The sequence below is a fragment of the Camelus dromedarius genome, chromosome 10 (genome assembly GCF_036321535.1).
Source record: "Camelus dromedarius isolate mCamDro1 chromosome 10, mCamDro1.pat, whole genome shotgun sequence".
Classification (NCBI taxonomy): domain Eukaryota; kingdom Metazoa; phylum Chordata; class Mammalia; order Artiodactyla; family Camelidae; genus Camelus; species Camelus dromedarius.
The window spans coordinates 44,962,872-45,084,767 of NC_087445.1; the positions used below are offsets into that span (position 1 = coordinate 44,962,872).

The window sequence follows — 121,896 nt, forward strand, 5'->3', positions numbered from 1 at the left end:
CTTAGAGGAAATCAAATATTGCATAACAAACCACAGTGCAAACAAAACTATGTTATGATTCTCAGCAATTATAAATAACCAGATTGGCCTTAATCAAATTGGGGGAACATTTAGAGTCTACTGAGTCCATTAGCTGTGGTGTAAGATAAACAGAATAAATAGAATACTCTTAATGAAAGACACAGACTATTGCTACTCTGCCCATCCCCTTTCTGAATGGGCATAGTGATGTGCAGTAGCTTGAGATCAGGTGACTGGACCCCAGGTGGATCCTTAACCCAGACTTTGCTTAACCCTATATTAGTTAAGGAAAGGCCACAGCTACCATGTCTTCTCAGCAACAGGGCCTATAAGGCCCACTATTAGCTCTATTTCCTGATTAGACCCCCAAGAAACCTCATAAGAAGCCCTTCTCCTTCCTTGGGCTGGCTTGAGTTTCTCTCTCTGCAATCAAGAGAACCATCACTACCAGTGTGGCTCTAGGACTGTAGGTTTTCTACGCCTTTCCATGCTATCATATCTAGGAAAACACTCCAAAATCTGAATGCCTCTCAATCCAGTGGCTCCTAAAGGAATTTTTGTTGGTATTTTGTTTATTAGATGCTATGTATCTTATTCTATTACTCTTACTCCACATTCAAAGTGTGCGGAGATATAAGTCGGTACTGAATCACCATAATAGGATATATCCATTTGCAAAGAATTTGTCTTGGCAACTGCAGACAAACTCACCTATAAATATTAAAACATATCTTGAGCTTAAAAAAAAACTGGTTAATGTTTCTGGTTATTTATTTTATACATAATAGTTTGTACCTCTTAATCCTCTACCTCTGTATTGCCACTCTCTCCTTCCCTCTCCCCACTGGTAACCACTAGCTTGTTCTCTATATCTGTGAGTCTGCTTCTTTTTTGTTATATTCACTAGTTTGTTGTATTTTTTTTTAGATTCCACATATAAGTGATATCATACAGTATTTGTCCACCAGAACTTGAAATTTCCTTCTTTCTAATGATGACAGCAATACTTCCCCAAGCTGACAGAGTCACTACAAGGAGTCAACAAGGCAATAGATGCACAGAGGTGACTGGATAGTTAGAATGCAGCTTCAACAGTAGGCTTTAGAAAATAATACATAATTTACCGGTATAAGTAAAATTCTACTTTGATAATTTCAAAATAGTGATTATACTTCCATTTTGAAATGAAAGAATGCTATATTCAAAATATATGGAAATGTCCTTTTATCTAACAAGTCTCCACTTTGACATGCAAAATCTGCTTACAAGAACCAGCACGTGAAGTCTCCTTGTAGCCGACCTCCGCCTGACTTGGACGTGATGGCTGACGTCAGTTGTCCTTCCTCATCCCCACCCCACTTCCACTCTTCCTGTTTCCATCCTCAGTGTCACAAGGATAGCAGGTAAATCTATCTCACTTTGCATTGTACCCTCAGTGCTCAAAAAATGCTAGATTTTGATGAATAAAGTCTCCTCAAAAACTATTCCTTCTTGTGCACAAACTACACTGTTACAACATAAATTTTCTCTTTCCTTCATTTTTATTCAGGAATCCTCAAAATATCAAAATGTAAAATATATATATATATATATATATATATATATATATATATATATATATATATATATATATATTTCAACTTCTCCAACTTGATTTAAGTTATTGAGGTCAGGAAATTTATCTTTGCCTTTTTATATTATTTCCATTGCCTTTAATGCAGTAGATGCTCAATAAATGCTGGCTGATTGGTTGAATGATAACTTGAAAATTTAGTGAAAAAATTGACAATTCATTTCTTTTTAAGTCAAATCAGTTTTTGTCATGAATTGACTGATCAATGCCTCAATATTCTAACACACAAGTGGTGATTTGAACCAATATAACCATATAGGGCATTAGGAGAGTCATAAAGTTTTCAATTCTTAACCTTATTCTTATTCGGTATCTTCAAAACCTACTTTGTTTTAATGGGGAAAGGATTGCCAAAGAATATATAGGAGACACCTTGGGGAAACAAGGGAGGAATTAACTCCGAAGTTTTCTAGTTTGAAAGATTAAAAAGCACTCCAAAATAAAACAAGTCAGCATTCTCAATGCTAGAAAATGATGGTGACTAAAAAAGTCTTTCCGCCTGTATGAGCACCATCCTCCACCCCCATCCCTAGTGCTGGGTAACTCAGAGGTATAATTTATGATGGATTCACAAACAAAATGGTCAATGGTTCAGCACAAACCAAACATGAGCAGACACATTTCTAAACCCAACCGTCATGCTGCTTACACAATCTGTTGATCCACTGAACAAATATATGTTGAAAGATTAAGCGGGAGTTGACTGCCATTCAGGAAGATAAATGTAGAGTAGACTCATTTTCCGCCTGACTTAATGCTTAAGGATTTGTATTGGAAGGATGCTGGGGAGGGGATGTCTACGGGGGATGGGAGGAAGGGAAATTCCAGTCACCCAGATCTTTAGATGAGATTATCTCACCAAGGACCTCACACAGAGGCCTTCACCAGACACCCCTCACATCCTGGACCTTCTTTTCCCCTTATTCTTTTATTGTAGAAAAAAAAAAATCCAACAAGTGCTGTAGGAGCACTTGGCTGGGCTATTCAGGCCTCGTTGATGGAGAGATAGGAGACAGAACGTTTTATACAGTACAGTTTGAGATTTAAAAGAGGGGGGAAAAGTCAGCCAGTCCTAAAGGCACATTGTTATCCAGCTGTCTCATAAACAGGCTGCGAGCCATTAAGCTATAGAGAGAACTCAATGCCTGAAGCTACAAACTCAGTGTTCCCGCTGGTGGGGCCAGTGTCATCCCCAGGCAGAGTGCTGGGCCAGCCTTGATTCGGCTCATTCTTGTTGACACCTTCCTCAAACGAGGTATAAGGCCAGGCTTCTGGAGTTGCATTTATCCAGCTTTGCTGGGCTGAAAAAGACAGCCCTTCAGTGCTGTCCATCCTGCTGTAAGTGTTTGAGTTTCACAAGAGAGCTTCAAGAGAAAGAAAGCAAAAGAAAGAGAGGGGAGGGAAGAGGGAGAGAGGAAGGAAGATAGGAAGGAGGGGAGGGAGAGAGGGAGGGAGGAAAGGAAAGAAAGAGAAAGCACAATCATTTGTACAACGTAAGTGGAATTGCCTTGATTTGTAAACCTGGGCCATGGCTACAATACAACAATGCGATCATGCTGCTTCCTTGTTTAGCAAGCTGTGAACAATTTTCAGAGACATCCAACAACTCTGGCCTGGTCGGAAATGCATTCAAAAAGAAAACCACTGAGCACTGCAAAAAGAGATGGATCTTGACCTACCAAAGTACAGGTGCCAATAATGCACTGGGAAGCAATTCACTTTGATTCAACATTTATTGAACACCCACATAGGTCAAGACACAAGAGTAGGAACCACGCAAGCTTGCAAAAGACCTGGCTCTTGTCCTTGCAAAGTGCATATGCCAGAAAAGACGGTGTGGACGAGCGCAGAGTGGTGCTCAGGTGTCCAGGAAGAGGTACGTTTTCCTTTGTGTAGGAGAGTAAGTTGAATCTTCTAAATTGGGAAGAATTTTAGGCAGATGCTAGACTTCAACAGTGCCGTGAAGAAGAAAAGGGAGATGAGCATGGACAGTTTCACATATACATTGAGGACATGAAGGCCAGAGAAGAAAACAGTATTCAAAATAAACCAAGAAATCTTTATCTGCCAAGCAAAGCGGTAAGTTTGGAAATCAAGAGGTAACAGGTAAAAATGGCTGATGAAAGGCCTTGAAGCTATTTTTAGCTAGTCATAAGCCCTTGTTTTTCATTTTGAAATGCATCTAGCACAAGATGAAGAATTGCAAAACTATAAATGCGTGCACATAATTCTCTAAGTCAAATTTCTTTGGATTCTTGTACTTTTTAACTTTTACTTTTGTTTCGTCTCATCAGATTTCTGACCCTGAGTCATCCCAGGCATCCAAGTTGAAGAGGTTAATGACCAACATATTCTAGCCCACTATTTTAGTTTTTTCTTGTTTTTGTTTTATTTCACTGGGAAATTTTGCTGGGATTTAAAGTGGGACTGCATAACAAGTGAGTTTGAACCATCCCTTCAACATAACACCTCCATCTTCTCACTGGTGACACTGTTGTTAGCCTTCTCTTTCATGAGCACCCTCCTTTCAGGTAAAACCAACCATTTCATAGCATAAGTCTCAATCAACAAATTTTAACTTTTGACCCAGTGAGCCTGCAGTCCATTTTATTCCATTTGTTGATTTTAACCAAACATCATTGACTTTGAACAGCTTAATCTTAAGCATCTGATCTCTCCTCCTTTGGATGGCTAGAACTTGGCAAGCCAAACGCTAACTACAAGAATAGAAAAGAAGAAACGCTAAAACTAGTGACTTCACTGGAAATGGCTCGCAGTCTAAAGAAAATAGGACCATCTGGGTTAAGTTATAGATTGAGCTTTCTGTTTGGTTTTGCTTCAGGTGGGGGGGAGTTTTCCCTTGATCATCCTTTTTACACTTTTGTCAAATAGCACAGGGTCAGATATTATTCTATAAGTGGCTTTAGGTTTTCTGCAAGTCTACCCCATTGGAGAAGCAAATCTTGCACATGATGGAAGCTGGAAAGTGTTCTCCTGTATGTTCATACAGCTTCCTAAACTTATTTCTTCTCTGCCCTGGAGTGCACAGGGAACACAGCGTATGGTCCACTCTCATCAGCCCCAGTCACCTCAGGTCCAGGTGAGTAACTCTGTCTCAAAATACCTCCATAGGTGAGGATGAGCTAGCTGATGCAAAGCATAATCTGAGACAGTCTTTTCACCCAGTGTGCACAGGGACTGGAACAGGCTCTCCTGACTGATTTGCGGCTGTCCCAGGGACGGGAACAGCATGATGTGGCTCAGCCCTACTGTGGCAAGAGGTCACACTGCCCTGGGTAGCCGTCAAAAAAGGCATGGAGAAGGACTAAATGGTCATTGGGGGATTTCAAGGACAGGAAAGTTAATGACTTTGCCACAGAATTTGATTCTGGATTGAAAAAAAGAACTCTATTTTAATTTCCTAAACCTAGGAGAAATTCTTTCAGAGTAGCAAAACTAATGGTACCCAAAGCTAATGGAGTGTTCTAAGAAGTATTTTATTCCTTTCTCAATGAAGCTCCACGTGTATGATGACATTTTCAGAAGGAGCTAAAAGCTATTTTCCCAAAATTAAAAGTGCAGTTAGAAAATCTGCTCCAAATACAATGGTCTGCTGGCTTTGAAATATTGCTCCAGAGACAAGCCCCGTGGCGCTGGAGAAGACCTGAATCAGCAGGAGGCGGGAAGGGGCGTGAAGACGGTATTTATTATGTCTCGTGAAGACTCCATAGGTCACTGCTGATTTCTGTTTACACTGCGCTGACCCTTCACACTCCAGAGCAGTTTGTTCAGCTGTGATCTACAGCCGAGAGTACACGCAGTAAGTCACCTGCCGGGCCCTGCGCTAGCCGACCAGTGTTCCCGAGAAAACAGGCAGGGCTCTGTGCCGAGAAACGCCCACCAGCCTGCAGCTCTTTGAATTGTCTGTTTTCTCACTTTGCGCTTTTGTACTAATAAAAATTACATGTCTTGGGATCCTACTGTAAAGCATGATCCTAACAGACTGGATTTTAACAGAGCGATTATTTCCACTTTACACTATGGTAACTGGAAAATGAGCATGCAGAAACAACCCTATCTGTGGGTCACTGCTCTACCCATCCCAATTTGGAGGTGTTCAAATACTGATGTGCAATATAATGCTTTTTGTAACGGATTGTGCCAACTCTTGCAAAGGGTTATTTGAGGTCTCCATGCTGTGTTTGTAGAGAAACATGGACAGTTCTGTTATCCTATGAGGTTGATGTCTACAGTCTGACTTACTGGGGTCCTGTTTCTTGAACTTGGAACTCCCTGGTCATTTTATCTACCCATTCAAGAGCAGAAGGTTCCTCCTGTGCTTCCTGGGTGTGATTGCTTAACTGCACTGCCACAGAAAAGAAACGTTTTGTGATTTTTCTGAGGCTAACAGCAGTCTCACACCTGTGTGATATAAGCAGTAATAATATAGTGTTTGTTTCCCAGACAAAATTCTAATTCCAGGGACGGGGCTCCTTTAGTCACTCAGTCCAGAACTATAGCATTAGCTCATGTGGGCTCTCTTAAAGGGGAACTCCCATACACAGATTACCCTTTGTGATGGCCTCCTCTGGAAAACCTGCTATACCTGCCCCTATCCTATGTCCACTTAGCACCCCCATACTACCCCTGTGACAGCACTCGATACTGTACAATCACCTCCACACAACTGGTTGTTTGAGGACAGGATCCATCTATGGATCCCGGTGTACCCATAGAGCACCTGTGCCCAGCACAGTGCCTGACACACAATAGGTGCTCAATAAATGCAGGAGTAAATAGTGATTCTTTAACTTCCTCCCTAAAAGCCACTGGTATCTGGGGCCCTGGATTCCTTTACAAAAATAAGAAAAAGAGAGAGAGAGAAAAGGGGGGCGGGAAGAAAATGAAATAGAAGATAAAAAGAAGGGAAGAAACAGAAGAAAGGAATGAAAGAAATGAAGGGAAACCCATAGCTCTGTGTCTAACATAAGGAATGACAGGCCAATAAAAGAAGTAACATTGATGAATATAAAGTGATCAAGTAAGCACTATTTTTTGAAGATGAAACAAAACAGAATTTAGAATTCTATTTCCAGCACCATGGCAGACTAATCCCTCCAGGCATAACTAAAATACTGAATAAAATATTTAAAATGTCATTTGAATGCATGGCGTGGTTGGCAGGAAAATATAGGGATGGATTGGAGGCCAGAGAAGGGTGAGAAACTCAGAGGTAAGGAAGCAGTAGAGAAAGCACTTATCATCCAACCTGGAGCTCCAGCAGGGGAGCAGGTCAGATTGAAAACCTCTGGCATAAAGCTGCTCCCCAACCCCAGATATAAATACTCTCAGAGGGTAGGGGAGAAACATTCCATACACTTTACAGAGGGAGATGTTGGGCAGATATGCCTCACTGGGCTTTGGCCTTGAATCTGCATAAAGTCAAAAGAAAATTAAGCCTGGAGAATTTCTAACCACAAGTCCCATCTATGTAGGAGTGATGTAAGAATGCCCTCTATCTGTGTAACTCCTGGGAAAATACACATGGAAAAAACATTTCTTTACACGGTCCAACTGTCACATCCACATGCTATCAATGAAAGAGGAAATAAAGAAGAAAGACAAGCCACCTCCATTTCCTGGAAGTTGTGCACAGCAATTCTGGCCACAACTTACACATATGACCATACCCAGCTGTGTTTGTGGCCTTTATTCTGGTTTCCAGGGTTCTACTGATGGAAAGAAATGGAAGAATGAATTTTGGGGGTGGTGAGTTCTGCCTTTTTCTTCAAATATTGAGACAATCCCCAAGAGAGAATTAAGGTAGTATTTGATCCTTGGACGCCTTTCTGATTAGTAATAGGATTTTTTTTGAGTTTCATTGTGAAATAAATTGGTTTGGTTTGTTTGTCTTCAAATTTTCATTAAAAAAAGATAACTAGGTAAAAAAAAATATTTGAAATTGGAAATCAATTTCTTAAATAATAAGAAAAAGGGAAGAAGGATCCAAGAGCAAGAAATCATATAAACTGCAATTAAAGTTCTTTTTCTCAGGGAACTTGAAGTTCCTAGAATAGACAAAACTGTTCAGAACTGAAGTGGCTTATTGTTTCCTACCTATTTCCTTTCATTTTGCTCCTCATAACACAAATTCCCTCAAAAGAGTGTAGTAGCCAAGCCCTCCTGCCGAGCTAGAAAAACAGCTGAATGGCTTCCTTTTGGTGGAATGTCTTGCTTAGGGCTTTTTTTGTTTGTTTGTTTCTTTGTTTTAGGTTTCTGACTAAAGCATAGGAATAATTTGCCATCTTAAGTTTTAAAAGATTTAAAAAGAGACATTTTTTATAATAAGATAGCATCTTCAAAAAAAAAACCCCACAATCAATGTTACTAAACGTTCTTTGCAGAAGAGAACTTTTAAGTGTCCCTTCAAAGGATTAGCTTTACATTAAAAAGATAAATAAAAATTATAGCACCAAACCTGAAAATCCTCAATAAAGGCATGTGTAAGTTTCCAGAAATAAGGGAGATAGTTTTTGTGTGGTGCTTTCAGCTACTCTACAAAAAAATAAAAAATAAAAAGTAAATAAACAAATAAAATAGAATTTACTGTTGTGTAAATATCAAAATGACAGTGACTGGTAAGATGGTTATTCTGGCGAAGTTAAAGAGGGAACTAAAGTATGGCCTGGTTGGGGATGCACAGAGGACACTCACACTCTTGCACACTCAAACATACACCTATATAGACATACTCGTGTAGTGAGTCACAGCAACCACTATATCAGCACAGAAGTTTTCCAAATGATTCAGCCCTGTTATCTGAATTTTCAGTATCTCTCCTTAGTCACTGTGCATGGATAGCAATAAATGTACTATAATCTAGTGCCCCAAGAGGGGGGAAAAAACAAAGAAAAAGCCCCTGCTAAAAAGTGGTTGCTTTCTGAAGAACAGTGACAGTAGAGAGATTTTGTCCTCTAGCATTTTAAATGACTCTGGATTTATTTGGTAAGTGTATTCCTTGTACCAGGAATCCTCTGCCCTCCAGTCATCTTCCTTTCCCCTCTGAGACTCCCTGGGTCCCTGATAGTAAGGCACCAAAATGTAGAATTTATCCAATGGGCTTAACTCTCTAAAAGATTGGGATTATGAAAAAAATTAAAGATAGTTAGCTAAATCATGATTTGAGATGGGTGTATTTTGTAGGATTATTTTTGGTTCACTGTAATGTAGATCCACATAAAAAAACATACCCCAATATTGTATTTTTCTTTTGTAACAAGTCCAGGAGTAGGTCATCCTGTTCTATTTGTATCTTTTCACTCTGCCATCTTTAGCATTTTGCTTTCATCCTTCTGGCCTCAACGTAGTAGCTATTTCTCCAGGCATCACATCCCCATTCCAGACAAGAAGAAATAAGTGACAAAGAGGAAAAGCAAATGTCTTTATCAGGAAAATAGAACTTTCCTAGATATCCCTGATAGAATTCAGCCTGTGTCTTATTGGTCAGAAGTAAAAGAAAAGCTACAAGGAAGGCCACATAAAAGACTGTTTTCATTAGACATGTTGCCACCTCAAACAAATCGGGTTCTAATAGGAAGGATAAGAAAGAATGGTATAAATATTTAATGCCAACATTCTAGAATTTCAATCCATGGAGAAAGTAATTAAGCTTCTCAAAGGAAAGTATAATATCATATTCACTTTTTGCTCTCCAAGTGCTGACACATAGTACATGGTCATCCAGCAACTATTTCTTGAGCTCCTATTGTATGCCAGGGGCTATTTTAGGTGCTTGGGATGCACCCAGATAAAAATTCTTGTCCCCTTACATCTTACATTCTAGCGGGCAGAGACAGATAGTAAACTATAGTTACAATAAATAAATAAAGGTTGCAGTTTGTGCAAAGGTGATAAATTCTGCAGAAAAAAGAGAAAGTACAACTGAGTAAAGAGGATTAGGAGAGGAGAGTGGAATGGACGGATTGTGACAAAAATAACCCAAGGATTATGTATTAACTTGTTCCTTTCATTCCTCAAACCTTTCGAATTTCTGGAACGTATAGTCTGTTTTATCTTGGAAAAAATAGTTCATTATTTTTCCAACTCCCATTCTTGAAAGTGCTGCATCTGACTGCTGTTATGTACACAAGAAATGTCAATGATTGTGTCACGTAGTGTACTGGGCTAGACGTTGTCTCAAACAGAGGGAACTGTTTGCAATTTACTTAAAGGGTCTAATTCCATAAGGAAGAAGGAAAATTCTGAGGGAAGAAAAGAGCAGTCCATAAAGAGAAAACACTCTTCTGACCTGGTGTCTTTTGAGTGTCAGAAGAAGGGCCTTTCTGGGGAATGTGACTCTTCAGTAAGTGTAGTGCAATTGGATTAACTCTCCTCTGCTTTAAATCACAAAAATAAGAAACACACATACACATACACACACACACACACACACACACACACACACACAGTTACATTTCAGTGTGAAAAAAAAAACAAAAACCCGAATCAACATCTCCCAAGGGATCAGGGTTTGATTGATTTTATTTAAAGTCTGGGTGGGTTTCTGACCACTAAATACTTGCTTAATTATCCCAGCAATGAAGAGTGATGCTCTCATTAGCAGAGGTGAGAAGCCCATCTGTGTTCTCTATTGGTTTTTGTACAGGATTGTAAACGTGCAAATTGCATGTACAGTTGGGGAGCTGGGAAATTATAATTGCAGCTCTGATATTCATTATCCCATGAACTTGAGTAAAGCACTTTTTCTCCCTGGGCCTTGGCCTATTTGTGCATAAATTGGAGTTAATAGGATTCTACTACAATACACAATTTCAACACCACTTTAAGCGAAACCAAAAAGTCCTGCCTTGTGTACTTCCCACTGGCAAAAGTGATATTCTCCCAGATCCTGAAGCTGAGGTTATTACCGAGCCCAAAACAACTGCTGCACAATTAGAAAGCGAGAGCAATCTTACCGCTTTAGAATTTGCAAACATAGAAATCACAAAGATGCCACATCCTCTGTCCCTGAAGAAACTGAATGCTTCTGCAGAAAGAGGTGAAACACTGTAAGGTGAATTTCACGAATGTTTAGGGGAATGACTGAAGCAAAGTCATTGGATAATTACTCTCGGTAGGGACAAATCCAGATTTTTGTGAGGCCCGGAGCTTTTAAAAGCATTTTTTTCAAGAAGGAGGTGCTCTTTAATAAAAGGGATACTTACTATTTCCTTGGAGAGATAAAAAGTCACAATATGTTATTAATTTTTTAGATGGAAAATATCACAAAAGTCACAAAATGTGTAAAAATGCTGATGTCTGTTCCTATCTGCTGCACCTCCATAAGAGTTTTCCCTACATTTTATGTCCGTCTCCTTGACAATCTCTTCATTCAACAACAGTTTTGAAAATCATTTTCCGAGGCAGATATACCACGAAACGGGTGAAGCTTCAGCGACGGGCCCCTCACTCCCATGGGTCCCTTGCAAGGCCCTACACCAATTTTGTATTTTCCTCAATTCTTGCCACACACACACACAAAATTATGGTGTCTTTTATAACTGTGCATGTTGCATTAGCAGGTTATATTCCTGAGAGGAAAGAACTTTCATGTACTAAGAGCTGATGGTGAGACACACTTTCCATACTCTGTATGTTTCAAATTGTGCTTTCCCTCCACTATCCATATCCTTACAGTGCTGGGCTATGAAACGCGATCATGGTGCAAGAGAGCTCCTTGCCCACATCTTCATGGCACAACACTGGGTCAAGTAGCTAGTGGGCAGCAGGAGCATTCCAGGAAGCTGCTCCCGCAGCTGAATACCTAGGCTCATTCTCATTCTAAATAAATATCCACTGTGTGCTTCTTGAAGTCTCAACCACAGAAACATCCTTCACTAAACTCAAACTCCATGTATCCCCAATTCCCTCTTAGCCAGATCCCCAACACATATGGCCATTCCAGTGCCACCCTGCGTAGGAGAAAGAATAGTGGAAGGAATGTTTGAATGGAACGGGACCATGATCTTAAACAATATAACTTAAATGTTTCATTTTGCAAATTTGGTGTATATGACCTTGCAAGTGAGTGGCCCTGAAGTTTAATCATCATTCATTTAACAGTAAATCTTCACTGATTCTGAGTCCTGGTGGCTCCACACATGCTCCCATCATGGGGAGGAGGGATGCCTCAGAGGAAATAGGTGGCTGTACAATATTCTGAGCTTCAGAAAAAGCAGTATGGCATTTCTAGCTCCTTTGAATCTGGAGATGTGAATTCGGATTTGGGTTTCAGAGGACACAAATTATTCACTCAGCTGTGGTTCACTCATCTATCCATCAAGACAAAAAAATACTTAATTGAATTCTGTCATCATAAATTCTCTGCTTAATGCGTGGCTAATTGAAAAATAAGCAAGCCACAGTCCCTACTCTTATAGGACCCAGAGTCTAGTGGAGAAGACAAAAAACAAAAAAAAAGACAAAAAACATAATGCAAGGCAGACTGCACTGGAAGAACAGAGGAAGCAGAAGTCCAAATTGGAGTCCAAATGGTCAAACAGTGGGCTTGTTCAACTGAATAACCTCTATATAACCTCCGATCCTCAGTTTTACCATCTGTAAAATACACATAGCAATATTCATCTCACAAGACTAATGTAAGGATGGGGGGAGGGTAAAATTATAAAAAAATTGCCTAAATATAAGGCTTTCTATTACTATCACTCCCTAGAAGCAAAAACAGTCTTACTCCTTTATATATCTGCATCTGTTCTGGATGCTCAATAAATCTTTGTTCAATGTAGAGTAATAAATAACAGAGTGAATAAATAAAAATATACGAAGAGACATGAGGGCTTCCCAGAGAACATCTGATCTTACCCAAGTCTTGAAGGATGTTTTGAAATTTGAGATGAGATACCAAGAATGTGTCAGACAGGAGTCTTTCAATGATAAGTGGCAAAAACTCAACTCTAATTTCTTCAGCAAAAAAGAGGGATAGTTGGCTCATGAAACTGAGAAGTCCAGGGGCAAATTTGGCTCCCCGTTGGCAGAACCCTGGTATCCAAACAATATTCCCAGAACCAGTCTCTCTCCACTGCACGACCTACTTTTCTTCGTGTTGGCTTTATTCCCAGGCAAGCTCTTCCCACACCATGGCAAATGGTCACCTTCAGCTCCAGGTTTACGTGGGCTCAAATCTGCAATCCGTATGGAAGGATTCTCAGATTTGGAGCAGGCAGATAAGACCACCCATGAAGATGGTAGGAGGAGTGGCATACATTCGGGAAGGCATTATGCCCACCCTGAATTTCAGGAGCTGAGAATGGGGAACAGTAGATCCCTAAAAACACCAGTAGCTAAGAAGAGGGAGGGGAGAGACTGCTGTGGAATTCTCCTACAAAGCACATTTCAGGTAGAGAAGAAAATAAGAGCAAAAGCTCCAATGTTTACTGAGTACACACTGCCCTGGTGTCTGGGAGGATACAAAGGTGAGGGGAATACAATTCTGGCCTCAAGTAAGGGAGATAAGGCATGTCAGGAAAATAAGCAACCATAATCCAAGATAGACAGTGAGTAAAGCCCTAAAAAGTTCGGTCAGAGTAGGTGGAGATCTCTTTCAACTCAAGGGACAGGAAACTTTTCAGAAAAGACATGGGGCCCAAATTGGATTTTGAAGGAGTTTGTAGGAAAGATGGTGTTCACATATCATCTGAAAATTGATAAACCCCAAAATCAGCCCTAGCACTGGTGTTTGGAGCTGTGGAGTTATTTAGAGTTCTGATGAATCAGAACTTGCAGTCATTTCTCAGTCATCATTGTGGTCGAAGATTAGAGTGGAAAAAGGCAGATAAGAAGGGTTACAGGGTGATTTGTACTGTGGCAAGAGTTATATTGTCTGGGCTAAAATCTCCACTTTAAATTTTAAGTAATATATATTCTTGCATTTGTTTCTTTATTTATCAATCTAAGTAGACTTCTTTCTTTGAGGTGAAATTCACATAACATAAAATCAACCATTTCAAAGTGTACAATTCAGTGCCATTTAGTGTATTCACAATGTTGTTCAATCATCATTTCTATCTAGTTCCAAAACATTTTCATCTCCTCAAAATGAAAACCCATGCCCCCATTAAGCAGCCACTCCCCATCACCCCATCCTCCATATCACCAAGCCCCTGGCAACCACTCGTCTGCTTTTTGTCTCTATGGGTTTACCTACTCTGGATATTTTACACAAATGGAATCACATAACAGGTAAATTTTTGTGTCTGGCTTTTTTCACATAATATTTTCGAAGTTAACTGGACCTCATTTGATATCCCTCCCATATCTATGAGGGACTATGATATGTCAACTCTATTCCTAAGTTCCAATGCCTAGCAGCTCTCCTGTGATGGATGTTTCACCACCTAATGTCCACTCACCCTGGTGGGCAGGATGCTCCCAGGGGTCAGGTCTGAACTTCTCTGGGCTCTCCTGTAGTCATAAGCAAGTATTCACATGATGTACACTGTTTCATAAGTTAGCTGGTTGCATGTTGGGTGCTTGCAAACTCCAAAATACATTCTTTGGCTAAACAGAACCCCTTCTTCAAGGACAATCAGTCAAGGAAAGTCCAAGAAGTAGGCAGGAAGCAGAGCGGTCACTCAGTCCTCAATCCCCAGATCCTTACACTTTATCACAGAATTTAAATCTCAAAGGGTTCTTAAAGAACATCCACTTTTTAGATAATGAAAGTGTGGCCATAGAGGCTTAAAATGATTACCCACAATCACACAGGTAGAGCATCAGAGCCCCTGTAAAAGCTCAGAAATCCTCGGGCTAAATTCAGTGCTCTCTGATACAACATAGTGTCCAATACTTTTCTCTCTAGAAGCAAGAACCGAATGTAAGAAGGCAGTAGATCTTAAAACAAAACAAAACAAAACAAAACAAAAACCTTCTCAGTCCTGAGAGAAGCCTCGTTTTTTTAATCTGTGCAAATAGGGGGGTAACTCTGCAGTTCACAAGGGAAGAGAAGCTGGTGTATCAAAACTGAGAATAATTTTGATCTCAAATTGAAAGCATATGAACGCACTAGTAAAGATTTCTATCATGTATAAATTTGGAGCTACCATTGGAGCTATTTTTCCCTGTGTGGGGTATCTCTATGTCAATACAGCTTATATCTTACTGTCTTATAGCAATGCCAATCTGCATCCCACCGTCTCATTTCGGATTTGTTCCCAAGGGCACTGAAAGAGAGTGACCCAGTAATTAGGGAGGGTGGGAATAGGGGACAGTTTTTAGGACTCGAAGGCAGTAAGGGCATCGGACTCATCCAGTGCAGCTAAACTGCTGTTCTCCCTCTTTAAAAAAGTCACTTGTAAATGGGAGCTCAGACCCTTCCAGGTAGAAATGCAAGCCTGTAAATACCATGTCAGAGTCTTGATTTTCTTTTTTTTGGTAACATAAAGTTAATGATGCTTAAAATATGCACAATATGTACCCCTGTGGAACACTGAATTATCTTGATGTCTGAACTTCTGGGGATGGTCTATAAAGAAAATAATTCAGAAGTGAGCAGAAACAGAATTGTAAAATGCAATTAGGAAAGGGGAGGGAAGCCCCAGATGTATACGCAGCAGAACCAAAGGGGAAAACAAACCAGTGCCCTGATGTGCTCGACTTTGCTTTTTAATCTCATCTTTGAAAGAGTCACTTCCTGGATTTTTGCCTGAGAGATTTGTGAGCATTTCCTTGAGACAATTTACTTCTTTTTAACTCGGGGGAAAGGTGCTTTCAAAAACAAGCCAACTGGACCGTTCTCTCCCTGCAGAGCCACAACACTCAAACCCTCTGCACCTAAAACAAATAAACAAAACAAAACAAAACAAAACAAAAAATCTTCTAACTAATATTTAGGCTTTCAAAAGTAGGTTCGCTGTGAGCCTCCCTAGGATAATCATTTGCCCCTTCCTTCAGCCACACATAATACAGTCTTTATTCAGCAAATAGCAAAGTCGTTTCCCTGCGAGTCAAAGGTCACTTTCTGCTGTATTAATAGCTGCTCTGGGAGGGTCAGTGTTGTGCTATCCTACATTTTTTCCAGGGCCTGGAGATGCAATTTCCTACAATCTGCAGGCAATTTCCCACCAATTTTCTTGGGGAGCTAATAGGCTGTGACAGGAGATGGAGCTAGCAAACAGCAGGCGGCTTCAGAAAAGACAAATTGCATCTCTGCCACCTAACTGGGCAATCTAGATAGACAGAGTTTATAGCTTTGTAGTGTTATTGGGCCCCATGCTAACAGCAAATCATTCACGCTGCTCGCTGAATTTCATATTCCCTTCCTTCTGAATTTGTTATTGCCACATATCACGTTGTAGCACTTTCCCTGGAAATTGCAGTAAAAAAGGGGATCACATATATATTAGCGACTTAAATGTTTCCTAAATTGCTTACCAGAAATTATTAGCATTCAATAATTTCTGTTTATAGAGTTAAGGCCACGCTCGTCATTTTAAAGTGATGGAATAGGAAGGTCGGAAAGAAAAGCCAAAAAGGAATGGGTAACAGGTTGAAACCCTTTGGCAGGCACAGAGAGTCTATTTCTTCCATCGGAGAGGCCCTCGTGCTTATGCACAGTCAGATGTACTTAAACAAATAATATAAACATTTGTAAAACATGCCCACAAGACTGATTTATGTTTTGCCTAGATCATTTTTTTAAAAGTTAGCAGTGGAAATGCTTTCTGAGAATTAAACAGGAACACCTTTATTTTTATGTAAGTATTTTTTCTTATTACATAAGTCATACAGGTTCAACCTGAAAGAGAAAAGGTAAGTAAGAGAAGGAAATTAAAAGTCTGATCAAGGAAACACCTAGTCATTGTATCAACTTAAGCATTTTTGTTTTCATTAACTTAATTTACAAAAGACCTAATCTGTGCCGGAGGTGACACAAACATGAATTAGGTTAGCTCCTGCTGCTGGGGATTTCATGGTCTAGAGGAGGACACAGGCATGCAAACAGATCAACTGTACGACACTGCGCCCCAGCTGTCCAAATGCTATTTCTGAAGAAAGGAGGAACAGACTGTCTGCAAAAGTAAACTGAGGTGAGAAGCACAACATCTCAGCTGGAGTTAAATAGTGCAGGTGAATGAACAGCAGAGATTCAGATTCAGAGATTCAGCTCTGCTTTCCTAAAGTGGTTCTATTTGAGAGGATCAATATGGAAATAGTAACCAATGTACTCTGTCATTTGCATCTAGAGACCATCATTTGAAAAACACACAAACTTTAATGTTTTGCACAACATGCTATGGTCTATGCTGTCATGCATACACTGATAGTAGGGTAATATTAGGGTAATTACACCCTTAACCGGGCATAAGAAGGCTGGAGCCAACCTTAGGGTTACAGGGAAGCGCAAAGCAAAGGGTGTTGAGCAGAGCACGTGCCAGGGACAAAAGCAGAATTCCTAGCTAATCTTATGAACCTCGTTCCTACATGACATCTACTGCCAAGAACTTAGACAAGCCAGGAATGGTTAAAAAAAAAAAAAAAGACTCCAAGAAGGCTGATCACTTCCTAAAGATTAGAACACACCTGATCTTTACAGATGAGTAAAAATTGAAACAGAAACACCTCCGATTTTTCTGAGGTAGATTAGGTGGCTGCCAGAAGGACTGTCCAGTCTCTGCTATATTTGCTGCCACCTCCATAAAAAGGAGTGTTATGATGCTTTCTTTTTCAGCTCGTTATCACATCAGGTATGCATAAAAGTAGCCCAAAAGATCATCTCTAATGGGGAAAAGGAGCGTGTATTGGTGTGGAAATGTTTTGACCCTGGGATTTTCAGGGCTGATTTAAGTAGGTCATGGTTTGTGATTTTGAGATCAGGCATGTGGAGGGGTTCACCCAGTAAAAATTGGAATGGTTTCAGCGAGATCTCTGCTCTAAATGATCTCTTCCACTTGCTAGTTGTGAGATCTAAAACTTCATCATCTATCTTTGTTCCTATCCCGAAGGTTTAGATGACCACGAACCTTAAAGACCTTAAAGACAGTGTGTTTTTAATCTCAAGGATCCAGAGTTAGGCCCATAATAATCCTCCCTATACATTAATTGAATTGAATAGAATGAAGGGCCCCTTAAGTAAAATGCAAATAACATCTTGTATAAACCAGTCATTATCCATGTATCTCCACTTGAGAAGGTTACTGTTGAATAGGTCTGGGCAAACGCCCTGACATCTGCATATTACATTCTCCTGCAGAGCTAGTTTTGAAAACCCCTGGGATAGTTATGGGGTGAGAGGAGTGGAATGGACAGGAAATGTGTACCCATAGAGAATCTCTAACGGCACAATGACACATTGGGGAAAGAGCAAGGGAATGTGCCCCCCCATTCAAAGCTGCACTTTAAACCTATGAGCAATAGGAACTGAGCCAAGTGACCCAGTCAGAACTTTCTATTTCCTTATCTGTTGTAGTGCAAGTGGCTGTAAGGGTCATGGGAGGTAACGCTCGTGACGCTTGGCCCATAACAGCCAGAACTGGCAGGGCACCTTGCACAGGGGAGGCTTACAAGAAATGGCAGTTCTCCCTCCTTCTCCTCGGATGGCGATGAATGTTCTATTCCCTGCTGGCCAAGCCATCCCTGGCACATGAAGCACAAAGCTTCTCCCAGGTCTCAGGGCTCCACATGGATTCAGCCCAGGTGCTGGGTAGAGCGTTTTCTCTCCACCCTCCCTCTTCCCTATCTCTGTCATTGCATTTCTCTTGGGCACAACTTCCAAATGGATAAGCCACGACAGAGTATTATTGCTCCATGAGTTAATACCCTCAGTTCCTTCTTGTCATTTCTAGACATGATGACTTTTAATTTGATTCTGTTCCACTTCTTGTATGCTACATTCACTTCTCTATTTCCCTAAGCATCAGAAAAGTGAACCCTAAAGTGAATGTCACTGGGACTGAAAGAAACAAAATGGCACCCTGTGGCTTGAAAGAGTCAAAGGGCTTTGCTGAGCATTTCACTTGCCGCTTGAAGAATTAGGTAAGGGAGAGAATATAGCTTATTAAACTCCTTTTATGGATAAATAAATTAAGAACTTGTCCAAAATCACATACCATTTCATATATTCCTCAATCTCACAGTTAAAAGAAAAATTTATGGGAACATTTTCATGACTTTTATGGACTAGTTATGAAGTGCTCAGACCCTATGACTTTTCTGGGAACACCCAAGAGTTAGAAATGAACTAGGAGAGGTCACTGGTGAGACAAAAAAATTCCACCTTTCATTTCTGCTTAAACTTTAATACTAAATGCGTATTGGTTACTGAATCTAAGAATATTTAGAAAGAAATGATGTTGAATAAAATTAGTAAGGCTTGCAATTTTTCATAATATGAATAAATGAGATAGGATTAAAAATATTTCCTACTTAAATTAACGCTGTCCAGTGGGAAAGAAAATTAGTTTATGCTTAGTAGAAAGATACATAAAATTTTACTATAATTCAGCCCTAAGGAATTTTTTAATTACCTCAGTAATGAAAAATGTAAAATTACTGTGAGTGCATATGCTGGGATCTTTCAACACCCATTACTCAGCTTTAAACCACTTGCCATTTTAATATCCAATTTCATAAATATTATATTTCCAAAATGTTTGGCTCTTCAGAAGACAGGAGTGAATGTAAGATAACATCTAGCAATAGCTTGCACTCAACAAGGAAGGAAAAAAACCGTAATATCCACCGACTGTGCAGATCCAACTGAGTTTAAATGCCAGCCAGTCATTTCTTAATCAGGAGCAGTAACAGAAATCACAAATTCCATTGCTGCTCTGTCTTCAGAATTAGGTCCAACAAATCAAAAATAATGACCTTCACTAGTTTGTGTGGTCTGGCAAGGGATTAGGCCCCAAAAATAAAATATTTTCCCAATCAGCAAATGTTCCTATGAATGGATTGGCCAACAACCCCAGTTCATTTCTTTGAATTATATCTCGCATGCAATCTCATTTTTCCAATGATCCATTAGTTAACCAGAAACACTGTACATATTTTAATGGGTTAGGAGACCTTAGGGGAATTGATGCATCTCAAATGCATGCCTCGGGGGACTCTGGTTTATTGCACAGAAGATAATTCTTTCCTGAAAAGGAGCAAGCTTCATTTGAAATTAAGATTTGGAGATCATAAACAGAATCAACTGAGCCAGGAAGTCTTTTGTAACGTGTGGCACATGGGAGGCAAATGAGTGCTTGCAGGTTACCGGGGGAGAGGAAGGCCTAGGGGAGTGACAGAAAGCTTTTTCCCTACCTGTGTCACCTCAGAGCCTGTTAACAGTATGTTATGTGAGAGAGACTTAAAATTTTTTCTCGGTCAATGTGCCACACTAAGAAGTTCATTCTTGAGAGAGAGAGGGACTAAGTGTTGGTCATGTTCCAGAATATCTTAATGCAGTAAACCACAAAATAAGTTATTAGCTTATTGTAAGAACAGCCAGTTTCTAAAGTAATGGAGTAATCCACCATGGATTGCAGCAAGGAAGTGGGACAAAGGGTGTGAAATGAACAGATGGATTTGATTTTAAACAAATTTGACCCATGACAAGGGATGTAACAAGTCATTTTCCAGTTTTCCATGCTGTGGGGTAACTTCCCTCGTGACCTCTCCAACCTGCTAGCTCATTTTTCCCTCCCAGGAACTCAGGCCTTTCTGGGAGAGCAGCTCCATGATTATAAACTACTGTCTCTTGCTTCTTCAAAACTAATCAAATGAGGCACCATAGGGGACTGCCACAACAGAAGGCTTGATTACTTAATCTTCAAACTATTTGTTCTCCTAATCTCAGACTCATTCCCAGACACGCTGATAAGAATAACAAGAACAAATGTTCAGGAAATGTCACACCTGTGTAACTCTGGAGTCTGCGAATACTGAACAATCCTGTATTGGCATTACCCATCAGTGTGGCTGCCCCCAACCCCAGGCTAATTTGTAACATGGGCCATTTTTGTCCTTTTCCACCCTTTCTTTAATCCCACCCCTGCCTCCCTGTCCCAGCTTCATGTGTTCAGTGGCTAAAAGCTGCCAAAGTTGGCCCTCTGCAGTGAGACACACCCCCTCCACTAAGCCTGAACTCCCTGGCAGTGCCCACTGCCTCAGAATGTCCTGCTGTCATCTCACTGCCTCAGTAAAACTCCCATCTTCTCACTGCCAATGCCAATTAGAGCTTTGGAAGGAAATAATGGGTGTACGTAAATTCATACTTAGAGGTGAATGACTGCTCCTTTGACATGTTATAAGTCTCCTAACTGACCCTTCCCTCTACTCCACGTCGACAAAGCTGCTGTCTAAAATGAAAACTTAACCAGGTTCTGTTGGTTCTCTGAGACCCAGAGAAAACGTGGAAGTGTAACTCAGCAGAATCCTACAGGGCCTTCCTCGGACAGAACCCTCCCCCCATGTCCTCTGCTGTAGCTCCTCTCTGAGGCACCCAGATCATAGTATCTCATGCATGTTTCCTCAGTTTTTCATATGCTAAAAACCACCACCAAATGGAAGACATTAACTGCTTTTAGAGCACGGAGCCCCCAGACCTTCTGGCGCCTAAGGATTGATAACCATCAACCATTGATCACCGTTAACCAGTCCAAGAATTGTGCACACCTGATCACGTACCCTTGGATGCCCTTGACTTTTAAAAGGCTCGGCTGAAACCCTTCAGGGAGGTTGGAGTTTTGTGGGCACGGGCCACTCGCTCTCCTTGCTCAGCCCTGCAGTAAACCTTTCCCTGCTCCAAACGCCGAAATTTCAGTTTACTTGGCCTCACTGTGCATGCGGCACACACAAACTTGCATTCGGTAAGTAACGGAAGCCCCCACCCTCACTCCATCCGTATCCCCACCCTAACCCCAAAACCCACGGTTTCTACCCAGGACAACCCCACCCGACCTTCGTCCCATTACAGAATCTCATTGAAATATTTACCCCTTCTCAGAAATATAATTCAACTTAGTACACACTTCTTTAGTCACAACCACTTCGCAAATTCTGAGTTCAAAATCTGCCTTCTAGCATTACCTTCTCTAGAAACTTCCCTAACTCACATCCACCCAGCAAAGGTTATGGCTCACTTCTTAGTGTCAAAATCTTACCTTGTTCATGACAGCAACTCCCACCAGCATTCACTTAATTTCTGCAAATTCAACTCTACCGAAATTGCTCCATTAATCCACTGTAAAATTTGGCTGATGCGATACTTACGTGTTAAGAAAAACATAATAATCCAGTGTGTGAGCAAACATCCAAAAAGGAGTGTGGCAGAGACAAGCCAAGGAGGAGGCTCGTAGCTTCTTCCCAGTCCCAGAATGAGGCACACAAGGTCTTGTCCTGCGGTCTCCTCCCGCGGCCAGACGCGAGGGCAAGGGCCAAACGGGGCTGAGGGAGGAGGAACCTAAGAAGGTTCCAGAGGTAATGCCATCCCCGATAGCCACTGCGTGAACTCGTGAGGATGCCGGTCTTCGTCTTCTCCTAAATATGCCCTCCAAGCCCCTCTTCCCGACAGAGAGGTCTGTCTGTCAGCCGAGGTCTAGCTTGAGTGGTGACGAGAATCCAGCACCGGGTGAGGGCGGCGACGCGAGGAGAGAAGCCGGCAGCTCGCGGGTCAGCGCTCGGCGCCGTGTTTCTGCGCAGCGCGGCGTGGGCGTGGGCGTGGGCGGGGCTGGCAGGTCACGGACAGAGACGAGGGGGAGGGAACCTGCAATGTACAGGGGTTGGGCCTGGGAGAGCCTTCAACATGAGCAGGTGTGACGCTTTTGAGACTGTTGGGGGAGAGGAAAACTGGGGACTAATGAAGGCGTGGTTGAGAAGTGTTGCTGTGCATCTCACGAGAACGTAAAAATGGACTTCATTCAAATTAATGCTTGCCTTTAGGGTGTGGGTATTGACTGAGAAGGAGCATGGAACACAAAGAAGCCTTCTGGGGTTCTGGAAATGTTCCGTATCTTAATCTGGGGGGATGTAGGTTTGCCAGATTAAAAAAAAAAAAAAGTACAGGAAACACAGCTATATATTTGGGACAAGTAATACCCAAAAAATTATTTGTTGTTTTTCTGAAATTCAAATTAAACTGGGTGTCTTGTATTTGTATTTGAAAAAGCTGGCAACCCTAAGGTGGTATGGTAGTTACTTGAGTGTAGACCAGTGCTTCTTAACTAGGGGTGATTTTGCCCCAGCCAACAAATCTGCTGACACTTTCGACTATGATGACTTGGATGGGCATGCTACTGGTACCTAGAAGGTAGAGGCCAGGGACGCTGCTAAACAGCCACCATGGCACAGGACAGCCCCACAACGGAGAGTCATCCAGCCCAAGTGTCAATAGTGTGCACTTTGTAAAAAGTCAGCAAGCTGACATGTGTTGATATGTTGTTTTTACTATATGTATATCACAAATTTATGATTTCATATTTATGAAAATAATTGTGAACCAACAAAATTATTTATTCTGCAATATTAGAAATCTTAAAATGAGTAAAAATTTGAATTAAATAGGATAATGTATCACAGCCACATCAGAAAAAAACCCTATTTTTAACTATATTTTTTTTTCACTGGAATGTGCTCCTCTAAACTTGAGCCATGAGAGGGGACTGGGCAGTACGGGGCTCCAGGGTTATTTGAATTGCATATTTCTGGAACATTTACATCAAGACTTCATGGCTGTGGTTCCCTGGGGCACCCCAGCAAACTCACAGGGACACCTGTGAGATATTTCACATTTTCAAGGGAAACAGAGGTATTCAACAACTGCCATTGTATGAAATGCTAGCTAGAGCTCATTTACAGTTTCTAACATTAGATCAGAAAAATCAATATGGAATGGGAAATGAAGGGTGGTGGTGTTCAGTCAGCTTTCAAAACGTGAGAAGTTGTGAAGTTCTCAGCTGGTGCACACATCCCATTAGTAAGTGTGGTCATCTAAAAATCTTTTCCTTTGATTTATATGTATTTGTTTAAATGGCTACTAAGTTCATAGGACATAAGTATTAAGTTGTTTGGATCTAACTACTGAACAAGTGAAACTGTTAGATATTTTCTTTTTGGCCTATGGTGCTGTGAACAGAGAAAATTTGGGAAGCTCTGCCTAAGAACTTAATGCTTGTGTAAGTTCAGCAATATTTATATATTAATACACATCACACTATTTTTGTTTTTGGAAATAAGTGTGCCTCTCCTCAAGGAGATGATCTTTGTCTACTTAAAGACAAGTGTTTGCTAAATAACTATTGTATGAGGAGGGGAAATGCCTTTATCTTTTAAACCGCTTTTACTGAAATATGATTGACATACAAGAAGCTGTACATATTTAATATACACAACTTGGTGAGTTTGGAAACCATCAGGACCAAATGGGGGGGTATTGGGAAGCTTGAAAGAGAGCTTGTTACTCCCAGAAGAATGTAGCTAACATGATTTCAGTCAATGGGATAAAATGTGAAAGCCCACAGAGAAGAGAAGATAAAAGGAAAATTTGAGATCAGAAGATACGAGGATCAAGGCTTTTTTCCTCTTGTAGGGACATGACAACGCGGACGCAAGCAGCCTTCTCTGTGCGTGGGAGCGGCTTGGCCTTAGTGTGAGCACAAAAGGCACAAGATGAAATTCCTTGGGCCAAACATTAGAGCAGCTGATGTCACCACGTCTGTCTCATAATCACCAGTGGAAAACAGCCCATTCCTCCATGAGTGAGCAGAGAATTTTTCAGTTGTGTTCAAAGCATTGCCACAGACGTGCTCATTTTGTCCCCAGCTTCTCACTTAGCAAACAGCAGGCACATCACTGGGCTCCCAAGCCAGGCCAAGTTCACACTGACTGACTTTCCAGAAGGCTTCCAGGCCTGTCTGCCGCTGCACGGGGCAGCATCCCCTTGACCTTTTGCAGTTTTCCACAGTTGTGTCATACTGACTCACTCGCAGGCAAGCACAATTAGTTGCACTGACTAGTGCCAAGGGAGAAATGCCAAGCTGGTGAGGAAATGAATCAAAATGAATTGAAATTACCTGCAGAGAACTGACGAGGCAGACGCAGGCTGCGGCAAAAATCAATGAGCGAAAAAAAATGGTCTGCCTGAGAAAATCAATGAAACCAAAATGGGCTGACCATAGAGAAGAATTCTCTCATATATACAAGCCAGGCCTGACCTCAGATGTGCTCAGCAAATAGAGCTTTTGCCTAGCTTGTGGAAGAGAACATGACCTTTCCTCTGCAGCACAGTTTCTTGAACTTCAACGTACAAGTGAGTGATCTGGGGAGCTTGTTAACTTGCCAATTCAGATTCAGTAGGTATGGGCTGGGGCCTGGGAATCTGCATTTCTAACAAGCTTCCAGGAGATACTAATGCTGCTGATGTGTGGACCACACTTTGAGTAGCAGGTGCCTAGAGGAAAGTGGCTTCTCAAAGTGTGGGCCCTGGAACAGTAGCATCAGCATCATCTGGGAACTTGTCAGAAATACAAATTCTTGGAACCCATTCTGGACTGCCTGAATCAGACTCTGGGCGTAGGTCTAGAAATCTGAGTTTTAACAAGCTCTCCAGGTGATTCTGATGCACTCTCACGTCTGAGAACCACAAATACTCTAGATTTAGGCCATGTTTTCATGTGGGTCCCTGACCATCTCTACCATGAAAATGTCTCATGGTAAGCAAACCCTAAGATCCACGGCCTTCCTCTGAAATCATCATTGGTTAAATCTCTATCTTATGTAGTTAACTTTTCACATGCTCTTATTTGTCTCCTGAATTATATCGAGAGCCGTTGTCTTCACAACTGTATCGGGACCTACTTGAGAGCAGGGACCTTAACCTGCCCAGCTTGGCATCTCCAGCTTAGCAGTGTTCACCATATAGCATGTAATCAATGAACACTTCTTGATAGGCTGATGTCATGTGGATTCACATGGCAGTCAAATATGATTAAGTGAGGGGCAAGAATTTAGTTGCTAGTTTGAGCATCGTCTTCAAGTGACTATAGGTAACTACACTAATTATCTAATATTACATAACCCAAACCACCCAAAGACTTAATGGCTTAAACAATACTTTATTATCTCTCATTGTTTCTCTGGATCAGGAATTTGGGGCGGGCTTGGCTGGGCAGTTCTGGCTTAGTTTACGGGTCTCTGATGAGACTGTAGGCAGATATTGGCAGGCTGAGGTCAACCAAAGGCTGGACTTGGGTCTTAAGGATCTTCTTCTAAATGACTCACTCACATGGCGAATTGGAGCTGGTGACTAGAAGAGGTCTCAGTGCATCTCCACAGGGCTACTTGAGTGACCTTACAACATGGCAACTGGCTTCCCCCAAAGAAAGCCACCCAAGAGATCAAGGCAGAAAGTCCCTTACCGTCACTTTCTTAGTAATCTATTGGTCATGCAGGTTAGCCCTAACACCACCAGGGTCTGAATACCAGAAGGCACGGTAACTAGAGGCCATCTTGGAGGCTGGTTATCACTTGTGTACCTTCAGCTTATGCCAGATACTGAGTTTGCTTTCAAGGAGTTGAACCTTGGGGAGGAAGAAAACTGGTAAATTCACAGAAAAGGACTTAAGGAAGAAATAGATGCATGAAAAAAAATAAACAATAATAGAATTAGACAAGATGGGGGTAACTTTAGGTAATGAGGTCAGAGACTCTCTGAATGATGAGAAGGTACCTCCTTATGGCAACCAGGCAGGGGGAATGGTTTGTGCAAAGGCACTAGGCAAACCTCAACCAGCTTGGCGTGTTTCAGAAACAGAAAGAAGGCAAGTGTGGCTGGAGGGTAGTAAAGAAACAGGGTGTGCCAGTGAGGAGAAGCCTGCAGCCAGAGAGGCAGGAGGTAACTTGTTTGTTGTCACCAAAGCCAAGAAGAGAGTGTTTCTAGGACGGGGTAATCAACTGTTCTAAAAAGCTGCTGAGAGACTGAACAAGAAAAACAAAGAATTGGCCAACGGATTTGGCAAGGAGAGCCCCGGAGACGTTGTCAAGAGCCGTTTCCGTGGACTGGCTGGGATTAAAAGCCTGATGAGTCTGTAGGGCTGTGGCTGGAGGTGAAGAAACAGAGGCGCCAGGCATGGAATTATTCTGAAAAGAGCTGACATGGGAAGAAGACAAACAGGGCAGCTGCCCCGAGGGTGTGGAGTTTGGGAAACTTTGTTTTGATTTTGGGCTTCCAGTCCAGGGTTTCAGTTTTAAGATGGAGCTAGGGCAGCCTACATGAAGCATGCTGAGGGAGTGAGGGGAGGTAACAAGCCTCTGGAACACAGCGGTCACTCAGTGTACGCACCTCCCATCCTCACCCTCATGACTGACTTTTCCTTTAGACCCAATTAAATCGAGACAGCTAATTTGGCAACTTGGGACTTTTTTTTGTTCTGAATTCATTGAGAATTGTAGTTCTTTTATTAGCGCTTCTCATTTAACCCATGAGTAGTGCTTTGTTTTAATTGAACTATAGCTGATTTACAATTTTGTGTTAGAGTCAGGTGTACCGCAAAGTGATTCAATTACATATATGTGTTTTTCAGATTCTTCTCCATTATAGGCTATTACAAGGTATTGAATATAACTCAGTGCACTGTACGGCGCATCCTTGTTGCTTATCTATTTTATATACAGTGGAGTGTATCTGTTAATCCCATACCGCGAGTAGCTGTTTAGACTTTCATGTCTAATTTGCAGAGTTTATGAAAGTCATAAAGCCATCTTTTTCCCTACAAGATGCAATTTTTAACTCCCATTGATTTAGGCTAGTCTCCTTTCTTTCACTCTTCTGCTTAATCCTACTGGGTTTCCTGTGACTAAATGTGGCTGGGTGCGGAGACTCGACCCCAGCTTTGCCCAGCCTAGAGTGTCTTCAGTGATCTCAAAGGGTAGTGAAAAATGTCCTACAAATGATTGAAATAGTCAGCTTTTATTTACTTTAGTTACATATATATGCCGTAAGGGAGGGCTTTAAAAAAAAAAACACAAACGAATAGAACTTTCCACTGGTGCCCTGAAGCACATGGGGTAACCACAGGCCCCCTCAGTAGTTGCAACACTCAGCACGAGCAGATACTATGTTCTCCCATTTTATCTTTTGAGTATTTTCCCTTTCTGTATGTGCCACAACCTGAAGAAGATTGGGAAATACTGATTTAAAACACTGAGTGGGAGTCAAAAGTCAGACCAGGCCTTCATGGCTTTTCTCTGACTCCTCTTGGATGGGCCCCAGGGCATCCTCCCAGCCTCTACCGTCAGTCCTGTCCCTCTCCCTTGGAGACTCCTCCCCTCTTTCAGCTCTGCATCTTATATGGGACAGGGTTATACTTAGGTTTGCAGTTGCTACCTGGAGAAAGGGGTGAAGGGAGGGACGTCAGTAAAATCACTGATCCCCGTGTGCATGTAGGCTGATGTCCTTCTCCCTGGTTGCTGTGAGTCAGCATGAAGACTACTCCAGGGGCAGTTAATTAGGAAGTGAAGAACCCTAATCAGGAGTGCATACTCCAGATTCTGTAAATCCTTCAAATGTTATCCAAATCCACATCAAATGTTCCTTAATTAGCATAGAGATGTTAGGTTTAAGTTTTCCATTGGGGAAATAGCTGTTTGTTTTCAAGCTATCTGGTTGGCTAGAATGATTATGCGTGTATCACCATCCTGCGGGAACAAAGCAGTCAGCACTGGAGGGCCTGTAGCCCAACAACTTCAGAGCAGCCCCCAGTTCCAGAATACCCTGTGGTCCTGGATGGACCTGTTTGCCTAACCCAGCTAGAAGACGTGCTGATCGCTCCAGGCAGAGTGCTGCTCACAATGCCCACGAGGACAGAGAACAGGAGCTGCACCAAGCCTAGAGGAAAGGTTGTGTAATTCTGAACCTGTTGTCTTACAGAAGCCAGTAAACAATGAGACTAGCTTCTGTTTTTAACAGATCCCCTGTTTCAGCTACCTGCTGCTGTGTGATGAACCACCCCAAATGTAGTAGTGTGAAGTAATGATTTATTAATTTTTTAAATTGACGTATAGTCGATTTACAATATTGTGTTAGTCTCTATACAGCATCGTGATTCGGTTATACACACACATATACACACGTTCTTATTCTTTTTCATTACAGTTTACTGTAAGATATTGAATATAGTTTCCTGTGCTATACAGAAGGACCTTGTTGTTTGTCTATTTTATATATAGTAGTATCTGCAAATCCCAAACTCCCAATCTATCCCTCCCTTCTCTTTCCCCTTGGTAACTATAGTTTGTTTTCTGTCTGTGAGTCTGTTTCTGTTTTGTAAATAAGTTCATTTGTGTCATTTTTTTAGATTCCATATGGTATTTTTCTGTCTCTTTCTGGCTTACTTCACTTAGTATGACATTCTCCAGGTCCATCTATGTTGCTGCAGATGGCGTTATTTTATTCTTTTTATGGCTGAGTAGTATTCCATTGTATCAACTTCCATTATATACCACAACTTCTTTATCCAGTCATTGGTCAGTGGACATTTAGGCTGTTTCCATGTCTTGGCTGTTGTAAATAGTGCTGCTATGAACGCTGGGGTGCATGTATCTTTTCAAATTAGAGTATTTTCCAGATATATGCTGAGGAGTGGCATTGCTGGATCATATGGTAAGTCCATTTGTAGTTTTTTAAGGAATACTATTTTCCATAGTGGCTGCACCAAATTACATTCCCACCAACAGTGTGGTCTCCACACCCTCTCTAGCATTTATCCTTTGTGGCCTTTTTAATGATGGCCATTCTGATAAGTGTGATGTAATACCTCATGGTAGTTTTGATTTGCATTTCTCTGATAATTAGCAATATTGAACACCTTTTCGTGTTCCTGTTGGCCATCTGTATGTCTTCATTGGAAAAATGTCTCTTTAGTTCTAATACACATTTTTCAATTAGGTTTTTTTATTGTTTATGTTTTTTTGTTATTTAATTGTATGAGATATTTGTATATTCTGGAAATTTAGCCCTGTCAGTTGCATCATCTGCAAATATTTTTCTCTCATTCCATAGGTTGTCTTTTCATTTTATTTATGGTTTCCTTTGCTACAGAAGATTATAACTTTAATTAGGTCCTGTTTGTTTATTTTTGCTTTTATTTCAATTGCCTTAGTAGATGGACCTAGGAAAACATTGCTACAATTTATGTCATAATATTTTGCCTATGTGCTTTTCTAGGAGACTTATGGTGTCTTGTCTTATGTTTAAGTCTTTATGCCATTTTGAGTTCATTTTTGTGTGTGGTGTGAGGGAGTGTTCTCACTTCACTGATTTACATGTGGCTGTCAAACTTTCTCAACACCACTTGTCAAAGAGATTGTCTTTTCTCCACTGTATATTCTTGCCTCCTTTGTCAAAGATCAACCAACCATAGATGTGCTGGTTGATCTCTGGGCTACTTTGTTCCATTGATCCCTGTGTTTGTTTTTATGCCAGTACCACATTGTTTTGCTTACTGTATCTCCGTAGTATCGTCTGAAGTCTGGAAGGGTTATTCCTTCAGCATCATTCTTTTTCTTCAGTATTGCTTTGGCAACTCTGGGTCTTTTGTGATTCCATATAAATTTTAAGATTATTTGTTCTCGTTCTGTGAAGAATGTCCTGGGTATTCAATAAATGTGAACCATAGTGTGATTATGTCCCTCAAGTAGCACCTACCAGAGTTACCTGCACGTAGTACATGTTTCTTGAAGCAATAGCTTTCTACACAAATGATGTATCCTCTTACTTTCCGCATATTTTAAAGGCATATTATTATCTGTTTTGTCAGACTGAGCAAATTTGGTGTTTGGGGCCTGTCCACATGTTGATATTTATCGCTAACATTTCAAACATTGCATTTTAAAAAGTCAAGTCTAGTGGTTTTAGGTAGCAAATGCTCCCGCTGTCCTGGATGCAGAGAAGATTTTCTATTCAGGCTGAAAAAAAAAAAAACCAAAACCAACTGGTTTCCTTTTCCTTTCTTGTTATGGAGTGTGATCCAGATATGCATTTGCTCCGGGATTCTACTGGTGATTAAATTAACATTATGGTTCAATAAAAAGTGCATCAAGCAGTGTCACTTATACATGACTACATATCACTATGGTTTTCTATTTAAAGTTCGAAATAAAAGTATAACTCAGTACTGACTTTGGGGTTTACTCTAATGTTTTTATCAACTCTGTAGTTTTATTTGATTGGCATTCATTTCATCTGTGATTTTCCTCACAGGCTAGAATTATTGAAATGTTGATCTGAATGACTTTGAAGATTTCAACTACTGGCAAATTAGAGAATTTTAATTCCTGAAGCCGAAATAGCCATAAACCGGAGCAGCTCAGAATATACACAGTGATGACAAGAGAATCTTGTGAAACAGCCTATGGAAACGCCGGGAGAAAATTTTCTCATTCTAGTAAGATAGTCACTGATACTTTTGTGACTGTGCCAAGAAGCTATTCCACAAGTTCTCGCACTTACGCAAGGCAAGACATTTAATAACCTGCTTTTGAACAGCTGTCAATTGCTGACATAAGGAACCACACACTGCATACAATGAAATTCCTGTTTAAATCAAATCAAAGGCTTATTTATACACCTTTCTGTATCTCCCAGCCTAACTCAAAGAAATCATACGTGCATCAAGGGCTTTAGACAAGCCAGGTGGGATGTCAGCCTCGCCCACTGCACAGTCAATCTGAGGAAAGAAAGAAGACAAAGAAGAGCAGAGAAGGAGGTAAGTTTTATGTTTTTTTAGCTTGTGAAAATATTCGCTAACTGATGATTGATCTTAATGTTTCCCTGCCCCCAGGAGGGGGAGAGAGGCCAGCACCAAAATCCACGTCAGCACTTTCCTTGTGTGAGTCATTTAACCAACCAACTCCTCAACACCTCGCCCTCAGAAAACGTGTTGAGTTGTGGCTAATGGGAAGGAAAGCTCCCCTCAGCTATGGATGCTAAGAGGAACGTGGCTGACGAGGGCAGTGTGGTCCCCGGTGGGGTTTGTGGTACAGGGATATTGCTCTACAGATGGGTTTTATCAGTCAGGTAGGTTTGTGCTAAAAAAAAAACTTCAGTTTATATATTTCATACCACCAATTAATAGGTAGCAACTGATATTTACTAAGGGCAAAGAATCTGTTGAGGTTTAAAACTTAAACTGTGAACATCTAATGAATTTAATCTAAATAATTTAAGTCTAATGTGAGTAGAGGAGCCCAGAGTAGATACGGTACTGAAGTGCATTTTTATTTTAACAAAAGTTGACCAGAAATGCAAAAATTCTTACTGTGAATCGTCCAGCATCTCTACACAGCAACAGTCAGGGCTGAAGTCACTTTGAAGCACTGTCTTCCTTTTAAAGAGTCCCTTCTGCTACTAATTTTTCCACATTACTGAAAAATAACCATCCCCTGTTGAAATGTCCAGTTGAACTGCGGCCGTGACGAAGCATTTTTTGACAGTATTTCCCTTTCCTTTAGGGGATTCAGCTCCACAGATGCTAGGGACAGCCTAGAACTTTTCAATTACTTAGATGTGTATCCTTAAATTTCCAGCTATTTCATCCTAAGAGTCAACATCTTCTGGAAGGCAAATCTGAAAGGATATGAATTAGTACACGATGTGACCAAATGTTGTGGCACTACTGCATGAAAAACAGCACTAACATTTACATTCTATGCACTGAAGGTATGAAAAGTCCACATATTCCAAGTGTCAAAATATCTGATATAATAAATGATCAGTAGGAAACGTTCATCATGCTGCTAAGAATTAGTCCAGAAATTAGAAAAACAAACATGGTAGATAAGGTTTGTACCTTGACAAAGTGGCTGTGATGGAAAGCAATAATTATCACCTGGATCATATTCCTGAATTGTTATTTGTCTGGTGAAAGGTTAGGACAGACTTCTTGGCTGGGTGAATTCTATTGTATTCACTCTTCAATAAAAGTCTTTCCAGCCAATGATATGTCACAGGATTGTACAAATTGGCATTTGAGGATATGAAAAGGATGCCTGCTACCTAGAGAGGCACATGAGTTTACTGTCAGTTGCTGGCTTTTCTGATCCTGTTTCCATGGAAATTGACTTTAGATCAGTGGGGGGAGGGGGAAGTTATGGGTCACGTTATTTCATTATTTCAAATAAGATGTTTGAACCTTTTACCTTCTTTGCACCCATCTGATATTGGTTTCCCTGGTAACAGAATCAGGGATGCCACCCCCACCCCAAGAGCTGAGAGCAGGAACTCTTAACTTATCTCAAAAAAGACAGCACAAAAGGGTAGAGTCGCGGAGGCTATGGTTCCTGGGATCAGCTGAAGGGGTGCAAGAAGAAAAGGAATTGAAAGTAACTTGAAACTTCATAAGGTTAAAAAAAAAAGTATCTTTCATTCAAAATCTAGTCATCCAAGTAAAACAAATATACAGGTGATGGTCTGCCATGGTCTTAAAAACTGCCCTCCCACAGGTCTAAATGCCTCCTCTCTCCACGTCTTAGACCGCTTACTCATGCATTTTCTTATACATCACGCTCACTTGTCTTAGAGGGGAAGACAAAAAGGAAAATTCCAGACTAGGGCTCATGGGTCATTTTTCCCCCCATAGATCAATGTTTTCTTATACCGAGTGACTTGCTTTCCAAGGGACTATAGTTGTTTTTAAAAGGATTTTCACTGCAGAGGGTATGTTAAATGGAGAATGTGGTGGCGCTAAAATGGCTGTCTGCTTAAAAAAATAATATACCATAGGGGAAAGAAAAGAGTGGCCATTAAACTAAACTATTAAGAATGGTTGCACTTTACATTCCAAATGTGAAGTGATGTATCGGGGCTATTACAATTGCAGAGTGCCGTGCAGTGGATTCAGGAGAATGGCCATGTAAATTGAAAAGCAAACTAATGTCTCTTCAAGCTCTGGAAACCACAGAAGGAATTCGCTCCCAAGTGGAAAACTCCAGGCAATCAACCAATGAATCACTCACCCAAAGAACAAGAGCTTTGTCTTTTTCATCAACTGTCTTTTATGCAGAAGTAAGATACGGGTCACTTCATACAATATCAGAGAGAAAGCCAGAAGAGCATAGGTTTCGGCACACAGACCTCACTTGAGTGCTGATGGTTTGTATTATGAAAAGGGGAAACAGTGAGTTCCTTTAATTTTGCCATATGAAACATTCTCATGAAATACTACACCTGAAATGCTCGATAAAAATAGAACTCTTGATTGAGATGCTTGTGTTGGGTGGAGGGAAGAGATTTTTACTTTTATGCAAACAAGAAAGCCAGCTACAGAAATGAAAAATAAGCTTATAGTACATTCACATCCTGTGATCTAATAATCCCATGCTGGAGGTTATACTAAAGAAATAGTTCAAAAGAAAAAAGTTCTATATATGAAGATGCTTAATGCAATCGTGGTTATTAGAGTGAAAAATGTGAAAAATAACCATGCAGCATTGCAGAAGTGGCCTAATGCTGGTGTTATCATTTGATGGAACCAATACATAAAGAACTGAAGATTCTGCAGAAATATGGAAGGGGGGCTTGTATAGTTTCATGTGAAGATCAGAACACCACAGAATGAAATGAGCGCTGTGCTTGTATATGAATGCATGTAGAAAGAGACTTAAGGGAAATACATCAAAAATAGAAATATTAAGATGGAGACGTTTGTGGGATTTTACACTTTATAACCCCTTAATGATACAGGTCTATATAGATATCTATATATATCAAATGAGAGTAATTTGAATTTTGTATCCTTCTCACTTTTCTAAGTGGCTTTGCAAGTTGGCTGTTGCTTACGGTACCAGTTTTGTAGCATAGAGTAAAGCTGGGTTGTTTCACTGGTTATGTCTCTAACTAGACAGAATGAGGAAAATAAGGAAACAGTATTATGCTCTGCTCACAGCAAGGGCGCTGGCCAAATGCATCCAAAAAATGCTGACAATCTGGCAATTAACAGAACAGGTGGAAATAAGCCTTATAGCTCACTCCTTTTGGGTGAAATGCATAGTATAGCCTTTAAAATTGCAAGATACACATGCCACACAAACCCTAAGGGATACTGAAACACATTTTTTTCCTAGAGAGAACGATCTGAATGATCAGTGTTGTAAGGAATGAAGAGTACCCTCCCAACCTAAACTATTAAGTTAAAATCCATTGACCGACACGGTCAGCATCTTTCCCCAGAGCTGAGAGATGCTATGCAGAGTAGACAAACACCAGCTGCCAGTGGACGAATTCAGGACGGAAACAAGTCTGCAGCACCCCTACAAGTGCTGCAAAGCAATTCCAAGTTGCTTTAGAAGCTGCTTTTCCAAAGGGGATGTTTGAGTTTGGTTATTTCTGGGGAAAGATGCCAGTTCAGGGGGTCCTGAACGCAGAGGCCTGACTTCACAAGATCCACAGATGCACTTGAACAAACTAAAGTGGAGTGGCTGACAGTGCCAGTTACTGATGTGCGAGCTTCAGTTCACTCTGAGGCCATCTATCTGCTCACTGCCCAAGGCACTCACAAGTCCCAACCAGCTGGTAAGATCAGTGGTCAACCAAACTGGGACTCAAGGGGCAGCTTCTCCAAGAAAAATGTGACCAGCACCATACCATGTTAAATTCTCAACATTGTTAAAGTCTCAAAAATCGAAAAAAATTCTTAAAAATCTGTTTAAAAATCCTCCAACTTGTTAAATTTGTTAAATTGTTGAATTCTCAAAAAAAAAAAAAAAAGGCATCTCATTTGAACCCTTCAACAACCCTGTGAGGTAGGCATTTTTATTCCAGTTTGGCTGTGGAAGAAAGCTCCTGAGGGACTGAGGAACTTGTCCAAGGCCACACACAAATGATAACAATGAATCATGCCTGGGATCCTTATCTGATCAGTGCGGATCCCAAATGCAGTGATCTCCTAACACTACAGTGCCCCGTTTGCATTCTCATTACAAGTGGGACATTACTCACGCAACTACAGAAAGAATCTTTTCTTTTAAAAAAAAAAATGGTATGGAAGTAGGTTAGAGTTCCCTGCTTTTAACTCATTACTAAGGTTCACCATCATCGTGGTTTTTAAATTACCTTTTTGAGGCCAGCAAAGAATAACAATGGAAAATAATGAACACTCTTAATTATTAAAAACTATGGATTCTTAATATCCAAAATAAAACTCACAAGTGTATACAACAGAAACCTATCTTAAAAAAATTGAACACCCTCTTTAAGTGGCTCAAAGAAGCCCTCAGGGTCTATGAAAGGTTTACTGGGAGTTGTTAACAGGACAGGCATCTTAAGTACGGGGCCAGGGTGATCAATGAGCTGAGTGATTCAGGATCCTTTCAAAGAATGAATTTAAGAGCAAAGCTAATGGGGAAAAGAAACCACTTGTTGCCTGTCATTAGCAAACCTTTTTTAGAGTAAGAACGATGTGGTCAACCTGGGACAAGCTAGCATTGCCATGCTTTGCTGGGGTTAGTCATAAATGGGCCCAATATTTCTGGAAAGCAATTTGGCAGTGAGCAATGTCAAAGATCTGAAATATCACTCTATGTTTGGATGCAGTAATTCCATTTCTTAGGATTCATTCTAAGGAAAAGAGTGGAAATAAGGAAAGAATATGATACATGAACATTTTCTTTACAAGGATTATAATATCTCGATGACTGAAATCGCCTATATGCCTAATAAATGAGAAATGGGCAGTGCCTCACCGCCCACATCCCTTTCCATCACCACCAGCAGACCCTCCCCCAGTGCCCCCTCACCAGAATCATTTCACCTTAGTCACCAGACCAGTGACCACCTTGCCGTGGGCTGAGGCCACCCACTCAATAAATACTGGCTGGCTGACTGAATCTAATACAGTAATTTGAAGAATAAAGACACTCTATAAAGTCAGCAGCATCTTGTTCTACATAGAGTTGAGTATTCCAGTTTCCAAATGATTTCTGACTTTTGATTATGATCATCACCACTCCAATTAAACACTGTGTACATTCTCAAGGCTTCCACTACATTAGGTCATTACGGTAGGTTTTCCAAGCCTTGGGAGACTCACATAACTCACACTGAGCAATAGCTAAGTGAAAAAAAGCAACATTTTTAAGAGCTCAGTTTTGGTTTAGACCTACGATAACATACAGCTTCAAAAGTTAGTTTGGGGAACAGAGACTAATGTTAAGAACAGCAACTTTAAAACAGCATGCCTGGCATTTTATCATCATTTTACTTTTAATTTCAGCCCAAAGCCAAAGAAAACTACAGGCTTGTTCCAGTCTTAATAAGACCACGAATATACTCTAATAGCTGGTAGCTAACGTTGATAGCTCTGCTGTAAAGATTATTGCTCTAGGTGAGCAGTCCTCAACGTGTGGGCTCCTGACCAGCAGTTTCAGAAACAGTGAGGAACTTGTCTGAGAAATGCCGACTCTCAGGTCCCACCTGTCTGGGGCCCAGAAATCTGAATTTTAACTAGTCCTCCTGGTGATTTTGATGCAGATTAAAGTGTGAGAACAACTCCAAAAACCTGAACCCAATTCAGACCAAACCATTGAATGATTTAAGTGCTAGGACAAAAGACATAGCCAGAGAAGCTCTGGATGTCTGGAGAGCGCGTCCCTCTGGGCAGAAAAGCTTCCTCTTGCTCAGGGAAGCCTGTCACGGGGGTGATCTGACAATTTCAATGCCGACAATGAAGAGAAGATATCCTTGAGGAACAATCTGTGCGTCTGCAGCAGTGGAGGGTCTGAAACGTCTTCGCTCGCGCTCAAGCGGACGGCAGAGACAGCAGTCTCGATGGAATTAAACAGCATGCTGAAATGAAGAATTGGACTCCTCTCTCCAATTTGCTGGAAAACTTTTGGGGAAGTCCGTGTGCTGTTAGCAAAAGTGCAGTTTTTAAAATCCCTGTGTGAATGCGTTGGAGCCAGCTGCTCCTTACCAGTCATGGCATCTTCAAAGAATTAACCCATCAAAATCCCCATCTCTGAGCCATGGTGAGAATTATTATAATCTATGTCAAATACGTCCCTATCACCTGCCAAGTCTCAGAAACTTTAAGTATGTTTATTATATTGATGAAATATTTTGTCCTTATTATGAAATAAGTACTAGAAACATCTAGTGATGAAAACGGCATTACAAAACCAGTCTCACTAGGACTTCAGTCTTCACTCAGTAAACCTCAGTTCCATGGAAGAGCTACATGGCAGAAACCTACATTTAAGATGTAAGTAAAGACTGAGTGATAAAAAACCAAGAGTAAATATGTGTAAGATAAAAGATATTAAAAAGGATGGAGGAAAAACAAATTATTTGCATAAATTAAGTCATAAACTAGAGAACACAAACCTATCTGTACATCTATATACACCAGGGTGATACCTAGGGGAAATATGTAGGTTCTAAATATTTCAAATGAAATGAAGAAACCTGGAAAGCTGGGAAAAAAAATCACAGGTCACTCTGAGACTTGAAAGAACACAAGATGCATGTAAAACCTGAATCTGGTTCTACCTCCTGTGAGGCCAGGAGGACACAGCTTCCCTGAGCCTCAGTTACTTAAACAGGGATAATAACAATCATTTCCTGATATTTTTTATATATGAACCTGCCTTGCACAGCTCTCTAGGTGAATCTGAATCTGTTTTGTTGAACCCTAATTTATAATCCATATTCAAGGCGAGAGGTACCCAAACATTCGGCTTACCCAGGTTTCAACAATCATGTTTCCAATCCCCTGAGGGAGAGGAGTGGGGACTCCTGCCTTCAGTTTAGGAAGAAATCTCACATTCATGTCCTGTTTGGGAGACAGCTGGTACTCACAGTCGTGCCGGCAACACCTGATTCTGACCCTCAAGACCCCGAGAGGCAGGCATGACTGTTTCATCATTGCTCCTGTTTTACCAGTGGGGAAACAACTGTCTGGGCAACTCACCAAGATTCCCAACCCCCTGAGCAGAGGGACTGGTTCTACCAGGACCAAGGTTGAGTCTTATCCAGAAGCAGATGGAACTGGTTTAGTCAGATTCAAGAAAATGAATTGATAAGATCTAGAACCTGAGAAGTAGAGAAAGAATATCAGAAGCTTGGGAAACTATAAGGAATGAAGGGAGAGAATGTACCGACAGAAAATAGAACTATTTCTTTAACCCAGAATCCCTTCAAGTATATCCCCCCTTCTCCGTGGGCACCCACTGCCCAGCAAGAGACCACATCTCCCAGTCTCCCATGTGACTAAGTGCCCACCAGCGGACCGGTAATGGAAGTGATGGACAAATTCCTAGTCACCTGCTTGAGAGCACACCCCTTTCTCTACACTCCCACTATTTCCCCCTTCTGGCTGGAAGTGGAGGCCACTGGGGTAACCATGGAAACACAGAGCTGTACCACTGGCCTGGGTCTCTGGGTCCTGGGTGGCTGAGACACAAATCCTTGTGGTTTTGAAGCCACTGTATTGCTGGGTGCTGTTAAAGCAAGGTAACCTCGACCCTACTATTACAGAAAACAAGGCAGTGAGGCAGGGACGGAGAAAGAACAGAAAAAGCAAACATCACATTAAGAAGCCATCAGAGTCTGCAGTACAGAAGCCTACTTCATTGTACAAGGAAGGGATAAGAGAGAAATCAGCTTTTAGTAATTAGGGTTTTGCCATTCGCTTAATGAGAAGAGAAAATATTTAACAAACTGTACATAAACATTATTTTGGCAAAAAGCAAACAAAATGATGTTAAGTGTGTAAAAACAAGGAGGTCTGGATAACAAATGAAAAATATTAAGACAAACTGCCAACAACTCGCTGGATCATAAGAAAACAAGAACATTAAAAAATTCCTTAGGTGCTATTTTTAAACAGCCAGAAAACCTGGCTTAAAATTATTAACCATTATTTTAAAAAATGTTAATAGTAAATAGGTATATAAAGAATGAGTCATGCAGCCTTTTCAGAGGGTATCATGCATGGCAACTTATTAAAAGCCCAGGGTTACAGGTTTCGTCTAATCAAATTAGTCAAAGCCTGTCCACAAAGATAAAGACCACACTAATGACAAGGCGCAAGGGCTGTAGCTGCAGGGAAAGCCTTAATGAGAAGGATGCAGTGGAAGTGCTGGGTGTGGTTGGCGCAAGTCAATTAATATAATAGATCCAATAAGTCTTAATGAGACAAAACCAGCAGTCATCCCACCTTTCTTTTACAGGTTAATAAACTCCACAGCTTTGCGAATATCATCGGTCTTAACACTAAACCCCAGTCCCCTCCATTTCTCGAAATGTGAAGCTTGTGAAGGGAAAGAAGATAGATTTGAAAATGCTGGGCTTTCCTACAGAAAAGAATATTCTGTCTCCCAGTGAATTGCCAAGAAAAAGCACAGCTTTAATTTGTGACCTCGAATCACAAGAGTATCCAAACAAAAGAACGAATCTTGGCGAAGTTATTTTAGCCTCCCAAATGAAACCGTCATTAATAAACCTTCGGTTACTCGTTATTCCTAGTCTTTTGAGTTCCTGGTAACGCAGAAGTGTTAATTAGGTTCTAGTGCAGTGGGAGTCCATGACCAAATATATTTATAAAATATAAAGTGCATTTTAAAACTTCCTTCACAGAAGTCTGAACTTTGTTTATAGAACCCACACCAATGATCCCAAAGCGTCGATTAAAACCAATCAAGAAGAAGTAAAACCGCTTATTGGTACTAAAGCCTTTACTGTAATAAACCAAATATATTTACAATTTATACAAATGTTTAACCTTCAACAAAAATACAAAAAAACATTTCACAAGATGCAAAACCAGGGAACAAATTCATTGGAGACACCACTGCGCTACCACAGGTGGACAGGAGGGGAACCGCAAGGAACAGAAAGGTCGTCCCGGCAGATGACACAGAAGGAAAAGGATGGACTCTGCGTGGGCAGCAGGCTCGGTTCCTTGAGCCCGCAACCCTCGCCCCTCTGTCCACCCGCCTCGGTGCTCCACCTGGTCTAGGTAGATAGGTGACTTTTTCTGTTGATGTGTTTGTCGCCTCTTCTTTGTAGACGCAAAGTAGTTTTGTGTCAAAGTTTGGAAACAGGTTTTTGTGTTTTTTAAAGTTACAACTTTTCTATTTCTACAAATTTAAAACGTTTTGGCCCAATTCAACTATAAACGTTAAACCACGTAATGTTTTCAGTAGATGACTTCATAGACGGTGGCTTTCTTGTCCCCTGAGCCAGTGACTATGTATTTATCATCCACAGAGATGTCACAGCTGAGCACAGACGAGGACTCTTTGGACTGGAAGAGAAAACAATGGATGTGTGTTTAATGTGGAACAGAGATGCCCTGGTGCCCTGGTCTCTCCAAGGCACCCCTGCTTCTGGCATCACCAGGAACGCTATGGTCCAACTGTCATTCTAGATAAGGAACACTGACTTACCTGGAATATACTAGCTCCATAGGGGGTCCGCCAAGCATTGAGGAGGTTATCTTTTCCAGTACTCACAAACCATTTACCTAGAATCAGCAAAGGAACATGTGGTTCACCAGGAGTAGAATTCCTGCTGTACTATGAGCTACTTGGACTTAGGGCATTTTTACTCATAACTGTCATATCCAAGGGGTTGGGCCGTGACATGAGCAGAGAACAGGTTTGGAATCTGGGGTCCACTGTCAACCACGTGTGATCTTGGGTTTAATCAAAGCAGTGGCAGGGACCATGTCAGCCCCATCAGCCACCAGAAACCTGACAGGTAGTTTCACACCCAGCACATGGTCGATCCTCAGTGAATCAATGAAATTGTTTTCCTTTAGTTTCCTTATGATAAAATGGGGACTAGGAAGGATTAAATGACGAATCTAAGTAAAATGGTAGACAGGATATATGCACATAGAATGTGGTCAATATGTGATTACCCACTCATCCACCCATCAGTCTCGTGAACAAATATTTGACTCCCCATGAACGTCTTCCCTCATTATCCTCACGGCAAAGGGTCTGGGTGCAGGTAAATATTCTCTTCTCTGACCATGGGCTCTTCATCCTGGTCAGTCCGTAGCAACTTCCTTTGCTCCTGCCCTTTTCTTCTATAAATCCACCCCCCCGAGCCTCTTCAGCGTGGTAGCCCCCCCACCCACACCCATGACTCTCTCCACTAAAAACAAACGTGTCAAATCTTGTACTGGGCAATTTCATCGCCTGCTGACTTTTCTCAAATTAGGGAAACAGACCGAAACAGACATCACTATGCACTCAGGGACATTTTAAGACAATAGAATTATTGCATCCAGCTGCTTCAAGAACATTTTTTCCAGATATGATCTCTACTATAATTTTTTTTAAAGTATTTTCCATTTGGGCCATCAGCGTCCTCCTGTTTCCTTGCAGCGGAACTCACCACAATACGCGAATTTCAGGGACAGCACGCAGCTCTCGTGGAGATGCAGCTGGTACTTGTCGGGCTTGTTCACGTGGAGAACTTCCACGTTGCTGCTCTCCATGCCCACGGCCAGCCACTCCCCAGTCGGGCAGTAACCAAGGGAGAATATCTACCAGAAGCAGAAGAGGCTCACTGAGCATCTGCCCAATGAACTTAGGAAGTGAACAGACAACAAGAAAAGAGGGGGAAACAAGCAACAACAGGAATCAAGTCCAGACCGTGGTCAAGTCTACGGGAAGGGTGACCCGGCCCAGATAAGTCAAGTATTAAAGACCATTCTGGAACAACTGGGAAAAAGTAAAAACTGTAACACTTGTATCATGGACGATGAAATTAAGAAGTTATTCCTAATAATAATGGTATTCGTGTGTGTTATCTGAAAGGGGTTCCTTGTGTTTTAGATACTAACTGAAATACTTACAGATGAAATGATATGACGTCTGGGATTTACTTTAAAACAATCCAGTGTCTGGGGCAGGGATGCAGATGAGACAAGACTAGTCGTGTGTTGGAAATGTGGAAGCTGGTGATGGGCAGATGGGGTTTACTGTATAATTCTCTGTACTTTCATACATGCTTGAACATTCTCTGTAGTCTTATATATATTTGAAATTTTCCATATGGAGTTAAAAAAAAAAAAAAGGCAGACCAAAAATAGGATCCTACCCATAGTGGGAACAGGGCTGGAACAGGGAAGACTATATAAGAGACTCAACAAAATTTTGACAGGGACATGAAAGTTAGTTGCATGCATAGTTGTTTTCCATTCCTGTCCTATTTTTCTGAGTGGAATTATTTTTATTGCAAAAAAAAAAGTAAGTAAATAAATCATGATAAAAAGAAAAATTCCATCAGAAAGCACTTAAAATGACATGCACTGTTTTTCCCCCAAACAGGCATAGATTCGGATACCCAACATCTAAATAATCTCCACAATCCACAAAGTTGCCATTTTTATATCGTTTCAAGACTCCATAAATCTAGTCAGCCATGAGTCCAATTTCTAAGGATGAGTAATAAAACGGGCATCCACTGAGATACAGCTGCATTTTTCCAAGCTCCCGGACGTAAGCGAAATGAATTAAGTTTCAGAGCTCTTGTGATTTTTCTCCTCTCCTTGCGATACCCTGCATATTTTTTCCAGGTCTCTTTATATGTGAATCACGCAATCATCTCTCACCCCCTCGTAGATGGTGAGAATATGGACAGCAGATCAGACCCTGAATGTTCTTCACGGCATGAATTCCTGAAACGAACTCATACACAAATGAAACCACCAGTGCGTCTTAATCTACAGCATTTTAAAAACCACTCTAAGTGTTTCAGGGTGATGTTTTTGGTCTCTGTGTGTCTGTGTGCATCTCAAATTAAAGCCTGCTCTGTTTGTCTGGTTACCACTCTCCTGGGGGGTAGGGAGGGGAAGGCGGCCACACACAGAGCACCGCCTGGATTCCGGGGAGGGACCAGCTGGTCACCTGCGAGGTGAAGTCGTGCTGCTGCAGCTGCCGCCCTTCGCGCAGGTCCCACGACCGGACCGTGTTGTCCAAGCCGCCCGTCCAGAGCTTGGTGCCATCGTTAGAAATGTCAATACAGCTGGCCCCGTCTGTGTGGCCCTGGAATTGCCTGATAAAACAAACCAGATTGAATAATGATTTCCTGCCAGAGCTCAAGGTAAACACTGTTGTGTTGTTAGTTTTGGAATCGCCGCGTGTGTGTCGTCTCCTCGGTGTCTGCTGATGTGCAAGATCAAACCAACCTTCCCCCGAGGAGGAGGGGAAACAGCACCTGCAGATTTGCTTTTTCTTTTTTCACGATCCAAGCACTAAAGAAACAGAATGCCGTTTTAGGTCGCCACACAGGAGAAGCTAAACACGCGCCTATACCTCTTCTTACAAATCCGTCTAGGTGAAACTCCTCCCAGGTCTGCAAAAGTGTTGAAGTGTTAAAAGAGAGAGAGAGTTAGAAAAGGACAAATACAAAATCCCAAGCACATTCCTTAAAGAAAGAGGGAGGCCTGGCCTTTAACCGCCTGGGCCTGAATCACATTACAAGCTCGGGGCCCAGAAGCACTCCCATTTCCATGAGTGAATAACACAGCGATGCCCTTGTGCCAACAAAGCATGAGCTCATGTATTTACTCAACCTCGCTTTCTCTACTAGAAAGAGCCCCGAGTTAGGAAATCTGGACTCCCAGAAGCACAGGGGCATGCCAGCCTCCTGACTCAGAGGCCGGATTAGAGACAGAGCTGGATGCTGAGACCGACCCCCGGGCAGGCCCTGCCTCGAAGCCGAGCCCTTCAAGGTGAACTTTGGGCTGCAGTCAAAACTCATCGCTCAGAACCAACCAAGGCAGGGCCTGCCGAGGGGAAGCCGGCGGGCAGCGTGGAGGTCGCGGGCCTGGGTCTGCACGCTGAGGAAGCTGGCAGCGGAGTGACCAGAGGCCCCATCAGGATGGCGAGCCAGGCAGAAGCCACATGAGAACAGCTTGGGAATTTCAACACCCAGAGAAAAGTTTCCAGTGCCTCTCCTTCTTCTCATTTCCTGATTCCCACAGAGCTCCAAACTGTAAAGCTGAGCTCGGAATGTAAAGGGCGTGGAAGAGAAAAGCGTACCACGGTTGCCCTGAATTCTGAGACAAAATGACTTTGTACATCTTTCATCTGGAAACTACTCAGAATTTCTACCCTGGTCCTCTCCCCTGTGCACCCCAAGTCTCCCCAACACTGCTGCCGTGCACGTGGCCCTGAAACGTCCCAACCTGCTTCTAAGGCTTCCCCATCCAGGCCTAGAGCAGTCCTGCCCCACCTTCCCAAAGTGTTGCTTGTCTATCTTCAGACAGCTCTTGAAACCCAGGGACCTCCTCTTCATTTCATCTTCTGACTTCTTTCTACCTGTTGGACCCATGAAATACTGTGACTCCTTGATTACCAGTGCCTTTCTCTGCTGACGTACGCGCTTGGTGGGTGCTTCTCCATCCCTCTGACCTAGCTCAGCACGACCAGGAGCCAGGCCAGTCCACACTGGGAGAGAGACGTGTGAAGCATGATCCCGTCATATCCCCGGGGGCGGCGCAGAGCAGGGCTTCAGAGCACACGCGGGACAGCAGGGTGCCTGGGCCCCATCACAGCTCCACCACGAGAACACTGGGATAACAGCGGTGCAGAGCAACAGGGGTTAAAGAGATGAATATTTGAAAAGCATTTAGAATTAATATTTTGAAAGTGCTCCTCCCCACCCCCTAGAAAAAGTAAAAAGGAAAGAAAAAACAGCCAATGCTTGCTTGGTGAAACATTTGAAGGATGTTGGCTCCCGCTCCATTTGTCCAGTTTGCTCACTGAGCTGCTTGGTGAGTGACGAGAAAAATGCTACGCTGTCACTCACCCACAGGGACGGAGCCTGGCTCTGGGACACTGCCTGGATTTCTACAGACGAGGCTGAAGAAGGAGTGAGCTGCTTAATGAGTTCCACAGTCGGTCCCTTCCCTCCAGCTCTGGGATGAAAAGCATCAGAGGAGACCCGCTAAGTAACCCTGAGTCTGAAACTGCACTGTGAACAGTGATTCTGAGTGAAGATGAACTGTGACATGAAAGGGTGAAACCCGATTTGCCTTGGATGTTTAATCAGTGCCCACTTTTCTAAAGACTCTTCTCTATTATCTCTGATGGGAGCACCGACTTGGCCAGAGGGAGTGAGCTGGTCAGAGACAAGGAGGAAAACTAAGGTGGCAGATTCCAGGCAGCTGGGCTCATTCCTGGTGAGATGACCCCTGGATGGGGCTTATTTAGTTACTGAGAAACACAGAAACTTTAAAACCATTTTGTGGGTGCAATTCATGAAATCTCCTCTCCTGACGTCATCCTTTGTTTTATTTTCTGTTATCCTTTATCAGCTGGCTCATGTCTGCATAAACGAGGTTCTAGGCAAAGCCACAAACACCTAGTATTGAGGACCTTTTGTACCTCCTTCTAATCCATGGTATGCTGCCCCTTGGCAGAAGCCAGGAATGTTTTTTAAACATTTTTGGCATCTGTACATGGTAAATATAAAGTCTGGGTGGTATCCAAGCAGGGCAGGAAGATGTAAGCCCCCTGAGGGCCTGGACCCAGTCCTGTCTTTTGTATTCCCGACACCAAGCTCCAAGCCTGGCGTTCAGCAGTTTCTGAATGAGCCTGGGGGCCGCCCAGGAAGCAGGAGTAACAGGGGGCCTTCCGACCCAGGTTCTCAAGTGGGGAGCCCCCGCTTAGGAAACCACCTCTGCTCACCTCACCAGCGTCTGGTTGTGCAGGTCCCACACGGCGATGTTGCCGTCGCTGCAGCACGAGAAGCAGACCTTGGAGTCGGGGCTGATGGCCAGGGCATAGCAGGCAGGGGCCGAGGACGTGAGCTCTGCCTTGATGCGCGGGGTGGGAGCCGCCAGGTCCCAGATGGACAGAGTGCTGGCTTCCCCTCCCACTATGAGAGTGCAGCCATCGGGGAGCAATTTGCAGGAACGGATGTAGTTATCCCTGTTCTGTGAATTAAAAAACATAATTCAGTTGTTATAATGCATGACCAAGTGGTAACAATGCTGTGCTCTAACTGGAGTCTTGGTTGTTGACTTAGAAAGTAGCATATCGTGGACACGACCAAAGCAGGAGTCCTGTAGTGAAGATCAGAATCTCATGGCCACTGGCTCCTTTGAAGCAGTAAACAAAGCAAACTCACAGGACTGCACAGGCATGTGTGAAGGCTTAGGTATAACTGCCCCTGATGTCCAACTCCTTGCTGAGTAGACAGAACTGAAATGAGCAGTTGACGCACGGTAGGTGTATACACGCTTCTCTACAAAGAAACCACTTTTCCAAGCTAGTTTATAAACCTCTGACCTCACTACCCTCCGTATTTACTATCAGGAAACTGCAGACCCACTGCCTATGTTTTGGTTTGCATTACTCGTAACTCCCTGCCTAAGGCTTGTACTGTGTCTTCATTAGCCAGATGGATCCTTGTCTAAGAATCTCATACAGCTGCTTTCTCAAGTTGTAACATGGCTGCTGTGATATTTCAGCCTCTCAAATGGAAAGCCAAAGAAATGAATGAAAGAAGGCATCTCTCCATCAAAATCAACATGTTAAAAAGGGAGGTAGGACCTAAAATGACACTACCTGCAAAAGAGATGACCCAAACATACAGCCCAAGTTTTTAGTATGCTTTAACCACTACCTCTCGTTCAAAGATTAGAGAAACGTTAAGCAATGTGATCTCAGAAAAGGTGATGAGTGTTACAAAATTCTACTATTAAAGAGTGGTGGGCTGCGTTTACGTATGTTTCCCTGTGTTTAAGTTTCACTAATGGAGATATTTTTAAGTTATTTGATAAAAAAAAAAGTAAACCAAGAACTATCCCAAAGAGCCCTTCCGTCTCAAAAAAAGTCACTCTTCTTTTTGGAAACACCCTCTCGGGAATCCTTGCCATTTGCCAGGCAGGCGGTGGGTCAAGCCAACATCTATCTGCCTGAGCAAAGTGCAGGCAGACACCCTACAGGGGCAGAGCTGCCGCGGTCCCCTTAAGGCCAATGGTATGTGCTCTGTCAATCCTGTGGTCACAGTGCAGAGATGGAGAGAACATGTCCTGAAGTGTTCTGTGATCCTGAAAAATGCAGCATGGTATTCTTACACTGCAGGGGAAGGCGAAGTAGGTGCCTGGGGAAGGCATCCCCAACCTCTCCCGTTCTGTTGAAGGCTACCCTGATTTCTTGCAGTGTGATCTATTAACTCTTTCCTGAAGTTAAGGTCATAAAACCCAGCCAGGGCTCCCTGAAAACACAGACCCTGTTCACAGTGGTTTTATCAAATGTTGACTCTTCAATATTTATCCAAAGGCTGTAGGGAAATTAAATGTTGAGTGGATTGCAGGGCTCAGAGTCCAGGCTGAGCTGCGCTCTATCCATTAAACGGGAACCCCCTTCTGAATACACAAACAAGGACAGCTTCTGTAAACTACTGTTAAAATATTTTTTAAAAGAAATCCATCAGCTCTGGGGTTTAACCACTGAAAAAGCAACAAATGAAACCTTCACACTGAGGGAAGAGGGTGGGGAGAGCTAAATAGCTAACACAGGAAACAGAATGGGCTTCCATTTCCTCATAATGGGAATAAAACCCAGGCCCCGACAGCGATTTCCTTATTGAGTCTCCAGGGGGAAATTACCCTCATGCCCTGGTTCCTTCTCACTCACCAGACAGTCGAGCTGAGAGACAGGGCTCTTGTTGCCGGGGTGGCTGATGTCCCAGACCTTGACGCAGCCCTTCCCTCCCGTGTACACGTGTCTCGTGGGGTTGCTGATGGTCACGGCGCACACCACCTCCCCGTGGTTCAGGGTGTTGATCTGGCGAGCGTGTCGGGGGATGCCGGGGCCGATGAGGGCGTCGGGGGGGAAAGGGACAGGCTGCATCTGACCATCTGCAGTGACGTGGAAGGAGTATGCACTTTTGGAGAGGGGACGATTAGAGAGAAGAGAGGACAGGAGAGGAGACAGAAAAAGCATTTACTGCAAAGCAATTAGTCATTACTTCGGCATGCTTCAATGAGAAAGACAAAGGAAAGATTCTTGCTACGATTTCCTTTTGAGATCAATATAAATTATTTACTGATGGAACAAACAAACTAAACAATAGCCAAAGTCCAGAGTTTAAAAAAAGACATATACTGGACTTTATTTTAAATTTTAAAAAGATTTTAAAATTGTGCTTATTCATTCCATAAAGCATTCCTTCAAATCCCATTATAAAACACTAAAAGTGCTTCTAAATTAATACAAAATACTTCCTTCCATGTACCTTGTATAATTGTATGATTTCTTACTATAATTTAAATGATTATTTTCAATGTTTAAAATGAAGCCCTTAAGAACTCATAATAATTACACATGATATATTTCAACACCAATAAACAACAATTTTCTAAATATACCATTTTGACGCTTGGACTTAAACTCTCTTTTGCATGATTAAGAGAAAATAATAAAAGAGATTCTCGTATGTTAAATGGCTTTGTAATAGAGACTTCAAGTTTCCTAACAATCTATCTACTCTGGCCAGAAACTCCAGTTTTAGCAAAGGCAGCAAAGCTCCCAGTGGAAAGACTACTCTTCCCAGCTTCACTTTAGCCAGGTGTGCCCATGTTCTGACCAATGAGATGTAAGCAGAAGCTGCTGGCACTTAGTTCATAACTTAAAAGAATGAGGACCCTGAGGGATACGGAAACTATACGTACTTTCCACTCAATTCTGCTGTGAGCCTAAAATTGCTCTAAAAAATAAGTTTATTAATTAAAAAAAAAAGAGAAAAATAATTTAAAAAGAGGGAGAGAGGTATGCCTGCCCTCGTCTCTTCCTCCTTCCTGCTACCTGAACGATGAGCTAGATGACTGGAGCTCCAGCAGCCTTTTGGGGCCACAAGGTGACTCTGAAGATGGAAATCAATTGCTGAGTAGGGTAGAACAGAAAGATAGAATGCAGAGGCCCTGGTGATGCTATGGGGCTGTGATGCCTACCCTGGTTTCTGAAAGCCAGTTTCTTTTGTGAGAGAGAGAAATAAACTTTTATGTTACTTACTGTTTTATTCTCTGTTGAATACAAACAAACCTAATCCTAGTACAAACTTCCATTTCCACAACTAAAATCTTAAAAGTATATTTTTTCTCTAACAATCTAGCTATTTAAACTCCACATACTAATATATTACAAATACTATAAAACATGCACAAAGAAAAGGCCCTGAACAGGATGGAAGAAACATAAGTGCTAGTATTTCCCACTCACATCTGAACTGGGCACTTCGAAGACCACTACTTTCACTTCCTTCTTATCCAAACCACCACTTGGTGATGGAGAAGTTCAACATTAAACCTTTTCTACAGGTCTGCAAACATAAAAACAACAAAGTATGCAGAGTTTCCTCCTTTCCACGACCCTCCGGGATGAGTCTGAGCCCCTTCTGGAACTTATCATTGGCGCCTTGCAGTCCCTGTCCAGATTCTAAAGACCATGGACATGAATACAGAACTTAAATTTTTGTTTTAATGCTGTCTCAAATTTAAAAATATAACTTAGTAAGCACAAAACTGAAAACTGAAGCAAGATATCAGGTTTCTACCTGACTGCACATAAAACCCACATACTTTCTTAGCTTGAAAATAAATGCTATTTCCTTCTATAAAAGCAAAGTATCAAATATACAAAAAGACTTTTCAAAGAATTTCCCCTTCCCCAACAAAGGAATCTTAGATATGTTATCTCCTGGCAAACTGGTCCCAGTAACTAATATGAAATAGCTATCTGGCCCAAATCCTTAATGTTACTCTTAATTTGAATGATTGAATACACATAATGGGAACTACACAGCATGTCCTAGGAAATAAATATGCATATAAAACAACTACAGCTTAAAGTCCTTATGCTACCAAACCACTAATCTATTTTTTAATTGAAGAATAGTCGATGTACAGTATCATATAAGTTACAGGTGTACAGTACAGTGATTCACAATTTTTAAAGGTTATACTCCATTTATAGTTAATATAAAATATTGGTTATATTCCCCGTGTTGTACTATATACCCTTGTAGCTTGTTTTACACATAATAGTTTGTACCTCTTAACCCACTGCCTCTGTACTGCCCCTCCCCCTTCCATCTCCTCACTTGAAACCACTAGTTTGTTCTCTGTATCTGTGAATCTGTTTCTTTTTTGTTATTAAATCTCCTATTTTCTATCCCACAATGTCTTTGGTATCTTTGGTAATGTATCAAGCCCACATAATATTTCAATACATGCACATTCCAGTTAGTTGAACCTACACCTTTTATTATAGGGTATCTGATGTGGGAATCAAGTAGCATTATTAGTATTAGTATTATTAGCATTATTGCTAATCAAATAGCATTGCTCTTGAAGATGAGATCACAAGAACTGGGCTTTAATTCTATTCACATTCCAGGTTTTGCGACCCAGATGCCAGGCACCATGACCTGGGTGTGAAAATAACAAATGAACGGTGGTTAATGTGGGGAGAGAACTTGCCCCTTAAAGCAAGGTTAGTTATTCTGTTTGCCAGTAATCAAGGTGGGCACCTCCAGGTAGGCGAAGCTTCCGTCAGGTGCCCTTTTAGCAATTCCAGATTTTTAGGGGAAGGAAATTTTATCTTGCTTCCATTGGAACCCTGCTTATCATAGAGATAAATACTCCAGATTAAAAGAGATGCACAAAGTACAGACGGGGAGCTGTATGCTCGTCTTTGGAAGATACCCACCTCTCTCCCAGGTGTCCTCTTCTTTAAACTGCACAGGAGGTCTGTTATCATCATACTTAGGCAATTTAAAATTGATTCACAGTGCAGCGAACTGCTGCCAGAAGCTGTGAACATTGGTTCATCCCAGGGGAAACCCATATGGATGCTAATACATCAGTCACAGGGGGCCTCGGAGGAAGCTGGCGTGGCCTGCTGTGCTGGAGAGTCTAATCAAATGAACAAACCCGGGCGAGGCAAAGGGCGGGTGGGGCTCACGAAGGGACCAACAGGAAGGGAAAACCAGGGGAGCAAACGAGACAGCCTGGAATTAGTTCACCTTCAGGAACAATAGGAATGTCTTTGAGAAAAGGCCACATTTGTGGCGCATCATGACGATGATTTAGAGATCCCAGAAGGAAACTTGCCCTCTTTACTGACTAACTGGGGAAAAGTAAGATCAGCCAGGAAGAAGACTTGATAAACAGTTTGCATTTATAAACATCTCTCAAGCCTGAATTCAGAAAGAGACCAGCCACAAAAGAAGGCACGTGGAACGACTGCATATACAGGAGTTCAGACACAGGCAGGATTTATCTCTGGTATTAGAAGTTGGGGTGGTGGTTCTACTCGGCGGCTCAGGGGCACGGGAAGGGTTTCTTGGACGTTCTTGGTGAAAAGTCCCTGGGCTACACACATATGATTCGTGCACCTTTCTATACGTATATCCCAATTTTAAAAGCTTAGATTTATGTTTATTCAAGAAAAAGGAGAGAGGAAGGCTCCTGTAGCCAGGTCCAAAGCCAGGTTAAGAGTCCAGACTCTGTGGTTAAAGGAACCTGAGATGCAGGGCCGTGGCTCGTGGCCTCACTGACCACGGTCTTGGTAATGAGGCTAACTACCTGTGGCCCGTAACGTGTCCGATTCCTGATGGACAAGATAGAAATGAGAATAAAATATAAGGGTTGCAGGGGTTGTTGTAAGAATTAAAAGGTAACAGCTGCAACACTTAACACTGTGCTCGGCAGCTGCGGGGCCATCGGGAAAGGACAGCATCGATGTTAGGCACCCGTGACTTGAAAAGAGGAAAGTGAGGTTATCTGAATCCAGGACTCTCATCTCAACCAGTGGACAAGTGTGAGGGCCAGGAAGGGGGGAAGGCGTGTGGAGGGAGCCAGGAAAGCCCGGGGTGATGACGAAGCGAGGGAAATCTGGAAATTCATGAATCCTACAAGGCAAGTTGGGGAGACAGCACTGGGGAGAGACGGCACGTATGGAGGGGACTGTGGCAAACTGTGGGGCAGAAAGGAGCCCCTGGGGCCCTGGATAGGTTAAGGGCCACCCGCTTGCATCCCAGAGGCTCAGAGAACTGAGCCCCCTCACCCGGCTGTGTGAATCCATCGCCTGCAGGTCAGGATCTAATTCTGCAGAACTGAACAGAATAAAGCCCACTGAACGTCACAGACTTAAAAACTGAATGAAATCAATCAAACTCATTTGGAGCAGGGGCCTATCCATTTATCAGGCACATGGCAGAGGTGAAGGCCCTCAAAGGCAAGAGTCCCCCAGGGGCTGCCACCTGGGAAACGGGACCAATTTCCGGGGAAGCAGGTTGTATTCCCCGAGCAGACTGCCCCCTGTTCATAAAACGATGCCATGCTCTGTGGCCAAAGGGACACAGGTGTCTCGAGTTGCTGGTTTGCTGGGTGTCAACAGGAATGGCAGTGGCAGGATCCAGCAAACGGGAAGGAAGAGCCACGGGCCCTGCTGCCTGGGGACGTGGCCTGTCCATGTGCCATTTCTGGCTGTAATTACAGGTATCAAAAACTATCTGTTCACATCAAAACCTTCACTCTCTGTTCAAGCTCTTTCCGGCTCACTGAGCCCCTCACAATTGAGCGTCAATGAGCCTCAGTGCACGTGACTGTCTTGTGTCCTAAACTCCCAGCCACGTGAACCAACAGGCCAGTCCCCTAAAATATCACATGCTGTCACATCTCCACTTTGTGCACAAACTGTTCCCTCCTGCCTAGAATAGCACCGCCTGCCCTGGAGCGCACGTCAGCCCCTCTCCCGCGGCCTGCCCCACCTCCCCAGGTGCCGAGTCTTTTCTGGGGCCCTGGCTCATCCTATAAATCGGTATCACGCTGATGTCTGCTGCCTGCGTTTACATTCGTCTGTCTCAGTCCAGAGTCCTCCAGGGTCAGGTGGGGTGACTTTGCCAGTGAGCACACAGCTGGCACTCAGTAAATGAATCCAAATGCCCCAAGTCGTTTATTGCTACCAAATCATTTATAAACGGAGGCATGAAAGGTTGCTCTGGCAAGGAAAGTGTCACAAGAAGGTGGGGAGTCCTCTAACCACCTGGGCTATGCCAGCCAACTTCCCCAGGGAACTTCCAGTCCCTGTACCAAATGTGGTTGAGAGATGGTCAGGCCAACCTCAGACGCGGGGCTCTAAGCTTTACCTCAGCTTCCACGTCCAGACTCCCTTGACACTCTCACCTCAGAGGGCTCACGGGGCCATCGGGATGGAGACACTCACCCTACACACAGACATACTGGTCACATCAGCGTCATCGGTGTGCTTCATCATGCAGCCCTGGGCACGGGAGGCCCTGAGGGCTGAGGCTGGGGCATCGAGATCACTCTAAGATGAGAACAGTGTGAAATGATGATTTTGCAGGATACTCTCAGCTTCAAGAACCGGTGAGTGAAGGTGGTGGCTGGGGGTGTTGTGGTGTGGGGTCATAAGAAAATCAGAGCCATATTATTCTGAGATTTCAGCAGGGAAAAAAGGTCCTCAGGTGTATAATTCATCTACTCATGGTAAAAATCTCTGCCAATGTAACAAGCTCTACCTTTAACATTTTTTAGAGTCTGCATAGCTAACCCATAATATCTGTAAAATCCTTTCTTTCTTCCACAGGAATTTTCCCGTTTGGCATCCAGGCACCCTCTCCAATAGCAAATGCGCAGATCAATGTGCAATCCTTACCCGATTTGAAGGCAGCATTTCTACATCAATGGGCAGCTTTAGTGACAATTAAATTACAAGCTGAGGACGTCAAAGCATTAGGATGGGAGACTTTTTGTTTCCTTATTCAGTTGAGTACATGGCCATCCTCATTTTTTAAAAAGGCAAACGCAGAACTTCTTAAAATGGATATGAGAGAGAAAATTACCAGACAAAGTAAAGAAGAAGAGTGGCCTAGTTGATGAACTTGGAGGTTCTCTGCCCAAAGTCAGCATTTATGTTTCTGAGCTCCAGGCCATACTTCCTCCATCAGTTAACTGTTTCCAAATTTGTAAATGTGCTGGGGTGGCAACAGGGCTGCTATGCAGGCAAAGATATAAACCAAGAGATGCCTGGACAAAAAGTAAGACCAGGGTTGGGGTGGGGGGAGTGTATCTCAAGTGGTAGAGTGCATGCTTAGCACACAGAAGGTCCTGGGTTCAATTCCCAGTATACTTCCTCTAAAAATAAATAAATAAACCTACCCCCCCACCAAAAGAAACAAACAAAAAACAAAACAAATAAACAAAAAATTAAACAAAGATAAATTTAAAATACAGCCACTTCAAAGCTCAATGCAAAAATCCTAGCAAAGGAACCCACCACTACAGGCAAATAGCATTATTCCAGTAAGTTAACAGACAAACTACACTTACTCCTGATAAGCAGAAAGCCATTTCTGGAGAGGTGAAGAGGGAGAGAGAGACATGTTAGCTGTCCAGCAGCTAAACATAATTCACATCAAAAGAGCGGGCCTCAAACACCAATATAATCCCAAGATATTTACACATTTTCAAAAGGTAGAAAAATAGAAGTTAAACTAAAACCCACATGGTGATAATATGGCACAAAACAGTGATGTTACTTTTAGCATTTAATTGACCAGAAAACACCCAAATATCATAACAAGTAAAAAGAAATCTGAATTCATTTCCAAATCCACTAAAGAAACCAACTGTGGAATCCAGACATGCTCAACAGAGGAATCAGAAGCAAGATCAGGTCAGGAATGGAGGGGAGAGAGAGGGGGGCCTGGCCACCGAGATGTCTTTTTGGCTAGAAGCTTGGATAGCCTCTGTTCACTGCTGCAAAACATATCTTCCTAAGAGGCAATTTTACCCCAAATGTAGCTTAGATTTTCTCTTCCCTTTAGGCTCCAACTCCAAAAAGGTAGTTTAGAGATGTATTTAAACACTAAACAAGTAGGTGGAAGATTTCTCAATTACATGTCTAGCATTAAAACACAGGGTGAAAGAACCTGGAACTAAGCTGGAATCTTAAGCCAGGCTATTATTAGTGTGAGCTATGCCTGACCTGCAGGTGCTACTATAGGAGGCAGGTAGAACTCAGCCCCCAGGTATTTATGGGGAAGAAAGCAGTGCCACGGGGCCAGAAAAACGTCTTACAGGGAGGGAGGCATGAAACACAACAAAGATGTCAATCTGTCTAAGCTTCGGGATTTTTTCTTTTAATCAGTGTTCTCCAGAGTTCTAGGAATAAATTTCTTAAAACTAAAAATAAGTTCAAGTTAAGCTGACCAAAAAATACCAATTCAATCTTGCCTTGAGAGTTTGGAAACACAGTCAGGGTTACAGCTTATAAATTAGCACTGCATAACTCTAAAATGCAAACTGTGACTGTCTTCTGGAGAAGGATGAATCACAGGGTCTTACACAACCCTGAACTCATCCCCATCTAGTCCACGCAGCAAATATTCATTTGCTTAATGGGTATTTGAGCTCTGGGGGGGCAAGGGGACTTGAGAAGCTTCAATTCTAGTGGGGAAGCAGCAGACAGAAATATACATGACGGTAAGTCATGTGTGGAAAGTGTCACAAGATGTTATAAGGGGCTGGTGGAGAGAGGGCATCTATGGGACGGCATCAGTAAAGGCTTCATGAAGGAGGCAGTAGCTGACGTAGTCTTTGAAGGACAGAAAATATTTCTGTAGGAAGAACTGAAGACTGGTGAGAAGCGAAGTTGCTCCAGGTAAGAGGAGGAGGAGGACTCTTCATGGAAGAGGGGATTATATCCCATTTGGCCAGAGCACAAGATGCTAGGAACACAGGACATGAGGCGAGAATAGCAGACTGGGGTGATATTACCAGAGGGGCCACAGCAGGAGTTTATCTGACCCTTCTGAGGACCTCTGAGCAAGAAACAGACCAGATCAGATAAATATTTCATAAAGGGAAAAACTCACGTTGGATCTCAGTGAGGATTTTAACAAACAAGAAGACCTGGTAAAAATGGGAGTTAAAAACAAAGAAGAAGCAAAGGCAAGTTTGGGTCCAGATGTGGACCCAGAATAGGGCCAAAGCTTATAACAAAGAGAAGTTAGAAGTGGGAAAGAAAAAAACTTCTAGGTTGGTTGGGAAACCCTACTGCGATCTTATATCAACTTAACACCAAAACAAGTACAGAATAGTGGCAATGTCATCTTGCGCTAGGCACTTTGATTTAAAAAACCAAAAACAATGGAAGGCCACAGGGCCTTTGCATATGCTGATTCCACTACCTAGAGGCTATGCCCTGACCCGGCAGAGTTACTGCAGAAAATACTGAGAATCCTCCTTTGACCCTCTAGATGGGATGAGTGCTTCACCTGGTTCCACAAAACAGTACTCCTCGGTCACAGCTCTTACCTCAACCTTAATTATACATTTATTTTTGCGATTACTTGATTAATGTTGCCGCTCCATCACTAGGCTGTGAGCTCCGCATAGGGTCCTCAATGCCTAAGCAACAGATCTTGAAGAGAGGACAGGAGGGAGGTGACTGACTAGACTGCAGTGGGCAGATGGCGTGGGAACCTGAAACCACATCCCACAAGACAGGGCTGAAGCAATGGACATACTCAGTCAGAAGAGACACCTCATGGCAAGATGGTCTCCAAACCATCTTGGAGGAGGATGGATTAGTGATGCACTGTGTGGTCTCAGAGGGTGGGAAAGAACAGGACTGATGGGTAAAATTTCCAGGGAGACAGCTCTCAACTCAAGGGCTGGAAGACCTTTCACGCCGCCAGGGGAAACCAGTTGCTCCGGGCAGCCGCGAGCCCAGGCACTGGGTCAGAGGCACACAGGCACTTGGTGAGGCCATGGGAGGAAACCTGAACCACAGAGGTGCTTTCACACTTGAGGCACTTTTAAGGTCCCTCCAGCCCCAACCAACTCTCCCAGCTGTACCGCTCTTCATAGGCACTCCTCCCTCTGCCCACGAGTCCTCAAGCTCCCTCTTTGTGCTGAGAGCCCGCTGTCCCTTCTACCTGCAACAGCCCGCCTTCCCTGCCCCCTCTGCCTGGTGGGCTTATTCCCTCCTGCATGAGCTTCAGCTTTCCTTGCATCCACCCTACCCCAAGGAAACCCCTCTCTTCCTAACTTCGCTTACCTTTTACACGTCTGCCTATCACAGCACTTAGCTCTTGTCACAAATTTAACTCAAGTATTTATTGTTCCTTTAATGTTCCCCCCATACCACAGGCCCCCCAAAGCCAAGAAGTTGAATATTCTCCTTCCTGGAGCACGTCCAGCACCGAACACAACTCCTGATGCACAGTCCTCCATCAGACACCCAGGAAGAGCCTCCAGCTGCCCTTCCCAAATTACTTTGATCGGTACACCTCAGAGAATGACACTTGCAAAACCTCTCCCACCTTGCTCACCCTGCCCTGGACACAGTGGTTTGTCACCATGTCTCTTACAAGCCTCGGAGGGGCGCTGCTCCACGCAGTCGGCAGACACTCGGTGCTGCCTGCCCGCAGCGAGGTGCTGCTCACTCATCTAGCCAAAGGGTCCAGAAACTCGTACACAGCAACGCAGAGTCAATTCACAACTGCTGACTCTTGTAATAAAAAAATTGAGACTTGAATTTGGCCCCCCCCCCTTCAACTGTGTTTGTTTGCTGTAAGAGTATCAATCTTTGTCATTCTGGGAAAAAAACTTGTCTGTCATCACAGCGGGTCTGAGAAGCACCGCCTAGGGCAGCACTACTTACCAGGCGATAAGAGCAGGAAGTCCTCTCACACCAATTAATGGATTAATGTGGGGACTCAGACTGTGTAGCCCACATCCCAGACAACGAGCAAGGCACATTTTTCCCTCTGATACAAATTAATTTGCCCTTCCTCCTATAATATGGCTCACCTCAAAATTTGTAAGAGAATCCAAAGGAATACTTTGAACTATTCTCGAAAGCGGTGACCCCTCTAATCCACAGAGACCAGTGACCATCTGACCAAGAGAAGAAAAGCACCGTGGTATGTGAGTCTCACATCTCTGCTCCCTCCCCACTGTCGCAGTCCCTCGGCACATGGTATCCTAGCTTATGCAGCTGTGAACACAAAGAAATCCGATGTGCTCCCAAATCAAGGACACGACTATTTAGGCTTTAATAACCATGACATCAGTACCGTCATCCACTAAAGGTGTAAAACTTTGTGCCTAATTACGTTGTCAACACACACAATGGTTACAAACTAGCTCTGCATTAACCCTCCCCAACCCACCAGCCTTCAAGACCAGCACTGTAGCTCTCAGCTCTGCCCTCGCCACCCCATCTGCCTTTCATTTCACTTTCAGGGTGGCATCTTGGCAGTTGGACACACCTCCCACATCTCTGACTCTGGAAACTGGCTTTCTCTAATGGTCAGCTGAACTTGGCCTTGTTTGCCTATTATCCCCCAAAGATTCATCAGTTGCTATTAATTATTGCCTCTTATCTCAATTTTACACGCTTGCCCTTTATCCACTCACCAGGCAGGAGGACACACATGAGCTAGCTACACTGCCAGCAACCACAGGTAAGAAATACCCACAAGCGCCCCAGGGCATTCAAGACTGGATGCAGGGGGCATTCCCAAGAACACACAACATAGTAGTTCACAGGTATTCAATCAGAAGAGACCTACCAGCTAAGAAAATATTTGCAACAGTGCCCCACTTCCCAATCCTGCTCTTCCTGAGGCGAGATGTTACCACACATGCTTGACATCTCTACTAGATCCTAGTATAAACCAAACTATCATTTCATTAAGAATCAAATTACTGATAAATTGGGAGTTCAGGATTTGCAGATACACACTACTACATATAAAAAGATAAACACCAAGGTTCTACTACATAGCACAGGGAGCTATATTCAATACCTTGTAGTAGTCTATAATGAAACAGAATATGAAAAGGAATATATGTATGTATAGCTGAATCACTATGCTGTACACCAGAAACTAACACAACATTGTAAACTGACTATACTTCAATTTAAATAAACAAATAAAAATTATTGGGAAATAGATATTATAATGCAGGAAAAGTGGAGCAATGGGAATCTGCTTTCTAAAAGCAGATGACAGGGTAAGAAATTCCATCTTTCCTCATGCTGTTGGTTTGTCTGAAGCAAGGCTGCAATAAAAACCACACAAGGATGACCAGGTAGTTGAACGAACCACTCAAAATAACGCAATATGCAACAGTCATGTAAGTAATAGCTGAAAGCAACCACTTGAAGGAAGAGGGTATAACCAAAAAAACCCCAGAACAAAACAAAACAAAATAAAACACTGAGGTCCTGTGACATGTACCACTATTTGGAAAAACCAACAAATTGCAACAGGCTTTCTGCTGTCTTCTATTCTATGGAAAGATAGAGTATTTGCTGAGAGGTAAGACAGACCCTCATATTTCACGTTTGCTTTGTACAAAAACTGAGAACTTTAGGAATTCTTTGAAATCACGTTTCTAATTACTAACATTATGGGGAACGTGACTTTAAGCAACCCCAGAAGAAGAACCAATGGGGCTTTTCAAAGTCTGAATGCTCCTCTGCCCTTTAACCTACCTCTCTTGCTTACCCACAAAAGCCACACTGTACTTTGTAACCCCAGATCTCTCAGAGTAAGGCATCTGTCCAAACTTTACTTAGGGGTCAGCCTGTGATGTTGGCATCCAAAAGAACCTACCTTTCATGTAAATCTCATTTCCCCAAAACAGGGAAAAGGTGGCACTGGGCTGGGTAAAGAGCACGTTTCACATTCCTGAGATTGCAGGTGTGTGGTGGCGTACTGCCCACGCACAGTCCCGTGAAAACCCCTGGCGGCTACCCTATATCCCAACGGCGAAGCAGACAGCTTTCTGAGGAAGGGTCAAGCGAGGAGGGCTGACCACCCCTGGGCCATGCCTCCCCTCTAGTCCCCGTCTCCCACAGCTTCTCTCCAGAAATAACGAAGCGCACAAGATCACCCACAGGGGGAAGCCAGAGGCATGACACCTACCAGGTGTCTATTTATAGAAAGTGTTAACACGTCTCAGGAAAAGACAGAAATCTCCTTGGCAACGCCCAAGCCTAAGCTCCCTTTGGAATTCTAGGCCACTGATACCCATGACTAAGTAACCACCTTTAAAACAAAACCAAGGAGTTAGAGGTACTTACGGTTTCCCTCCAGGGATTCCTGCCAGGTTTGGAGGGATCGTAGGTACACGCATGTGAGGAGGAGGATCAAACCCAACCTGGAAACAAAATAAGGCACCGCAGACTCAGTTCATGCAGGGGAGGCACTTTGTGACACCCAGGAGGACTTCTCACTAGAGACTCAGAAATCCCCAAAGCAACAGAAACAGAAACAGGGACATATGCTAGCATTTTTCAGAAGAAAAATTATAATGTAATAAGTAACATAGCCGCCTCTAAATACCACAAGACACGCTTCTTTTTTGGGAGGAAGGAAGGCGTGTGATGTATCTGTGCACTGGGAACCAGCTTCTCATGGTAAATACGTCCTGTGGACTCAGAATGTTCCGTCCGTCCAAACAAGTACAAAGAGCAATATGCTGTCTGAGTCAGGACAACCTGACTATCAGCTTTGGCACTATCGACGGTTTAGGTCAAACAGTTCTCGGCTGGGGGCTGTCCTTCGTCCTGGGAATGGCAGGGTCATTAGAAGCATCCCTGGCCTCTACCCTGTAAGTGCCAGTAGCATCCCCCAGTTCTGATAAATAGAAGTGTCTCCAGATATCACCAAATGTAAATCACCCCCAGGTTTCATACCATTGGTCTACGTCAATGCTTAAAAACTCACACGGATTCAGTGGTAGAGCATGTGCTTAGCATGCATGAGGTCATGGGTTCAATCCCCAGAACCTCCATTAAAATGAGTAAATAAATAAAAACCTAATTACCTCCCCCTCAAAATTAAAAACAATGAAAAACTCATACATGGATTCTCTATTTTATGCACCTTAAGGAAGGGAGCTAGTCCCTAGCTGCCCACTTCGCTTTAAATGATCTTGCCCTCCACTGCAGACTTTCCTACTAGTGCAACGGAGGGGGAAAAACGGTGAACTTTACGATCACCCCAAGTTATCAGCAGTAATGAAGAAGGGAGAGGTACACATGACATAGTTCAAACAGCCAACAGAAATGACTTAAGGACTTTCATTTGCTGTGAATTATAATCTATTCCCTTTTCCTGATGCAATCAAAGATTACACAATCTTCCCCTTCACCTGCACTTTTGTCTCTTCCCTGTCAAACCTGAGGCCATTTACACAGTGGGAGGAGGCAGGGCAAAAAGGAGAACCTGCCCCAGTTTCAGTCCCTTTGTGTTTCTCTCTGTTGTGCTGAAATCACTCCTTACATGTAAGCCACGCTATTGGGTTTAAAGAATAATATAAGCCCGGAAAGAGAAAATTACGGCCTCTCAAATATTTTCTCCTAAGAATTAAAGAAGTTTAAAAAAAAAAAACCCTCAAGGAAACGAATGAAAAGGCTTCTGTGAGCTACTTGAGTCATTTCATCGCCTTCCAAAAAAAAAAAAAAACCTGCTTTGGTGGGAGAAAACCAGATGTCCCCTGAACCGCTGAAGGAGGTCCTAAACACTGCCTTTCTTCATCCACAGAAACAGTCAGACAAAAAGCAGTTGGCCTTCACTTAATGAAGCAGCACGCTGATGAAGGCGGACGAGAGGGAGGCGGGCGCGGCGGCGACACTGGGCCTTTGTCTGCAAGTGCAGGGCTGCCCGCCCGCCCCTGGCCGCGCCCACACGCCCACCCTCCCCACCGTCCCTACCATCGGGGAGCGCCCGTAGGCCACCACGGCGGCGGCGGCGGCGGCCGCGCTCATCTGCGGTGACATGTTGTGGAGGCTGGCGTAGGCGGCGCCGGGGCTGGTCAGCTCGCCGTTCATGCCCGCGTGCGGCACCATCCCGAAGGGCGCAGGGTATGGGCCGGGCACCGCCAGGGGCGTCCGCAGGCCGGCCGCTGCAAGGAAGCACAAGCCGCACGTGACTCACCGGGTCCCGCCTGACCCAGCAGTTGCAGGGTCCTCTTCAGTGCCTTTCACGGAAGGGAAGGAGGAGGGAAGGTGTGGGGGGGAGCACCTCCAATTCCTACACTGGATCCCTTCTTCCCTAGAGCTGAATTTATCTCCAGGAAAGAAGGGATCTGCCCAGGGGGAGCACTGTCCAACACTTCCTCCTCCATAGGTACTCTTGGCAACACTGGGAAACCAGGGGAATAAGCAGCATTCTTGTACCCAATTCACAGCTGGCAAACCAAGGCACACGCACCACCTGCTGACTTGACAAAATGTTTTTTTTGATAAACTCCAAGATGTCTCCTCCAGCTCAAAAATTCCATTCCCTGCTACCAATTCCAAATGAAAACCTGATCCTGGATTTACGTAAACCAGAGCATAGGTTTAGGAGGAATATTCTGGGGCCTCTTTTCCTCTGGGCCCAGGGTGTTACGTTTTTCCTTTCCCGGGGAGGAAGATTAAGTTAAAAGTTATGAGTTTATTCAGAGGCTGGAGTCACCATGAAACCCTCCCTATTTCTACTGAGGGAGAAACCGCTGATTCCTGAGGGAGGTACCAGCAGAACACTGGCCAACTAAAGCAAGCAAGAAGCACACTCGGCCGGCCAGACTGGTGGTTTCAGTCAATATTAGCAAACTCAGACACACAATGATAGTTTGGTAAGGAGCTTACATGCAGAATAATTATCAGAAACTTTATTGAAGTCCCTAGGATTTGGATTATTTGGAAATAAAAGAAAAGCCAAATGTAAACAGTCGGAGACTGAACAGGGTGCAGCTGCTGAAACCCAAGGACAAACATCTGTTTCTTATCCTGGCTTTTCCGAGATAGGAAGGAGGGAGGCGGGCAGAAAGTGCATTTCATATTCACAGGGAAACTGCATCACAAGACGCGTGGATGAAGCAAGCTGGGAAAGACAGAACACAGCACACAAGAGGCGGTGCCCTACCCGCTTGGTTAACGAGGGGGTCCATGGCTGGAGGCTTGCCGAGGCCTGGACGGAGGCCTGGAGTGGCGCTGGTGCCTGGCGTTGGCATGTCGCTCCGCGGCGTCGGTGTGCTGGATTTCAGAACGGGCGTGCTGGCTTTTTCATGCTGGTATCATTAAACAAATTAAATGAGTATTATTTTTAATCCAAGCCATATTACACAATTTATCACAACAGCAGCTGGGACACTGGGCACCTTCTAGCAACTCCCTCAGCCAATTTTCATAAATCCACACAATGTTGACAGCATTAACTTGTGAGCGAGAAATGTTGACCTTTCCTCTTCCTGCCAGAATTAAAACTCTAGCTAGAGACACAGAACATGATCACACTTCTTCCTCCGCAGATTTTATTTTAAAAAGTATTTTTCCATCAGGCTTGTGGACTTTGGATCTAGGCCAAGATAGAATGATGACCACCCGGAGGAAAGTTCCCGGGCATCAGAAACGAATGCCCCGGTCACCGGGAATGTCAGAGGGAGGATCTCCTTTCTACTCTTGCCTTTTGGTGGCAGTGGGGTTGAGACTAATGGTGAGAATGAGGGGCCCTCAGTTTGAGAGGCACAAAACAGCAACTCAGAGGCAAAACCCTAGACCTAGTCCTTTCACTGTGAGAGATGTGCCTAAAAAAGTAACTGTCGTTAAGCAGTACACCACCCACTTGCCTACATAACCAGTGTGGACCCACGACTGCAGGGGCCTTCAGGAGTCAAGACAGTAACAGGGTTACAGGGCATCTTCTTCCACATCTGAACCCTTCATGTCCTTTTAATCACAGTCTGAAAAGCGCAAAAAACATGAACCAGAGAGACCCCAGCTCCCTCTGGTCTTGGATCCAACAAGCTGTGTAAACTTTCCAAGTTCCTCTGGCTTTCCTCCTCATCAGTGAAATGGGATAACTCCTCAGGGGACCATGTAAGGATTCCCTGCACAGTTGTTAGGGTGTGGTTATTGTGAGTGAAGAGATGACATACTCCACACTGTTTGCTGAGTGACTGAAAGCAAGAATGGGCCTGATGCACCCCCTTCCCCTGGTGCCACCCTGAGTACATCACCATGCGCCCAGCAACCCAATCACAACGTAGCCCGAGGACAGGTCAGTCTAAAACTAGGTGAACTGCACCACTTAAGAAAATGAGGGCTTCTCAGTACCTAAGGTGTTTGAACCATTTTTCAGCGAGGAAGCTTCAGAGAGCCTGTGCCAGGAGCATATCCCCCACGTGAGATGGCAATGGCCTGGAAGCTTGTTACCTCTCCCTAATCATGGCCCAATTAGCTGATTCAGAGGGGAGAAGGAATTGCCATGGAGGTGGAGAGAATGATGAATTTCACTTTTAAACACTTAAAATATAACCTCAGGGGGTGGGTATAGGTCAGTGGCAGAGCACATGGTTAGCATGCATGAGGTCCTGGGTTCAATTCCTAGTACCTCCATTTAAAAAAAAAGCATCCTGCCACTCACAGGCAAGCAATGAAAAATTTAAAAAAAAAAAAATATACACACACACACACACACACACACACACACATATATATGTAAATATATATAAATAACTCTCTATCAGTAAAAAATGCACACTTCAAATACTTTAGGGAGAGGGCAATAGCTCAGTGGTAGAGCACACGCCTAGCATGCACGAAGTCCCGGGTTCAATCCCTAGTACCTCTATTTAAAAAAAAAAAATCAAATACTTTAGAGAATCTCTGGCTCCCAGAGACAACTAAACTGCTAAATAGGCAAGTGACAGTTCTTATTACCTACCAAGCTCATTTCTTTGGATTTCAAAGAGGTGGAACTTCCCGAGGAGGCCGTGGACGCCGGGCTGCTGGAAGCGTCCTTCTTCAGCAGGCGGGTCTTGTCGATCCCGTTTTCCCTGGGGGAGTGGGCGGGGCTGGCTCGCGGAGATGAGGGGTCCTGAGCGAGCACAAGCAAAGGTCTCCTGATTCCTCTCCTAAAGATGGGTCTTCCCCTCTCCACACTCCATTTCCACACTAACGGGGAGTGCTGCAAGTCCTCTAAATTCGGGGGATTTGAGGGTGTGCACCTGACTAGCACCGCTGTTACCATGAACACGATGGTGTTTGCAGGCGCACCCATGAAGACACAATAAAGCAAACAATATCTAGAAACAATAATATCCCCATCTCGTGCTCAAACACTTTGCCCAGAGGGCACAGGTCAGAAAGGAACACCAGGTGCCAATTTAGGAATCCAAAATGATTTGGCAGATTTTTTTTTAAAAGGAATCAAAAGTTTGTGTTGGTTTTAGACTATGACTGTTCCTTCCATGAACCATTCAATTCTTAATGTGTAAAGTTACAAAAGACCAAAGCATGGTGGCTCCACTTCCTTTCCCTCACAAGTTACTCTGAAATAGTCTGATTAAGAGGATGGTTACCTCATTAGATACGTCCACAACTAAGTTGTCATCGCTTTTGTCACCATCGCTGTCCTGAAAAAAAAATTTTTTTTAACGTCAGTTATTCAAGAGTTTGAGGATCCATGAAATTTCTAGTTTTTGGTAGCAGACACAGACTAGGAAACAACCTAGGGAACGCCTATAGGCTCCCTTCCAAAATGCCAGCCCTGGTATTTACTACCACCTTCTCCCCTTCTCATCTGACCTGGGGGGCGCAAAGCCCCAGGCAGGAATTCTGTTGCAGCAGCACCCCAGCTATACACTCACCGTGTGTACGTAGGTGAAGGCAAGCTGTACAACTTGGCACGTAATAATGGCTCAATAAATGTTTGCAACAGCTGAATCTCTCTTACAATTAGAAATTCACATGCCCTTATCTCAGAGAGCTTTTCCCACTGGATTTCAAATTAAGAACACAATTTCATGTCATTGCTTTTACGTGTATCATCTTGAAGACTGCCAACAACTCTAGTGTTCATAGGGAATTCATAATTATAAAGACAAACTTAAACCTTGTTCCCGTAGGGTTACCAGTTCCTGCAAAAAATCAAAGCAGACAAAAAACTACAAATAAAGCTAGCTTCTGGCTGGAATAACATAGCTAGACCTAACCTCGTGCTAAGATGAAAGCTCTTTAGCAATCAGCTTGGGATATTCTGGAGATGGAAGGAAGACAGGCTGGCAGTTATACGGAGGGCACTGGCATCCTGCAATAGCCTTTTATTATCTTGACATAAAACCATAAAATTTGCTAATCAGAGGAAACCCCAAAATTGCACTGAGTTGGAAAAAGCTTCAGAAGAGCTGTTCAATTTAATGATGTGAGCATTCCTACATCAAGTTCAAGGCAGGCTGAAGAAGACTACTTTTTTAGCCAAAAGGTCTTCTATGTCCTTTAGAGCAGAGTAATACAATGGACATGTGGAAAAACAGGTTATTGCAATGGGTCTTAATTCTCAAAAAGGAGGCCCCTAGCTTATGATCTACACCATTCTTTGACTGATGTCACTGTCAATTAAGAATACACAAATAATGTTTGAGAAAGATCAGTACAAGTGAAAATATTACCCATTAGTTTTTTGTGGCCTCCAAGTCCAGCTAGAAAGTTACCCTCAACTTTAAACTCATGTCTCAAATGTTTTATCTAACCATCGACTTTCTTGCCTAGATGCCATATATAAAAGTACTAGTGTGGGACACTGGCTCTGGGCAAGTATGTGCTACATGGCTTGGGACAGGGATGAAGATCAATAACTTGGGTTCTTAGGATGTTATTATGGTACAAAGTATGGACCAATTTGAGGACCCCTGGCAAAATATTCAATCCTAAACTCTCCCTTCAGGAATCCTAACGTAGTGATTAAGAGTTGCCTCCAGGCTCTGCCACTAATTCTGACCTTGGGCAAATCACTTAAAAGCTCTGTGCTTCAGTTCCTTTATTGATGAAAGAGAGGGATGGTACCAAACTCACAGGGTTATTTTCAGAGTTAAACGAAACAAGTCTTGCAGAATCACACAGGACCCGGCACTAACTTGACACGTTGCTCAACAAAGGCTATGTATCGTTAGCTATCGGCCTGCACCAGCCAGCAGGAGGCAGAGGTCTGGCGTGTAAACCTCCACACCAGCCGGCCAGAGGTAGACACTTCTTCCTCCAGGAGCAACAGGGAGTGGCCTAATTCACATTCTACTCTCACATTGTTCCCAAGAACTCGTCCATCCTGAAACAGACACTCAGGGACACACAAGGACACTACAAGTCATCTGTCAGCCGCAATGTTCATGACCCCGAGCCCAGAGCCAATGGCCGTCTGGCTGGGTTTGCTCTCTGAGAGAATGTGGTTTTCTCTAGGTCTGAGTCAAGAGTCTTCACTCCTTCAACCAGTTGTGTGGGCTTATCTGCAGTGTTTGAACGAGATGCCCCCAACATTTCTTCCATTTCTACCATGGACTTCTATCACCACACTGCTCGCTGTGGAAGAGGACGAACTCTGCCTTGAGACCTAATACGAGCCTAAATGAATCACAGAATAGCATCCAAAAAGGCAGTTTGTGACACTAAAATTCTTACCCTCATTATTTTCACAAGACAGGCTGCCAAAGTTGCAAAGTCCAGGACAAAATGACAGTGCAGGCATTGGCTTAAAAATTGAGAATGTGAAGATGGTTGAGAGCAGAGCATTAAACCAAGGGCAAGGCAGGGCCCTCTGAAGAGCAGGGCTGGGACAGCTGCACAGGCTACATACCATGAAGCCAGCCCGACATTTTGTATCCCCTCTTTTGTATCCGAGTAACTACGCAGAAAGCCTAAAATTCAATACTGAGCCTGGCAGATACATAACTGACAGCTCTAGAGGGAAATAATAGCCTACAGTGTAAGAGTCCATCCCCTTGACGCTATTATTTTACGGGATGTGAAATTATCATTTAAGATCTTAAGAGTCCTTTGTATACTCACTTAGAAGGTGAGCAAGAAAGCAAACAAATATTATTTCAAGTCCTTTATTTACTTACATAGTGGCTGGAGTCTTTATCGTCCACCTTTCTTTTTTTGATGTCATTGGAAAACTCAGGTCCATTTCTGCGTTTATCTGTGCCTCTCAGACTGTCTGGGACCAAGAGGGAATTACTCTGCAAGACAAAAAAAAATATTAATCAAAGATTTCTTCCCAGGTCTCTTTGTACACATGAAAACCCAACCTGGATGTGAAGGCTGTTTTAGAAAGGTGATACCTACTCAGCCTTTCATTCCATTTAATTCGTCTCATCTGCAGACTCTGATGGCATACATTTATAGAGATGTAAAGCACTTAAAAAGGAGACCCTGACTATGCAATCAAACTATCCAAAGACTGGTGGATCCTTCAGGCCCTACTCACTTAAAATGTTCTTCTGTTCTGTTTGCTGTTAGAGAAATGGGAGCTCACTGTTTATATGTGGATGTGTTTTCATTCTTTCCCACTGAGACTTCCTGGTCAGGAGTATGAATGGCCTATGAGCAAAACCTGAGATCGCTCTATCAGATGTATTCTGTGACTGTAAGAGCCAAAGCAGGCTTCTCTAACAAGACACAGAGAGAGCGGGTGGGATTAACAGCATGGCTTCCTAAAAGGCAAATCACATTTTCCACAGTAACAAAGAAGGAACTCTTTTGAATTCTTTTAATTTATTGCTGAAAATAAGATTTGGTGTTCCTTGCCAAGAGTGCTGAAATTTAAGACCCAGAGCGGGAATTCCAGCCAGTGAATCTTCAACAGCAAGGCCAGCTCTCACACACAAAAGCAGGAACGAGGACTAATTTTTTCCACAAACCACACAGGATACTTTCATTCACATATGCCGAGTATGAACTGCTGACCCAAAGAAAACAAACATTTTAGATATTTGAGGGTCAGGTGACACTATCTGACATCCCTTCAATTCCCGTCTCCCCTTGGGCTAAAGCGTCAGGACATGTTACAGTGAGTTCTTTTAAGTGCAGAATTAGCATATGCACGGGGGCAATTTGTTCAGTGACGTGTTACTCCCTTGAACAATGCTGACCGGGTTGTGCAAAAACTTCCTTTCTCAAAGTCCAGATACCCCCAACTTCTGAAAGATGTGGGAGAACTAAGATGGGGGTCTAGGGCCAATAGACAACGACGTTACCTTTCTCTGTTCCAACTGAAAACTGAAGGGGGCAGGGGAAATCTTTCAGTTAGACCACCTCTAATGCAATAGTACCTACAGAAGCAAATCTTTGATGGTGTATCTTTTTTTTTAATTTTGATTTTTTAAAATTTTATTTATTTTATATATATATATATATATGTATTTTATTGAAGTATAGTCAGTTTACAATGTTATGTCAACTTCTGGTGTACAGCATAATGCTTCAGTCATATATGAACATACATATATTTGTTTTCATGTTCTCATATGGGTCCTTCTCAAAAGATTGAAGGAGGGAATACTCCCAAACTCACTCTATGAAGCCACCATCACCCTGATACCAAAGCCAGACAAAGACACTGCCAAAAAAGAAAGCTATAGGCCAATATCACTGATGAACATAGATGCAAAAATCCTCAATAAAATATTAGCAAACAGAATCCAACAGCACAAAAAAAAGATCATACACCAGGATCAAGTTGGATTCATCCCAGGGACACAAGGATGGTTCAACATATGCAAATCAATCAACGTGATACCCCACATCCATGAGAAAGGACAAAAACCACGTATTCATCTCAACAGATGCAGAAAAAGCATTTGATAAAATTCAACACGCATTTATGATAAAAATTTTAATGGTACTTCTTTAGAGGTCATGGATGGGTCTTCATTCCTAACCAGCCCGAGGAAATTGGTCAGATGGCTGTCTCTAAAAATGCCCCTATGAAAACCGTGGACCCCACCAAGGGAATGTTCTCTGCTCAACCACACGCAGGAGGAAATCAAAAGTGGGAACCAGAAGGCAATCTGAAGCCCTTTTGCCCACTTCAGAGGCTGCCTGTGAAGCGAGCTGAGCTTTCATTCATGACTTTTCAAGCTCCACAAATGGCAGGAGGCTTACAGAAAGGCGGGGGTAGGAACCACTGCAATTCAATACAGGAAAGCTCAGAATCATGTCTCTAGCACAGTGTGGGGCTGAAAGGTGAGCTGGCTGGAAACCTGAACTAATTACCTCAGTAAATGTCTGCTAAAAACTAACCCCTCTGACCCGGGGCCACTGCCTGCAAAGCACTAACACGCCGGGGAAGGGAGCAGCAGCCTGCACTCATGTGGAAACAGTGTCCCCATACACCTGTCTGTATTTGAGATTATATCTGCCCTTCATGAAGTCTCCTCCTCCAGACTCGAACCAAATGCACTAAGGGCAGGGCTGTATCCTCAACTGTACATCTACCCAGGTGCCCGGCAGAACACAGCGTAATGTTGGTGTCCACTGGCAATTTTAAAGTTCAAGTCTCTTTCCCCAGGGTCCCCCATGTAGCCCTCCTGCTGTATCTAGCACTGGGCATCCAAACCACTCAGCCGTTCAAAGACAGTTTTTTAATGATCTGATTTTTTTTTAAACGTGAACATAAAAGTAAACGACGCACTTGTTAGGAACCACGCAACTTCTGCTAGATACAGTAACATTTCTCTGGCTGGACCTGTACGCCTGTCAAGCTCTGAGGCCTCTGCGTCTCCGTATTAGAAGTTAAATTCCCACCTGAGCAGCTTAAGTGAGGACTATAAGGGCATCTGAATGGGTTTTGAAAAGCTCTGAAAGTTCCTCTAAATTTGGAAGGGGCTGGTAATTAGCACCCCTACTTGTCTGAAAATTGGCTCCACTCAGAGAGGAGACTGAGACAAGTTATGAAACAAGATGTCTCATCATATTTGATGCTGTAAAACTGCTTCACAAACAAGGCAGCAAAGAGTGTGGGCAGCAAAGGCCTTGGGGAGACAGGGGGTGCCTCGCTGCAGCCCTACCAAAGACGAGCCACCTCCTTCATCCTTGTTCCCATGGACCCTGTTTGCTGTGTGTGACTGTCCCGTCCTCCAGCCCTGACATTGTTTTCACTGTTGTTCTTGATTTAAGCAAATAGTTCCAGCCTAGTGAACCTCATTCGCTGTCAGCAACGACAACCGTTTTGTTTAACTACGGCCTAGGGGGCCCTAATATTTATCATCCACTCATCTGCTCCCCAGAAACCCAAAAGTAACCTCACAGGTTGCACTGGACATTTCATGATTCTAGTCTTCTTCCCTCATGCTGCGTATTGTCCTCATATACCATCTCATGCTCTCTGGAGCTCAGGAGTGGAACAGTCATTTTGATGGTCATTCTGAGCCATTTCAGACACATGTTAAGAATGCAGAGATTATACCTGGGTACTGACTGAATATCCTGTGGGTCCTTCAAAATTTAGGGCTCTAACCTGATTTGTGAGATTTGAATCAGAATGAGACAGAATCACATTCAACATTAAAATTTAATATTTAATCAACATTTAAGAAGAGACTATTCATGAAAGAATAAAACTGAGGTTGCTTCATTTTAAGTTATTGAAAAAGTCATGCATTCTAAACACAGAAGATAATTAGAATCAAACCTCTGAAGAGGCCAAAGCAACCTTAGCACATATTCATCCTCTGTATCCCCCTCATTTTATCTTGAGGATGTCCAGGGAGGGGAGGCGATTTGCCTAAAGTCAAGAAGCCACTATCCATTAAGTCAAAGTACCTCTGCTCCCAGAAGAGTGATTTTTAAACTTGGTTTATGAACATTTAATACTTGCACCCAAACACTTGACCCTCCAAATCTCACTTAAAAGTCACATTGGTTCTTTAACTTATTGAGCTTAACATTCTAATGTGACATAATACTGCCTAATGCATGCTTTCTCTGATCCAGCCCACCTCCTGATCACAGACACACACACACACACACACACCCTTGACTTACTTGGTTATATGCCTGCCATAACAAAATTGTGAACATAAAAAAAAAAAAAAAAAAAAAAAAGTCAGAACATTTTACAGCCTACTTTTAAATGACCTGAAAACAGTCCCAAATTTCTGGCTTTCCACTCATGAATCCTGCCATTTATAAACCAAGATTCACACTAAAAAAGACCCCAGCAGAGAGCAACCAAGTAGCCCAGGTACCCTCAGCACTGGCTGCATGCCACGTCAACCACTGTGAATACTGGTTCCACAGACTTATTTGCCGCTCGCTGCAGGCTTCTCTTCCCAGAGCCCGTATTTTGAAAGATATTTATCTACCAAATGGCTTTCATCAAGTAAAATTCACTTTTCAAATATTTATTTGTCAAATAAATATTTAATTGTGAATCAGAGTTTTCTGATCAACATGAGAACTAATAGTGTTAACCACACTGACTGATACACTCTGATTCTAGCCAAGAAACTCGATGTTTTATTTTCACCTTGCAGCTGACAAAATTTAATTATCTGCCAGAATTTTTCAAACATTGTTAATTATTGGGCAGACTTCTACTACAAATGTTCCCAAAACTGAGATTTCCAGACGGTATATAAGTTTTCCTTTGTTTAAAAATTTTCTTAAGAACCAAACAGAATCATCTTACTTACCTTATGTCTTCTACAAGAACTCAAAATAGAAGTTTTATACAGCCCATGGGGGATATTACAAATCTGAGCAAATCAAGACTTAAAAACACATTATGTTTTCCAAACAAGCTAAAATTTGAAAACCATGATGATTTTCTGCATCTTACAAGTTGCACACACTGATGGGAATAGAGCCAAGGAAGACGATACATGGAGAGGCAGACCGGACAAGTCTCTAAAGAAAACAAGATCCTTCTGGAATGTTCAGTGCCAGAGACAGTGTCTAAAAGACCAGCTAGCCCAACTGGCAAGCCTTCCTCTCCACCTATAGGCAGAGACAACCCAGGAACTGACTAGATGGGGCGTAAGAACAGAGAAAAACGTCTGAACCACAAGAAGGTACCTGTCCCTCCTAAAATCCGGAATTCTTTGAGAACCTAAAACCTCAGCAGGCGAATTGTTCACTGTGGTTGCCCTGTGCTTCCTGAGGGTCACTTCCTGCACTAATACATAGTGATGTGATGGTTAAGAACAGTTACGCGAGTGAGTGAGAAAGATACTCAGAAGAGAAAAAGTAGGAAGTCTCCCAATATTACAACCGATATACACTCCTTGAGTGGTCAAATCCAGAACACAATTCCCCAACTAGGTGAATCACGTTTTATAAAAACACACATTAGAACGTTCCCCGCTGTAGCTGAGGGGATGCAAGTTCACTAGAAAGTTGGCAGTGTTTGAACCTAGTGGGTAGAAATGGACAGCGTATTCTCTTAAAGCAAAAATAAACATCCAAACGCCAAGTATTGAACCACACCTTCACCTAAGAATTACAATGTATGTAGAAGAGTCTTTTGAACTTCAAAAGGCATTCAGTCGAATCAGAAAAAAAAAAAATCCAGATTTGGACTTTGTGTTACCTTTATTCTGACCATTCTAGACAATGATGTTTCTATTTCAAGCTCTGAATACCCAAACACTCAAGACTAAGGTGGAGAGTCTCAGCTGCTTCAAAGTGAGTAATAAAAGAGTCTGTATAGTCGTGTTCCAAGAATTTCACTCTTCTTTAGCCATTTAACAGTAAGGGTTGTTCAATATTGAGCTATTTTGGAAGGTAAACTCCAGAATATATAAAAGAAAGCAAGTTTCCACCATCAGTGCTACCAGATCACTTTGTAAGAGCCTTCAGGAATCCTCCACCTATTCTGAGACCTCAAAGCGATTCTTCTGCCAACCAAGGCTCAACCTTGAAGCCACCAGCAGCAAATGTGAAAGGAAAACCCACTCCCAGAGACAGCAAGAGCTAGACAGCTTTCCCTAATGCGAAAATAATGCACATTATTCAAATGGATTTCTTTAGCTGCCATGCTGATTCCCCTGGGGACCGTTCCCCGCCTCACAGGAAAAGTGTTTGTGTCAGAGGTACAGATTGGAAACTCATGACACCTCATTTATCCTCAGTTACACTAAGGCAGTGGGAACCTAATTTGCTAGCACACTCTACACTGACAATTAACTTCTCGGCAAACAGTAAAACAATTAGGCAGCGACGCACCCCTCACATCTGTGTGCCTTCTCATCCACACCTGGTGCCAATTAAGCTGTCACCCTGTGCAGTACTTTGTGCCGCAGTCCGGCTGGTCATTCATGTGTTCTGCCCGACACCTCAACAAATGCATTTTTAATCTGTAAAGACCAACAGGGACCCCACTTGTCAATGGTGAAAGTGGAAGCAAGTGGAGATGTGTGGAAATCACATCTCAGAAGTGCGGGCTGTGAAGCGGGCCTGAAGGGCACACATCTATTTTTCATGTGGCTTAAAGGCAAAATACGTGAAAAACAAAAATAAAATACCGGCATGTTCTTGCACCTCGATCTAGGAACTCGACACTGTCGGATGCAGTTGGGCGACTCAGGAGGACTCCCAAGAATAAAATGTGGCCACAGACGTACAGACCCAGCGCGTTATTTGGGCTAGAGGGAGGGCTAAACCACAAAATGCCTCCGACATCACTCTCTCCGTCCACAACTTGCCCCTCCACCTTCCTTCCCCAGGTAAAATGAAACAGGCGGGAATAAAGAACTTCGGAGCTGACAATAAATATAATTATTTTCAAATAATTTTTTAAGTGACTTCATAACACCTTCATCCCCCTCATCAGGTCCTTGGTCACAGCAAAAATCAAATCTGTATTTCAAACCTTTTTTGAAAGCATGCTTTCGAAGCCTCCTTAGCTGTTACTGTTCCTTTTCCTTCTCCAGCCCCTGGTGAGATGCTTCTATTGCAAGAGAAGGCCCTGATACCAGAAAACACTGGGTCAGAACTTGACTGTGGTATGGGGGCATATAATGGCACTTACACCCACCCCTCCTCATCGGAAGCAATAAGACAGAGTTTATTGCCTACTATGTTCCAGAGGGAATGCTGAAATTGATTGTGGGGCCAAAAAGAAAATAAAAGCTTTAAAAACCTGCTCCAAGGGGTGGGCATTAAGTTTCCTCATTACAGAACACAAAATGAAGCCTAAAAAAAGGTTTGGAGGGAGAAAATAGCCTCTACCTGCTTTTTGCTTGTTTAAAGATGCCCTATTTTCACTGTGATCTCAGTGAGATAAGACCTGAACGGTTCTCCAGCCTCACACAGGCCCGGCTACCTGCCTGGTGAGTTACGGCATCCACAGTGAGCAGACACCTCCACCTGGGTCAGATGCACACCACTCCTGACAAGCCAGAAACCGCCAGGGCTTTCTTTCCTTCTGGGGTTTACCCTTCTCATGGAAGTGATGCTGATTTTCCCCAGAGGATCTACTGTTTGAAGCACAGAAGTTTTAAATTCTGCTGAAAGAAAAATCTACTGAGGCAACTGCTTAAGAAAATGCAGTGTCTCCCACCGAGCCTTCATACTGAGATTTTTTTAGGTGACTTTGATTCATCTCAGTTTTATCCTTTTATTCCAGGCAACTCCTCGATGTAAGTCAGGTCAAGATAAAGTCACATTCAGGTGACTTTATCCTAGTCCCCGTCCACCTATGATGCACTCGAGTATTATGAGTCTGATCAAGTTCCTAAGAGGCTGGGGTGAGTTTCATGGTGCTGACACCCCGAGAAACACCAGCAACAGACACTTGGTCACACGGGGCTTCATCTTTGCAACAGCCTCACATTGTTTAAAAAAGGAAAGGAAACCGCAAGTAACTGTTGGTGACTAATGATGCATTTACTGTTGTCTGGCTAGCCTGCAGGTAGAGGCGGGGAGATAGTCCTAAAGGCCTGCTGTGGTGTCTGATGACTTCCTGTTTGTGGTCCCTAAACCCTCAACCTGCAAGGCAGCCACCATCACCATTTTATAGACGAGACTAGAAGAAAGTTCAAAAGGATGAGAAATCTTGCCTGTGCAGCCAGACCTTCACTAGGATCTGCCTCTGTCCAAAAGCTATGCTTTTTAAGATCTCCGCCTCCTCGCCACCACCATTGCTGCCACAGTCCTAAAGAGTCAGTGAGAGACACCGTGCTAATCAAAAACCTAAACTTTCAGAAACTGGCCAAGAGGGAAGTATTACCCAAAGCCAGCCTCACACCTTATTTCTTCCTTGCCCTCTATATTGTTGAGTGTCGTCTGAGAAAAAGTGGAGTGATGGGTGGTCCGTAACTGGGATCTGGTCCTGCCTCTGCCAATTACCTAGTCAAGTAGAAGAGCTAGAAAAGAAAAAAGTAAAGACACCACCTTTACATTAAATAAAGTGATGGTTATCATAACTACTTTTAAGTAAGTTCTAAATGTGAACGTGGTAATTCTATAAGTCAGTTATAGGAGTGACAACAGGGTCCTTCAGAAAGACATGATCTAAATCTCCACCTCCGTTAATTAACTGTATGACCAGAGGCACCCAACCTCCTTGAGCTTGGTGTCTTGCTGAGAAAATGATGATGTTGCACCATTTTGACTCTTCTGGACCAGGAACCCTTCTGGAGAATTTAATGAAAGTTATGATCTCTCCCCAGCATTATGCAAGAGCTCTGAACCACAATACTCTGCATACAATCTTAGAGGGGTTCCAGGACCTTCTGACGTCCACACTGGAACCCACCTACGCCTACAGACCATCCCTGCTCTGGAGCCCCTCCCAGACAGCCCCCTCAAGTCTCCTCCCTTTTCCAAATGTTCCAAACAATGATCACATGAGTTAGGTATTTCAGTGCTTTTCATTCAACAAATAATTTGACTCTGACATTAAAAGATATCACTGCAAAATGGCATCAAGCATATGCAGGGCTCCAGCTGGTGCTTGGCACATAGTAAGTGGTCAATAAATATCTGTGAGATGAATGAGTAAACATACATTCCATCATTATTTTCTTAAAAGCCATACAACTCCTTGTCAGTTCTTTAATTCCAGGTCTTTCAAGCAGACATATTTATGTGTTCTTTTGGAGGGAGGGGGGATTAGGTTTATTTATTTGTTTATTCATTTAAGTGGAGGTACTGGGGATTGAACCCAGGACCTCATGCATGCTAAGCACACACTCCACTACTGAGCTATACCCTCCCCTCTTCAAGCAGACATATTTAAAGTACATCTCCTTCAGCCAAAATTTAATGCAATTCATCTTTAAATTAATCGGAATATCTGAAGTTTTTACTACTCCTGAAGAAACAAAAGTCTTTTGTTAGGTTATTTCTTTGCTCAGTAGTAGCACTCTGATCAGTAGGCTTCTGTAGAAAAAAAAAGTTTGCAAACTAGAAAAATAGTAGTCAAATCTTAATTTATAATCAAAAGCCAAACAGCAAAACGTACCTCTCAAAAGTTACTAGCTTTATCATTCATCCTTTTCAGAAACAAGAAACTTAAAAATAGCATCCATATACTGATAGAGTGTGTCCTCATACCTTCACTTCCTGGGTTTTACATGAAACAACATGTTACATCAAGGCTCATTTATTTTCCTTAAAACCTTAAGCTAGGAAATGGAATAGTTTGTCACTGAAAATAAGTAAACATAAACTATCTGTGAACCAGTTTTAGACTCACAGATAAAAATCCATACACACCCACATTCCCTCTGGATCTAGATAAGTTCCTGATTTTTGCACTTGATATAAAAAGTCTGTTCAACATAGAAAGGAGAGCAGGGAAAAATAGGACTATGTGCCAGCCTAGAATTTTTTCAGAACTCCTTAGTCTTACTTAAGGCAGACGCTCCTAGAGTTTGGTCCAAGGACCCCGTGGCTCGCTCTCTGAGGGCAGATTTTCTTCCAATATTTAAACTAAAACAATGTATGGCAACAGAAGAACACAGAAGCGGGTGAGAATTCAACTATCCTCTGTCAAGTCAGGCATTAAAGACATTTGCAAATGTGCAAAAAACAAAGCCACTCTTTCCACTACAATTTTTTATTCTGGAAAATATTTTTCATTAAAAATGTTATTTATGTTAATGCTATTAAGTAGCTCTTTATCTTTTTAAGTGATTTTACAATCTGTTTTATTTCTAATCCAAAAAATTTTCAAAATATTTGAGACCCATAAACAAAAGTTCTCTGGGGTCATCAATAATTTTAATTTATGGCTATAAAGACTCAGAGACCATAAGGTTTGAAAATCACTGCCCTGTAGTGACTGCTGTTAATCCCTCATTAAATTAAAAAAACAAATAAAAATAGAACCAACAGCACTACAGAGCAATCAACTGACTTTATCTGCCAAGATTCAACTTCATAATTCAAAGCACTTTATTAAATAGGTAAATACTACAGTATTTTAGGCACTAATAATACACATCATCTCATTACCAACTGCCTCTCATTTAAATTTTACACAAAGTTTGAAGAGAGCTTGTTAAAGTTTATATAACTGCAGCAAAATCCCACTTATACAGACAGTGAACAATTTAATTCCTCTCTACAGACTGAATTAAATGTTTAGATTACAAATTAATGTAGTTTCCCCATTTTATACCATCATTACCATGAGTTTTCAGCAACATGCAAGAAACTCAGTATATATACTTATTCGGAAAATACTTTGTAATGATCATCAAGACTTGTCAAAAATTTGATGTGAAAAATGAGACATGCAAATAAGATCACGTAACCATGTATTTTATATGATTTTATCGACTGGTTTAGGCAATGTATCTACCACATTTTGACCTGTTCACTGACTGCTAACTTAGCATGCATGCACTTACTAATTAACTGGACTTAAAAGCAACTCACAGCTGCCTGAAATTCAAGAACTATTTTGTACTTCTTTAAGGGTACAACTCTTCATCCTTCACTCCACCCTCATGTCTCCAGTCAATTAAGTTCCTGATTACACTTTCCAGCCAAAAATATAGGTTATTATACTCAGAAAGACAGACACACAGACATATGGAACAACACCTCTACAAGCTTACTTGTGCAAACTCTACAACCTGCCACTGGTCTTTCAGAGAGGTATACGCCGTGGTATCCATTCCGTAACTGTCTAGAACTCTTGCTGAAACGTTCTACAGTCTTATACCTTCTAGTACTTTTGTCGCCTTTCCTTGGTTCTTTGAGAAAGGGCTTGTATTCCATGTGCCTGCAAACCCCTCGCTGCAGACACACTTCCTATATTACCTTACACATAGTCAGTACTCAATAAATATACAGTGACTTAAGGTGAAACAGTAGTACTGAGAACACAATGCTGAATTAAAAATAAAGTCTCCAACCTAGAATAAATTCAGTAAGTGAAAACATGCAGCCAACTAAAGGACACGGGCATCCCCAGCATCACCTGTGCTGTCTCCAGTCTCCAGTCCTGGTTTCAGGTTTTAATCTGATGCTCTACTGAATGAACATGGCAGCTCCAATTTTTTCTCTCTTTTCTCTTCTCAATATTTTCCAGAGAAAACTTGTAGTACGAGAGTTTCAAAACTAGCTACCCCATCTTTTCCCCATTATCCATTCTTCCCAACACATCCTGATACATAAAATATACCAAGCTCTGTCTCAAAGAGAATTTTAAAAACAGCTACTATTCTACACAGAAGAGAGGGGGGCAGAAAAAACCTAAACTTGATTTATCTTCCCCCTAGACGCAAAGAAAGTAACAGGATAGATTTAAAAGTTCAGTATCCCATTTTTCTTTTTTACCATATTTAGATTTAAGATGGTCAAAGTATTTCCATGTTCAAAAAGAAAGGAGGGAAGGAGGCAAATACTGTAGGTTATTTCAGCTGAAAAGGGACCAATTTCTCACTCCATCTGCTCCATGACATTTGAGAGACGCATTTTAGAGACAGGTCTCCCTGCCAGTAACCAGCAGATACCTGTACAGCTCAAATGTGCATTATGTAAAATACATAAGATTTTGGCTGGTGAAAAAACGAACTCAAGAAGCACAGAGCCCCTGTGCACTGAATTTCCTTGTTTTTGAGAGCTTCCTCACTCAGCTCTTTGGACTAATGTGAAGTTCAAGCTCACATTCCAAGGACAATTATGAAAAGAAAATTAGACATGGAAACCTAGCAACTAAGATGCATTTGCAGAGGATAATGAACGGTTTAGGTAGAAATAACACAATACTAGCCAATTTCACATATGGATTGTGACCTCTTGCCTGAAGAACTAACTTAAGATAAAAGTGAATACTCTCTTCACAGGTAAACCTGGCCTCGAAGTGCAATAATAAATGTATTTTTTAAATGGGTTTGAGGCACATACAGACCAAAGTGTATTTTCAAGTTCGTAATTACAGCAAACTGCTTTGCCTCCAATTACGTCCCTCTCATCTTGATGGAAGTTGTATTAAAAAAGACAAGAGGGAAAGAGATAGTCTATATATATATATATATATTTTTTTTTTTCTCAGAAAGAAGAATAAAACCAGGTCACGGAGAGAGGTGGAGCAGAATACACGTGTCTGTGCCTGTGTTTACAGAAAGGCAGCTGAGGGGGCACTGCAGGGTGGGGGGGACGTGTGCTCATGTGCAGCAGGCATTAGGGTACTTACTGTGCCCGGTTCTCTGTCTGCTCCCGAGGTTACCAAGAAACGCACAGACATGCCCGTTCAGACACAGAGGCAAGAACAGAAATAAAAAAAAGGGGGGAATAATTAGAACACAAGCCCCAAACAGTTTTAAAAATGGCTTTTATTTATATAAGTCATTGCACATTCCTAATACAGTGATTTCCTGAAAATTACAGTATTTTGTAAACATAAGATTTACAGTTTAACCATACACAAAAGCCTATTTTTTTAAAATTTCTTGACAGAATAAATTACTTCTTTTTTCAAAAAATTAGTCAAGTGCAATTTTGCCCAATATTTAACGCATACTAGAATTAAAGCCTATGAAACTAAGTAGTAACAGATGCAATTATCAAACCTTCCATTTGAACACATTCACTTTCAAATTTAACTTCTTATTTCGCCCCATTTAACAACATTACTTTCTTTGAAAATTACCCAATTAAGCAGTTAACAGTTTTCCATAATATGGTACAGGCCACTGGCATTAACGAGGCAGTTGCCAAGATGTCAGGATGCCTGCAATCTAAAGAGATCGGGGATCTACAGATGCCCACGTTAAACCCGGAAAACCTCCAGGGTGAACTGTGTTTCAGTGGCCAAGCTTTGCGACAGTTCCTCTTAGCTCATTGTTTGCTCTCTGTATAGGTTGGGGCTTGCTTTAGCGGTGCACAAACTTTGCAGCACTGTAAGAGTGTTAGGACAAGGTCCTAATCTGGCTTGCCCGGCCTCTCACCTCTGTGGTGCTCTGCATCATGGTGCTTCTTGTCATCTTTAATTGCCAAGTGAGACTGCCCACTCAGAGCACTAGACAGCGCCAGAAGGCCAGCACTGCCGCCGAGGGGCGGGATTCCAGGAGGCTGAAGTCCCGAAGGGTGCGGTGTGAGGGGCACTGGAGGTCCATGGCCGTGAGAAAGATGCTGAGCTTGCAACTGCTGCTGCTGTTGGTGGTGGTGGTGGGAGAGGAAGAGGAAGAGGAGGAGGAGGAGGAGGAGGAAGCGGGGGGAAGAGGAAGCGGCGGTGGCGGCAGCATGGTGTGGGGGGAGAGTAGACATGACAAGAGACAATGGAGCAGACAGAACAGGAGATTCGTCATACACAGGGAGTAGAAAGAGAGAGACGGAGGGAGGAAAGGGAGAAAAAAATGTGATTAGCACCTTCAGTCCATCAAAGGTTTTTCATCTGCTCAGTTACCTGATATAATATCATCTTCCCAAAATATAATCTTCAGGTCGACACTGTCACTTTCTGGCCTCTATCACCTGAGAGTATAGCTGAGTTATTATTAGCAAGCCTGGATAAGTCAGTAAGTCCTCATGTGTTTGTTAGTTCCATCTCTAACCGCCTCCAGGGATGAAATCTAGTGTGTCACTGAATCTAAGATGCTGCAGATTTTGGACTCATCCTGACTGCAGGAAGGTTAAAATGGAGGAGGTGCAGATACACGCCCTACAGTACAGAAACTATCTTTTCAACTAGTCACCAGTGGTTAGGTGACTCCATTTCACCCTAGCATTCTTGCATTCACTTACCACAGTGATAGGATGAGACAAAACTAAAATATTATCTTTAATTAACAGCACTCAGAAAGCAGGAAGAACTAGCATCTCTTACACACTTTCGTGTCCTTAGTTCATCCAGCCCTCAGAGAATGGAAGAAACCTTTCACAGAAGGGTGCAGGGCTCAAGGCACTGAGTTTCTCCCCCCAGGCAGGAGGGGAGTGAAGTCAATGTGGAAAGGATCCCAGTGGTGGGGCTCTAGTACCACCACATATAGGGGAGGCTCAGGGAGCCACGTATGTGACGGCTGGAAGAGACCTCAGAGACAAAACTTTGTTTCTCCCTTCCTTTCTCTTGAGCCCCACGCCCCAAACCCACCTCTTCCACATCACAATGGAAAATCCCAGGACCCTGAGGGGCCAAGCACCATGCCGAGGAAAAGTCTTACCAGCCGTGTGGAACTCCAACCACAATGACCAAGTCCCGGTTCCCATATGCCTTCACCTCTACTGCTTACCCCATTCCAGGAGAGTTATAAATCTGTTCACGTTAAAAAGCATCGTTGCTCTCATATATTATATTTAAGGCCATGTTGTAGGAAATGAAAAAGTATCCGAGAAATGGCCCCTGTGCCATAAATCTGGCCACATTTCAGCTGTCCAACATAAAACTCGTTTTGGATGAGACAGTAAAAACGATTAAAGCTCAATTTCTAAGGTGTAATGTTAGGAAATTCTTAAGATTCTGATTTGTGCTCACTTGCCTGGTACGCAATTACTCGTTTTATTTATGACCCCTTCACGTGGACTGAATATATGAGATCTTCACACCACATCATCGATAATTTCCACCCCAACCACCGATTTTTAACTGAATCCTAAACATGCTTCTGGCTCTCAAGAGCAAGAGAAAACAGCCTCTGAAAGGCAGAAATCAGCGTCTACGGTCATTTTACAGTAAACTTTCAACCACACCTAGTATCTTAAAAAAAAAATCTTTAGGTACCCAACCTTCTTTTTAAACTTCCATTCCTTCCAAAGGAAGCACAGTTCTTATTAGAGGGAAATTGCAAAAGGGGGAGAGGTCAGAGCCTGCAGCATTTACAGTATTCTTGGAGAGTATTTATAAACTACTCATTCACCATCCGAGGATCCTAATAACAATCTCTTTACACATACAATCACCTTCCTGTCAGTCCAAAGACACTAATTCTTGCTCTGTCACCTTTTAAGAGCTCGGCAATAGCAAGACATAAAACCGAAGGAGCTGGCAGTGGCATCACGGTCCACTGGGCATGCTCATTAGCACTTAATTAGGAACTAGACACCTGCCATAAGAACTGAGCTCGGAGAAGGATGAGGAACAGGTCTGCCCTACCAGCGATTACTATCATTACTTGGAGAGTAAGAGCTATGTCCGGCTTCTGGCGGGAAAGGCAGTGATGCATACACAAGTGGGTGCAGCGGGGTAATTAAGTGCGGCACTGATTAGCAGAAGATGAGAGAGGCTAAGCGGAGGGGAAGGAATTTGACTACAGGGTGGAGGACACCACCCTATACACCTCCCCTGATCCCCCCCAAATCCCGCCCCCCCTACAATGGAGTCACCAAAAGACGACTTCAGACGTGGGCTTTTATGTCAGAGCAGAGGCAGTCTCAGGTGATATTTGGATTTTCGAGGAGGAAGTAGATTTTCTGCCAAACCCAACCTGGTTTTTCAAAAGATGAAGTGGAAAGCATTCTCTGATCTATTATTGAAAAGAAAGACTGTAACATAACATGTCACAGCTGTGAAGCAGACCTGCACAGTCAAACCCAGCATTTAGGCAACTAGCTCTGAGCAGGGCCATCCATCAGCCTGCTGGCCTGGGCAACTCCCACCTCCACCCTGCTCAAGCTCTCCAGACCCCCAGAAGAGAAAGCCCACTGTCCTTTGTTAGAGGCAACTGGGTTCTTCCATCCTTAGCTTGGCCATCTTGAAAGCTCCTTCTTCTTACTTTTTTTTTTTAAAAGCAAAATCCTATCACAATGAAAGGAGCACCAGGTAGGTAGCAACAGGATGAATCACAGCTACTGAAGACACCACGGACCCAGGAAATGCTGACGCCGCTGCCTCACCTCCTCCTTCCCCATCCCGCCTGCAGTGCCTGCACTCCCAGACAGCACTTTCAGCTTCATTCTCTGGCCTCAGCTCAGAGCACACCTGAGGGAAGGAGGGTGGCATCACGGTTCCCGTATCGCAGATGAAAGAGCCACTTGCTGGGGGGCTCAGAGCCAGACTGATGACTACAGACCTTTCATTCCCTAAAACAGGGGGCAGGGTACAGCTCAAGTGGTAGAGCACATGCTTAGCATGCACGAGGTCCTAGGTTCAATCCCCGGAACCTCCTCTAAGAATAAATAAACCTAATTACTTCCCCCATCAGAAAAAATAAACTTAAAAAAAAACAAAAACAAAAACAAAAAACCCAGTAAACCTAAAACTGACGCCAGCAGCCCCGTCAGGTTCACAGGGAGTTAGTTACAGACCTAGCTTCCCCAAGCAAGGGGAAGGAGAGGGCAATCTCTGTCTCCACTGAAGACCTCACGTTTCTCCTGTCCCAGGTAATGAGATACTCTTGAGGGCAGGCGATACTGCACACCCAGAGGCAATCTGCCTTCACCAATCACACATGCACTCAGAAACAGAACCACCTTCACATGCGGCCTCATCGGCAGTGACAGATAGGAATTTGGTCTTAGATTTAACGACTCACGAAGGCCATCTCTCCAGTCCCCACTTCCCAGTACCCTGCATCCGAAAAAGGAAAGTATCTTGCTCTAGGTCTCTCCCAAGGAAGCTGATGAAGAAGAATCAAGCCTAAACAGAGAGAAGTCTGGCTTCTCTTCAGTAGAAGATGCTTAACAAAGAAGCAGCGCTGTGTCTAAGATAGCACATTTCTTGAAATAAACAGAAGGCCCACATCTAAGGGACTGAAAGAAATGACTCCAAAAGGGCAGCCTACTCGCCCCGCGTGTCCTTGAAAGAACTTTTTTTTCCTCAACACAGCTTACCTGAGACAGTCTACTTTCACTACTTTCACCAAAAGGAAATAACATGAATGCTACTCAGAAATACATTTTAGGACAAAAGAGATCCTGACGTTGCTATACAGCCAGCAACACCACAAAAAAACTAATGGCTCTGCCAATTAGGGGAATTCACATGCATCCGTCCTCCACAGACCCAAACCTTCCCTTATCACCAGGGAAACTATGAAATGTTTTCCAACATGACAGCAAGGCTGGGAAATTCAACCTTCTACTCCTTCATCAGCTTGCACTAATTAGTAAACTTTTTTTTTAACTCAGTGCTTATAGATTTATACACCACAGAACACACAAGCAAAATCATTTTTTATAAAGCTATCAGAAAAGGCATTTTTGATGAGCAATGGTGGTTTCTGGCAATATGTATCCATCTGGACTGGTCGTTCTCAAACAGAGCAATTTTGACACCCCTTTCCCCACCTCAGGGACACTTGGCAACATCTACAGACATTTATGGTTGTCGTAACTGGGAGGGAAAGAGGCAGAGGTGCTGCTGGCATCGAGTAGAGGTCAGGGATGCTGATAACAAACATCCTACAACGCACAGGACAGCCCCTATCTCCGACAGAGAATTCACCAGCCCAAAATATCAGTAGTGCTGAGGCTGAGAAACCTGGGTCTAGATCTAGGCTAGAATTCTGTCGCGTTACATTAGAAGCCATGTTCTTACATGCCAAAGGACTTCCCAAATTGTTGTTTAAAAACTGAAAGTATGTCTCAATATTCCACTCTTCACTGTCCCTTCCCTATTGAGTACCTTGTCACAACTCAAAAAAATGAGCATCTGCTTCCTAATGCTGACTCCGCTAACAACTCCAAATAAAACAAACAGAAACTTCATGTTTTACAAAACAGTCTGGGGGAGAGCTACCCTGGGAACTCTTACACACTGTTCTGGTGCCTTAAAGGTGATTAGGGAAAGCTTCAGGGTGGGGGATAAGGAGATAAATGCACTTGTTCTTACCCAAACAATCTGAACGGGCTGGGAATGAGACAAGTAAAACAAACACCAAACCCTGAGCTAATGATACTGAAAACCCACAAGGAATAAAATAACCTCATCCATGTCAAACAACAGCCACACGTTCAGAATTTTAATTCATGTCTTACCTAGTGCAGCCTGGGTCAATTATGGCACTCTAATGAAACTGACTCTACTGTCTACAGTCACAGCTTTAACATAATGGTGCAGTGGTTTCTGCATTTTTGTTTCTAAAACAGGTGTAGCACATGGTGCATCACCCCAGAGCTGCCTAGACAATTCCCCCTCACCCCGACTAGATGCCAAGTTCCTTATCACCAACCACTGACTCAACGTGGACTTCTGAAATTTAACCCACTTTATAACCTTTGGGAAAACTATGTCACACAGATCACAAACTGAATCCAACCAGACTAAAACCAGGCCCCAAAATAGCATCTCTAATGCTAAAAGCGTGACAGTATAGTGGCATGTATAGCACTTGGTATTTAAGCACTTTTAAAAAGGAAAAAAAAAGTGAAAAGCAGCATTTGTTGACCGTTCTCTCTAAATCACTCTTCCTTGATTCCTGCAATTTCTCTGTTCTTTAAAACACTCAGCTCTTATCTTGGGAGAGCGCAGAAAAAGAAAATTGGAATGTGACGATAAACAAGTGGGAAAAGCGGGGAAGAGAATTGTGGCAGTCGTAACATCAAGGACACTCGTGTGGGAGGTATCTGAGAACCGCCCCGGATGGCCTCCCACGTGACGGGGTCCAGGGTGATAAACAGGCAGACACTGCTGGCAGGGGCCAAGAATTCTCAAGCCATCTGAAGACAAAAAAATAATATAAAATAAATCCATTGAAACGACCCATCTCAATGCAGGAGAGCACAGAAAATGAAATGCAGCAGCCAAACAGACGGCCTGTGGAAGGCCTGAAGCTCTGAAATGGATCTAAACTCATCTTTACTCTTTCTGCGTTTCTGCTAATCCACACAGGCCAACTCACTCTGCGTCGCCACTCATTTATTCGTCCCACCTGCCCTGGATGCCTTTTTCGGTTGTGACTTCAAGGCCTGAGCTAGCGTAAGTTCTGAAAAGCCATGTTTCCTCAGGTAGATCCACTTCTAAAACCACATAAGGTTTTGATGGAAAGGTGCTCAGCATTCTCAGCCATCAGAGAAACGCAAATCAAAACCACAAATGAGACAGCACATCTCGCCCACGAGGATGCCGGAATCAAAACAAGAGATGGTTAAGTGTCGGAGAAGAAGTAGGGAACCTGGGATTCTAATCCACTGCTGGGGGAATGAAAAATGGTACAGCCACTTTGGAAAACAGCATGGCAGTTGTTCAAAAAGTTAAACGGAGTTACCATGAGACCCAGAGATTCCATTTCTAGGTACAAATACCAGATCAAGGAAAACATGTCCACACACAAAGATCTGTATGCAAATGTTCACAGCAGCATTATTCATAATAGCCAAAAGGTGGAAATAACTTTAAAGACCAGCAACCGATGACTGGATAAACAAGTGTGGTATATTGGTGCAATGGAGTATTATTCATCAATAAAAAGGACTGAAGTACGTGCTATAACACAAATAAACTGTGAAAACATTATGCCAAGTGAAATACGCCAGACACAAAAGGTCACCTATTATATGATTCCATGTATATGAAATGTTCAGAACAGGCAAATCCATAGAGACAGAAAAGATTAGCGGTTGCCAGGGGGCTGACTGCTAATGACTATGGGTTTCTGTTTGGAGTGATAAAAATGTTCTAGAATTAGTAGTGGTGGATGCACAAGTTTGTGAATATATGAAAAGCGACTGAGCTGTGTGCTTTAAAAGGGTGAATGATATGGTATATAAATCATATATCAATTAAAGAAAACTGCATAGATCTAATTCCTAAAATGAGATGCTCTACTTTCTACTTGGAAGATTTTTCTTTTCTCCCTCTGAAAAGAGGAAAAATATAATGTCTTCTTCTCAGAAATTCAAGTAAAAATCATGTGAAAATATACGGGGTTGTGTACAAGTAAACGATGCTTCAGCAAGTTTCCTAATAATTACAGTCACACTGGCTACTCAGAAGAACCCAGATGCTGAAGCCAAGCTCTGCGCTTGCCAGAGATACCTAGCTGCAATCTCAGTAAAAAACTAGCTTGAACTAAAGGAGATGCAGAATGTATAAAAGACGTCTCTGCAGCACTGCACCATCTCTTTGGGAAATTAATATAAGGGCTGCTGGACTACTGGAATTTAAGTGGCAGGTATGTCACTAAACAGAAGGTAGAGCTGGAAGACCCAGGTTTGTTGTCATCGTTTTATTTACTGCCTTTGATAGCAGGCTATGCATTATTCTCCGAGTGCGAATTTGTTTTATAAAGGAACTTACAGCTGGGTTACTGATGGGCTTTCCAGGGATTAACTGCATACTCATAAGAATAAGAGGCTAACCTCATCCTCTTAAACTTCACACACGACAATCCTATAGATGGCTGACAGCTACAGCCGGAGGAGAAAAATAATCCAACATTTTTACTAATCCTTAAACCAATCATCTCATGCAACAATGGGGAGTCCGTTAGGTCTACAACTCAATCTCTTAAGGCCAGAAAGGCTCCTTCTACAGACACTCCAGGAGTGTGTATTCACAGCCATCCCCTACACAAACATACAAAGTCAGACACCACAAACCACCTGAGACTTCTTTTATTCCATGCTAAATTGTTTTAAAGTATAGAGAATTATAAATTTGCCAGTGAAACAGGAACATACACATCTGACCAATAACCGGAGCCCCAAACCGGAGCCCCACCGACAGGCCTTGACAGAAGTTACATTCATGGAAAGTCAGTCAGACTACATCCAAATAAATGAGAAAGAACAAACACGGTTGGTTACATTAACCCCCAGATTTCCCGAGTTCCTGAAGTTCAAAGCATTGCTATGGGAGACAGTTCAAATTCTCTTAATATCCAACAAGCACTGGGGAAGCTATGAGAAATCTGGCATTTTGTGGAAGGGGAGGGACACCCCCGCCGGTCATCTGGCCACCTCTTCAGGCTTCCTGCCACCTCTCAGTGCCAGCAACAGGCCTGGTTCCCTTTCCACTTTATGCAGAGTAAAGAAGTCAGTGATGCCTTGTCCTCACATTTCTGGTTCTCAAATCTCTCTCCATCTGTTCTCAAACTTAACTTTTCCCCCCGGTTTGGAACTTGAAATCTGTTCATCAAGAGTTGATGGGCAGTGCTTCTGCACTGCTGTGTCATTATTAAAAGCCATTCAAGCACAACAACTTAATGGCTGGGGCAGAGCATCTGGCTGGGTCTAAGCTGAACACCAACATCCACGTAATCACCAGAAAAGACAAAGGAGGAGGTGACCCGCTGCTTACAGGCAGTTGGCCAACTGGACCCAGAGAGCCACTACAGGCGCTGAGAGAAACCAGGCAGACAAAACTGCAGTTCAGGGAGTCAGGACCACGTGCTGGGTGAAGGTTGCCCGTCAAGGTCTTACCCCTACAAAAGCCATGCAAGGTAAATGGTATTATCCACCTGTAGATGGATGCTGATAGAGGTTACTAGTTGTACGTGGTCACAAAACTAAGAAGTGGCAGTGCCGAGTGTCCCCACCAAGTGCATCTGACTCTAGGCCCAGGATTTGTCCAACGTAACACAATGCAAACAGTCTTAGAAAGATAAGCACAAAACACCATGAAGTTAGGCTGCAGGTACTGGCTTAGAAACAGATGTATAACTATGCAACTGTTGGCTTTAAAAAAGAAAATTGCACTCTGCTGATTATTCTTTCACTTTTTCATCAAAAAAGCAACCATCCTTCTTCAAGGGGTAGGAAAACACAAGAGGACTTCCCGGGGTGGCAGGATGGTCTGCACCAAGGGGAGGGTGGGCTACAGGGTGTGTGCGTCTATCAGTGATCAAAGTGTACACTCAAGAGCTTGCATTTTACCACATCCGAATCACACATCCACTTTAAAAAACCCGTGTGTGCACAGGTATTATATATCCTTTCTATGATACATATTAATTATATGTGATATAAACCCAATTAAAATAACACTAATTATTCGGAAACTGAACCTCAACCAAAATCAATTACTTAGTCTCAGAGAAGGTAGAGAGTGCCTAGTTCCCAGCTCCCCAAATACTTACAATGGGGGGCTGATCCTGTAGGGTCCTGCAGTGAATTTTCCTTGCCTTCAGGTAGACATTAGCTATCCCACAAATAAAATGTTACATCAGTCAATATTCTATTTGTTTTGAGCTTTTTAAGAGCATTCCAAATTGTAAAATAAATCTTTGAGGAATGCTGCTTAAATTATGGAGACTATCCCGATGTTTAAAACAAAAAAAAAAAAATCAAGGTTCAAATAAATAAGTTCCTTTCCCGCAATGAATTTGTTTTCTAAAGTACAAGTGAGCTTGTGCCAAACCAAATAAATCCTGTGCCTATTAAGATCACTGTGCTATTAAGTATCTTTTACTGTTACAAGAACGTAACATGTTTAACAGCAAAACAGCTTATAAAAAGCAAAATTCAAAAAGTAGGGTTGCAGTTATTCTGTCAATTTTGCTATCAGTCAAAACTGTTAAAAAAGGTGTAACAAAAAATATTTCAGTAGTCTCTCCAAATATCAAATACCTAAGAAGCTCATCTTCCTTAAATACCAGTAATCCATGGAAGTTGAAGGCAGGTGCCGTGGTGGAAACGATTTAAAATTCAGTATGTTCTGTCAGATATGAGAACCCAGTTTTCTATGCCGTTGAGAAACAGGCACCATTAATTCACTCTACAAAAAAATGGAAAAAAATATAACCTCTCCCCACTCAGAGAGCATCCACAGTCCCAAAACACAGCTGAGCTTACCTAGAAGCTAGGTGTCCTTGAGAAGATTTAACTTTTTCCAGGTTTGCTAAAGAGAAATATCTTTAGCCCTGTCAAGCAAGCAGTAAGCTCCTTGATTGTACCTTGAGAATGTTTCGGCTCATTTGCATTTTAAAGGGTATTCTTTCATGATCTTTCACACTTGTAATAGATGTCTAAACCGTTAAATTACTATTTCTTTTCTTAGCCTGAAAGTCGATGCAGAGGAAGAGCGTGGCCTCTCCCATTGTTCTTTACCCTAAGTCGGTCCCTGAACAATACTGACAGCTGCTATCAAACTAGGCTGCATTTACTTTGCGCGCAGCTGCCGCCTGTAGGAACAGACAGCCTCCCGGAGCCTCCTCCCCTCTGGGGAGACAGGTTGACACACTGCATGTTCAATGAAGGGGTGCAAAGGTCCACTGAATTGTCAACCCAATTTTATGCTGCTTCGATTTTCCAGGACGCGCACAATTCCTTTCAAGCAAAAATCAAGCATATGCCAGAGCATGAAACTTATGGTGCAGGGTAATTATTGATTGCTGCAAACTTTAAAAGAGCCCGCTGACATAAATTAATATACTGATCCAAAAATTACAATTATAAAAGCCGCACATGCCAGAATGCCGAAGATACGCAATTGGCGTTAAGTCTTGCGCTGGACCCAATTCACTGATTTGGGTTATTGTTCCTAGCTATCAGAGCTAATCTGCCTTTATAATCTCAACAACATGTTTCCTGGACTCAAGCCATTCATAAAATTAGCGATTCATCTGCCCTTCCAAAACAACCTGCTATTTTTATTTTCTGATTCAACTCAGAATGAGTATTACCTATAAACATCTGGTTAACACAACTTCCTCCCTTCCGATAGGGAGGAGTGGGCAGTGCCTTTGAGGATGCGAAAGTACAGAGTTTTACTATCCAGAAATGGTATGTAAAAATCTAGAGCCTGTCAGAAAACAAACATGTTCCACAAAGTTTAACTGGGTACTTGAGAACTGCTTTGCATATGTTTTCCTTTCATCAAAACAGGCTTTTCCATCCTCATTCATTTGGGTTAAAAAATTCTGAGCTCGGGCTACAAGCACAATTTGCTATTAGTCTTTGCTAATCAAACACAGTACATGCAAAAGTACCAGTGAATATTTGATTTGATCTCTGAAATAAAGCAATTCATTACACAAGAAAAGGGGACAGAAGGCAGCCGACAAATGCAGATGTAATTGTGTTTTTTGTTGAATGTGATTAGAGAGCCCACTAAGTAACAGTCAAAAATGTGATACTCAGGGGGAGAGAGGCAGAGCCTGGATCTGGGGGGGGAAAAGGAGGAGGGGAGAATTGTTTATGCAGAGCTAAGCTGTCAAGTGTAATAAAGCAGCTTGAATAAAATTTAAGCTGAAAATCCACTGAAGCTCCCCATTTCAGGGAGGAAAAAGCTATTAAAAGGAAATGAAGGTCACCCTCCCAGTTTATTTCACCTAATTGACTGCCAATAGCTTACCACAGGCAACCCGACTGCAGGTCTGCAATTGAGAAACTGATGAAAGGAGAGTTTTCAAGCTGAGGCTCATTCTTTAATCCTCCTTGGCTCTTATGTTTTTTCTCCATCTCCAGTTGGGATGTAATTTTAAACCCTGATGGATTAACTGGTTCTATTGTCTGTGGCCGTCACTGCACTATGGCACTCCTAATCCGTACAGCAGCATGTCTAATTATCATTACAAAGTGTCTGGGGGAACTATAAAGACCAGCAGGGCATCTTCTCACAAGCAATTAACATAAATTGATAAATGAGTGATTTGAATCTGCTCAAGGCACTCACAGATGAATAAAATCAGAAAGGACGGTCCCTCGTTTCAGCTACTTCTTTCGCTTAGGCTGGGAGGGCAGAAAACCTGAGAGAACTGCCCAGGATCCTGCTGCAGTTGGGGGGTTTGGGGGAGGAGGAACTCATGCAGGGACGGACCGGGCGGTTCACCAGGCTCATTAATGCCGAGCAAATGACTTGTGATTGACAACCAGTCGCCAGCAAGGAGCACTCATGGAACTCAACCCAGGAGAGCAGAAACCTGGTGAAAGGCTAGAGGGCACCAGGGCAGACAATCATCACTTCTTCATTGGCAAGAGAGCTTTCTTTTCATTGGGGTGCCACTTAAAAATTCATGAAGGAGGCACAAGAAAAGCAAAACAGTTACACACAGGTTCTAATACCTGAGGAAAGCATAAGACAAAAAGGCCAAAGATAACCAAATGAAATCATTCCCAGACATGTCTTGACCTCAGTGAGATTTCACATTACATGACAGAAGGAAGGAAAGTACGAACTTAAAACACTTACCTAAAGCTTTAATCTAAGAGAGCAGGATAAACTACATTTATTTTCCCATTGAAAAGAAGATTTTTCTTCCCCTCGTCAAAATGTTTCTACCATCTCCCTGATGCTTTACCTACACACCTCAGCATACCTGAAACCACTTCCCCCTCCTCCGCTTATCAAATGAGTCAAAGTTAAGCTACACAGCATTTTATGTATCAATCAAGTCAGCAAATTAAGAAGAAATGAAAGCTGGTTATACACACTGTAGGAGGTAGACCTGGTAGGCCACGTACCCCGATGATGGCATTCAGCTCTGCCATGGTCACCTGTTTGGCACGTTCCACAGCCTGGGCCACCTGTTGTTGATGCTTTGAAAACAAGAAGAAAAAGTGTTAGCAAGGCAGCCAAGAATGTCACTGTCCTTTCCGACAATAAGACAAATGCCACACGCGGTGCAGACTGAAGTGTAACGTGGATTTGAGTGTGAAGTTTCCAGAGTACGTGTTACTTCACAGAAAACACGCATACAACTGGGAAAGAAAAACAGAGGGATGCTTCCATAATCTCTAACCAACACCAGTTACCGCTTAACTTCTGCTGGGAATTTGGGGCTCGGGATGATGGAAAGTCAAAAAAGGACACCAAAAATGGTAACTTGAGGCCTTAGAAAACAAACAGTGTGGGATTTGGAAGATCACCCTGGCTCTCAGGAGGGGTTCGCTATGCTAAGTTTGAGGAGGAGATGTTTACAGCCATTTAAAAACACCCATTTCGATACTGAAAATTAAAACATTAAAACTGCAATCACTTCTCTGGTCAACAACTCTGAAGCCACCAGCTGGTTTTGGAAACTCCAGGAATTCCTCTCCTCCTTCAGCCCTTAGATGTTTCACCCTCAACAGGGAAAAGGGAGCAACTGAACCCCGCCTCAGAGATCACACACAGGCTGGAAACAGCCCGCCTACCTCCCAGCTCCATCCACAAATGAAAACAAACACAAGAGAAAGGAGACCAGGATTACAAGTCTAACGAACAACCCGCTTCAAAAGGCCAACAAATCTAAACTGTAACATCAAGTAGATGTTGCGCTGGAAAAGGCTGCTGTAATAGTAGCAGAGATGGGGCAGCAGATGCCAGTGAGAACAGACATGGCATTCCAGCACCAAGGCCTCGAGACACACGCATCCTGCACACACTGAAAACACACAGCTTTGCATTTATTAGCTTGTACCTGAAAGTTAAGGTAAACTTCAAGGCAAAACGAAAACATACCGGGTTTTGAGTCAGTTTCAGAGATTACTCACATAAAGAGCTTTTCCTTCGCAAAATATTAAGGTTCAACTTCTATGACTTTGTAACTTAATGAAAGGGCTTACATTTGTATATGACTCTGTAAGTTAAGGGAACGTGAAGACGTTAACATGAACGCTCTTATCCTTCAGGGTATCAGCCTCCACTTTCTCCAGGGACAGCATTAAGTCCACCTGACTTGATGTAGAAGGACAAAGGCAATACCTGTTCCCATGGTTGAGTCGACCCTGATGGAACCATTTTTAAAACGCAGCATAAGAAAAGCTCTCTAGAGAAAGGACGCTTGGAATCATCAGTAGCTGTCAAGCTTATACTACTGCTCTAAGGAAAGAGATGTTTTTTGCTTGATGGTCATTTTGCAGTTTTCCACAGGAAAAAAAATTAATTTAAGGTTGAGCTACCGTCACCACTTCCACAGTGTGCCCTCAGAATCTGCTAGCTGGAATAGCAAGGGGTTTACACACTTCAGCTGGAACAGATGTTCTTCACACTTGTTCCTTGTGATAAAATTAACATCTTAAAACCAGCTAATTTGCAAACAGAGAAGCAACATAATTGCACTTTAACAGCTGAACAGTTTTACTTACTTCCTGAGACAGAAATGGGATGACTTGTGCACAAATCGTATTCAATCTCTTGGCGATCTCAGTCTATAAAGACAAAGCCATATAAATGTTTAGTATATTTCATAATCAGTTCAGAAAGATAAACCTTCGTACCCAACTTGAGTCCTCTGCTCCCTCAGTCTTGAGGGCGTAACCTGGTTTCCCAGGTTATGTGAGCAGTATCTACCTTGAGATAAACAGGAGATATTAATCCCACTTGCAAAGTAAGACATAATCACACGCTTTATTGGTCACTTAAATAAGACATAATGGGTAGTTTAATTGAGTCGGAAAATCTACGTGGTTTAGGGCTACGTAATCACTTAACCTGGTGATTTCCAACCCCTCCGTACACTTGTTCAATTATGACGTACCAGGGCACACTGATGTAGCTACAGCAAGTTCCCTCAAACTGGAGTCAGAACCCCAGAGAGCAGGAGCGGGAGCACTGTCAGAGCAGTCTGGCTCTCAGGATGAGGTCTAGAGGGAGAGGGAGAGGAAGACCTCCTTCCCACTTGTCCCAGCTCCTGCACCATCGAAACAGGGCTTTAATGTCCGTAAGCCTTCACCAAGTCTCAAAATTTCAAACAGGCCTAGAAAACACTGCTGAGACAGAACTCAAGTCCAGGGTGACAGTCGAGTTGAGATATTCTGGGTACATCTGTAAAGTTTCACCACTATTCAGCATCCAATGCCAGGACCTCACTGACAGGGCCCACGGTTCCACTGAACTTAGGAAAATGTGTCCTGAGTGCCTGCAGCCCAGGCTGTTCCAGAGAGAGTAGGAAAAGTCCCTGCTCAGCTCCAGGTATACAGTAGTCCCTCTGCAAGAGGGACAAACCGGCGGGGGGAGGCGACCCTGCTCCCAGCCTAGGGTAAGATCCACCCGCCCTTCCCACCTCCAACATCCTCCAGTAATGCACAGCAACCCTGCTTTCCTCTAACTCTGAAGAACCAGATCTGCTTAAAAAAAAAGTCTTCTGAAGGGTCTCACATTGACCTTATTTATTTCATAATTTTCTGTCAATGCTTCCTAATGCCGCCTCTATTACTGAATTAGACAATGAAAAGGATTACAAGAAGAAAATTATGAAGTGCACAGCCCATGCCCTTGAGAAAGAGAGGATGGAATAAGTGAGATAAAGTAGAAACCTCAGGACCTGCATAATCAAGTACATAAAAAAGGGTTGCCTTCTGTCCTCTGAGATGATTCCAGTTAACTGAGCAACAAGCCCTTGGTTTTATGGGATTAGATTTAGGCCAGTGCAACTCAATTCTCCCTGACCACCAATAACTAGTATGGAGAACAGACCCAAGACCCTGCTTGAACAAGTGGGGTAAACAGATACGTATATGCAAAAAGGGCGCAGCTGTACCAGGTGCAAACACGGAACTGTGTCAGCCCCACCCAGTTCATTTGATCACAGCCACCCACTCAAGCTAACTCAAGGTCATGGCTCTCCTTGAAAGCACGGGCAGGCTACCCCTTCCTCTGCAATAGATTCTTCTGCACTATATACCTGGGTAGATGTAAAGAAGTAGGGATGCCCTTTGCCCTCCTCAGGTTCTTGCTCCCCACTTTCTATCTTCCTTAAGTTTCAACAGCATTCTCTACTTTTCCCTGTCTTCAAAAATTAAAAAAAATCTTTAAATGCTTTTTGAGTTTTCCAATTTTAAAAATGCTACATGCTCCCTTTGAGCACACACACACACACACAGATGTATGCTATGTAGAAATAAACAAAAAAGTTGAAATAATCCTAAATCCACCATCCAGGGATAACCATGAGTAACAATTTAGTGATTCTGGGAAGCAGCACTCCAGGCTCTCACTATGTTATGTGTGCACAAGCCCAGAGTAGAGAGAGACACTTTGATACCAAAGGGTCCCCCTATATATACTGCTTTTTGATGATAATTTGTTATTTCCACTCAGACGTGTCATGGACAACCTCCTGCTCAATAAATAAAGATATGAATAAGGACATCATCAATACATTCCCCTACACAAGCATAAGGGTGTCTGAGCACTCCTGATATCAGGGAATATTTATGTTCCACCTAATTTTCCACAATTACAAACTCTTTGTCAAATAGCCCTCTACCTAGATCTCTGAAAGGAGCCCCTAGGAGTGAAATGGCTAGGTCAAAGTGCATGCATATTTTAAACTGTAATGCATGCTGATAAACTGCCCGGCAGAGACACTTACCAATTTACATTATCACCAGTCTAGGAGGGTACTTGCTCCCACACCCAGTGTCAATAATGGATTTTATTGACCTTTTTATTTTAATCTTTACCCATCTAATAGATTTTTAAAATGACCTCATTTTTATTTGCATTACTTGGATTCTTCCTGAAGTTAAACATCTTTTCCTGTATTGATTGGCCCACTGTATATTTCCTTTCTCTTTTTTGCCCCAGGCATTTATTCATCCTTGTCTTTTGTAGTAGTTCTTTGCATACGACACATACAAACTTTTACACAGTTTTTCCACCGTGCCACCTTGCTTTTTATGGATTTTTTGCTATGTGTTAACTTGAAGTTTTTGTGTGGTCCAACTAAAGAATATTCATCCTAGGTTCCTGGTCAGGATTAAAACATCCCAAAATTATAGATGCCACTCTTAATTTTCCTCTAGTGCTGCTATGGCTGTACTTTCTACACTTAATTACTTGACCTAGACGGAACGAACTGATTTTAGTTTAAGAAGAAAAAATGATCTCCTCTTTAATAACTATATGTTATTTCATAGAGGGGCTTCAAGGTAGACATGAACGTGACTGTCAGGGGACAGTTAAGATCTGATCTAAATGAAACAAACTGGTAAACCTTTAATAATATTACAGTTATCAAAAACAAAATAAAAGAAGCACAGATTGAAGCACGGACAGTACAAACCAGGTTAGAGTAGCTAACACTGAAAACATGAGGATGCGGGCGAAAGATCAAAGCTCAAACTGATGAAGAAACATCAAAATCCATACAATTTGTCCCGGGAATTCTAAATAAATAGTCTGGAAAAGAACTGGAAATAAGAACAACAGAGAAGGATCTGATCCCAGCTGTCCCCTCCCTCTGCCAGGTCTAAACCCTAATCCTAAAACTATCCTCTGACAAGTCAGCTTGATTTTTGAGTCAGGAAGCCTAGATTCAAATCTCACCTCTGGTTTACCCTGAAATTCTCTGAGCTGCTCCGCTTGGCAGTAGAAGGATGCAACCGGCCTCCTGACAGCACTCTGTGAGTTCTAAACACTCCCACCAGCCCAGGAAGGGTTCAGAAACGTTTTCCCCAGCCCTTAAAATAGTCTGGGTGGCAGCATAGTGGCCAACAGTGATTCTCTACTGTTATCTCTTGCTCAACACAAGGGTATTTTGATAAGACCTTTAATTTAGTGCAAATTAGCAAGTGCTCATGTTTTTCCAGCTGTGCTTCTATTCCTGACTCCAGTTTGCAAGCGGGTTAAACTGGATAGTTGACCCTGCTTAAGCAGGTGTTTCATAACCTTTTCAGATGGCCCTGTACCTCTTCCAAAGACTAGACAACTCCAATGAGAAAAACTGCAGGCTAACTGTATCTTCCCCCTCAAAATCATTTTCCTGCCCAAAGCTGAAGACGTACTTGGTACCTGCTAAGAGCAGTAAACTATCCCTGTGTCTGCATTTCTGACACCACAGAAGGCAATAACATTACATCAGCATTAAAGAGCTACCCCCAAACCAGATCCAAGTGGAACCTTTGTGCCCAGAAACTTAATCAGCTTGGGAAAGGCCCCAGCCTTGCTTCAGGGACAGCCACCAGCCACCGAGGCAGCCGGAAGCAGGAGTCCAAATTATCCGTCAAGAACCAGCTTTTATTCTCCTTGTCAATACCAACCCCCTTCTCCCTGATTTGCTCACAGTAACAGAGTCAGCCCTAAGATCAACCCAAAGCGTTGCGTTTGCATCTCAGCAAACTAATACTGGGTGTCCTTGGTGAGGTCACTTCAGCCGCTGAGCCCCGGGTCTCTTATCACCAACCTCCTTCAGTGTTTCATCAGAATCAAGGAAGCGAACGTGTAAACTCCAGCGGTACTATTCGTGCTGGCACTCAACCGAGCCCTTCAAGGCCTACCTCAAAGCCGGACCACCAATAAACAAGCTCCAGGCCCTTCAGGACCCTCCATGGCATTTACTGTTGTTTGGCAAACTAAGACTACAGTTTTCAAATCACTTTGTTGTACATGAAGCTTCTGTACAGTTTCCTAACAGCTTCCAGCATAAAGCCTCCTCAACATGAGAAGACTCCTACCGAGACTCAGATACAGCTCCTCGCTGCACCCTCCCCACCAAAACCGACGCCAGGGAACACATTCCACACACGGTGCTTTCAAAGGACCGCCTCCCTGAACTACAACTGAATCCCCACACCCCCTAAACACAGTGCCCAAGATGTAACCAGATAAACTGTTCCTAAACAGTGTCGGAATAAGGCTCTGTTAACAGTGAGAAATCGTATCTTACAAGTACAAGACTCAGGTACACGTACATTCTGAGTTAAACAGGTTGAAAACCTCAAAGGCCAACAATGACCCAAAGCCTGGTATGCTGTGCAGAGCTCTGAAACTGAAGTTGTGTGCTTCTGGGCATCTAAATGCAAGGTTTAGGATTTTATGATTCCTAAAAGCTCGGCTGCCACCTTTTCATGCCCCTCCTACCTCATCTAATTACTTGACTGAGGCGCCAGCCCGCTCCCCAACGTCTACCCACTTCTCCACTACACACGGAATAATGCATAATGAGGCTGCTGGAGGCTCACAACAGGGTGAGGGCTGCCCATGGGTCTCAAAGCAATCCAATGGCACCTGGCCCAAAGTCAGCTTAGGGAGGGGAAACTCCGCCACCATTAAATTGCAAATTGATGGATCATAAAAAAAATGCCGCTTATGCTGACGGCTGGCAAACTGATCTTTTGGTTTCCCTGAGCCAAGTGGGAGGCCAAGAGAAAAACACAGTGGAGAGCTGGTAAGAAGTGTCTGGCAACAGATAAACGGGCAAGAACATGAAAACAAAGCACACAAAAGGAAATAAACAGATAATCTCTAAATCCCTTCTGACTAGAAGGTTCAGTGTCTGTGAAATGACAGCCTTCAATACAGAAAAAAGGTTCAGCCTTACCAGCAACCAAGTAAAATGCACATGTTGTAAGTAAGATAGGTCATTCTTTACCAGTTCAATTAGTTTATTTGAAAAAAAATAATGAAATCCAACGATGATGCGTCTTCTGGGAAAAGGGAGCATTCGTACATTACTGATGACAGAGTAAATTGGGACAGTCATCTTGGAAAGCAACTGGGCAATGTGTTTCAAGAGCATGAAATTATTCAAACCTTTTGGTAAGGCTTCCCACAGCTAAGAATTTATCCTAAGGAAATAGTTCAAATGAAAAGCATTCCATGCATGAAGCTGTTCATGGCAGCACGAGTTTCAAAGCAAAAGAGAAAAAGCCAGGTGAAGATGGAATAGGAGCTCAGCACATCAGAACCCTCCACAGAGTTTTTGAAAAACTTAACATTTGCCCTCCTGAGAAATCAGCTAATACTAGGAGAACGGTTAAATACACGACATCAATCCAAAGGCATGGCAAGTCACCACTGAAGTCATATTTATGATAATGATGCTTAAATGGCCAACACCTTTACTAGATGAAGCAGGAGGGGAAGAACAAAGCTGTGGTGCTCCTGACTCTGTGTGTGTGTGTGTGTGTGTGTGTTTTTAACAACACGTGCATGGGACCGAGCGCTGCAATTTGATACCCCAAATAAAACCAGTGATTATCCCAGGGTGGCAGGGTTATCAGATTCCTTTTCTTCCCCCTACCCCACCCGCTTCCAGAGACCTTTGTAGATGCTGCTTGCCCTTGATTTACTGTCTGAATGTATTATTAAACGAGGAAGGGAGCAAAGGGTGGCCAGGCCCACTACTGTGACTGATGGTGGCACTGGGTCACAGCAATGCTGGCAAACCTCGAGACCCTTTGGCTACCCAGCCCTCTTACAACCCTCATACCACCCATGGAGAAGCCAATGCCTAAAGGAAATGATTTGCCCAGGATCATAAAGATGAGAAGCCTTGTTCTCTGCCCAGTCCTTTCACCAGGAAGCGGAAGTGGGAAACTGGGACTCACTCCAGCCCAGAAACAAAGCTGATACACCCAGCCTCGTTTGCAAAGCAATTCAGCCCTCACTGGCCCATGGCAGCACAAGGCCAAGGCCGTGTCACCCCTCGGCCAACAACGGTACCACCACAAGTGGTCCCAGTCTGTCAATGACAGGGTCACTGTACCCTTCCTGCTGTTGGCAGAAGTCCTGGGAGGCAGAGTAGGCATTTTATAAGGAGCCTCAGCTATGAACTGCAAACCTTAAATAAACAAGTAGCAGCCAAACTGCGCTTCTGCCCTCCCCCTCGCAGGCAAAGAGCATCAGTGCGTCAGCCCTAACATCAGGCAATCTGGCCCACCGGTAAAGCACAGGCCCCCAAAACACACCCACAAACATCTCTATTTTCTGAAGATGACTTCTGAGGTACATAAAGAAACTCTTAAGATGTCTGAATAAAACTGCATATCCAAAATGGTATTTGCAAAACTCCGCAATTAATCTCCCAGTAGTCCCCCAACCCCTTTACAGGAGGGGAAAGTCTCCTTGGCCAAGAGACCTCCTTGGGAACTCTGGCTACTCACCAGAGTATCTCCCATCCAGCACCTTGCTTCCCCAGCACACTCACTAAAAGGGAATTTCACCTTAAATTCTAACGCATCAGAGTGGATTTCTGTTTAGAACATAATTACGTCAATAAATGACCAACCACAATTTTGGGGAAATCCAAACAAAAAGGACTTGGAGTCTCTTTAAGTTGAGCCTATAATGGTCATGACAGTCTCAGTGGTTTTCAAACATCACAGTGCATGAGGACCACTTGAAAGGCTTGGGGAAACAGACGGCTGGGCCCATTCCCAGACTTTCTGAGCCAACAGGTCTGAGGCCCTGGCATCTGCATTTTTAACAAGGTCCCAGGTAATGTGCGGTGACTGGGGGCCACACTTTGAGAATTGGGGTCACTGAATCACCAGGACAGCAGCAGTGGCGTCTACTGCTTAACACACCGGGTCCTCCTATGTCCAGGCTCTAAGCGTCAATCAGTGCAGGTGCCCTTAGAGACGGGATGGGGAGGTTAAAATAACTTGCCCAGGGTCAGAAAAAGCAGGAGGGAGGTCAGGCCTGCCTCTCCTCAAAGCCTTGCCACAGAGAGGGATGACTGCCTTTTCCCACGCATTTTTACAAAACAGGACCAAGGCAAGAACACACACCGGGGGTGGAGGAACCCATCTGTCTACCGCAGGAAACCTCAAACAATATTCATTTAAATGAATCCACCCGCGGCAATGTAATCTCGCCCTTTCTTCAACCTGATGATTAGAGCAGAGAGTACCAGATGACAGAACCCTGTCAGTGGCTCAATTAATCAGAACAGAAGTCGCCATTACGGGCAGATCATAACTTTCCTGTTCCCTCTCGCCCTCAGTTGGCAGCTCCTGCAGCATCCTAAATCCCAGCTCTCTCCGACTGGCCCCAGGCTCTCTCCTGCCCCTGCTCACCTTTCACACTCCTGGTTTCTCTCAAAACATGGAGGGTTTAAAATAAAGGGAAATAAAAACCTGCTGAAGGCTGCCGGGGCGGAGACAGCAACACTAATTGCTCCCATTCTCTGGCTCCTCGCTAGGCAGATTGCAGGGGCCTGCGTCTCCGGAGAAAGCTCTCGCACATCTTCGCAGCAGCTCTCAGCAGAGCAACTCAAGTGCCCTTAATTGTTTATGTTCTTAATGCAGAGCCTCTTGAATGCATTCATTTTTAATAGTAGGCTTGAGTGTGGGGCCCATCAAAGAATGACAAAGCAACTCTATTCACTGGTTCTCCTTCCTGCAGTGATGGTCTTCTGATTTACTTGCAAATGACAAGCTTGGCAGGCCCCACTTAAGGGCTGCCCTCCCTTTTATTTTTTTTAAGAATTCAGTTGCATTTTCCAAGATGAAGTTGAGTCCGCGATGCTGTGTATTTGTGTAAATTCTTCCCCCTTCAGTTCCTTCTAACTAATGACGTAAATGTTTTGACCCAACTGTTGCCAAGCAGAGCATTTGGGCTTTAATTTGTCATTTTGGTAAAGATGCATCCTTGACAAAAGCATCGCAGCTGTTTCAGTGCCTAAACAGCACATTTCCATTATTGAGAAACCCTTGTTAACGGAGTTCAGAAAGTGCTGTTCACAGGAAATCGTACTGACTTGCAACATGATGGAAAACGACAGCATTTGGTGGCATCAAAGGAAGATGCACTCTGAAGCACCACAAGACGGGCTTCAAGACAAACCCCACAGGGTGAATCACAGAACACCACCACGAAGTCATCACCTATTGTTCCGGGAATGGAAAGACGGCAAGCCTAACCAGGCACCCTCTTCACAGCTCTTAGTCATCAGGGAGCTTGTGAGAAGTTACATATCATTCAGTAGCAGGATCAGTGGGAGGAAGAGCTGGCTCCATCATCATGGTCTGAAGGGTCAAATTACAATTACGAAAATAAAGTATGCCTATGTAAAGACAAAGACTGCGCAAGTCAGGTTGCCTCTGAAAACCCGGTTTACAACCATAGTCTTTACTCAAAACTTGGGATGTTATTTTCCTTGCAATAACATTTAAACCATTCCTTTTCTCATCATAGCAACCAGTTGCTATGACCTCCTTTGGCTGGCACTGATCTCCAAAGGTCTGCGTCCCTATGTCCCTGCCTTTCAGGGCAAAGCAAATGTCCAGTGCACACAACTATAAAGCACCAATCTAACACTGGCTTTAGCATTTCTCATCGCCCTCCCCCCCCACATCTTGTTTAGAGATCACTGGATAAGCAGTTTGGTATGAATGTTTCCCTAACAGGTTGGATCTTTAGCCAATCTAGAGAGTGGGAAAGGAATTTCCTGCCTAAGGTGACCACAGGACAGTGGTTCCCTAATTTTAAAAACAGGCCTCAGAGGAAGGACCCACACACATGAATGACAGCTGCCACTCTTCTTCCAGAGCACCTAGGCCATCAAAGCCAGGTGGCATGACAGCAGAATGGCCCCAAGTAGAGAGGTGTGTGTACGTGTGTGTGTGTGTGCGCGCACACGCACACGTGCAATGGTAAAGCCATCTGAACCCCAAAGTCAGTCTCAGTTGGGAAGCCCCACCCCTGGGCCTCCCTCCTCACAGGCTGAGCTGCAGGAGAGGCGGTCCTTTGGGAAGGAAGACAAGGTTCCTGGCACTGCCAGCTGAAACCTGGGATTCTCTTTTCAATCAACATCATGTGCCAAGAAACCTGCGAAGCTCCACAATACAATTTACCCCCAGAAAGGCCAGAAGATGAATTTTAAGGCAGGGGCCCTGTTACCCACTGCGAGTGGGAACACAGTGCTCCACTGAACCCAGCCAGCGCCAGCGGGGCATTAGAAGTTGGGAGCCACTGAGGTAGAAAAAGGACCTGTGTACAGTCAACAGTTGAGAAAAAAATTTTTTTTTGCAAAAGCATTCTTAGGTCATGATTAAAATGAAATCTAGCACGCTGATAAAAATTTTCAGAGCATCTCCTTTTGGAAAAAGCCTTTAAGTATTTACAAGATGGTAAGAAACAGATCCTAGATGACAGACTTCACTAGTGCATTTGAGAGTCATAGAATACTAACTCAGCTGTACAGGTGGAGGCAAACAGAAATACTATTTTAAATACAAATAAATTAACTCTTTAAAAAAAATAACCAACCAAAAATACCTGATCATCACATCACAATACACTCCAGAGAGATACCTAAGCAAGAGAAAATAATCACCATTTCTCCAACAATCAAGCTCTTTCAGGGGAAAAAAGTGTGCTGTATGAGGATAATTTATTCAGGGTTACAAGAACTGACCACAAATCTATATAATAAAAGCTATTTAAGGAAAAGCTGCCTTGTGACCAAGTCATATCAAATTGTAATTTTAAAATGCTGCAGTATTAAAATGTGTTGTCCAAGATGTACTGGGGAAGCATTAAATAAAAAGGGAGAAGGAACATTGGGGTCGTGGAAGTGAGGACAATTTATAAACCAGGGGCCACCAGAAGATACCACTCCTATCATTCACCAGTTATTTTACAAGTGGACAAATCAATTTATGTGCTCTTGTGTGTTTTTAGAAAGCATCCCAGATACTCTTCCATTAATTATGTGGGTTCAGGACATGTCAATTCTTGTTTCCCAGAGCACGAGAAACCAAATTTAACCCACGTATTCTGTTACACTGGTCTGCACTAGCATGGTTCCCACAGGGCCGGGCTGGCTCAATAAAGCCGAGCTCCTTCTGGAAGAACAGAATAGACTTCCTGCCATTTGGACTGTGAAACACAGTAATCCACCAGGGAATAAAGGTCAATGTTGCACTTTTGGTCATTACTGAATCATTTGAGATGATCTGCGGTGAGGATGAGAGGAAAATCGAAGGCTGTGAGAACGCTGCAAATGGCTTGACCTCAGACCAATTTCCATCTCCATCTGTCTAATAGACGTGTGGATAAAAAGCCTCCCTCCTTCTGGGCTACTCGGCTGTTTTCAAATCCGTGGCACAAGCCAGGAGCCAGTTAAACAATACATTAATAAGGGGAAAGAAACTTCTAAGCCCCAGACTGACACTTACTCAGGTTTTAGGTCATCAGCTCAAGTTTGGGAAGCAATTTTCCAGTCTGCCAGCAGTACCACAAAGTAGAAATTTTAACAAAGACAGAGAATCATCTGCAGTGCAGGGGCATGTGCCAAAAATCTCCTTATTTGTACATGCAAATATATGCATGCTTACACCTCCACCCCACACCAGAAGACATCCACACGATTTCGATTACATCTGCTCACACACACACAAAGGGGAACAGCAGTACCAGAAACTCTGTGCTGCTATGAAATGTCTTTTTTTTTCTTCCAAGTGTCCCATTAATGCTGCTTAATCATTATTAAGGCATTTCAATCCTTAAATACAAATTATGTCTGGGAATCCAGAGCCCCATTATCATTTAAATCATGGACTAAATGTTAGTATCCTGACTTTATACTGATGCTCCCCTGTACTGGTTAGGCTGAGCTCCTTTTTGAAGGTAACGCTGTGCCACATATAAGTTTAGGCCCCCACAGTATATCAATGTCAAACAACATCGTGTCAAGCTAAGATTCAATTCAGGTAAGTGCCACTGCCAAATTTTCTTGTTCCCAGACGGGCTTTAGGATTATTTTATTGCTTAAAATTTAATTTGTTCCAACTCGTGTCTCCATGACAACGTTGGCTAACCCTGCAAATCATTTGGGTAATTGGATATCTTATCTTTCTATTGCTCTCAAATCGAATGATTCTGCTAGAATTGTAACAGCCAATCAAATTTACAGTCCTCCTGAGTAATAGACTTGGAAAAGTAGCCACATTCATCTCCTCTTTACAGCCATATTAACCAGGATGCGACACACAGTAGAATCTGGTCTTCCAACTATACTCCAAATTATGAGTGGTGTCAATACTAATATTCTCACAGTGCAAAGTCTACTCAAAAACTCCTTCTCTTTTATATTATTTTAATTTGAGAAGCAAAAATTGGTGCTCATTCCATACAAACCTTCAGAAATTTCAGTATTTTGAGGGAAATTGACAAGAGTCATTCCACACACTAGTCAGAAAAAAAAATAACAGTAAAATAAACATCACAGCTTCCGGGAGGTATATGACCTTGTGATAAAATCATGACCGAAACAATGGCTGCCCTAGGTGATGGTAGTGCACCGACACTGATCTGTCTGGGGCTCGTCAGATGAGTAAGCCACATCTGATACATTAGTCAAGAAATAAGAATGAATCAAGATTTAACATCCAGTTCAAAAATCTCTGTACCCTTAGAGAAATCCACAGTCAAAACGTGACACCCCTCTTACATATTTCATTTAATTCATGAACATCACAGCATCCGAGGTAGTCAATTCTGGAATATAGACTTCTTGTAAGATTGAGAAGTCAGCCGTTTCGCGCTTGAGCTAGTGGCATGGTTCTGGCCTTTGGTCAGCTAAAAAGCACAGAAGCTGGACACATTTCAGCAGTCCAATTCCAATCTTCTCGGTAGCTGTGCAGGGAGATTGGCTCTGTGGGAGCTTGAGGCCCCCGCACTGTAAGAGAGCCAGCCGGCTTACAAATGGAAAAGGCTCGGAACCCAGGCCAACTGGCAGGCGGAGGGGGTTGTCAAGAACCTCGTGCTTCCCCTACAGCCACTCAGAGGACTGACTTCAGGACCGCTTCTCAAGCTGAACACAAAGAGACAGCAACGTGGAGCTTCTCAGCACACCGAGGTCAGCAGGTGGCAGAGCTTTGCAGCAAGTGTGGGAGCAGGTCCTGGCACAGTTCCTCTGAGCTGTGCCCTCTTTTTTCCCAAATGCTTGCAAGAAGTTGCTGCTGCATCATACTTGGTACTAGGAGTCAACAGCCTAAATTTCCAGTACGTCCAATCCCAACGGCCCTGCTTCTCTCCCTCCTCTGGGTTTTTTTTCTTTCCGTCTTTCTCAATATTAGCACATAAGCAGCAGCTGTGAACTGACAGGCCACAAAAATCTCCGGTGGAGTGTATGGGGAATATTGCAACACAACTATCTACTCAAACTTCTGCATGCACTTTACAAGTCTCCATAGCCAAAAGAAAACGTTTCGTATGTATGTACATATACATCAACAAGGTGCGTGATTTTTTTCTTTCAATAACAAAGCAACAACCCAGCCTTGTAAATTCACACACACATCCCCCCTCCCTTTTTTTTCCAGGATGACAAAAATCTCTCTTCAACTTCAAAGCTGGATTTTCCACATTACATTAAAAAGAAAAAAAAAAAATCAGAAACGCACCTCCCATGCTTTATTCTGCCAAAACTCACTTCAATAAAATGAACCAAATCCTCTTTGTTGTTCATCCATTCCCTTAAACGAAAAAAAAACCCAACACAAGGCTATTCTCACTGGTAGTTGTATTAACTACTTAAGACTGTTGCCTTCCAAGGGCACATTTTGCTGTTTGGCTTAAATAAGGCGTCTTAATTCCTCTAGATTCCTTAGACAACAGAGGCTGCCAATAGAGGCTTAAAAAAGAAAAGACAAAAGTTTCCTTTTGCGCCTAAAGATAAATCCTTCTGATCTTAGAAGGAAACAAAAACAAACAAATAACAACAACAACAAAAAAACCCACATTGTAATGGGGGAAATAATGAAAAAGGAACAATTCCGATACAGGAAGGAAGGAAAATGGGCTTGGAAAAAATAATATGGGAGGATGGCCTAGAATTCCTACAGCCGAGCACGGTTTTAAAGGGATCAATAATAGACTTAGATAACAGATTTTGAGAACAGCTGTCCTGAGAGTGCCCCACGTGCCAGGCTCCTGCACACAGAAACTCACTCAATTCTGCTGACAACCCTATCCAGTAGGTGCTCCTGTCATCCCCTAACCTTCTAGCCCGTTTTTTTCTTTTGCAAGGAGGAATAATTAATATCCGCACAAAAGGAGGCTGGAAGGATTTTCAGAGAGCTCCTACAGCACAATTCCTAGGGCGCGTGGAGCTCAGTGGGTGGGGCTATGACTACTTGCTCTAATGTCTCAAATAAGCTTACTTACTCTACAATAATAAACCCAAGAAGTTGGCTTTTGAAAGCCAAAGAGCTGAAAGAGACAACCGCCTGAGAACGGACGGGCACCTGTAGCTGCAGGCTGCCCAGGCACTGGGAGCCCTTCCTCCCTCCAGGTGGCCCATCCGTTCTTCTCTCCACACCACACCAAGATGCAGATCAATGTCAAGACCCCCTTTCCTAAAGCGAAAGCAACCTTTTTATTTTCACTCACTAATCCTTAGAAGCCTTTCAAATGGCACAAATAAAGGCGGCTGCATTTTGTTCTCTAAATCAATTTTCTCCCCAGCCATCAACTAGATGTTCCTGCACAGAGAAAGAACAGCCCTTCCCTTCTAATTCAAAAATCCATACTGCCATTGCCCTTGCAAACTGCTAAACAAGCAGTATCGGCAAGTCACTTGTGTTCTGTAATATATTTACTGCAAATCCCAATGGCTTGCCTCCTAATGCAGTTTTCTATTGTGTCTGTGCGTGTCAATACACTGGCTGGTCACCCTACTTGTAAGAGGCTCTGCCCGGCTGTTTGCTCAAGGCATCCAGAGGGTGCTGGGGATGGACAAAGGCTGTGCTCCCGGACACCTCAGCTTTGGAGAGCCTCCTCCACACACTGCAGTCCTCAAAGAGGTTTTGCTTTCTGGTGCTTCACACCCCTGTACCACCCATGGCCCCTGAGGCCAACTTAAATTCTTCACCAGGAGAGTTGCCATCCACACAAAGTTCAAAATCAGACAATGACTTCCTAGTTTCCTACCTATTAACACTAAAGCTGTTTCCCCCAGCAGAGATACACTGATTGCATTTTAGAGGTTCATTATGAAGGTCCAAAAGGTAGGAGGGCTTAGGAAGGGGAACCTGGCTGTTCTGTTTAAGTACAAACCTCTGCTTTCAGCTGAAAAAGCAAACACCTTAACACCATGTAACAGATCACCTAATATAACCACATCAAAAACACAGAGGGCAAGTTTAGGAGAAAAATGTTATAAAACGTTATAAACACCTGTTCAGATGGAATTCTTAAAAAGTACCTGGAGAAACTCCACCTTTCATGTGTTATCAGTCTAAAATGGGATTGGTTGCTAAAGAAAGGACTGAATTATTTATTTATCTTTAGGGAGAAGAAGGCAAAAGCTCTATGCAAGATATGAGACAGGCAGATGGTACAAAATGCTACATTATAGACTCTGGGTATCAAATAGGTGGGCATAATACGGGGTGTTGACTGTACAATTTTTCCTTTTCTGTATATTTGAAATTCTTCATAATAAAACTTGGGGGGGGCAAAGGGATTATGTAAAGACTATATGTAAATAATCAATGGCTATAATCATTACTAAGAAACCTGGTGACTAAGTCAAGTTTAATGCCTTGGAAGGAGCTTTGTAATACAACTTATCCACAACCCTATGAGTGGCTGTGGTCATTCTCAGGAGATAAGGGGTGGTTCCCAGGGCAGCGATGCATGTACATACTCAGTACAGACGGAAACCCAGGCATTAGCAACATGCTACTTCTGTTTTCCCTCTTTTTTTTTTTAACTACAAATCAAAACATATTACTATAATGAAACTCCCCATTAAGAAGCCTCAGTGGATATTTAACTATAAATCACTTTTCCAAAAGGAAAATAGCTGAGCAGAAGTGGTTAGATGCCATTAGAACTGTAGTCCTCTAAAACATCTACTGAAGTCAGATTTCATTCTTCATTTCAGACTAAGGACCCATACTTTCGATTCAAGTTTCTAATCTGGACTCCATGGACTTGCTGAAGGATCCTAAGATGTCCACAAACAGCCCAATTGTTTGGCAAAGCTATCTTGGGTATAGAAATATGTACGACTTGTTGCCAAGCACTTTCACCTGCTCTTCACATAGGTTCAGGACCCAAAGTGACGACCACTGCTCCTCAGAGGGAGTACGTTAAACGTTGCTTTGCAAGTGCCTACTTGAACTCATTGGTAAGAGGGATATAAGTCTCTAACCCAAGCCTCAAGCAGATTGCGACCTAGCTGGAGTGGCCATAAATAAATAAATAAATAAATAAATAAATAAATAAATAAATAAATAAATAAATAAATAAATAAGTAAGTAAGTAAGTAAGTAAGTAAGTAAGTAAGTAAGATGAAAAGACTTCATTGCAAAAATCAGTAATGTGCCAGCTTCCTGTCGGAGCAGCCACGGAAGGCCTTGAAGTAAACAGGCAGTGTTGGTATCTGAACTGGACCCTGAAGGATCCTGAGGAAGGCCATTTTGTGAAGTTTGCCCCAAAAAAGCCTGCAGTTTTTATAAAGAAAACAGGAAACACGGAGCATATTTTAGCTATGAAAAATAGGCCCATTTGGCTGGATTCAGGGAAGAGGATTGAGGTGGCCAAGGAAGACTGGCCGGGACAGTGATCAGGGGCAGACACAAAAGGCTGGGAGTGATGAGCAGAAAGATAATTACTGGGGTGGGAAGTCAAAACTAGAAAAAACAGGCATCTCTAGGAGGCCAAAAGACCCACACCTCTAGAGGGATTCTGCATTCATTACCTTCAAGATGCTCCCTTTCAGAGTGAGCGCTCCAAGGGTGCTTAAAATACAGGCTAGTAGGGGTGCCCCAGGGGCCACCCTGGACAAGCCAATGGGGAACACTGAGAACATGAAAACTTTTCTTTTAACCCCTCTACTTAAAATTTTCATTTATTATATACATATACAGCATATTACAGTAATAGATTTACAGAATTTATAAATTCATAAGTAAACAAGTCCAGTGATATGTTTTTAAACTTTTTATTGACAAGCTGCACAAAACACTGCAGACCAATGAGCTAGTTAGATCAGTAACGGCATTTATATCACACCCATAAGTACCACACGTATTTCAGCGGTTTAACACATCACATGATTTGGCCACCCAAGTTCAAATGCAACCAAGTCTCAGAAAATGCTTTTTTAAAATTTTTGCTTTATCAAGTGAATAACGAACATCTAATGAATCTCTACTAGCACGCTGGAAACTGGTGTGCTACCCCTTCCCATGTGCACCTGCCGCACTTAATAGCAATTTTTCTCTATTTGGCAGATGAAAAAACTTATTCAGTGTACAGGGTTCTTCTAGCTTGTTTTTGCTTATACCCAAAATAACCATCACCCTACCCCTTTCCGGCTAACATATTTCATGGTCAAAGAATGACTAAGTAGCAAATAATACTTACTAGGAAAACTAAGAGGATGTGTTCGTTACACCATGTGAGGGAAGAGGGTAAACACTGTTCTCATGGTTTTGATTTTACGTTGCTTCAAAGCAGGCAAACAATAAAAAAAAAGGTAATTACTAAAAACTTAAATGTAAAATAATGAAATAAAGAGTTGTGTGAAAACATATATTGTTCCATAAAGCTTTGCGTCAACATTTCTTTGAGTTTCATAAAAAGCATTAAGGTGACTCGGTGATCTATAACCTGAGCAATTCTATAATCATCATGGTTTTGGAAATGGTTTTAGAAACCATTTTTTCTTGAACCATGTGAATGGTAATACGTGTATATCTTAATTGATGTTAAAGTATCAGTGGAAACCTTTTTCATTTTTCAGATCAAACCATGCCTCAGAAAAAAATTAGAATTTCTCTCCCACACCTGAGTGCCCATGCCTAGACAGACACACACACACACACACACACACACACACACACACACACACACACACACACACACAGAGGCTCTACTTCAAACACTAAGCCATATTCATGGAACAATCCTACAGCACATTTTTTACTGCAGAAGTCACCGATCCCATGAGTGAGCACTATTTTGAAGCTATAAATGCCTAATCTTATCAAATAAGCCAACCACCCAAAACAGCTATCTAAATTTTAATTAAAAACTATTATACCAAATATTCTGCACTGAAGGTAATAGTTCTGAGAATTTCAGTTTTGAAACATCTGAAGCAACACTAAGCATGAAGGACCAGAAGGGTGGCAGAGGACACAGGGCACGACTGAGTCAATCCAGGCCTTAACGAGAGCTCAGTTTCTCAGTTTCCTCCAATTTAATCCACTCCTGGAGATCCCAACAGTTTAATAATAGAAGAAGCAAAGGCTGAGATCTAGGGAAAGTTAAAATGGTTCCATGAGCCGGTAACTGAATTTATCTGTAAGTATAACTACCACACAAGGTGATTTATTTAAATATTTGCTAAAGGAACAGATTTCCCTTTCTGTGCTTAATAAACACTACTGGAGGAACACCTTAGCTGCTCTGGGCAGACCCCTCAACTGACATACACACGAGCCCTACTTTAGAGCCTGCCTAGTCTAACACCCTTTACAGAGTGGAAAACCAGGGCCCAGGCACTAAGTGAAGCCCTTAAGTAAGTGACCCCAGTGAACTCTATCTTACACCAAGGCAGATTCTACAGGTCACTGCAGCTCCCAGGGGGACATCTCACCTCCATCCTGCCCTCGGGAGACTGCGCAGGACAGCGGGGTGGGGAGGGAGGCTCCCTGACACACCACCTCCCACCCTACTCCCAACCCTGTCAAATCTTGTCCCTACAGAAAATGTTGATATTTTGTTCCTCATGGATTTTTTGGCTTTAATTTTGAACTTTAAAAATACTGTTTATCTTGAGTACTATGTTTTTTGATACCTCACTTAAATTCCATGCCCCAGGCAAGTGCCTCTCTCATCTCACCTAGTTCAGACCCTGGACAGAAACCCGCAGCTAGCCAACCTGTGGGAGGGGTTGCCCAGCTGCGGATGGGGTCGGGAGGGCACCGGTTAAGGAGCGAAGAGTCCACCCCACTTGCTGATAAAAAACAAAGGCTAATCTTGCACCTCGGAATCTAGGCTCTACACACAGGGAGCTTTATCTCTTAACTCCTACTTATCAAGGACAGGCCTGGCTAATGAAATGAAGGGGGTGGCGGACCACTCCAACCTTGATGACAGCTACCTTCTCTGTATTACAAGGTGGAGCTTAACTCTAAAGTGCCTATACTCCAGTTGGTCAGTTGCCATTCTGAGATATTGGCTTAAAAAAATAACCTCAGACTGAGAAACTGTAGACCAAAAACATACATGGCTTAAAAACAGAAAGCGGGGGAGGGTATAGCCCAGTGGTACTGGTACTGGGTTCACTCCCCAGTACCTCCATTAAAAAATATATATATAAACCTAACTACCCCCAAAATTTAAAACAAAAACAAAAACAAAAACAGAAAGAAAGAAACATAGAGACAAACAGTAAGAGTCACATGTAAGGAATCAACCCGCAGGGTGAATCCCTAACAGTTCCACTTTGGCACTTTTAAACACTACTAAAGAACAACTTATTTCTAAAGAGAAGCTTTAAAGCACACATCGAAACTGTGAAATTCACTCCAAAATTGATATGGTCTGAGACACTGCTAGCTGAAATATCACACAGTGTTTGGAAATGCTCAGCTCTCATCTTTTTATTTTTCTTTTTCTCCTCTCCTTCCCCACCCCACAATCAAGATGGCAGAATACCTTCCTTCCAGAGCTAGTTCTTTCATTTATTTTTAAATTCTCCACCGCCCTGGAGAGCCCCAAGCACTCACTCTGCCTGCTCTTCAGAAGAACACAGGCACAGAAAGGCAAAGCAACTGATCAAACTCACTGCATCGCTGTGTCTCACTCAGGAGTCCTGACAACATCTTTCAAATTTCCTTTGGTTCTTAGACATACTTTAACCTGCAGACAGTACTGCTCAGTTGGTTACAATTTTCTATCTACTACAATTTTCTATCTACCCTTGGCTGTGGCCCCTACAGAGCAGTCAGGACTGCTGATCTTCCTAATTTTCAGAACCTGCGCCTCACCCCAAGGTGTGTCTTGCAAATCGTGACGTTGGTCAACACAGACAAAGAGGGAGACCAGGAGGGATCGCTAAGCACAGGCCCAAGGGTGATTCCTCACTGGCCTCATTTTCCAATGGCAGCAGAGTAGGTGGGGAGGAGCTGGGGACCAAACGACACAAACTTTAGCTTCAAAAATGCTTGGCCTTGACAAGTCCCACACTCTGAGCAGGTGCCCAAAGTTTCAGGCAGAGCAAAGGAGCTCAGAGGATGAGGCAAATCGCTTTTGAAAACTGCTTAAGTGCTGTACTCAAGTCAGGCCACCAATGACAACTTATGGCATGGCTTCATCTACCTGCTGAAAAAGTATGCAAATGGCATAAACAAGACTTCTCTAAGTATTTACAGTGCATCTTGTTCCTCAGGTATCAAATGAACTAATATCATGTCACACGACAGAGAAGAAAAACAAAAACAAAACTTTAAATCACACTGCGGAACACACCAGGCATAGCCCTCAAAAACGAAGAGACTCACCTTAACCTGCTAGGTTTTTACGTGCCCTAACACTGGTGGTATCAGAATGGCTCCATATTTCATGAGAAGTCTCCATCTCTATGTATAGAGCTATATAGAATTTATACAACCTATCTGAAAAGAGAAGGACAGCAGGAATCTATAAAGGGCTCACAGAAAAAAAAAATTGTCGTCTTAATGCTACCATAAAAGATTTAAATATCCATTACCATCCTGATTTCATTTACTTTTCGGTAACCAGCCACAAATGGGAGCAGTGAAAGTCAGAGGCAGGCTTATCAGGAAGTGTTGACACAACATAAACACGGACTGTGGGCACCCAACCAAGTAAGGAAACCACAATTACACCATTCTTGATTTGGACGCACTTCCACTTTAACATTTCCAGACGGAAAAGTCGGTGGTGAGATTTGACAGTGAAATCTCTCAAACTCACTCCTCCGACAAACCCGCTGAAAGGTGGGGAGGAGAGAGGTCGTCACACCGGAGACAAACCTTAACAACGTTGAACGCTCTCTCCACAGAAGGTTTCCCCGTCACTGTTTTTTTTTCAGTAACAAAGATGTTGTCAGAAATGACAATTTTTTGTGTCCCCTGATGATGCCTTGCTAGCATTTGGTTATAAGCCATAAAGCAGGACTAATTTCAGCCTGTCAGGAGTCTCGCTAATGCCCAGTTTCCCCCTAGAGAGAATTCCTGTCAAATCTAATGAGAGCTCCAAAGGCCCTCTCTACAATATAATGAGCACTTAGGCCATGCTGGTGATCAGGCGGCAAAAAGCATCAATTTGAGCCTGGCTACACCCTGGGGGCCAGACGTCACCAGTTTTAATAAGAATTATGATTACTAGCTGCACCAAATGCCTCCTCAGAACTTATTATTAATGTGTGACATTCAGAAGGATGTTTTTCAAATGTAAGGCCACTTTAAACTGAATTACAGCACTGCTCTGCACACCACTCTAGTTAAGGGTCTGTCAGCATTTACAATATAAACTAAATTTCAGGGGGCTTAATACCCTACTATGAAGAACATGGCATCTCCCAGATTTTCACATTTTTCTGACCCAATTATACACAGCATATTATTAACACACGCTGGCTCATGGACAGACAGTATAGACCCACAAATGCCCAACAGAGTCCAGAAACTCATTAGAAAACCATTTCCACACCGTGGGGTTCCTGACCCTCCTCACCCCTTCTTCCTTCTTCCTACTCGATAAAGAAGAGGTCACTCTACCAAGTAACCTACAGGAACCCAGAAGAATTTCACACCTCCCCTCCCCCGTAGCTCCCCCAATAAATCCAGCACCAACACAGAACATCACAGAGAGGTGGCGCACCCCTGTATGGAGTCTGTGAGGTTGTTAAATCCTTTGAGTTTATGAGTTTAAGAGAAAGCTCAATCTCCTCTTACTCTTCCAGAGTATTTATAGCAAAAAAAAAAAAAAAAGAAAGAAAATTTTTTTTTTATGTGCCTTTAGGGTAACTTAAAAAAAAAAGTGACAAGTTAGAACTCTTAGACCAAGTTTATTTGCATAATTCATTTAAATAGCCATAGATCTTCTAGCATAATTACTATCAACAAGTTACAATTGCCTCAATCAGGCACTAGCCATTTAAGCACACAGAAACAAAGGCACAAACCCAACAGAAACTAGGCTACCAACTTTGCAGATCAGAAAAAAATCAGCACTTTTAAAGGCCCAAATACAGGGTTAATGAAAGGCCCTGAACTTAACTATCTCCTTCCAAACACCTATCTGAGAACAGATCTAATAATGTACCCGATGATAACTTAACATTATGAAATCTATGATGAATTAAAAATCAAAGAGTGCGGAGTTACAAAAGCAGAATTCAACTCTGAAACACACTTGCTTAATGAAAGTCTTTGAATATAAGGAAGATCTGAAGGCTGAACTAATCAATTTCTCCACTGTGCCCCAGCCGGTCAGCCATGCTGTTTAATTTAATGAAACAAGGGTTTGAGATGAAATAGCACATATACATCAAGTAAGAATTGTATTGTTGCACTTTGAAATGTGTCCAACTGTGCAACTTCATCTGATGATAATTTTTTAAGAGTCAATCGATTTCTAAAAGACTTATTGTACCAGAGTCTTGATGAAAAAGTGAATGTCAGCATATCTCCAGAATACTTACACCATGCCATTAATGCTTTCTTTGGCAGACAATGACTACTCAATCGAGGGTCCTTTGGGCTGAGCAATCATTTAGCTTTTCTTCTCTTACGAGGTCCTTAGTGCCTTGTTCCAGCTCAATACTCTTTTTATACACCATTATAGTAGCCATAAGTGTGAATTTTATGGGAACTTGCAAACTCATAGTCATAGCTGGAGCTTTCCAGTCACTAATCTTTTCATGCTTTTAAAACCACTAGGACTGAAGCGAGTCCCAACATATGCTGTGGTCATAAAAGGATGCTTTTTTCACCTCCAAACCTGCATCAACTGAGACATTTTTCAAAAAGATGTTTCCTAATAAGCCACTAATCCTGAGTGTTGCTTTATGTAGCCCCAAAACAGAGAGAACGCCATAGTCCTATAACTCCACAGTCATATACCTTGTTTAGCTGGAATAAGGAAACTCCTGAATACCCTTCTTTCCCCCACAGGTCCACATTTGTTTCCAAATCTGCACAAAAGCATCAGCTACTCTGAACTTCAGAACTCTATGGGATATCCAGATCTTTCAAGAGGAAAATAAAGTATCCAGGCTGAAAAGTCAAGTCAGAGTCTCAATGCCTATCTGCCTATAAACAGGGCTAGTTTACACTTCAAAAGCACCTCTCACCTAGTAACTCATTCTATAATCCTCAAGAAGCAACCCCTGCTGCAGGATACTCTCACTAATTCGCAGGAAGGGAAACTAAGGCTGAAAAATGGCATATAACCCCCACAACTACTGAGGACAAAGCCAGTATTCTAAGATTGTGACTTATTTCTCATTTCAATTTGAGATTTAACTAAAGCTTACCTGTTTATGCATTTCTATGTTTAATCCATATGACATTTCATAATACTGTGAAAAGAAAAAAGAACCAAACATTTCCGTTAACTCACGTTTTGTAATGCTGAGAACACATATTTGTTAATATTACATGAAAAGGAAAAAAAGCCTAATCTTTGATACCTACCATCACATAGTGCCTCTGCATTTCTGTCTTTTCACTTGCCAGTTTCTCACATTCCAATTTAAGACTACAAAAACAAAACAGGCAACTTAATGTAAACATTATGTCACTTGTTTTAACATCTGCCTCACATATTTGCACTCCAAGTAAAAACACAGACCAATTTGGAAAAGCCATAAACTATCTAGGTAAACACCCAAAAGCTTTGTCCTTGCATTTAATAGGGAAAAGGAATAAGGTGAACGGTACAGGGTATCCACTCCGCAACCATTCTTTTTCTTCTTGGTGCGTACCTGGTGAGATGCCAAGAATGAAAACAATCTGTCAAAACCTCTGATCTACCCAGAAGACTGATTTCTCCTCATGGTCATCTGCTCACTCCTACTTCCTTCTCTGCATCAAAGCTGGCTTCTCTGGACTCCACCAAAATCTGGCCTTTGCATAACCTTCAGTCTCAGATATAGGCTGTATCATCTCTGCCAACTCAAACAGTCTCTAGGTTTGAAAATTGTACTTGTAAACTTACTTCTACAATTGTTGGTCCCTTTTAAAACCTTTGCTTTTTAATTCCCTGCCAAAATATATCATGCGGTTATTGCAATTAAGTGAGCTGAAGTCCTCCCTGCTTGGTCAACACTGTGGGCACGTATGCTTCAAGCTCTAGAGATTATCATCTTCGAGTAGACAAAAGGTCAACAACCAGAAAGCCTCTGACAAAATGAGAAAATTCACACCCAGGCATCTGTGGGCTCTTTTTCAAGCATGACAAAAATAAAAACTGTCATTACACAGTTAGTTATTTCTTAGCTCTAATCAGCTAAGGCTTCATAGAAACAGGGGAGGACATTAACATTTCTGGAAAATATACTGCAGACAGGGTGCTTTACAAGTAGTTTTCATTTATAAATTTTTTGAAGTAGGTCTCATTAGATGAAGAGACTAAAGCTGAGCTAGATATAAATGCAGCTCCAATTCCTTGTCCTACCCCAAAGCAACCCAGAAAGAGGCCAAAGCAGGTGAGATTTCCCCTACACATATCCACCCCACTAACCACCACCAACGATGGGCACAGGGAAAACCAGCTACTCTTCCACAATGGACTTTGCCTCAGAGAACCCAAATCTAGTATGGCCATCAGCGATTTCAACACTGGCTTTGCCTCCCTGAACCTGCACTTCAGAGCTGGGGCATCGATTGAACCAAGATTTCAGCTCAGCCTGTTGCAAAATAAATAAATGAACTGCAAATATTGACAGTTCTCAGGCAACTCCTAAATACACGAAAAAGGGCTCCCTGGAACAGCAGCAAACGGGCAAAAGGGAAACAATGGGAGGAGGAGGAGACAAGAGAAGAGGCGGCCCAGGAAGAGCCGGGAAAGGGGGTAACGTGAATGACAGGTCTTAACTGCGATTCCACACGCCACCGCCTGGACGCAAGCGCTAAGTACAGCCGCCACCGCCAGCGGGATGGGCGACCAAGGGCCGGGCACTGCCGGGGCGACCACTCACCCGGCGCGGCTGGACACGCACCTGTGATACTGCGCCTGCAGGAACTGGAATTCCTCTTTAATCCGGTCCAGGGACTCCGGAATAGTGAACTTGAACGGCTGGCCTGCAGCCTGGTGCGGCGTCTAGGGGCGACCAGCGAGGGGGACCGAGGGACCGGGATGCGGGCGAATGGATAAAGAAGTAATTCAGAGTACGAAAGAGTGGGGGGGAGGGGGACATAAACAAAAAACAAAAAAGTTAGAAGCGGCGGAAAATGGGAGCCCCGAACTCGAGTTTGCGCTTCACTCTGGGAAGAGGGAAGATGGACCCTCTCCAGATCCGAGGCTTCTAAAAAGACTAGGAGCCTCTTCCAGCCTCCAGGGTAGGTCGCGTTAAGTGCGCCCGGGTCACCAGGCTGAAGATACGGGGACTCCCTGGTGACCGCGGAGGACCTGGCCAGGTTGTTGTCTTCGCCCCTCCCCCACGGGGGCGATAATGACCCCGGGGACCAGAGGAGAAAAACAACTCCCTCAGGCTTCCCGTTCCCAGAGTCGCCGGGGCCACCTCCAGGCGCGCCGGAACGGGGGCCTCATTGACATGTAAATAAGCGAGACGAGAAACAAAAGGGGGGCGCCCCACTCGCCTCGGGGAAGGGGGAGAATGTGGCTGCGGGAGAGAAATCGCAGTCTCCCCGGGCGCCCCCGCCCACCCAGTCTAGACGTCAAATAGGAGGGCGCCCAGAGGAAAGGGGGGAAATTGAGAGTTTCAGCCCACTCCCCACCCAGGAGAGGAGGGCCCGGGAGCTCCTACGCCTTGCACCCCTGGAGGCCAGGGGCTTGGCCACAACATAGCAGCTACTCATCTCTGTACCGCACAGGAACAGCGCCTAGCCACCCCCACTACCCTGCCCCCAACTCAGCCACCCGGCCGCGCCTCACCGGGTGCCGGCTCTGCGGGAACATCGCTCTGGCGGCGGCCGCGGCTCTGTTCCCGGGCAACTCAATTCTCCGCTCAATTTCCAACTTTAATCCCGCCGAGGAAAATTAAGCCGGGAAGCCAGGCAGAAGCAGGGAGCGAGGGGGGCGCGCTGGCCACGCACGCAGGCGCGCTCGGCGGGGCGCACGGGCCACTCGGCGCCCGGCAACTCCTGTGCCCGCCCGTGCGGGCTCCCGCGCTCAGGGCCACATCACGGGGCAGCTCAGGCCCGGCTGCACCAAGAACCCGCGAGGCGCCGCCGGAGCTCGGGAGGATGGAGCGGCGGCTGCGCTCCAACCTGCAGGTCTCGGCCGCCGGGGCGGGGAGGTGGGGGCGCGGTGACTCCCG

At 43.0% G+C, this 121,896-nt stretch overlaps 1 protein-coding gene across 2 annotated transcripts; it reads right to left on the bottom strand.

The window, feature by feature from the left end:
• Positions 1–40,357: 40,357 nt before the first annotated feature.
• LOC105096833 (TLE family member 1, transcriptional corepressor) lies at positions 40,358–121,652 on the bottom strand. Of its 2 annotated transcripts, none has more exons than XM_031449940.2 (20): positions 121,512–121,652; positions 120,616–120,716; positions 119,090–119,153; positions 118,930–118,974; positions 95,819–95,881; positions 94,214–94,288; positions 81,886–82,090; positions 81,132–81,148; positions 68,602–68,718; positions 66,067–66,120; positions 65,430–65,582; positions 63,630–63,774; positions 62,435–62,625; positions 60,800–60,876; positions 48,308–48,557; positions 46,352–46,599; positions 43,565–43,712; positions 42,048–42,198; positions 41,090–41,166; positions 40,358–40,947 (listed from the first exon to the last, which is right to left on the bottom strand). In XM_031449940.2, the coding sequence occupies exons 1-20, from the start codon at positions 121,533–121,535 to the stop codon at positions 40,840–40,842; spliced, it is 2,313 nt and encodes a 770-aa protein (XP_031305800.1). In that variant the 5' UTR covers positions 121,536–121,652; the 3' UTR covers positions 40,358–40,839. The 2 variants fall into 2 exon arrangements, with proteins under 2 accessions (XP_031305800.1, XP_031305799.1); XM_031449939.2 differs by having other exon boundaries at positions 94,184–94,288.
• Between the last annotated feature and the right edge of the window lie 244 nt (positions 121,653–121,896).

Coding starts and splice junctions, on each gene's coding strand:
- LOC105096833 (XM_031449939.2), bottom strand. CDS start 121,535: ATGTTCCCGCAGAGCCGGCACCCG. Junction 119,154..120,615: donor CTGCAGGCGCAGTATCACAG/GTGCGTGTCCAG, acceptor TTGTTTTTGTAG/TCTTAAATTGGAATGTGAGA. Junction 95,882..118,929: donor ACATAGAAATGCATAAACAG/GTAAGCTTTAGT, acceptor TTGTCTTTATAG/ACTGAGATCGCCAAGAGATT.